This window comes from Rhinoraja longicauda, chromosome 32 (genome assembly GCF_053455715.1).
Source record: "Rhinoraja longicauda isolate Sanriku21f chromosome 32, sRhiLon1.1, whole genome shotgun sequence".
Taxonomy (NCBI): domain Eukaryota; kingdom Metazoa; phylum Chordata; class Chondrichthyes; order Rajiformes; family Arhynchobatidae; genus Rhinoraja; species Rhinoraja longicauda.
Genome location: NC_135984.1, coordinates 24488735 through 24632913, shown reverse-complemented (window position 1 = coordinate 24632913; position 144179 = coordinate 24488735).

The window sequence follows — 144179 nt, the reverse complement described above, 5'->3', positions numbered from 1 at the left end:
GCAGACGTTTACTGTATAGGATGCTCCTGCACACTCTGCACCTCCTCGCCTTCGTCTTTCGTCCGGATACGCCTTGGCGATCCGTGTTACCACCTGATGGCGGGGGTGGTCCCCAGTGGAGGTCTCTCTACAAGGGAGTCCTCCCCCTTTACATCGGGGGCCTGGGGTGGAGAGTGTTGCACAGAGCCGTTGTATGTAATAAATGTTTGAGTCGGTTCACAGACTCGCCGGCCGCTTGTATTTTCTGCGGCGAGCAAGAGACCGTGTTCCACGTGTACATGGAGTGTGTGGGGCTCCACGTGTACATGGAATATGTGAGGTTGCTGCCCCTGTATGAATATCTGAAGGGGCTGCTCCTCATGGTTTTGGCTGCCTTTCAGTCCCACGATCCTAGTGTTTGGACACAAGGCAGGGAGTGGGGAGGGCCGATCGGGAAGGCGGGATCTCCCTGTCGGTTTGCTCCTGGGCCTGGCCAAGATGGCCATTCGCGGGGTCCAGGCAGCGGGCGGGCGATGGTCACACCAGAGTCGGCTGCCTACCGCTCTTCCGGGCGTGCGTCCGTGCTGGCGTGTCCCTGGAGAGGGAGCTCGCGGTGCCCACGGGGACTCTGGAGGCCTTCCGTGTACGCTGGTCGCCGCGGGGGGCCGAGGCTATTGTAAATGGAGATTGCACCATTGTACTGTAATGATTGATTGTTGTATTGTGACCATTGAGCATTTATGTGCTTTTTGGTACACTGCAATATGCATTTGTTGAATAAAGTCCTTGGAATGGAAAAAAAGAGAGAGAGAGAGAGAGAGAGAGAGAGAGAGAGAGAGAGAGAGGAAGGATGGGAGAGAGAGAGAGAAAGGGCTAGGGCAGCACAGGCCTTGCATCCTGCGCCTTACTTACGTCTCACTTAAATTTCTCACTAGAGGAATAGATAAGTACACAAAGTATTGGTGTCCGAAGAAGGATCCCGACCCGAAATGTCACCAATTCACATTCTCCAGCACTTTGTGTCGTTTTGTGTAAACCAGCATCTGCAGTTCCTTGTTTTCACGGATAGTTAAGATGAATGCAGGGGCTCAGCATCAAGAAAGGTGGGCAGGAGGAACAAACGCTCAACACTCTGGAGACAAGGAATGGGTAACGTTTCAGAACGAGACCCTTCTTCAGTTTCCCTCTTTAGTTTCCCTCTCCCCTGACTCTTAGTCTGAAGAAGGGTCTTGGCCTGAAGCCTCACCCGCATTCCTTCTCTCCAGAGATGCTGCCTGTCCCGCTGAGTTACTCCAGCATTCTGTGTCTATCTTCTGTGTAAACCAGACCCTGCAGTTCCTTCCCACACAAACACTCAACACTGCCCGGGGAAAGTAGAACAAGGAGACATTTTAATGGCATTCACTGCCCAACAAAGTATCCCTTGCATCATAAGATCAGGCAGAGGCGGTAGTTGAGAACGATTAAGAAACAGTTAAACAGGTACATGGACAGGGCAGGTTTGGAGGGATCTGGACCAAACGTGGGCAGGTGGGACTAGTATGCCTGAGACATGTTGGCCGGTATGGGCAAGTTGGGCCGAAGGGCCTGTTTCCACACGGTATCACTCTATGACTGCAGGTTGCATTGAAAATACTCTGACTGATGACAATGTGCCAAAAGCCTTTTTGACTACCCTATGTACCTGCGGCTCCACCTTCAAGGAACCATGCACCTGCACTCCTAGAATCCTCTGCTCTACAACACTCCCCAGAGCCCGACCATTCACTGCCTATGTTAGACTTCCCAAAATGCAACATCTCACATTTCTCTGCATTAAATTCCACATTACATTATATTTATATAACTTTAAGGCAAACTGCTTAAATAATAGGCAGCATGGGACCTCTGCCTTTTAGTCAGTTTTTAACAGAATACAAATGGAAAGCCACAACTGGATTCAGAATTGCTGAATCTTGATAAAACCGTAACCAGCTTGCCAAGAATGTTATGCTTAATCAGGATACACTTGGCTCAGAATATCTGTAACCCTTGATAAAAATAATCTTTAATCCTGTTGCCTAGGTCCATTCAGTTGCACAGAAATTCAGTCCAAACAGAAATATTGGAAAATGCTCAAAAAACTCCAGTCAGTCTCTCACAACACACACTGCTTCAGCAACATGAGGGCAATGGAATGCTAAATGACAGTGGAATGCTCATTTTAATTTTTTTAATTTTAATTTTAGAAAATAGGAGCATTGTAATCAAGAGGTTCTCTTTAATGGGAATGAATGGGATTTTGTTTGGAGGGAATTGTGCTCAATGAGAATGCATGTGAAAATATTTGGGCATGAATTGTAGGCATTGGTTAAGAACAGGAAGACGGTTAGTCCTGTTGGAACTTTATACATTGAGAATAAGTAGCAACTGGTTCGAAAATTGCGATTTTCTGCAATGGAAACAGATTCATGGTTGACAAATCTGTCAGTGTTTTTTAAGAGTTTAACAGGAGGAAACAAGTAGAAAGTATCATAAAATGCTGGAGTAACTCAGCGGGTCAGGCAGCATCTCAGGAGAGAAGGCATGGGTGATGTTTTGGGTCGAGACCCTTCTTCAGACTGGAGTCTGAAGTCTCGACCCGAAACATTACCCATTCCTTCTCTCCTGAGATGCTGCCTGACCCGCTGAGTTACTCCAGCTTTTTGTGATACCTTCGATTTGTACCAGCATCTGCAGTTATTTTCCTACAGGAGGAAAAAAGTAGATGGGACAGGTTTGGACGTTCAGAAGACATTTGTAAAGCACAAACGAGAAATTATTAAGCTGGAGGACGAGATTTTAGGATAACATAATGGCATGAATTGAGGATTGGTAAACTTCAGGAAGTGGGAGGCAATAAATGGTGGGGTGCCAATGGGATTGTGTGGGCATCCCAATGGTCTACAATCTATATCAATGATTTGGATGGGAAGACCAAGTGTGGTATATGTAATAGCGCCACCTTTGGTTGGAGGATTGTAAATGATTGAATAAACCACAGTACAGCTGTGCAGTCATGTTCCGGTTAGCAGTGAGTTAACTTGTTATTCTGTGTCTGAGCTCAAGATATCATAGTAGATTTTAGATTTTTTAGATTTAGAGATACAGCGCAGAAACAGGCCCTTCGGCCCACCGGGTCCGCGCCGCCCAGCGATCCCCACACACTAACACTATCCTACACACTCTAGGGACAATTTTTACATTTACTCAGTCAATTAACCTACATACCTGTAAGTCTTTGGAGTGTGGGACGAAACCGAAGATCTCGGAGAAAACCCACGCAGGTCACGGGGAGAACGTACAAACTCAGTACAGACGGTACCCGTAGTCAGGATCGAACCTGAGTCTCCGGCGCTGCATTCGCTGTAAGGCAGCAACTCTACCGCTGCGCCACCGTGCCGCAGAGTATATCCAGTTGATGCAAAACTGGATGGCAGTATGAGTTGGAAGGCGGGTACAAAGGGGGATATGAATAGGTTCAATGAATGTGCATGGGCACGGAGATGGAGATGGAGGACAATATGGGAGGATTGTGATCATCCACTATGGTCGAAAAGAAAAGAAATGCAGAATGTTCTTGTGAAATGTTGAGGGATTGTAAGGTGCTTGTGTTCAGAGGGACTGACATGTAGGTATTCTTATAAAGAATAAGAATAAAGGGTGGCATGATGGTGCAGCGGTAGAGTTGTTGCCTTGCAGTGCCAGAGATCCAGGTTCGATCCTGACTACGGCCACTCTCGGTATCGGGTTTACACATTCTCCCCATCATCAAATGGGTTTTCTCCGGGTGTTCCCGTTTCCTTCCACACTACAAAGACGTGCAGGTTTGTAGGTTAATTGGCTTTGGTCAACATTGTAAATTGTCGCTCGTGTGTAGGTTAGTGGTAGTGTACAGGGTGATTGCTGGTTGACACAGACTCGGTGGGCCTAAGAGCCTGTTTCCACTCTATATCTCTAAACTATACTAAACTAAACAAATGAAACTCAACAAAGATAGACACAAAATGCTAGAGTAACAGGCAGCATCTCTGGATAGAAGGAGTGGGTAACGTTTCAGGTCGAAACCCTTCTGTCTGAAGAAAGGTCTTGAACTGAAACGTCACCCATACCTTCTATCTTGAGATGCTGCCTGGCCCGCTGTGTTGCTCCAACAGTTTGTGTCCATCTTCAGTGTAAACCAGCATCTGCAGTTCCTTCCCACAAATGAAACTCAACATTCAGGTACAGGAAGGTATGTGGTATGTTGCTTTTTGGGGAATTTGAGTACAAATGTAGCGGGGTCTAACTGATTTAAATGTCTGATTCCTGTGAGGTAGAAAACTTCTACGCCAAGTCAACCAGAACAGTCTGGCCTACAGGCCCAGGGGGCAACTGATCCATTTATTGTTGCTGTTGCCCCAGTCTTATTGAGTCAGACAGCATGGAAGCAGGCCCTTCAACACAGCAGGTCTGCCTCACAGTGCCAGAGACCTGGGTTTGATCTGAATCCAGGTGAGGCACAGGTGGCTTCAGCTGCATCAGCCAACCCACTGCTTCCTGCCAAGTGTTATCTTGCAGTCCGCTTGAGTTAGTGACGTCAATGGCAAGCACCACAGTGCAGTCTGCATTGATTGCTTTGAGGCACCACTGTCTACCTCAGACCAATCTCTGTTGGCCCTCTCATCCTGCATTGCTGCTTCTTGGAATCAGAAGGAACTGTAGATGCTTGCAAAACCAAACGCAGGCTCGGCGATCGTTTCGTTCAACACCTTCGCTCAGTCTGCCTTAACCAACCTGATCTCCCGGTGGCTGAGCACTTCAACTCCCCCTCCCACTCCCAGTCTGACCTGTCTGTCATGGGCCTCCTCCAGTGCCACAGTGAGGCCCAGCACAAATTGGAGAAACAGCACCTCATAGCGGTATGAATGTTGACTTCTCTAACTTCAAATAATCCTTGCTTTCCCCCTTTCTCCATCCCTCCCCCTTCCTAGTTCTTCAACCAGTCTGACAATCCCCCTGATTAAATCTTCTCTCTGTGTGCTTTGTTGCTACCTTCTCCTAGTTAACAATGATCTCCTTTGATGTCTCATTTTCACACCTTACACCCCCTTATCTCCGTGTCTCCCTCTCCCCTGACTCTCAGTCCGAAGAAGGGTCACGACCCGAAACACCACCCATTCCTTCTATCCAGTGATGGTGCCTGTTCTGCTGAGTTACTCCAGCATTTTCTGCCCATCTTTTGAAATTAAAATTGAGTGTTTTATTTTACTTTTAATATCTGGCCATTTTTCAATTCTCTTGTTTAAGTATAGATTTATTTTTTGGGTGTCTGCAGGGCGATTGCAAATAATAGTTTATTGCTTTAAACTGTTCAAAAGTATTGTAAAGGTCAACTTAGATGCCAGTAAACGTTACTTCTGCAGGTTAGAAGAGTGAAACTACCACGAGCAGTGTTGCATTTAGGTTCCAGATACTAAACTCCCCACAGTTCTCTTTTGTTGACTCTTATCTGAGATTGTGATCTCCAAAACTCACAAACACAGATAGTATCAGCAGTGTGCAATCGGGAGCTGTGACATTTAACAAATGTTGGCCCAGAAATGTCATGTGCTGATATATCGGGAGATACACCAACTAGCTTTCAATGTCGAAACAAGGGACTGTATGTAGATGCTGGTTTATACCAAAGAAAGACACAAAGTGCTGGAGTAATTCGACGGGTCAGGCAGCATCTATGAATATAAAGAATGGGTGTTGTTTAGGTTCGGGACCTTTCTTCAGAGTAGGGGGGGGGGGTGAGGGGGAGGCTGTTGAAAAGTTGGATGCGAGAAAAGACTAGGACCAATCAAGATGTGTAGGAAGTAACTGCAGACGCTGGTTTCAACTGAAGATGGACGCAAAATGATGGAGTCATTCAGCGGGTCAGGCAGCATCTCTGGAGAGAAGGAATGGGTGACGTTTTGGATCGAGACCCTTTTTCAGACTCAACCCGAAACGTCACCTATTCCTTCTCTCCAGAGATGTTGCCTGACCTGCTGAGTTACTCCAGCATTCTGTGTCTATCTCCAGTGGCCACACATGACCTCAGGCAGGGTGGTTCCAGGTGGGCCCAGTGTTGACCTGGGAAGGTGCGATCTCAAGAGGGAAACAACGTGGACAACTCTGGAACTGGTATTATGACTAATCTGAAGAAGGGTCTCGACCGGAAACGTCACCCATTCCTTCTCTCCAGAGATGCTGCCTGACCCGCTGAGTTACTCCAGCATTTTGCGTCTATCCTGGGTGGAAGAAGGCCATTTGTGGCCGGGCTTGATTGGTCATGGCCTTTATTCTTCTCCTGCTCTTCAACACAACCTCCCTCCCCCCTGCCCCCTACTTTCAGTCTGAAGAAGGGTCCAGACCCAAAATGTCACCCATCCTTTTCCTCTGGAGATGCTATCTGCTCTGCAGAGTTACTCTAGCATTTTGTGCCGAAAACTAGCTTTCAATTGGTCCTGTATCTGTGCGATTTGATTCTCTCCTAATAGTATCAAAGCAATATCTAACTCTGAGTTATTTAGATGCTAGATGTACCGACTAAACATGCTGAAACCACAGCGATCTGAAACAGTCGTCATTCTGCAGTTTAGTGGTTCTAAAACGAGCACACAACTGAGTAATTAACAGGAGACGGTACTCACTAAAAGTTTATTTGGATAATTTTGCAAGAGTCAAGAGTGTTTCATTGTCAAATGTTCCAAAATAGAACAATGAAATTCTTACGTGCAGTGGCATAAAAAGTCTGGAAACGTATCGCTCATAGATAACACGATAAAAAAGATGAATTAATGGAAATAAGAAGCCAAAAATGTCTTAGGTCAACCAAGACAGTTCGTAGTTTATGCTTTAGACTTTAGGAACACAACGTGGAAACAGGCCCTTTGTCCCACCGAGTCCGTGCCGACCAGCGATTACCCATATACTAGCACTATCCTACACACTAGGGACAATTTATAAATTTTACTGGTGCCATTTAACCTACAAACCTGTGCGTCTTTGGTGTGTGGGAGGAAACCGATGATAGAAACATAGAAAATAGTCAAGTCAAGTCAAGTCAATTTATTTGTATAGCACATTTAAAAACAACCCACGTTGACCAAAGTGCTGCACATCTGACTAGGAAAAAAAAAGAAACATACAGTGGCGGGCAGCCAGACACAACGGCGCGGCCATCTTGAACAAAATGTTAATTCAATCACCCACAGTCCAACAACAAAAGCATTAAATAAGCATTAAATTACACCCCCAAAAAACCCCCAAAAACACAGTCCAACAATAAAAGCACTAAACAGGCACCCAAATTACCCAACCCCAAAAACCCCCAAAACACAGTCCAACAATAAAAGCATTAAATAGGCATTCAAATCACACAACCCCAAAACCCAAAAATAGGTGCAGGAGTAGGCCATTCGGCCCTTCGAGCCTGCACCGCCATTCAATATGATCATGGCTGATCATCCAACTCAGTATCCTGTACCTGCCTACTCTCCACAACCCCTAATCCCTTTAGCCACAAGGGCCACATCTAACTCCCTCTTAAATATAGCCAATGAACTGGCCTCAACTACCTTCTGTGGCAGAGAATTCCACAGATTCACCACTCTCTGTGTGAAGAAATGTTTTCTCATCTCGGTCCTAAATGACTTCCCCCTTATCCTTAAACTGTGAACCCTTGTTCTGGACTTCCCCAACATTGGGAACAATCTTCCTGCATCTAGCCTGTCCAACCCCTTAAGAATTTTGTACGTTTCTCGGAGAAAACCCACGCGGTCATGGGGAGAACGTACAAACTCGGTACAGACGGCGCCCGTAGTCAGGATCGAACCTGGGTCTCTGGCGCTGTGAGGCAGCAACTCTACCGCTGCACAAACATGGCTACAGTACACCGGTCCCTTCATCCTCTGAAAAATTGTACATACTTGAGGCCCTCTCATTGAGTTTGAGTTTAGTTCAATGTTACTTGTTCCGAGGTACAGTGAAAAGCTTTAGTTGCATGCTAAGCAGTCAGCGGAAAGACAATACATGATTATAATCGAGTCATCCACAGTGTACAGATACGTTATAAAGGGAATAATGTGAATGACCTTTAGTGCAAGATAAAGTCTAGTAAAGTCAGATCAAAGATAGTCCAAGGGTCTCCAATGCAGTAGATAGTAGCTCAGTACTGCTCTCTAGGTTTTGGTAAGATGGTTCAGTTGTCAGATAACAGCTGAGAAGAAACTATCCCTGAATCTGGAGGTGTGCATTTCACACTTCTGTACCTCTTACCTGATGGGTGAAGGGAGAAGAGGGTCCTATTTTGCTCCACCTTTTAGTGATGAACAATCTGAAAATAACCAAGATGTTCTGACTCTGCTTTCTGTTAACTTAGATTAGTTTCATTTAGTTTAGTTTGGAGAAACATCGTGGAAACAGGCCCTTCGGCCCACTGAGTCCATGCTGACCAGCGATCACCCTGTACACTAGCATTATCCTACACATACAGAAGCCAATTAATCGACAAATCGAGCACCAGGAGAAAACCCATGCGGTCACGGGGAGAACAAACAAACTCCGTTCAGACAGCGGCTGTGGTTAGGATCAAACCTGGGTCTCTGGCACTGTGAGGCAGCAACTCTACCACAGCACCACCGTGCCGCCCTGATGGGTTCTTGGCCTGGGTTATAATTGTGCTTGATGCTGATGAGCTGCTGATCAATACAGCTCAGTGGATGAGCAACAACGTTCTATGGGGTCTTGGGAAGGGAATAGCATTTGTTCAGTTGTGATCTCCCAATATATGGTTATAATATCTGCAAGGGTATAAATGACAGCTTGGGAAAAGGGAACTTGCTCAAAGATCAGTTGCTCCTGTCCACCTTGAACTCCAGTGGTTATGGGATCAATTGCTAAAAGCAAGGATTCAAATGCAGTAAACAGTTAGGAAGGCAAATAGCCTGTTCTCTATATACTAAAACTCTCGTTTGTTTGTTTGTTTGTTTGTTTGTTTGTTCCTGAACTACAGCCAAAACGGTACACGATAGCACGACAATTTTGGCCCACCTTACTCACCGTCGTCCCTTTGGTCCTAATGGAAGAAGTTTAATTGAAATCGGTGTTATATTTTAAAAGTTATTCACATTTTAAAGTTTAAATCTATCTCCAAGGGAGGGAGGGGGAGGGAGGGAGGGAGGGGGGAGGAGGGTGGATAAGGGGGGTTGAGGGGGATCTTCCTACCACATTCAGAGAGCAGTCCGAACTACTATCTAATTCATTGGTGACCCTCGGACTATCCGTGATCAGACTTTGCTGGCTTTACCTTGAACTAAACATTATTCCCTTATCATGTATCTATACACTGTAAATGGCTTGATTGTAATCACGTATTGTCTTTTCGCTGGCTGATTGGCACGCAACAAAAGCTTTTCACTGTACCTCATTACACGTGACAATAAGTAAAGTAAACTCATAAAATATTCTGCTTTGCCTTTGCAACTATCTTCATCCAGACTCCGCACACTTTCTTCATCATCAGTGCTTACTGTGAGCTGCGGCTTGCTTGCAGTCCGTCTGTCTTTTGTGTTTTTTGTTGTTTTTGTATGAATTGTAGTTTTAATATGGTGTAGTGTTTGTATGTTATGTTTGGGGGGGTGGGAGGGAACGGGAACTGTAAAATTCTCTCTCCCGAACGGAGACGCGACCTTTGTTTCTGTGTCGTGTCTCCGTTCCCGCTGCGGCCTACCACTGGCCATGCACCTGGGACCACCTGGGGCTCTGGTTCGCAGAGCCCGCGGCCCGGACTCACCACCTGCGGCGCTGGCTGCCTGCGGATGCTACGGGAGCGGCTGCGACTCGTCTCCGGAGGCTCCGGCGCGGGCCGCGTGGACGTCGGAAGCCCGCAGGCCCCTGGATGGGGGCCGACATCGGGAGCTCCGGCAGCGGCAGCGGCAGAGTGTTCGCCCGCCCCGAATCGCGGGGCTTGGGTCGGCCCGCCACGGACCTTTCACCCTCCGGCGCGGCCTGAAATAGGCCGTTGACCTTTCACCGCCCAGCGGCGGCTTCAATATCGGGAGCCCCGACCGCCCCGACGTGGCAAATCCAACAGCCTGACCGCGGGAGAAGACGGCAGGGAAAAGAAAAATACATTTTTGGCCTTCCATCACAGTGAGGAGGGACTGGAGGAGACTCACTGTGATGGATGTTTCTTTTTGTTTGGTGTTAGTTGTGATTGTATGTGTTATTGCATTTTTATTGATTATTCTTATTGGTCTTATTGTTTAACTGCGGGTAATGTTTCATTTCACTACACATTTATGTGTATGTAACAAATAAACGACTATTGACTATTGACTATTGACTATTGATACTTTAAAACTGAGCAAAAAACAGACCATCTCTGCCTTCGTCTTTCTTGGTGCTTTGGTCACATCCAATAGACAATTTTTAGTTTAATTAAGAGATACAGCGCGCAAACAGGTTAAACGACTCATTGAGTCTGTGCCGCCCAGCGATCACCTCACCCGGAATGGCAGGACTGTCGTATGTTGAAAGACTGGAGCGACTAGGCTTGTATACACTGGAATTTAGAAGGATGAGAGGGGATCTTATCGAAACGTATAAGATTATTAAGGGATTGGACACGTTAGAGGCAGGAAATATGTTCCCAATGTTGGGGGAGTCCAGAACAAGGGGCCAAAGTTTAAGAATAAGGGGTAGGCCATTTAGAACGGAGATGAGGAAAAACTTTTTCACTCAGAGAGTTGTGAATCTGTGGAATTCTCTGCCTCAGAAGGCAGTGGGGGCCAATTCTCTGAATGCATTCAAGAGAGAGCTAGATAGATCTCTTAAGGATAGCGGAGTCAGGGGGTATTGGGAGAAGGCAGGAACCGGGTACTGATTGAGAATGATCAGCCATGATCACATTGAATGGCGGTGCTGGCTTGAAGGGCCGAATGGCCTCCTCCTGCACCTATTGTCTATTGTCTATTGTCTATTGTCTTTTGTCTATTGTACACTACCACCATCCGGCGCACTAGGGACAATTTATAATCTTTACCAAGGCCAATTAACCTCCAACATGTACATCTTTGGAGTGTGGGAATTAAAAGGAGCACCCAAAGAAAACCCACGTGGTCACGGGGAGAACGTGCAGTACAAAATCTCTGCAGTCAGTGCTCGTATTCAGGATCGAACCTGGGTCTCCGGCGCTGTAATGCAGCAACTCTACTGCTGTACCACCGTGCCACCATAACAAGGATGCTGACCATCCATCACCCCATACACCAGTTCTATCCTACACACTAGTTACAGCTTACACAGAAGCCGATCAACCAACAAATCTGCAAGACTTTTGGACTGTGGGAGGAAACCGGAGAACCTGAAGGAAACCCACATGGTCACAGGGAGAAGGTGCAAACTCTGTACAGACGGCACCCGTGGTCAGGATTGAACCCGGGTTTCTGGCGCTGTAAGGCAGCAACTCTACCACTGCGCCACCGTGCCGCCTCCCAGTACAAAAGACTTCCTTGTGAACATTATTTCCTCAGCTCTGGGTTTCATTGCAAGTGCAAGTGAGTTTAATATTAGTAAGATTCAAGATTCAAGATTCAATTTATTGTCACATGTACCAATTAAGGTACAGTGAGATTTGAGTTACCATGTAATATGCAGCTACAGAGGCAGTTATTAAATGCTCCACCACTCCACAGACCTCAAATCCATCAAAACATCTCATTAACTCCCATTCAATAAATTCCCGAGGCACCAAATGCCTCCCCCTTCATTGAGTTCCAATGAAAAGTCTTTTACTATTCACAAATTATATTGAATTCATGAAGTAAGTCTAACACATCAGTACAAAGTCATGATCCAAGCATAATCCGATCTGGCTTTAATGTTTATCCTCACCAACAAGAGTCAGTTCGAGCCAATTTTCAACAAGAGACAGCTGCAGAGTTTTGAAATGTGATCACTTTTGTCTCCAATGTATGTTTTTATGAAGTGTTGTGTGTTCTCAGAATTGAATGAATTGCTGAACGAACAAGTTTATTGGCAGAGGCTTTTTTCTTCTCCGCGGTCCTTGGGCTGAAAGTTTGGATCAGACGCTTGCCAGGGAGTCTGCACAGAGTGAGCACGAATCAACTGCAGCACCGACTCTCTGACATCCAGCACACCGCGGGAATTTTCCATCTGATCACTGCTCCTCTGGAATGGACCCACCGACTGTCGGTCCTGCAGCTGATGAAAAAATAAACGCCCAAGAGGAGGGGGACCTGCGGCAATTTAGATTAAACTAAAAGGTCGGGCAGCATCTGTGGAGCGAGGAGCAGAGTTTCAGGTCAAATAGTATTTCACCAGAACACAGATGCTGCTTGATCGCCCCGACGAGGAAGGTTCGCCCATAGCTACGGGAGTCAAGATCGTCCCGTCAACAGAAGGTTCGAGGCCCCCGACCGCTGGAGGACAAAGAAGGGAGAGATTGAACTATTTTTCGCCTTCCATCACAGTGAGGAATGTGGGGGAGTCGCTGTGGTGGATGTTCATGTTAAAATGTATTTTGTGTGTCCTGTTGCTTTTTATTGCTATGACTGTACGGCAAATGAAGTCCCTCGTATGTTGCAAAACATACTTGGCTAATAAAATATGATTGCTATTGCGATTGTGATCGACTGTTTGACAGTTGAGTATTTCCAGCATTTTCTGACTTTGCTCCTTATTTGCAGCCTCTTCAATTCTTTAAAACAATTTTCAACAACTTGTAGATTGATTCAATGCTTTAAATTTTGTGTCAATTTGGGAGGGAGGAGGGGTGGGTGGAGTGGTCGAGGAAGGCGATAGTCGAATGTAGAAATTGCAATTGGAGATTCAGTAACTGGATTAAACAGGCTAAATTTTATCGACAGTTGCGATATTATATTGCTGTATATTATTTTTTAAATTATCAAAGTGCCAATGAACCTTTTTTCACACAAAGGGTGGTGGGTGTATGGAACAAGCTGCCAGAGGAAGTAGTTGAGGCTGGGACTATCCCAACGTTTGAGAAACAGACATGCACATGGATAGGACAGGTTTGGAGGGATATGGACCAAACGCAGGCAGGTGGGACTAGTGCAGCTGGGGCATGTTGGCCAGTGAGGGCAAGTTGGGCCGAAAGGCCTGTTTTCACACTGTTCAACTCCATGACTCTAAAACACAAAGTTCTGGAGTAGACGCAGAGAACTGCAGATGGTGGATTATTGAGCAAAAACACAAAGTACTGGTGTAACTCAAGGGGCCACGCATCATCTCTGGAGGACATGGATCGGTGATGTTTTGTGTCGGGACCCTTCTTCAGATTGTAGTAGGGGGAAGATAGCTGGAAGAGAGGTGGGGACTGGACAAGGCCTGGAAAGTGAAAGGTGGAAGAGAGACACAAAATGTTGGAGTAACCCAGCGGGTCAGGCAGCATCTCTGGAGAGAAGGAATGGGTGACGTTTCGGGTCGAGACCCTTCTTCAGACTGAGAGTCAGGGGAGGGGGAGATACAGAGATATGGAAATGGTATGGTGTGACAACGAGTGAGATAATCAGTAAATACCTGGCTGAAACGCAGGCAAATGGGACTAGTTTAGATGGGGTATTTGGGTCGGCATTTAGGTAAGGCAGCCACTCTATCGCTGTGCCACTGTGCAGCCACAGAAAGTCCTTGTAGACAACTTCCATTGCCCTATTTTTATCAATTACCTTTGTCATCTCTTCAAAAAACTCAATAAAATTTGTTAGACATGACCTGCCACTGACAAAGTCATACTGTTTCTAATTATCCCATTCTCTTCGAAATGTGAGTAAATCCTAAATCTAAGTTTCCACTGCAATAGCCTTCCCACCACTGGTGTGTGACTCACTGGACTGTTATATCAGGACTGGACTGTTATAACAGTTTATTGCCACGTGTACCGAGGTACAGTGAAAAGCTTTTGTTGCGTGCTAACCAGTCAGCAGAAGGACAATACATGATTACATTCAATCCATTTGCAGCGTATAGACACATGATTAGGGAATAACGTTTAGTGCAAGGTAATGCCAGCAAAGTACATTCAAGGATAGTCTGAGAGTCACCAAAGAGGTAGATGGTAGTTCAAAGGAAATAACTGCAGACGCTGGTACAAATCGATGGTATTTATTTCACAAAATGCTGGAGTAACTCAGCAGGTCAGGCAGCATCTCAGGAGAGAAGTAGTTCAGCACTGCTCTCTGGTTGTGGTACGATGATTCAGTCGCCTGATAACAGCTGGGAAGAAACTGTTCCTGAATCTGGTGGCGTGCGTTTTCACGCATGTGATAACGCACACCACCATGTTAGGCACATGTTAGGCCGCAGTGCGGATGGAGATATACGATACGGAAAAAAATTGCATCTTCGTCGAGGTAAGAAATTTAAAAATCTCCCCCAACACACCGCCCCCCCCAACCCCCACATAAAACAAGCTAAAGAACTCTAAAACATACATTCAACACATACTATTAAAACAACAACGAAGGAAGGGTCAGACAGGCTGTTGGCGAGGCAGCCATTGCTGGTGCCACCCGGTTAAATATAGGAACAACAATATTTATCCTCTAGTCTTCTGGCACCTCACCTGTGATTAGAAGGTAATGAGGTAGAGTGCTTTAGTGACCACTGTCCAGTGGCTCTCACGCCCACCATAATGAAGTGCTTCAAGAGACTGGCGATGGCACACACTAACACCTGAATCCCAGCACACCTACATCCTCACACACAGCCAGAGTAACCCAACACACCTAGACCCTAACACACACCCAGAGTAACTCAGCGGGGTCAGACAGCATCACTGGAGAAAAGGAATAGGTGATGTTTCAGATCGAGACCAAACTGACCCAAAACGTCACCTATTCCTTTTCTACAGAGATGCTGTCTGACCCGCTGAGTTACTCCAGCTTTTTGTGTCCATCTTTGGTTTAAGTTAGCATCTGCTGTTCCTTCCTACATATCTAGATCTACTGCAGTTTGCCTACAGGTCACAACAGGTCCACAGCAGTCACCATCACCTAAACCCATCTCTGGAAATACCTGGACAACAAGGACTCCTATATTAGATTTCAATTTATTGACCATAGCACTGCCTTCAACACCATCCAAACTCATCTCCAAACTCCTGGAGCTAGGAATCAGCTTCCTCTCTCTGCCACTGGATCCTTGACCTTCTGACCCACAAATTCTGACCCACAAATCAGTGCGGATAGGTGCCAACACCTCTTCCGCAATAATTCTCAACACCAGTTGGATGGATTCTCAATCCCCTGCTATTCTCCCGAGACAATCACGATGTGTGGGCAAATACAGCTCTAACTGCGTTTACAAGTTTGCAGATGACTCCGCCGTGGTAGGCCAGACAATGGACAATGGGGAGATGGAGTAGAGGAAGAAGATAGAAGTCACGATGTGTGGGCAAATACAGCTCTAACTGCGTTTACAAGTTTGAAGATGACTCCACCGTGGTAGGCCAGACAATGGACAATGAGGAGATGAGTAGAGGAAGGAGATAACCTAGTGGCATGGGTATCAGGACAATAACCTCTCCCTCAATGTCACCATGATGAGCTAGGCACCAACTTCAAGAAGCCTGGTGGAGTCCATGACCGAGTCGGCATCAACGGGCCCAAAGTGGAAATGGTTGAAAGCTTCACGTTCCTTGGCATTAATATTACCAAAGATCTGTCATGGACCAATCCCATTGATGCGACAGGCAAGATGGCATGCCAATGGTCAGAAACTATATCCCGGATGAAGTTGTCAAAAACCACACGACGCGGCTTTAAGGTGAAGGGAGCAAATTTTGAAGTTGATGTGTGTCGGGCAAGTTTTTTATCCAAAGAGCGATGGGGGTATGGAACGCTCTGTCTGGGGTGGTGGTGGAGGCAGGTTTTACCGAGGCACTTAGGAGGCTTTTAGACAGGCACATAAACACGCAGAGAATGGAGGGATTGGGATCACGTGCAGGCAGGGGAGATTGGAGTAGCTTGGCGTTATGTAGAGCACAGCCCTAGTGGGCTGAAGGGCCTGTTCCTGTGATGTGCTGCTCTAAAAAAACAAAATAATAGACCATCTATGACTTGAATAAAATATTTTCAAACAAGATGACTAATTCAGAGCCAGCACATGTCGTTCCCAGTGCTTATTCTGATCCATGGATGGGAACAGAGCCAGCCGGTCGGAGCCATCGAGTTTAAACCAGGAATTGGCCAACTGTGAGGAGATGAATCCTTTAAATAGTTCTGCTGTGGAATCCTCGTTTATTGTTAATCATCTGATTTGTTCCTTTTTTTTTTTTTTTTTTTTAAATATATAAAAGTTTTATTCCAAAGAAAAACATACAAACATACTAAGCAAAATGTGATCAAACAAAAGCCGCCTGTATCGGCAGTTATCTCGGAGATACAGTGAAATGTCCACTCCCTCTTTTCCCCTCTCCCATCAAGCCAAAGGGATAGAAGCGGGAAAAGGCACACCATCATATTCAGGAACTGTTTCTTCCCAACGGAATCATCCCACCACAACCAGAGAGCAGTGCTGAACTACTATCTACCTCTTTGGTGACTCTCAGGCTATCCTTGAATGTACTTTGCTGGCATTACCTTGCATTAAACGCTGTTCCCTAATCATGTATCTATACGCTGTAAATGGATTGAATGTAATAGACAATAGACAATAGACAATAGGTGCAGGAGGAGGCCATTCGGCCCTTCGAGCCAGCACCACCATTCAATGTGATCATGGCTGATCATTCTCAATCAGTACCCCGTTCCTGCCTTCTCCCCATACCCCCTGACTCCCCTATCCTTAAGAGCTCTATCTAGCTCTCTCTTGAATGCATTCAGAGAACTGTCCTCCACTGCCTTTTGAGGCAGAGAATTCCACAGATTTACAACTCACTGACCGAAAAAGTTTTTCCTCATCTCAGTTCTAAATGGCCTACCCCTTATTCTTAAACTGTGGCCCTTGGTTGCTCCCCCAACATTGGGAACATGTTTCCTGCCTCTAATCACGTATTGTCCTTCTGCTGACTGGTTAGCACGCAACAAAAGCTTTTCACTGTACCTCGCTCGGTACACGTGGCAATAAACTAAACTGAATCAAACTGAAGTGTAGTTCAATGTTGGGCAAATTTTGACCAAGTAGCTGGAAAGGGTGGAGAGAAGATTTACAAGAATGTTGTCAGGACTCGAGGGCCTGAGCTATAGGGAGAGGTTGAGCAGGCTAAGACACTATTTCGTGGAGCGCAACAGGATGAGGGGTGATCTTATAGAGGTGTACAAAATCATGAGAGGAATAGATTAGGTAAACACACAGTCTCTTGCCCAGAGTATGGGAATCAAGAACCAGAGGACATAGGCTTAAGGTGAGGGGGGGGGAAAGATTTATTAGGAATCTGAGGGGTAACATTTTTACACAAAGAGTGGCGGGTGTATGGAGGGCGTGCAGCGTGCAGCGTAGGTTCACTAGGTTAATTCCCGGAATGGCGGGACTGTCGTATGTTGAAAGGCTGGAGCGATTGGGCTTGTATACACTGGAATTTAGAAGGATGAGGGGGGATCTTATTGAAACATATAAGATAATTAGGGGATTGGACACATTTGAGGCAGGAAACATGTTCCCAATGTTGGGGGAGTCCAGAACAAGGGGCCACAGTTTAAGAATAAGGGGTAGGCCATTTAGAACGATGGTGAGGAAGAACTTTTTCAGTCAGAGAGTGGTGAAGGTGTGGAATTCTCTGCCTCAGAAGGCAGTGGAGGCCAGTTCGTTGGATGCTTTCAAGAGAGAGCTGGATAGAGCTCTTAAGGATAGCGGAGTGAGGGGGTATGGGGAGAAGGCAGGAACGGGGTACTGATTGAGAGTGATCAGCCATGATCGCATTGAATGGCGGTGCTGGCTCGAAGGGCTGAATGGCCTACTCCTGCACCTATTGTCTATTGTCTATTGTCTATTGTATGGAACGAGCTGCTGGAGGAGGTAGTTGAGGCAAGTACTATTGCAATGTTTAGGAAACGTCTGGACAGGTACATGGATAGGAAGGTTTGGAGGGATAGGGGCCAAACACAGGTAGGTGGGACTAGTGTAGATGGGACATGTTGGTCAGTGTGGGCAAGTTGGGCCGAAGAGCCTATTTCCACACGGTATGACTCTGTGACTCTATGACTCTATAACCGGTGAAATCAAATAGTCATACAGCACAGAAGCAGGCCCTTCTGCCCATCATGGCCATGGCAACCATTGAGCACCCATCTTTATTAATCCCTTTTCCTAGACTGTTCTGAGATTCTTGCTGCCATACAGTCATAAAGTCATAGAGTCATGCAAGGGGCCCAATTTGCCCATGCCAATCAAGATGCCCCATCTCCCACCTGCATGTGTTTCACCCACATCACCCTAAACCTATCCCTCGTGACTGTGTAAAATCACCCCTCAGCCTCCTGTCTCCAAGGAACAAAGTCCCTGCCTGCCCAATTTTTGAATGGTTCAGTGATTCAATGAAACTTTATTGTCACAGGTACCAATGTACAGTGAAATGCTTTGTTTTGCACAGAACTCAGTAAAACCATATAGTACGCCTCACCTAGACCACGTGTCGCCACCTTAGGGCACCGACAGTTACAAAAGTTCACCGAACAGTCCTCTCTGCTGGACGAGGGTCTGAAGGAGGGTCTCAACCCGAAACGTACCGCCCATTCGTTCTCTACACAGATGCTGCCCTGTCCCGCTTTTTTGTGTCTATCTTTGGTTTAAAACAGCATCTGCAGTTCCTTCCTACACATTCTATCTACTGCCTGCCTCGGCAATTGCCACCTCAGCTCACGACCTTGAGTCCTGGCAACATCCCCGCAAACCCTCTCTGTGCTCCCTCCATCCCCAATCACATCCCTCCTACCCCAGGGTGCTGCAAACCCGAACACAACTCTCCAACTGTGTGCCACCGCCTGTGAGCCAGTGCATTCAAGATCCCACCTCCGACCGGGTGAAAACATTCATCCTGAAATCCCCTCTAAATCTCCTGATCCGTATGTTGGACATGCCATCTGGTTTTTAAACGCTTTGGGAACCGTTTCCTATTATGGACTCTATCAATGTCCCTCCTACCCCCAGCCTCCTCTAGTCCAGGGAACACAAGCCCAGCCTGTCCCCCCTCTCCATGCAACTGAACCACTCCATCCAAGGCAACAAACAATCCTGGAGAACCTCCTCTACAACCTCTCATGTGATCACATCCTTATGGTGACCGGAATTATACACAGTTGTCCAACTTTGGCTGAGTCAACGATTTATAAGATTGTAGCCTCCCTGGTCCATCATTCGACCCCAGGCCACGGTGGCGCTGCGGTAGAGTCGCTGCCTTACAGCGAATGCAGCGCCGGAGACCAGGGTTCGATCCCGACTACGGGTGCTGTCTGTACGGAGTTTGTACGTTCTCCCCGTTTTCTCAGAGATCTCTGGTTTCCTCCCACACTCCAAAGACGTACAGGTATGTAGGTTAATTGGCTTGGTAAAATGAAAAAAAAATGTCCCTCATCGGTATAGGATAGTGTTAATGTGCGGGGATCACTGGTCGGCGCGGACCCGGTGGGCCGAAGGGCCTGTTTCCACGGTGTATCTCTAAACTAAAACTAAAAACCAATGACAGCAAGTATTTCAAATGCCTTCTTCACTACCTTATTTTTGGACTTGTTCATCAAGGATCCATTTCTCCTTAATATTCCCTACGGAACATCTTGGTCTCAGTAAGCCTCTTAAAATGTATCACTTATCGTAAGGTGCAGAATTAGGCCATTCGGCCCATTGAGTCGCTCTGCCATTCGATCATGGCTGACTGATCATTCCCTCTCAAACCCATTCTGCTGCCTTCTCCCCATAATCTTTGACACACCTGTACGACACCTGTACGACACCTGTACGACACCTGTACGACACCTGTACGACACCTGTACGACACCTGTACGACACCTGTACGACACCTGTACGACACCTGTACGAATCAAGAATCTGTCAATCTCCACTTTAAAAATAGCCAATGGCTTGGCCTCCACTGCTGTCTTTTCATTTTGCTCTTATCAGTATTAAATTCCATCTCTTAATGACCATTCCATCTTGCCAACTTATTAAAAACATCTTATACACTGACGTTATTTACACAACTTATTACCGCTTTGAAAACTTAAATCAAATTCGTCAGGTTGGGTCTCCTCCAAGTAAACCCATGGTGACTGTCTTTAATTAATTTCTGTCTTTCCAAGTGTAGATTAACCTCTCTCCCACGGAATTTTTTTCAATAACCTCTCTAGCTATTTGGAGAGTCCCGGTCTTTCCCTGATTTTTCCCTTGTCCTTAATGTACTTTTACAAGAATGATCCCAGGAATGGGTGGGTTAACATATGGTGAGCGTTTGACAGCACTGGGCCTGTACTCGCTGGGGTTTAGAAGGATGAGGGGGGGGGACCTCATTGAAACTTACCGAATAGTGAAAGCCCTGGGTAGAATGGATGTGGGGAGGATGTTTCCACTAGTGGGAGAGTCTAGGAACAGAGGTCACAGCCTCAGATTAAAAGGACGCCCCTTCAGGAAGGAGATGAGGAGGAATTTCTTTAATCAGATGATGGTGAATATGTGGATTCATTGGCACACTGAGCTGTGGAAGACGTCAATGGATATTTCCAGCAGAAATTAATAGATTCTTGATTGGTACAAGTGTTAGGGGAAAGTCTAGGGTCATAGGGCACAGCTTCAGAATAAAAGCACTTGGCTAAGGAGGGGAGGTGAGGAGGGATTTATTTCATCAAGGATGGTGAATCTGTGGAATTCATTGCCGCAGACGGCTATTTTTAATGTGGGTATTTTTAAAGCAGGGATTGATAGGTTTTTGATTAATAAGGGTGTCAAAGATTATGGGGAGAAGGCAGGAGAATGGGATTGGGAGGGAAAGATAGACAATAGACAATAAACAATAGGTGCAGGAGGAGGCCATTCGGCCCTTCGAGCCAGCACCGCCATTCAATGTGATCATGGCTGATCATTCTCAATCAGTACCCCGTTCCTGCCTTCTCCCCATACCCCCTGACTCCGCTATCCTTAAGAGCTCTATCCAGCTCTCTCTTGAATGCATTCAGAGAATTGGCCTCCACTGCCTTCTGAGGCAGAGAATTCCACAGATTCACAACTCTCTGACTGACAAAAGTTTTTCCTCATCTCAGTTCTAAATGGCCGACCCCTTATTCTTAAATTGTGGCTCCTTGTTCTGGACTCCCCAAACATTGGGAACATGTTTCCTGCCTCTAACGTGTCCAACCCCTTAATAATCTTATACATTTCGATAAGATCTCCTCTCATCCTCAGCCATGATTGAATGGCAGAGTAGACTTGATGGTCCAAATGGCCTAATTATGCTCCTATGACTGATGAACTTAGGCCCCTGTCCTAGACTCTCCCACTAGTGGAAACATCCTCTCCACATCCACTCTGTCCAGACCATTCACTATTCGGTAAGTTTCAACGAGGTCCCCCCTCATCCTTCTAAACTCCAGCGAGTACAGGCCCAGTGCTGTCAAACGCTCATGATATGTTAACCCAATCATTCCTGGGATCATTCTCGTAGAATTGAAGCCCTTCGAAGCCTCTCATGCTGAGCTAGTCATGAGTCATGAGAGTCAAAAGAGAGTCAATAGACTTTAATTGTCATATGTACCGACCATAGAATAAAGAAATTCTTACCTGCAGCAGCATAACAGGCCAATAAACACAATACTCATAGATAGCATACAATAATTCTGTAAATTATTCCCAATTAACACAGTGGAAACTAAATGACCATAAGCCTAAATGACCGTACTCTTACATCCCTCTGTGAAGCACACTTCTGGCTTGTGTTTGTGTAGGAAGGAACTACGGATGCTGGTTTAAACCGAAGATAGGTACAAAAACCTGGAGTAACTCAACCGGTCATACAGCATCTCTGGAGAATAGGAACAGGTGACATTTCGGGTCGAGATCCTTCTTAAGACTGGGAGTCAGGGGCGAGGGAAATGGTCTGAGAAGTAAGCGTTTGCTTACGCAGAAGATATGGAAGGCCAGCTTTGTCAGTGTGACCAGGCACTGGGATGCATTCCACATGGGATCCGGTTGCAAAGCCCAGCCTTGCAGGAATAACCGGAATCCACCATTCATATCCCGATTCTGTCTGGCACCGAATCCAACATTCCTTTCATTTCAGTTGCATTCCCAGCCTGCTGCTCACGAAGAAAGTGGAATGCAAGTCTTCAGTTATATTGCTTTGGTTCACGTGCAATTATTTCTAACTACTTTCGTACATTTTAATTAACCTCTTCATATTTTAAATGCTTTAGCTACTTTTTGTTTGAATTATTTGGTTGAGGGGCGACGCAGTGGTGCAGTGGCAGAGTTGCAGCACCAGACACCCGGGTCTGATCCTGACTACGGGGGCTGTCTGTGCGGAGTTTGTACGTTCTCTCCATGACCAAGTGTGTTTTCTCCAGGTGCCCGGCTTCCACCCACATCCCGAAGATGTACAAGTTTGTAGGTTAATTGTCTTCGATAAAATTATAAAATTGTAAAATTGTTCCTTGTGTATAGGATGGCGTTAGTGTGATTTAGTTTAGTTCAGAGATACAGCACGGAAACAGGCCCTTCAGCCCACCGGGTCCATGCTGACCAGCGACCCTCACACATTAACACTTTCCTATACCCACGAGGGACAATTTTTACATTTACCAAGCTAATTAACCTACATACCTCTACGTCTTTGGAGTGTGGGAGGAAACCGAAGATCTCGGAGAAAACCCACGTGGTCACGGGGAGAACGTACAAACTCCGTACAGACAGCACCCGTAGTCAGGATCGATCCCGGGTCTCCGGCGCTGCATTTTCTGTAAGGCAGCAACTCTACCGCTGCGCCACCGTGACTGCCCTTTGGCGGAGACATGGTGGGATGAAGGGCCTGTTAATGCACTGTATCACTAAAATATCTAAAGTTTTTATTAGATAGCTATCTAAACGTCACCCATTCCTTCTCTCCTGAGATGCTGCCTGACCCGCTGAGTTACTCCAGCATTTTGTGATACCTTCGATTTGTATCAGCATCTGCAGTTGTTTTCCTACACAACTTAAGACAGCAACTCTACCGCTGCGCCACCGTGCCACCCCCAACCACTATTTATTTTTCTTACCTTCAGTTTAAAGAAAATTCACCTCACGTGTGAATGAATTTATTCGCGTACAAATCAAACTGACAAATGACAACTAAATAATTTAATCACTACTTGGTCTGCATGTTAATGTGGGTGATAATTACTAAGGCATATAAATGCAAAGTGTGAAGCATTGTGTGGTAACAAATCACAAAGTGATGGCAGTGTCAGGAAGTTGCAGGTTCAAGTTCAAGTTGATCTTAAAAACGAGATTGAAGGCAGATCAGACAGCAACTCTGCACCATCAGCTCTGCTCTATTAGCCCAAAGCCCTATCGTCCTTTCAGCTGGGACGGAGGTCCCAAGCTCTTATTTAAAGATGGCTTTGGGAGTTATCACCAGTAACCTGGTCAATTTGATCTCAATCTGTAGATTGTGAATAAATCTGAAGAAGAGTCTCGAACCAAAACATTCACGTTCTCCAGAGATGCTTCCTGACCTGCTGAGTTTTCTTAACTGATTAATGATACGACCTTGAAGTGCGCTGATGGGAGTGAGAGCTACTGAGCTGTAAATTACAGTGAGAAAAGCTGCTTATTCACCAGTGCACAGGAGGCTCGAGGCAGTGCGGTGACAATAAGATTCAAGGAGACCGGCTCTCAGCTTGTTCTTGCAAAGCTGCAGGCTGTAAAGACGTATTTGTCATTGTGCTTTCTTTGAGACGGCCTGGAAACACATGTCTTCACACCCAGATCTTGGACTATAATCTTCCGAGACACAGCACTGGTACATTCTGGTGGTGAAACCTCCATTAAGCTCAGCGCACATCTCATTTAAAATGGAGAATACCTCAATAAACCAATATCTGCTCTATCAACTCATATACCAAAGTGGTAGAGTTGCTGCGTTACAGCGCCAAAGACCCGGGTTCAATCCTGACTACGGGTGCTGTCTGTGTGGAGTTTATACGTTCTCCCTGTGACCGCGTGGGTTTTCTCTGGGTGCTCCGGTTTCCTCCCACACTCCAAAGACGTGCAGGTTTGTAGGTTATTAGGTAAATTGTAATCTGTCCTCAGTGTGTGAGATAGTGCGAGGGCACTGGGTCGGCACAGACTCAGTGGGCCAAAGGGCCTGTTTCCGCATTGTATCTCTAACGTCTGAAGTCTAAAGGAAATAGATTCTTATCTGAACCTCTTTTGTCTCCTTTCCATCATCAGCTTTTAACACTTACTGAAACCATCCAATGATCAAATCTGTACCTATCACTTAGAAGGACAGAGAGGACTGGAATAACTCTGCGAGACTGACAGTGTCCCCAGAAAACTTGGATAGGTGATGTTTCAGATCAGGACCCTTCCTCAGACTTTCTGTGTCCTTCTTTGTGAGCTGCAGCGTGTCGGTTTGGGGTCAGAAGTAGAAGACAGCCTGAAGAAGGGTCTCGACCCGAAAAGTCACCCATTCCTTCTCTCCAGAGATGCTGCCTGTCCCGCTGAGTTACTCCAGCACTTTGTGCCTACCTTCGGTTTTAGGAGTCAGGTGTGCGGCACCTGCACTGTGCACCCTGCTCATCTGTACACTGTTCCCAATTCATCACGGTGATGTCAGAGACACAAGAGACTGCAGACACTGGAATCTCTCCCGCCGCCAACCGGGGACTCGCCCGCCGCGGACAGAGAGCCGAGGAACCCGCCCGGTAAGCCAGGCCCACCCGCCGCGGACCCCAAACCTGGCCCCGAGTCCCGGGGGCGAGGAGGGGCCCGCGAGCAACTGCTGAGAGCAAGGGGACTGTCAGGAGCGAGATGGACTGCTGAGAACGAAGGGGGACCCGCGTGACCGAGTGCTACCCAGCGGGGCACTGCCGAGAATGAAGGCGGACCCGGCAGGGAGGCGACCTGCTGCCATATGCAGAGGCAGGCCTGATTCCCCTCTGCGAGCAGACGGTAAAACTCTTTCATGAACGTTGTCGGCGACAGAAACGTGGCGACTCGTGTGTACTGCCGAGGTGAGGTCTGCTGTACGATTCTACCGGGTTGCATGCAAAACCAAGCATTTCACAGTACCTCGGTACATGTGCCAATAACGTATCATCGAATCATTGAATCATTGAAAACACAAAGTTCAGAGGAACTCAGTGGGTCAGGCAGCATCTGTGGAGGGAATGCCCAGGCAACATTTCAGATTGGGACCATTCAGAGTTGCTTCTCCTAAAACGCTTTTCTCCAGAGATGCTGTCCGATCCATTGAGTTACTCCAGCTTTGTGTGACTATCTCCTAAAACCATGTACAATTCAGCCTGAGGAGATTTCCACAGAAGGCTGTAGAGGCCATGTCAGTGGATATTTTTAAGGCAGAGATGGATAGATTTGTGTGTCAGAGGTTATGGGGAGAAGGCAGGAGAATGGGCTTAGGAGGGAGAGATAGATCAGCCATGATTGAATGGCGGAGTAAACATGATGGACCGTATGGCCTAATTCTACTCCTATTCCTTAATGCATGGAGTTTTTGAATCTTGAGTCAAATGGTTATAAACAGTGGTGCGTACCAGAATGTTAAATGGCCATATTTAGAGGGAGATGTATACACAGACACACATGACAGTGATCACTTGTGTTGTCAGAACTCATGACTCTCAGAACATCACTCCCTCAGTACTTCACTCTAACAAGTGCTCCTTGTTTCCTACTTCTCAGCTAACTTATTCATTCCTGCCTTTTAAAAACCCCAAGCCTTTGAACACTGAATTAATTGCCTTTTGTAGGCATTTTATCAAGAGGCCTCCCTTTGAAGGATTAGCACAACACATTTGTGTTGTCGGCTCCACGATGAAGTCAGAGAGATTCGTCAGGCAGATGTCCCTGCTGTTTACTTGAATTCATTTTATTTCTTTGATGGGATGTCGGTGCCACCGGGAAGACTGGCATTTATTGTCCGTCCCAGATTGCCCCCCCCCCTAATCCCTCCCTCTCCTTTTGAGGGCAGATTGGAGTCAAAGAGATTGGTGGATCTGGAGGCCAGGTCTACCAGGAAAAGGCAACACATTTCCTTTCCTGCAGACCAGTCAACTAAATGGGCCTTTTTTACAGTGAACCGCCTCCGGATCAACACGGGGAGAACCAGGGAGATGGTGGTGGATTTCCGCAGGCACAGCCAGGTCCCCCCGACACCGGTGAACATCCAGGGAATGGACATCGGGAGGGTGGACTCCTATAAGTACCTGGGTGTCTACCTCAATAATAAATTGGACTGGACCGAAAACACCGATGCGCTATAAAGAAAGAGCCGGAGCAGACTTTACCTGCTGAGGAAACGCAGGTCCTTTGGAGTGGTCTGCTGGAGCAGCAGCATTTCAGCGGCAGAGGGGAAGAGACTCGACAAGCTGGTCAGGAAGGCCAGCTCTGTCCTAGGCTGCCCCCTCGACTCAGTGCAGGCGGTGGGAGAGAGGAGGATGATGGCAAAGCTAACATCGCTGCTGGACAACGACTCCCACCCCATACAGGACACTGTCACTGCACTGAGTAGCTCCTTCAGCGACAGACTCCTTCACCCCAGGTGCGTGAAGAAGAGATATCGGAGGTCCTTCCTTCCCGCTGCTGTGAGACTGCACAACCAGCACTGCTCCCAGCAGACCAGTCAACAATAACAGCTAAGGAATACACAGTAAACTGATGACAATTTATCCTTGTCTTTACTTTTATTTATAATGAATGATCTCTTGCTATCCACTTTGCTGCTGTAACACTGTAAATTTCCCCGGTGTGGGACGAATAAAAGGAATATATTATTATTATTATTATATTAAAATAGGAACAGAAGTAGATCATTCAGCCCTTCAACTACGTTCCACCATTCAGACTGAAGAAGGGTCTCGACCCGAAACGTCACCCATTCCTTCTCTGCCGAGATGCTGCCTGACCCGCTGAGTTACGCCAGCATTTTGTGTCTCCCATAGTTTAGTTTAGTTTTGTTAAGTTTAGAGAAACAGCGCGGAAACATGTTCTTCGGCCCAGTGAGTCTGCACCGACCAGCCATCCCCACACATTAACACCATCCTACACACACGAAGGACAATTTCTTTCAACACCCTTTGGCAAACCAGGAACAGTCCTGGACTAAATCATCACGCAAGTAGCACTCAATCCATCACTAAACGTTCTCTCTCTCCTCCACCAGAGCTGTGGCTGCAATGTGCACAAAACACACTGCAGTTATTCACCTAACCCACGACCTCTACCACCGAGACCGTCACAACTTCATAAGTTCTAGGAGCAGAATTAGGCCATTCAGTCCATCGAGTCTACTCAGCATCCAATCATGCCTGATCATCTTTCCCTCTCAACCCCAATCTCCTGCCTTCTCCCCATTACATCTGACACCTTTACTAATCAAGAACCTACCAATTCCTGCCTTAAAAATGCCGATTGACTTGACCTCCACAGCCATCTGTGGCAATGAATTCCACAGATTTGCCATCCTTGACTGAAGAAATTCCTCCTTTTTCAGTCAGAGAGTTGTAAATCTGTGGAATTCTCTGCCTCAGAAGGCAGTGGAGGCCAATTCTCTGAAAGCATTCTAGAGAGAGCTAGATAGAGCTCTTAAGGATAGCGGAGTCAGGGGGTATGGGGAGAAGGCAGGAACGGGGTACTGATTGAGAATGATCAGTACCCCTGTTAATCTGAGGCTGTGTCCTTTGGTCCTAGACTCTCCCACTACTGGAAACATCCTCTCCACATCTACTGTATCTAGGCCTTTCACTATTCGGTGAAGTTTCAGTAATGACCGCCCCCTCATCCTTCTAAACTCAAGAGTCAGGGGAGGATGGCACCACCACCTGCAGGTTCCCCTCCAAGGCACACATCATCCTGACTTGGATAGATAAGTGTAGGAAAGAACTACAGATGCTGTTTTTTATCTGAAAATAGACACAACATGCTGGAGTATCTCAGCGGGGCAGGCAGCATCTCTGGAGCGAAGGAATGGGTGACATTAAGGTTTCGAACTAAATGTCCTCCAAAATGCCACAAAATGGTTTCCCCAAAGTTAGCTTCCACACGGGTCAAGACCCTTCTTCAGACTGAGGAAGGGTCTCGACACGAAACGTCACCCATTGCATCTCTCCAGAGATGTTGCCTGTCCCGCTGAGTTACTCCAGCATTTTGTGTAAATCTTTGGATATACAAGTCCAGCGTTCGTTGTCGCTGTGTTTAGGCCCTGGACTGCCCGCCCCACATCAATGTGGGAGTACCCTCACCAGAGGGACTGCAGCCTCTGCGTATGATGGCTCACCACCATTTCTCAAGGGAGGTAGGCAATGGCTAATGCATGCTGAACTTGGCTTTTCCCCACATCCTGCAGATGAATTTGAAAAAGTACTGGGAAAGAAAGCAAATGCAACCTTTTAAAATGCTGATGGTTAAATGATGTAATGACCAACACAACCAGCTGTCTCAGTCTGAGGGTAAACATATAAAAGCTGAGCAAAGGCAGAAAAGAGCAAGTTCATTGCAGACGAGAGTTTGTGTTACATATTTGCTGCAAATGGTTTGGTTTAGTTTATTGTCACGTGTCCCTAGAGAGGATCGTTGGGAATGAGTGATTGTGCAGGAGCCAAGCCTGGGTTTAGATGCCTAGAGACCAGGGAGAAAACAAGCTTATGATGGAGACACAAGAGACTGCAGATAATGCAATCTTGAGCTGAACACAAAGCGCTGGAGTAACTCGGTGTACCAAGGTACCATGAAAAGCTTTTGTTGCGTGCTAACCAGTCAGGGGAAAGGTAATACATGATTACCATTGAGCCATCCACAGAGTACAGATACGTGATAAAGGGCATACCATGAATAACGTTTAGTACAAGATAAATGCCAGTAAAATCTGATCAAAGATAGTCCAAGGGTGCCCAATAAGGTGGACAGTAGCTCAGTATTGCTCTCTAGTTCTTGGTAGGATGATTCAGTTGCCTGGGAAGAACCACTGGGAAGAAACTGTTCCTGAATCTGGAGGTGTGCGTTTTCACACTTCTGTAACTTTTGCCCGATGGGAGAGGGGCAAGAGGGAAGTGGCCGAGGTGCGACTCGTCCTTGGTTATGCCGCTGTCCTTGTCGATGAAGCATGAGGTATAAATGGAGTCAATGGAAGGGAGGTTGGTTTGTGTGTTGGTCTGGGCTGCGTCCACAATTCTCTGCAATTTCTTGTGGCCTTGGATGGAGCTGTTCCCAGACCATTTTGGAGGTCTTCCCAAGTAACTACTACTGCCTCTCCCTGTGATACTCTACACACAAGGACACAAAGTGCTGGAGTAACTCAATGGGTCAGGCAGCATCCCTGGAGTACATGGATAGGTGATGTTTCAGGTCTGGACCCTTCTTCAGACCGTGACCCAAACTCCAAAGACGTACAGGTATGTAGGTTAATTGGCTGGGTAAATGTAAAAATTGTCCCTAGTGGGTGTAGGATAGTGTTAATGTACGGGGATCACTGGGCGGCACGGACTTGGTGGGCCGAAAAGGCCTGTTTCCGGCTGTATATATATGATATGATATGATGATATAGTGCCGGACAAAAATCACAACCTGTGTAGGAAGGAACTGCAGTTGCTGATTTAAACCGAAGATAGATGCAAAATGCTGGAGTAACTCAGCGGGACAGGCAGCATCTCTGGAGAGTAGGAATGGATGACGTTTTGGGTCGTGACCCTTCTTCTGAAGAAACGTCACCCATTCCTTTTCTCCAGAGATGCTGCCTGTCCCGCTGAGATACTCCAGCATTTTGTGTCTAAAATCACAACCTGGTGTGATGACAATATTGGAATCCAGTTTACATGTTTTACATCTGCTGGTTCCTGCTGGGACCCTCTGTCATCAGCTGGTTTCTGGTGGATCTCTGTCACTGTCTAGAAGCGTTGACGCCAAGAATGTTGTAATTGCCCCTTTTCCGTGGTTACATCCGTGCCCGGGTGGTGTTGGAGAGGTACCATCCGTTGTCCACGGGCATGCTGGGGGAATTCCGGGACCGCTGGGCACCGCGGGAGGTTGAATGCATCCTTGATGAGGATTGTTTGGTAGTTGTTTGTTTGTTTATCTTGTATTATGGTGGTGGGTTCTGTTTTGGTTTTATTGTATTGTAAATATTATTTTAATATTTGAATAAATATTTTTGATTAATTTTTTAAAAAGGAATATTGTGATTCCGCCCCAGAGCTGCGTTTAACTTTCAGGAGATGTGTTTGGAAACATCACTGTGTTCCCCAGGAATTCATAGTTTAGTTTAGTTTAGAGATGCAGCGCAGAAACAGGCCCTTCGGCCCACCGAGTCCACACCGACCAGCGATCCCCGCATATTAACACTATCCTAAACACACTATCAAAAATCTTCTAACCCACCTCTCTAACTCCAGGTCCCTCAGGTCGGCCGACTTGGGGCTACTCACTATCCCACGGTCTAGGCTTAAGCTCAGGGGTGACCGCGCTTTTGCGGTTGCAGCTCCTAGACTGTGGAACAGCATCCCTCTCCCCATCAGAACTGCCCCCTCCATCGACTCCTTTAAGTCCAGGCTCAAAACCTATTTCTACTCCCTAGCGTTTGAGGCTCATTGAGGAGGCGCTGTGAACTGTTTTGTATGTGCTGTTATGTTTGCGTGCTACTGTATGTTTCATTTTTTCCTTAGTACCTAATCAGATGTACAGCACTTTGGTCAACGTGGATTGTTTTTAAATGTGCTATACAAATAAAATTGACTTGACTTGACTTGACTTGACACTAGCAACAATATTTTTACATTTATACCAAGCCAATTAACCTACAAACCTGCACATCTTTGGAGTGTTAGGACGATCTCGGAGAAAACCCATGCGGGTTACGGGGAGAACGCACAAACTCCGTACAGACTAGCACCCATAGTCAGGATCGAACCCGCATCTCTGATGCTGTGGGGCGGTAGTTCTACCGCTGTGCCACCCTTGCCCTGCCCCAGACACAAGGAAATTGTGGATGCAGATTCACCTGAAACAGCACAAACTGCTGGGGTAACTCAGCGTGCCAGGCAGTATCTCTGGAGAATATGGGCAGGTGATGATTTGGGTCGGGACCTCTCTTCAGACTGACTGTAGTCGGGAGGAGAAAGCTGGGTTGAGAGGAAGGGCAGGGCAAAGCCTGGTGAGTGATAGGTGGATACAGTTGAGGGGGGTTTTGAAGGGGGTTTTGATGAGTGGATAAAGACCAGAGATTTAATGGAAAAAGGGGCTGTGAGCAACTTTGGGCCCCATTAATTGAGGAGAGATGTGTGGCATTGGAAAGGGTCCAAAAGGCGTTTTATGAGAATGATTGGGTTAACGTATGATGAATGTTTGGCAGCACTGGGCCTGCACTCGCTGGAGTTTAGAGGGATGAGGGGGAATCCTCATTGAAACTTCCCGAACAGTGAAAAAGCCACATACAGTGGAGTAAATTTCCCCGGTGTGGGATGAATAAAGGAGAGGATGTGGAGAGGATGTTTCCACTAGTGGGAGAGTCTAGGACGAGAGGTCACAGACTCAGAATAAAAGGACGTACCTCGACAAAGCAGATGAGGGGGACATTTTTCTGTCATAGTGTAGTTGAATCTGTGGAATTAATTGCCACAAATGGATGTGGAGGCCAAGTCACTGAGTATTTTGCAAATGGAGATTGAAATATTCTTGATTAGTAAAAGGGTGTCAAAGGTTATGGGGAGAATACAGGAGAATGGGTTTGAGAGGGAAAGATAGATCATTCATGACTGAATGGCGGAGTAGCCTCAATGGGCCGAATGGCCTAATTCTGCTCCTGAGAATGACCTATAAACTAAGGAAGGATATAAAATACTTGAAATGATGGGGGTGTGGCTGTGTTCTGCAGCTGTGGCTCACCAGCAGTCTCTCTGTCTTGTTTTTGTTTTTGTCTTTGTTATCGTTAAATGTTTCTTTTGATTTATTTTTAACTCTGTATATGTGGGGGGGGGTGGTGGGGGAAACCTTTTTTTTCCAATCTCCTTCTCAACGGAGATGCGACCTTTACCGTGTTGTGTCTCCGTTCGTGCTACGGCCTAACACCATGGAGTCGGTGGCCTCCAGCTGGGATCGACCTTGAAGACTCCGGTCGCAGGGCCTGGAATTACCATCTCGGAGGCTTCGGCCGTGGGCCCTGCAGACCGCAACATCGGGAGCTCGCACATCCCTGGCTGGCGACCGGCTTTCGGGAGCTCCACCCGTAGCAGCTTCGACCGCCCCGAAGCGCGAGGTTTGATTGACCCGCTCGCAGGCCCCTCATCGCCCTGCGTGGCCTGGCCCTGGGACTTTCCATCGCCCGGTGGGGGCTTCAAAAGTCGGGAGCCTCGATCGCCTCGTGGCACCAGGGGAGAAGAATGAGGAGGAGATAAGACTTTTCTTTGCCTTCCATCACAGTGAGGGTGTGCCTGGAGCAATCACTGTGATGGCTGTTTGTGTTAAAAATTGTAATTGTGTGTCTAGTGTTCTTTGTTGTCTACTGCCGGACCCTGACGTGAGAGGACGCTGGCGCTATTTGTTCGCCGCTTCTCCGTCAGGATAGTTTGTCTGTTTGTTTTTATGTCTTGACTGTTTTTGTAAAGCGTCTTTGAGCATTTGGAAAAGCGTTATAAAAAATAAATGTTTATTGTATTATTATTATAAATGTGGTCAGAGGAAGGGATATAGGTGGAAAGGGATGGGAGGGGAGCAGAGAAGGAGGGGGATTGTGGGAGATTGGTTCGAGCGGTACTGGCTCGAAGGGCCAAATGCTCCTGCAAGTGTTTTCTATTTTCTAAATGGCCGCACACAAAATCACTCCCTCCCTTTTGTCACCAGGAGTTCATCCAACGTGTGATTCCATCTTCCTTCTGCGTGATTGCTTATTGCATTTGTCAGTTTGGAAACCCATTTGGAGCGAACGGAATATCGTTTTCAATCTAGTTTGACCGTTTCCATTTTGCAATGAGAAATACTATCCGAGACTCCTTTGTACGGGTGTATTCTCACTGGACTGTGAAACCATATCCTGCCTCAGTAAGTCAGGCAGGATGATGGTGGCAGCAGCAAGGGTGGCCCACGAAACCCTCCCGCAGCGTGGAGCTATTTAAGAAGTAAATTATTTGGTTTCAGACATGTTCAGGGTCAACAGGCAGAGAGAGAGAGAGAGAGAGAGAGAGAGTGAGGGGGGGGGGGGGGGGGTGGAACGAGAGAGAGAAGGAGGGAGGGATATTCCCGTTGCTCTTTTTAAGACCTTGAGATGATTAGAAAAAAATAGTGATTATTAGAAATGAACTGTTTCTACAGAGTAAGGCTCAAAAGCCTGGGAGTAGGCAAGCTGTTCTCCTTGTTACCGTCAGGCAGACGATACAGGAGTATGGCTGTGCGTACCACCAGACTTAAGAACAGTTTCTGCCACCAGGCCATCAGGCTTCTGAACTCATAAACACATTTCACATCATATATGTTGATTATTTTTAATATTGTCTTTTTACCTATTTTTAATATTGTCTTTTTACCTTACTAATGTCATTTTTTAATTTAAAAAAAAATCTTATTTATCCTTGGAATATTACTGCTGAGGTGACCCGTTGTCTTGTCAAAAATATATTAAATTGTATCGTTGACCCTGTGCCAACCTACATATGACAAATAAAATTATTATTATTATTATTATTTATTTTTATTATTATTATTATTATTATTATTATTATTATTATTATTATTATTATTATTATTATTATTATTATTATTATTATTATTATTATTATTATTATTATTATTATTATAATTATTATTAAATTATTATTATTATTATTATTATTATTATTATTATTATTATTATTATTATTATATTTATTATTATTAAATTATTATTATTATTATTATTATTATTATTATTATTATTATTATTATTATTATTATTATTATTATTATTATTATTATTATTATTATTATTATTATTATTATTATTATTATTATTATTATTATTCACGTTTGAATTATAGTTAATGCTAAGTTTCAGGCCTCGTCTTCACAGCCCAGAGAAGGCTGTGGGTCTTAGATTAGTTTCGTTTTTTTTAATTTAGAGATACATCGCGGAAACAGGTCCATCGGCCCACTGAATTCATGCCGACCAGCGATTCCCGTACACTAGCACTATCCTGCACACACTAGGGACAATTTATAATCTTTACCGAAGCCATTTAACCTACAAATCTGCATGTCTTTGGAGTGTGGGAGGAAACCGGAGCACCAAGAGAAAACCCACGCAGTCACTGAGAGAGTGTACAAATTCCGTACAGACAGCACTCGTAGTCTGAACCTTTCTTTTTTTAGGTCTCTTCCTCGGGGCGCGGCTCGGCCGTGGGGCTTTCCATCGCCCGCGGGGCCTTCCATCGCCCGGCGCAGCTCGGCTGCTGGACTTAACATCGCCGGCGCGGCTCGGCCGCGGGGCCTTCCATCGCCCGGTACAGCTGCGGGACGTTTCAGCGCTCGGAGCGGCTCGGCCGTGGGGCCTTCCATCGCTCGGTGCGGCTCGGCCGCGGGATGGTTCAGCGCTCGGTGCGGCTCGGCCGCGGGGCCTTCCATCGCCGGCGCGGCTTGGCCGCGGGACGTTTCAGGGCCCGGTGCGGCTCGGCCGCGGGGCCTTCCATCGCCCGGTGCGGCTCGGCCGCGGGGCCTTCCATCGCCCGGTACGGCCGCGGGACGTTTCAGTGCCCGGTGCGGCTCGGCCGCGGGGACTTCCATCCCCTTGTGGGGGCTGTGCGGGTCGGTCGCCTCGGTAGGGGTCGAGCTGCCTGTCCGTGGGCGCGGGGGGGAAGAGAGTGGAAGTTTTGTTGCCTTCCTTCACAGTGAGGGGGTGTTTGGAGTCACTGTGATGGATGTTTGTGTTGGGGTCGTGTGTCTTGTGTTCTTTTCTTTTTTGTTGTGTTCTGTGACTGCTGGAAATGTAATTTTGTTCGGTATCTCGGTACCGAATGACAATAAAGTTCTGTACTATTGTACTGTACTGACTGCATGGGTCAGAGGTTTGTAGGTTAATTGACTTCGGTAAAATTGTAAATCATCGCTGGTGTGTAGAATAGTGCTAGTGTACGGGGTGATCGCTGGTCGCCCAAGACTTGTCCTGTTTCTGCACTGAGTCTCTAAAGTCTAAAGTCTAAACAGTCTGATGGCAGTGGGGGAGAAGTTGTTCTTAAGTTCGAACTTCAGAGCGTTTGAGCTCCTGTATTTTCTCTCGGTAGGTAGGAATAAGAAATGAGACAGGCACCTTGATGATACTTCCAGCTTTCTTGATGAAACACATCCTTAAAATGGAGTGGACTGAATGAAGTGATGAGCTTGTGATGGACTGGGCTGTGTTCACCACCCACTGAGTTACTCCAACATTTTGTGTCTATCTTCTATGAAGGTTCAGGCGGTCAAGTTACCCTCCCAGGAGGAGGTACGTCCCATCAGAATAGCTTCTATGGCGTATCTGTAGACGTTCAAGGGAATCCTCGTGTACATGAGATGGCTTCTGAGATGCCTGTACGTTTTAACCATCTTCAGTGGTGAAGAAGATTGTGCAGTTCCACACAGTATTGTCCCAATGAACATCACAACACCCTTCTGGCATGTTCCTTTATTCGTTTCTCCTTCAGGTGTTTGCACAACTTCCCTCGAAATACAACATGGATATTTTACCTCAAATGCCCCATGCACCAGCAAATTGCAACCGTTCTCTGAATAACAAATTTCCCTGAACTCATTTTCTGATTTAGAGTCATAGAGTGATACAATGTGGATACAGGCCCTTCGGCCCAACTTGCCCACGTGTCCCAGCTACACTAATCCCACCTGCCTACGTTTGGTCCACATCCCTCCAAACTTGTCCTATCTAAATTATGTACCCTTCTAACCGTTTCTTAAACATTGGGATAGTCCCAGCCTCAACGACCTCCTCTGGCAGCTTGTTCCACACACCCTTTGTGTGAAAAAGTTATCCCATCGGATTCCTACTAAATCTTTTCCACTTCACCTTGAACCTATGTCCTCTGGTCCTCGATTCCCCTACTCTGGGCAAGAGAACCTGTGGATCTACCCGACTCAGTCCTCTCATGTTATTAGAGACTATCGTAGTCTCGGACTCTGCAAAGAGTTCTCATCTATTCACCCGTAGTTTAGATGTAAGAGGAGAGACTTCTATCATTTCTGGTGTGATGAAGCCACCTTCCGATGTATGGGTAACCTCCACATGACGGAGGGATAGACAATAGACAATAGACGATAGACAATAGACAATAGACGCAGGAGTAGGCCATTCGGCCCTTTGGGCCACCACCGCCATTCAATGTGATCATGGCTGATCATTCTCAATCAGTACCCAGTTCCTGCCTTCTCCCCATACCCCCTGACTCCGCTATCCTTAAGAGCTCTATCTAGCTCTCTCTTGAATGCATTCAGAGAATTGGCCTCCACTGCCTTCTGAGGCAGAGAATTCCACAGATTCACAACTCTCTGACTGAAAAAGTTTTAGCATTGCGACTTAGTTTCGTTTCGAGATGCAGCGTGGAAACAGGCCCTTCGTCCCACTGAGTCCGTGCTGACCACCAATCACCCGTCCACACCCATTCCATTTGATCCCACTTTTGCATTCAGTGTCGGCACAACAGGGCCAATTTGCAGAGGCCAATTCACCTGCAACCCCTCATGTTTTGGGGACGTGGGAAGAAGCCGGGGCACCCGAAGGAAACCCAAGCGGTCACAGGGAGAAGGTGCAAATCCACAAGGACAGCATCTGTGGTTACGATCGAACCCGGGCCTTTGGCCTTATGAGTCAGCAGCTCTAGCAGCTCCTTCCATGGATCCCATGGATCAGGGCCACAAACTATCTTTCCAGATGAAGTTGTTTTTTTCTTGAACTTCTTCTAATGTCGTACAGGATTTGCTGCTAATGAGATAGTGTCCTTAACACTGGGGAAACCAAACACATATTGGGCTATTGCATTTTGTTTGCATATGTTCGAGCCCCGACTGCTCCGATGTGGCAACTCCAACAGCCTGACCACGGGAGAAGACGGCAGGGGAAAAGAAAAGACATTCTGGCCTTCCATCACAGTGAGGAGGTGACTGGAGGAGACTCACTGTGATGGATGTTTCTTTTTGTTTGGTGTTGGTTTATGATTGTGTGTGTTATTGCTTATTTTTATGGCTTATTTTTATTGGTCTTATTGTTGGACTGTGGGTAATCTTTCATTTCACTGCACATTTATGTGTATGTGACAAATAAATTGACTATTGACTATCGACTATTGACTATTGAGATACAGCACGGAAACAGGCCCTTCGGCCCACCGACCAGCAATCCCCAACACTATCCTGCACACACTCGGGACAATTTTACAGGTTTACCGAAGCCAATTAACCTACATGTCTTTAGAGTGTGGGAGGAAACGGGAGCACCCGGAGTAAACCCACTAGGTCACGGGAAGAAGGTACAAACTCGGCACAGACAGCACCCATAGTTAGGATGGAATCTGGGTCTCTGGTGCTGTAAGCAGCTACTCTACCGGTGTGCCACCATGCTGGTTTGTAACTGGGAGGGTGAGGAGGTGAAGGGGATCTGGTTTATGGGGTCTTGTTCGACATTGGAATTCAAACTGAAACAGTGGGAGGTAGGCTGATTGTTCATCAGAGTTTTGGTTGGTTGATTTGCTGTCAAAATGTTCCTTTGCATCTGTTCTCAGAGGACTTCTGACCCTTAGTCTCCATGTCTCCTGCCTCAGTTTGGAAGGCATTGACTTTCTCAATTACCAGGTACTTTATTAAAATAACATGATATAATTGGTATCATTAGTAGACCATAATTCCCCAAAGAGTCTATAATTCTAAAGATTTCATATATATTTGCAAAGTGTTAGCATGTGTGCTTTCGAGCAACTGCAAACCAACGCATGCAGTTTGAACTACCTGGTTCCAGTGTGTAGGACAGAACTGCAGATGCTGGTTTAAACCGAAAATAGACACAAAATGCTGGAGTAACTCAGCGGGACAGGCAGCATCTCTGGAAAGAAGGAATGGGTGCTGTTTCGACTCGAGACCATTCTTCAGACTAATGAAGGGTCGCAACCCGAAACGTCACCTATTCTTTCTATCCCGAGATGCTGCCTGTCCCGCTGAGTTACTCCAGCATTTTGTGTTTACCTGGTTCTAGTGCTCCAGCGAATCTTAAGGTCAGGATTTTCCTTCATGTACCCCAGGTTGTGTAAGAGTTTCATTCTTACTCCTACTAACTCTATTGATAATTTGGGTGGCCTTTGTTGTCCAAACCATAGGAATTTTTGCTCAGTATGCCGAATAATTAGGCGAAGGGTGAAAGTCTAAAATGCATGAGATGATGCCCATCCTCTTTACGTGTCCCTGGAGGAGAACGTTGGGAATGAGGAGCCAAGCCTGGGTTTAGATGCCTATCGACCAGCGTGAAGGCAAGTTTATGATGGAGACACGAGAGACTGCAGATGCTGCAACCTTGAGCTGAACACAAAGCGCTGGAGTAACTCAGCGGCTTGGACAGCATTTTTAGCTTTGTTTGTTCCAGTTTTGGTTCAGTTTAATGTCACGTGAAACGAGGTACGGTGATAAACTTTCTATTGCATGCTCATCAGTCAGCTGATTACAACCGAGCTATCGGCAGCGTACATATATGTGAAGTCTCACCTGTTCAGCACTGCCTTCAACCACTGACCGTCACCTCACCTTCTGTCTCCTTTTTCTGTTCGTTTACTTATTTATCTATCTATTTATTTACTTCTCTATGTTCTAGTAATCCCTGTAAAGCGTCTTTGAGTGTTTGAAAAGCGCTATATAAATGTAATGCATTATTATTATTATTATTATTATAAAGGGAATGACGTTTAGTGCAAGATAAAGTCCAATAATGTCCAATTAAAGGGAGTCCAAGGGTCTCCAATGACGTAGATAGTAGATCAGGACTGTTCTCTAGTTGTTGGCAGGATGGTTCAGTTGCCTAATAACAGCTGGGAAGAAACTGTCTCTGAATCTGGAGGTGTGCGTTTCCATACTTCTGCACCTCTTGCCTGATGGAAGAGGGGAGAAGAGGGAGAGACTGGGGTGAGACTCATGGTGATGCTGCTGGCCTTGCCGAGGCAGCGTGAGGTGGCGATGGAATCAATGGAAGGGAGGTTGGTTTTGTGTGATGGTCTGGGCTGCGTCCGAAAATCTCTGCAATGTCTTGCGGTCTTGGGTGGAGCTGTTCCCAAACCAAGTTGTGATGCATCCCGATAAAATGCTTTCTAGTCCGCTTACGTGGAAGTTGGTGAGAGTTGTTGGGGCCATGCCAAACTTCCTAAAGCCTTCTGAGGAAGTAGAGGCGTTGGTGTGCTTTTTTGGCAAGTACTTCGATATGGCTGGTCCAGGATAAATAACTCCCAGGAACTAGAAGCTTTCAAACATCTCTCCTTCGGCATCATCAATGTAAACCAGGGCATGTGTACCAGGCCATGTGTACCAGCACATGTGTACCAGGGGATGTGTACCAGGGGATGTGTACCAGGGCATATGTACCAGGGCATGTGTACCAGCGCATGTGTACCAGGGGATGTGTACCAGCGCAGGTGTACCAGGGCATGTGTACCAGGGCATGTATACCGCTTTGCTTCCTGCAGAGGGAATGGAGCATGTTTTATTGTCGGTTGTACTAAAATGGAACAATTAAATTCTTACTTAACAGGTTTATAAACACGGTATTTATTCACAAAAAGGTGGAGTAACTCAGCAGGTCAGGCAGCATCTCATGAGAGAAGGAATGGGTGACATTTCGGGTCTTCAGACTGAATGGGTTAGGGTTAGGGTTAAAGGGTCTCGACCCGAAACGTCACCCATTCCTTCTCTCCTGAGATGCTGCCTGACCTGCTGAGTTACTCCAACTTTTTGTGAATAAATACCTTCGATTTGTACCAGCATCTGCAGTTATTTTCTTATAGGTCTATAAACACAGTACTCAGCAGAAAACATCATAAACCTCCCCCCCCAAAAAAACAATATTACTGCAAAGCAGACCAAAGGCCTGAAGTCCCTTGTGCAACCAAGTGCGTTTAATGACATCCTTCCTGCAGCAGGGTGGCCAAAGCTGAACACAATGCTCCAAGTGCAGCCTCACCAATGTGTTGTACACATGTGTTGGCCCAGCAGAGGTAGTGAGGAGGCCTGATGGAAGGATAGAAAATGATGAGAGGCATAGACTGGGTAGACAGTCAGAACCTTTTTTCTAGGATAGAAAAATCAAAAACTAAAGGGCATAGCTTTGAGATGAGAGGGGCAAAGCTGAAAGGAGATGTGCTGGGCAAGTAATTTACACAGAGAATGGTGGGTGGCTGGAACCTGCTGCCGGGGGTAGTGGTGGAGGCAGCCACGATAGTAGTATTTAAGACATTTTGGATAGGCACAAGGATATGCAGAGAATGGAGAGGTTGAGGCCAAACACAAATTGGAGGAACAGCACCTCATATTTTACTTGGGCAGCTTACAACCCAGCGATATGAGTTCTGATTTCTCTAATTTCAAGTAACCCGAGCTTTCCCTCTCTCTCCATCCCTCCCCCAGTCTAGTTCTCCGACTAGTTTCACTGTTCTCCTGATTAATTTTACTGTCTGTATGCCTTGCAGTCACCTCCCCCTCATCCAACAATGAACCATTCCACATTTCCACGATCATCGTCTTCTATGATCTGTTGTTTTCACACTTTACATGCTCTTTGCACCCTTCCACATCTCTCCCCTGAATCTCAGTCTGAGGAAGGGTCTCGACCCGAAACGTCACCCATTCCTTCTCTCCAGAGGTGCCGCCTGACCCGCTGAGTTACTTCAGCATTTTGTGTCTATCTTCGGTGAAAACCAACACTTATGGATCAACTATCTGAGCTTATGAATTGTTACGGTTTTACAGACTTGCAACATGTGGTCGGAGAGAACATGATGAATGGATCTGTTGCAGGGAAAACTTTCAGGCATTAAAGGAGGCACCACTAAAGAATGAGTAAAGGAAGTTCGGTTCCTCAGGGCGGGAAGTAGATGGTTGCCTGACTATGTGTTGGAGGATCGACAGAGTGCTGGAGTAACTCAGCAGGTCAGGCAGCATCTCTGGAACAAAAGGATGGGTGATGTTTCGGGTTGGGACCCTTCTTCAGACTCTGACTGAAGAAGGGCCCCAACACGAAACGTCACCCATCTTTTTTCTCCAAAGATGCTGCCTGACCCGCCCAAGTTATTCCAGCACTTTGTGTCTATCTTTGGTATAAGCCAGCATCTGCATTTCCTTGTTTCCACATAGATGTGGAACTTGTTTCAGAACTTGTGCTCTTTAAATGAAGTTTCAACCACGGAGACTACAAATGGGAATCCAGTCATCTCTGATCAGCGAAGACAGACGCAAAATGCAGGAGTAACTCAGCGGGATAGGTAGCAAGTCTGGTGAGAATGAATGGGTGACGTTACGGGTCGAGATACGTCTTTAAAGACTGAGGAAGGGTCTCGACCCGAAATGTCACCAATTCCTTCTCTCTAGAGATGCTGCCTGTCCCGCTGAGTTACTCCAGCATTTTGTGTCTATCTTTGGTGTAAACCAGCATCTGCAGTTCCTTCCTGCACATCTCTTCGCAGTCTGAGATAACAATGTGAAGGCGATTCTGTGATGTGTAATTCCCTGTTCCACTTCTGACCATTGAAGATGCTGATTATAACATTGGAACTCAGTTCCTCAAGAGTTACCTACTTATTCTTCTTAAGCCCTTTGCTCCTCTAGGGAGCATAGGCCATTGACAAATGTCCTCCACCACACTCGGTCGTTGGCGGTTCTTTCGAGATCTCCCCAGTTGAGCCCACTCCCAGACATTTCTGCCTGGACACCTCTTCTCCAGCTGTTCCTGGGGCCACCTCTTTTGCTTTTTCCTTGGGGGTTCCATTTCAGGGCTTGCCGGGTGTTGTTTGTGGCAGGTTTTCTGTGGGCGTGTCCAATCCAGCTCCATTTTCTCCTTCGAATTTGTAAGTCAATGGGATCTTGGCTTGTTCTTTTCCACAGGTCCACATTGCTTACTTTGTGTCTCCTCCAGATGTTTAGTATTCTCCTGAGGCAGGTGTTAATGAATGTTTGCAGCCTGTTTGTTGTGTGTTTTGTTGTTTTCCATGTCTCTGATCCACAGAGCATCACCTGCTTCACATTTGAGTTAAAGATGCGTATTTTGGTGTTGATTGAGATGTGTTTTGAGCTCCAGATCTTCCTGAGCATGTTCAACACCACACTAGCCTTATTGATCCTGCTTTTGATGTCTGCATCGGCCCCTCAGGTGGTGTCCACAACACTGCCTAGGTATGTGAATGTTTCTACCTCCTCCAGGGCAGTGCTGTGCATGAGGAGAGGGTTGCTGGTTTTGGATTGGATCTTCATCACCTGTGTCTTTGCTATATTGGGTGTAACACTATGGCGCCTAATGGACCACTATGGAATTCCCACCAAGATCATGAACTTAATCAAGAACTGGTATGATGGAACCTCATGCACAGTTATGCCTGCAGGCCAGCTCTCCCAGAGCTTTAGTGTCAAGGCGGGCATCAAGCAGGGATGTCTACTGTCACCATTCCTGTTCCTCCAGGCCACTGACTGGATCGTGATGGAAACAACTGAAGGGAAAAGAAATGGAATTCAGTGGACAATGTGGGAACAGCTAGATGACCTAGACTTTGCAGACGACATAGTTCTCCCTTCACACACACAGATACAAGTGCAGGAGAAGACGGACAGACTCTCACAAGCTGCAACAACAAAAACAAAAAGAGTTACCCACCTTCACCCAATATTTACACACAGTTCTGACCAGGACACATTCATAGAGATGAGTACCGCAAAACTTTAGCTCCCAGATGCAGCGCACCCAGGACTGGCAAACTCTTCAACTATGGTCTCCACTAATCTCCATTAACTCCATGCATAAGGTTTCGTGGTTATGCAATCCACAGGCAAAGCTTGGTTAAAGAATGGCACATGGCCATGTAAATGAATACAGACAAATACTGTAGATCACTTCTAAAAATACCCACACGCCACATACACATCTCACACACCATGGACACCTCCCACATACTATATGCACCTCGTATATACCATCCACACCTCACAGACCATATACACCTCCCACACACTATATACGCCTCCCACATCTACATACTAAAACTCTCGTTTGTTTGTTTGTTTGTTTGTTTGTTCCTGAACTAAAGCCAAAACGGTGCATGATAGCGCGACAATTTTCGGCCCATCGTCCCTTTGGTGCTAATGGAAGAAGTTTCTTTGAAATCGGTGTTATATTTTTAAGGTTATTCATATTTTAATGCTTAAATCTATCTCCTGGGGAGGGAGGAAGGGAGGGGGTGGAGGAAGGGGGGAGGATAAGGGGCGTTGAGGGGGATGGAGTGTAGGGGAGGGGTAGTGGGAGAGGGGAGGGGGAGGGAGGGGAGGGGGGAGGGGAGGGGGAGAGAGGGGAGGGGGGTAGAGGGGAGGGGGGGGGGGAGAAGAGGGTGCTGCACCAATGCAGGAGAGGTTTGGGCCCAACTTGGTCTAGTACCATATAACCTGTGTGGGTTTTCTCTGAGATCTTCGGTTTACTCCCACACTCCAAAGACCTACAGGTTTGTAAGTTAATTGGCTGGGTATAAGTGTAAATTGTCCCTAGTGTGTATAGGGTAGTGTTAATGTGCGGGGATCGCAGGTCAGTGCGGACTCGGTGGGCCGAAGGGCCTGTTTCCCAGCTGTATCTCCAAACTAAACTAAACTCCAGCGAGTGCAGGCCCAGAGCCATCAGACACTCGTTCTGCATTCACCCAACCATCCCTGGGATCATTCTTGTAAACCACCGTTGGACCCCTTGCAATGCCAGCATATCCCTCCTCAGGTATGGGGCCACAGTACTCCAAACGTGGTCTGACCATTGCCCTAAAAAGCCTCAACAACACAGACCTGCTTTTATATTCTAGTCCTCCCAAAATGAATGCTAATATTGTATTTACTTTCCTTACCACTGATTGAACTTGCAAATTAAACTTTTTGGATTCCTGCACCAGCACTCCCAAATCCTTTTTACACCTCTGATTTCTGAAACCCTCCCACATTTCGAAAATAGTCTGGGCCTTTAATCCTATTACTGAAGTGCATGACTCCACACTTTGCTACACTATATTCCATCTGCCACCTCTTTGCCCACTCTCTCTACCTGCACAAGTCATTCTGCAAACTCCCTGCTTCCACTACACAACCCCTTCACCTGTCATCTGCAAACCTGGCCACAAAGCCACCAATTCCATCACCCAAACCATTCATTGATATACAACGGGCAGAGTGACAGATGCAGCACGGACTCTTGTAGAACACCACTAGTCACTGTAGCCAACCCGAAAAGCTCCCTTTATTTTCACACTTTGCCATTCAGCCAATTTTCGATCCATGCTGATCGTATCTTCCTTCTAACACCAAGAGAATAGACACACACACAGGCACATCGATGCATGTACGCATACGCACATCCACATAGACACATAAACACACACACAAATACACATACACATGCACACACATGCACACAACCCCCCACACACACAAAGGAACATACACGGGCACATTGATGCACGAAACATACACACATGCACATAGACACATTAACACACACACACACACAAATACACACGCACACCCACACACACAAAGGAACATACACAGGCACATTGATGCACGAAACATACACACATGCACATAGACACATTAGCGCACACACACACAAAGACACATACACACGCACACGAGCACACATGAGCACAAGCACTCACACACACACACACACACACACACACACACACACACACACACACACACACACACACACACACACACACACACACACACACACACACACACACACACACACACACACACACACACACACATACGCACAAGCACACACACTTGCACAAGCACACACAAACACACACACACACACACACACACACACACACACAAAGGCACACACACAGGCACATTGTTGCATGCACATATATACACAGGCACATAGAAACATAAACACGCACACACACACACACACAAATACACATGCAAATACACATACAAGTACACACACATTCAGGCACACACACACACACACACACACACAAGCACATACACAGGCACAATGATGCACAGACACATGCACAATGACACACTAACTCACACACAACCACACACACACACATAAACATAATTGCATACATACAAATTCTTCAGATTTTTCCTATTTAAATCTATGTTTCTTTAACGGGTCGTTATGAATGGCTGTAATTACAGTTTAATTACTCAGTGAAACTGAAGCCGGTGGAGAGGCTGACCAGATGGGGAGAGTAACCTTTACCCCAGCCCTCTCTTGCCCAACTACCTGAATCGTTAATCAGCCGCTGGCATGTGCTGCCACCCTGCTCTTGGATCACCGTCTGCTGGGCGCCTGTTGAGAGGTTTCACGAACTCTCTCCTCCTCTCTCCCAAGTTCACTGATTCGAGAGCAGTTTGTTTCCTTTCTCCATCCTCTCCCAGCCTCAATCCTTCCTGGACAATAGGTCGCTTCTCCACTCAGTGCCCAACGCCAGGGTTGTTGCTTCATCCAACCCATAGAAGCTCACCTGACATCTCACACTACCCCTCCCATGGCCTCCCCCTTAGCCACTACTGTTGAAGATGATCAACATCGGGCAAGGAATAGGTGACGTTTTGGGTCGAGACCTTCTTCAGACCATTCTTCCAGACCACCCGAAACGTCACCTATTGATCCCTGGGATGGCGGGACTGTCATATGAGACAAGATTGAATAGACTAGGCTTGTATTCACTGGAGTTTAGAAGGATGAGAGGGGATCTTATAGAGACATGCAAAATTATAAAAGGACTGGACAAGCTAGATGCAGGAAAAATGTTCCCAATGTTGGGCGAGTCCAGAACCAACCAACAATCTTAGAATAAAGGGGAGGCCATTTAAAATTGAGGTGAGAAGGAACTTTTTCACCCAGAGAGTTGTGAATTTGTGGAATTCCCTGCCACAGAGGGCAGTGGAGGCCAAATCACTGGGTGGATTTAAGAGAGAGTTAGATGGAGCTCTAGGGGCTAGTGGAATCAAGGGATATGGGGAGAAGTTGAACACGGGTTATTTGTTGTGGATGATCAGCCATGATTGCAATGAACGGTGGTGCTGGCTCGAAGGGCCGAATGGCCTCCTCCTGCACCTATTTTCTATGTTTCTATGTTTCTATGTTATTCCTTTTCTCCAGAGATGCTGTCTGACCCTCTGAGTTTTGTGTGGATCTTCGGTTTAAACCAGCATCTGCAGTTCCTTCCTACACATTAACATCAGGCATTTCCTTTGCTGATGTTGGGAGATCTTGCTGTGCCCAGCTAGCTCTTGGATATTCCACTTTGCACCTCTTCCTACCTCACCCTAATGCATTGTCCTTCTGATGTGCCGTCCTTTACATTGGCGAGACCAAGCGTAAACTAGGTAACTGTGTCGCCGAACACGTGCTCTGTCCACCAAGGCCTACCTTCATCTCCTGGTCGCTGACCTCTTTAACCACTTTTTATATGATGAGCGTTTGACAGCACTGGGCCTGTACTCGCTGGAGTTTTGAAGGTTGAGGGGGGACCTCATTGAAACTTACAGAACAATGAAAGGCATAGGTAGAGTAGATGTGGAGAGGATGTTTCCTCTGGTGGGAGAGTCTAGGACCAGAGGTCACAGCCTCAGAATTAAAGGGCGCTCTTTTAGAAAGGAGGTGAGGAGGAACAGTCTGAAGAAGGGTCTCGACCCGAAACGTCACCCATTCCTTCTCTCCCGAGATGCTGCCTGACCTGCTGAGTTACTCCAGCATTTTGTGAATAAATACCTTTGATTTGTACCAGCATCTGCAGTTATTTTCTTACAGGAACTTCTTTCGTCAGAGGGTAGTTAATCTGTGGAACTCATTGCCATTGAGGGCTGTGGAGGCCAAGTCAGTGGATATTTTTAAGGCAGAGATAGACAAACCCTTGATTAGAACGGGTGTCAATGGTTATGGGGAGAAGGCAGGAAAATGGGATTAGGAGGCAGAGATCAGCCATGATTGAATGGTGGTAGACTTGATGGGCCGAATGGCCTAATTCTACTCCTATAACTTGAGAACTTGTGAACTTGTGAACTCCCCGTCCATTCCCATACTGACCTATTTGTCCTGGGCTTCCTCCATTGCCAAAGTGAGGCCACAAGCAGACTGGAAGAACGGTGCGTCATATTCCACTTGGGTAACTTACGACCCAACGATGTGAACGATGAATTCTCCAATTTCAAGTAACACCTCATCTCCCGAACCCTTCTCTCCTTCCCCTGCCCTGATCCCATTCCAGTGTGTACATACACCGATCAGCCAAAACATTATGACCTGACGAGCCAAACATTATGACCACCTGCCTAATATGCTGTTAGTCCTCCGTGTGCAGCCTCATATGCAGCAGGGTGTGATGCACTGTGTATTGTGACACATCCCGCCCGTGATCACCATTAAAACTTTCTGTGACGTGCCACAGTAGACCTTCTGTCGGTTCGGACCAGATGGGATAGCCTTTGTGACCCTCGCGCATCGATGAGCCTTGGGCGCCCAACACCCTGCCTGTCGCCGGTTTGTGGTTTATCCCTCCTCGGACCACTGTCGGTAGGTACTCACCACTGCTGACCGGGAGCACCCCACAAGCCTTGCCATTTCAGAGATGCTCTGACCCAGTCGTCTGGCCATAACAATTTGGCCCTTGTCAAAGTCGCTCAGGTCTTTACTCCTGCCCATTTCTCCTGCATCCAACACATGAACATCAACTTCAAGAACTGACTGTTCACTTGCCGCCTAATATATCCCACCCCTTGACAGGTGCCATTGTAACAAGGTAATCAATGTTATTCACTTCGTCTGTTACTGGTCATAATGTTTTGGCTGATCGGTGTATTACTCCCACATTAGTCACTCTGCTCCTTTTCCCCTTTATATACTCATCTGCAATCCCCCAAACTCAGTATTTCCCTTTTACCCCCCTTTTTTCCCTCCTCTTGACACTTACACCCAGACCCCCCCTCCCAGTTTAACATTGCACACCTTCTGGTCTCCATTTAAATGACCCCCTTCTGTCTCCTTTTCGTCTCAAGCCTTTGTCACTTTACCCTTTTGCCAATCATCCCTCCTCATCTGTATCCACCTATCACTTGCCAAGCTTTGCCCCCAACCCCATCTCCCTACTCCAGCATTCTCCTCCCGACCCCAACCCCTCTGAAGAAGAGTGCTGACCTAAAATGCCGTCTGTCCATTTAGAATGGAGATGAGGAGAAACATTTTCACTCAGAGAGTTGTAAATCTGTGGAATTCACTGCCTCAGAAGGTAGTGGAGGCCAATTCTCTGAATGCATTCAAGAGAGAGCTAGATAGAGCTCTTAAGGATAGCGGAGTCAGGGGGTATGGGGAGAAGGCAGGAACGGGGTACTGATTGAGAATGATCAGCCATGATCACATTGAATGGCGGTGCTGGCTCGGACGGCCGAATGGCCTCCTCCTGCACCTATTGTCTCTTGTCTATTGTCTATTGATCCACAGATGTTGGCTGAGCTGTTGAGTTCCTCCAGCACTTGGTCTTTTTGCTCAGGATTCTGGCGTCTGCAGTTTCTGGAATCTCCGTGGTCATTACAGCTTTTCTTTCTTCTGATGCAAGGTCACTGTCCTGAAACACTGACTGTGTTTCTCTCTCCACTGATGCTACTTGACCTGCTGAGTGTTTCCATCAGGTATTAGGATTATGTTTGTCCCATTGATGTGCGTGGCTGAAACCAGGCACGGTAAAGTCGAAGGAAATGCAAACGTGGATGTAAACGGAAAATTGCAGAGACACCCAGCAAATTTGACAAAATAATTTGTGTCGGGGGGGGGGGTCATCTTTTTCTGACAGCATAGAACCCCTGCCTGGCCAATTAGTAATTGTAGAGCAAGAGAGTAAAAGCCCCTGGCCCACGTAGGCGATATTTTAGGTGACTAGGCAGTCGCCACACGGTCGCCGCGGTGTCGCCAATACCGCGGTGTCGTGAGTCGTCACCTCAGTCGCCCAAAGAGCCGTAGCGTCTTTCTGGTCGCTGCTGGATTTTCAGAATGTCAAATTTTCGGCGCCAGTGGGTTTGACGCCAATGATCGTAGCTTGACGTCTCCTGACGGGGGCGCTGTCGTAGGTTGTCGCCAGGTGACCTAGGTTGTCGCCGGTGCTGACTTCGGTGAATTCCATTGGCGACGACCTACGTCACCCGGCGACAGGTACCGGCGTCAAAACCAGAGGCCAAATTGAGGTGAATTGTCTTCAGTTGTCACCGACAGAGTCGTAGCTTGTTGTAGCTTGTCGCGGGTAGACGTAGGTTGACTTTGGTTGTCGTAGATTATCGCCTGTGTGGTCATAGGTTGTCGTCGGCGCGGTCGTAGGTGGACGTCCTACTTGCGACGATTGGGACGCCGGTTTTCGGTAGCTTGCCGTAGCTTGACGTCGACTAGGTGGTAGGTTGTTGTAGCTTGTCGTAGACATTGTCGTAGGGGGGGTCCAGTCGCCGGTTTTTCAGCGACCTGATACGACTATGACAGTCGCCGGCAATCGTCTTAAAAATCGCCTAAGTGGGACAGGCCCTTAAGTATGACTTCACACCAACACTTGCAGCCACCAGCACAGATGTGTCATATGCACGCAGTAGCTGATAGGTTGGATCAGCACATGGGAATCATCTGTGCGATTGTTGAAACAGTTTTTCCTCATCTCAGTCCTAAATGGCCGACCACTTATTCTTAAACCGTGACCCCTGGTTCTGGACTCCCGCAATATCGGGAACATTTTTCCGGCGTCTAGCCTGTCCAATCCCTTAAACCTATAACATTCTTGAGGGATTGAACAGGCTAGATGCAGGAAAAATGTTCCTGATGTTGTGGGAGTCCAGAACCAGGGGTCACGGTTTAAGAATAAGGGGTGGGTCATTTAGGACTGAGATGAGGAAAAACTTTTTCACCCAGAGAGTTGTGAATTTGTGGAATTCTCTGCCACAGTGGAGGCCAATTCACTGGATGTTTTCAAGAGAGAGTTAGATATAGCTCTTGGGGCTAACAGAATCAAAGGATACGGGGAGAGAGCAGGAACGAGGTACTGATTTTGGATGATCAGCCATGATCATATTAAAAGGCGGTACTGGCTCGAAGGGCCGAGTGGCCTACTCCTTCACCTATTTTCGATATTTCTATGTTTCTATGCAGCCATTAGCACAGATGTGTCGCACGCACGCACGCACGCTGTAGCTGGGAGGTTGGATGGGAATCGTCAGTGTGATTGTCCAGCAGCGATCGAGAGGGCGGATACTGACCCAGATATCAGTTGGCTGGAGATTGAGATCTCACACAGGATGATGTGCATCTTACCTGAACCTTCAACCCTCTCACTGTCTGTAGTGGTGGTTGGGTCATAATGCCAAGAATAAAAGCAGTTGTCAGTGAGGCTGGAAAGCCCCTGTTCTAAAGTGAGAACAAGCTGTCAAGTGTCTGAAGGAGATTAAATCGCACCCTGGCCACTCTCTCTTCACCCCTCTCTCATCAGGTATAGAAGTGTGAAAACGCACACCTCCAGATACAGGGGCAGTTGCTTTCCAGCCCTTATCAGGCAACTGTACCATCCTACAGTAACCAGAGAGCAGTCCTGAACTAAGATTGACCTCTTTGGTGACCTTTGATCGGACTTTGCTTGCTTTACTTTGCACTAAACGTTATTCCCTTATCATGTTTCCAGACACTGTAAGTGACTCGATTGTCATCATGCGTTGTCTTTCTGCTGACTGGTTAGCACGCAACAAAAGCATCAGGGAACCGGGTTCGATCCTAACTATGGGTGCTGTTAGTACGGAGTTTGTACGTTCTCCCTGTGACCGCGTGGGTTTTCTCCGAGATCTTCGGTTTCCTCCCACACTCCAAAGACGTTTACAAAAGGTTTACAATGTAATTGGCTTGGTATAAATGTAAATTGTCCCTGGTGTGTAGGAAAGGGTTAATGTGCGGGGATCGCTGGTCGGTGAGGACTAGGTGGGCCGAAGGGCCTGTTTCCGCGCTTTATCTCTAAATTAAACTAAACTAATCTCTCATTTCCCTCTTCCCTGAATCTCAGTCTGAAGAAGGGTCCCCACCCGAAATGTCACCTATTCCTTTTCTCCAGAAATGCTGCCTGGCATATTGTAAGCTGCCCAGGCAAAATATGAGACGCTGTTCCTCCAATTTCCGGTGGGCCTCACTATGACACTGGAGGAGGCCCATGACAGAAAGGAAGTCAGTGCTCTAACTTTAGATAGCTCCTCTGTCCCTCTCTTCCCCTCCCCTTCCCAGTTCTCCCACTGTCTTCCTGTCTCCACCTATATCCTTTCTTTGTCCCTCAGTCTGAAGAAGGGTCTCGACCCGAAACGTCACCCATTCCCTCTCTCCAGAGATGCTCCACTGAGTTACTCCAGCATTTTGTGATACCTTCGATTTGTACCAGCATCTGCAGTTATTTTCCTGCACACTGCCTGACTGGAGTACTGGGTTACTCCAGCTTTTCGTGTCTATATTCCTCTTTTCCTCTATCTCCTTGTTCATTGCTCATTTAATTCAACCACAAATAACCTGAATATTCTTTCAGATATCTGTGTGTGTATTTTTTCCACATCAGCTCCGACTCGCTGTGGTGCGATACAAATCTGTTGCTGTCAGAGTGCAAGTGGCTGGGTGCAAACAGTGGAGTACTCAGGCAATCGGAGCGTGAATGTCAACTGTTGCAATCAGCTCAGGTAGGGCCTGGTAAGGCAGTTAGCTGTCTCTCAGCTTGCTGACACAAACACTTTGTACATCAAGTGTGGCAGGCAGTGCAGCCTGCAAGCTCATAAGTAGAACACAAAGTGCTGGAGTAACTCAAAGGGTTTGGCGGCATCTCTGGAGAGCATCATTTTTTTTAGATTTAGATTTAGAGATACAGCGCTGAAACAGGCCCTTCGGCCCACCGAGTGCACGCCGCCCGGCGATCCCCACACATTAACACTATCCTACACACACTAGGGACAATTTTTACATATTAACCTACATACCTGTACGTCTTTGGAGTGTGGGAGGAAACCGAAGATCTCGGAGAAAACCCACGCAGGTCACGGGGAGAACGTACAAATTCAGTACAGACGGCGCCCTTAGTCAGGATCGAACCTGAGTCTCCGGCGCTACATTCACTGTAAGGCAGCAACTCTACCGCTGCGCCAAGTATATCCAGTTGATGCAAAACTGGATGGCAGTATGAGTTGGAAGGCGGGTACAAAGGGGGATATGCATAGGTTCAGTGAATGTGCATAGGCACGGAGATGGAGATGGAGGAAAATATGGGAGGATTGTGATCATCCACTATGGTCGAAAAGAAAAGAAATGCGGAATGTTCTTGTGAAATGTTGAGGGATTGTAAGGTGCTTGTGTTCAGAGGGACTGACATGTAGGTATTATAAAGAATAAGAATAAAGGGTGGCATGATGGTGCAGCGGTAGAGTTGCTGCCTTGCAGAGCCAGAGATCCAGGTTCGATCCTGACTACGGGCACTCTTGGTATCGGGTTTACACATTCTCGCCATTATCAAATGGGTTTTCTCCAGGTGCTCCCGTTTCCTTCCACACTACAAAGACGTGCAGGTTTTTAGGTGAATTGGCTTTGGTCAACATTGTAAATTGTCCCTCGTGTGTAGGTTCGTGGTAGTGTACAGGGTGATTGCTGGTCGACACAGACTCGGTGGGCCAAAGAGCCTGCTTCCACTCAGGATCGAACCTGAGTCTCCGGCGCTGCATTCGCTGTAAGGCAGCAACTCTACCGCTGCGCCACCGTGCCGCCCTTCACCATGCTTATGCCTCTTTGCATAACATTCTGCAAAGAGGCATAAGATTGCAATGAGGAAGCCTACCATGTTTGTTCCATTTATCACCCCAGAAGTAACCCTTGCTCCATGTGCACATACTTAATATCCAATTTTAAATAACTTTTTATGCTGTGCTCATTCTGTCACCCAGGGTACGGATGAAGATTTCCATAGACTTTATACTTTGGACTTTAGAGATACAGCGCTCAAACAGGGCCTTGGGCCCATTGAGTCCTTGCTAACCATGTAGCACTATCCTACACACGAGGGACAATTTACAATTTTACAATATACAATTTTACTGAAGCCAATTAACCTGTAAACCTGTTCGTCTTTGGAGTGTGGGAGGAAACCGGAGCACCCGGAGAAAACCCACTCTGGTCACAGACTCCATACAGACAGCAGCGTTAGATAGGATGGAACCCGGGCCTCTGGCGCTCTAAGGCAGCAACTCTACCACTGCACCACCGTGCCAACCTTAGTTAAAAAAAAAGGGACATTCTGGACAATCAGAGTGTGAAAGGCCACATTAATTTCCAGAATTCAAATGGATGATCTTTGTGAATAAGGGGAAGGGAATGTGACCCTATTGATGAGCTTCTATCGGATGGGTTCACAGTGCTGCCAGTGACATGTTTAGAGTTGAACAACTAAGCGTTGATGAAGGGGACCTGAACACGCCTGTTCTGTGACTCCAGTAGGGGGCAGTGTCGACTCCCAAGGTGTTCTGCACCATCATTGATTATTGATCAGGGTGACACGGTGGAGCAGCGGCAGAGTTGCTGCCTCACGGCGCCTGCGACCCGGATTCGATCCTGAAGTCGGGTGCTGTCTGTGCGCAGTTTGTACGTTCTCCCTGTGACCCCGTGGGTTTTCTCTGGGTGCTCCAGCTTCCTCCCACATTCCAAAGATGTGTGGGTTTGTAGGTTAATTGGCTTCTGTAAATTGCCTCTAGTGTGCAGGATAGAACTACTGTGCGTGGATCGCTGGTCGGCGCGGACCCGGTGGGCCGAAGGGCCTGTTTCCATGCTGTTTCACTAAACTAAATTAAACTAATTGGAATTTATAGATCAGAAACAGGCCATTTGGCCCTAATGGACTTTAACTGAGTTCTGTACTATACAAGCATCCTCCCATCCTGCACATAATCCCTGAACATATCTCTCCCTCTTCCAACTCCTACTCTTAAACTCACTTGGGATTCCCCCTTTTAGGGGGACCAGGGTTACTCAATGACCCCACGGCAGATCTGCAATGAGATCACTGTGAATGACCAGGTTTCTACAAAAACATTTATTATTGATGATAGGAGATCTTATCGAAACGTATAAGATTATTAAGGGGTTGGACACGTTAGAGGCAGGAAACATGTTCCCGATGTTGGGGGAGTCCAGAACAAGGGGCCACAGTTTAAGAATAAGGGGTAGGCCATTTAGAACGGAGATGAGGAAAAACCTTTTCAGTCAGAGAGTTGTGAATCTGTGGAATTCTCTGCCTCAGAGGGCAGTGGAGGCCAATTCTCTGAATGCATTCAAGAGAGAGCTAGATAGAGCTCTTAAGGATAGCGGCGTCAGGGGGTATGGGGAGAAGGCAGGAACGGGGTACTGATTGAGAATGATCAGCCATGATCACATTGAATGGCGGTGTTGGCTCGAAGGGCCGAATGGCCTCCTCCTGCACCTATTGTCTATTGTCTATTGTCTATTGTCTATTGTCATTAGTGACTAGAACATGGAACATAGAACAGTCCAGCTCCTAACGCCAACCCTAACCCTAATGCTGATTGTAAATCAGCTTCTCACAAACCTTCCATTCTCATGCACATTCTCATATCATATCATATCATATCATATATATACAGCCGGAAACAGGCCTTTTCGGCCCTCCAAGTCAATAGGAGAGATGTCAGACTACCCTGATGGACATAGTCTCTCTCATCTCAGATCATTTTAGTGAATGTATTTTGCCATCTCTCAACTTATTTTATGACGATGTTGCCAGGATTTGAGGGCCTGAGCTACAGGGAGTGGTTGGGCAGGCGAGGGGGTTATTTCTTGGAGTGCAGGAGGCTGAGGTGTGATCTTATAGAGTTGCATAAGATCAGCAGCTGAATGCATAGAGTGAATACACACATCCTCTTTTCCCCAGGGTTGAGGAATCCAAAGCTAGGGAGGTTTATGGTGAGAGGGGAAAGATTTAATGGGAAACTGAGGGGCAAGCTTTTCAATGAGAGGGTGGTGAGCACATGGAATGAGCTCCCAGACGAAGTAGTTGAGACACATATAACAACCCCATTTAAAAACATTTGGACAGGGACAGCGATAGGAAAGATTTAGAGGGTTACTAGACCTCTCCTACATTGGTGCAGCACCCTCTCCTCCCCCTCTCCCCCCCACCCCTTCCCCCCTCCCCTCCCTTCCTCCTCCCCCTCCCTCCAGCCCCTCCCCACCACTCCATCACTCTCAATCCCCCTTATCCCTCTCCTCCCCCTCCCCTCCCCACTCCCCTCTCCCCCTCCCCTCCCTTCCCCCTCCAGCCCTTCCTCCTCTCCCCCTCCCCCCCACTCCATCACTGTCAATCCCCCTTATCCCTCCTCGTCTCCTCCCTCCACCCCCTCCCCTCCCCCCCCTCTCCCCCTCCTCCCCCCCCTCCTCCCCTCCTCCACCCCTCCACCCTCCCCTTCCCTCTTCCCCTCCCCCCACACTCCATCCACCTCAAACCCCCTTATCCTCCCCCCTACCTCCTTCCCTCCCTCCACCCCCTCCCTTCCTAGGAGATAGATTTAAACTTTAAAATGTGAATAACGTTAAAAATATAACACCGATTTCAATGAAACTTCTTCCATTAGCACCAAAGAGACGGCGGTGAGTAAGGTGGGCCTAAAATTGACGCACTATCGTGTACCGTTTTGGCTGTAGATCAGGAACAAACAAACAAACAAACAAGAGTTTTAGTATATAGATGGTTCAAATGTGGTTAATGGCATTAGTGTAGATGAAGCATTGGTAAAGATTGTGAATTGTCCCTGATGTGTGTAGGATAGAGCTAGTGCGTGGGGATCGCTGGTCGGTGTAGACTCAGTGGGCCAAAGGGCCTGTTTCTGCACTGTATCTCTAAATTATCTCTAAACTAATCTATTTGACATTTCTGGTTGTGCACACCATAGGTTTTTCACACTCGCTGTTCGTACTCATATGAAACTGAGTTAACGTTTCAGGTCAATGGCATTTCAGCAGCGCCACATATGGATTCTGTTTTTGCTGTCTGGTGTTCAGACCGTCCCGTGTTGCAGTTCCACTGGTCTGGCACCTCGGCAGTTTCAGTTTCAGCATTGCCTGGTGATAACTCCTGCAATGCCTTTCTCCATTCCCCAGGGCACCAGGTTTCCTCTGGCTTCTTACTCACGGTACACTGGGGGATGTACCAGGCCAGGAGGTTACTTGTTGTTGTGACGACCTGTCTTCCTCTTGCTCTTGGTCCACAGCACATCCCCCCCTGTAATCACATGGCTTCCTCTTCACAAGTTCACAAGTTATAGGAGTAGAATTAGGCCATTCGGCCCATCGAGTCCACTCCGCCATTCAATCGTGGCTGATCTCTGCCTCCTAATCCCATTTTCCTGCCTTCTCCCCATAACCCGTGACACCCATTTAAATCGAGAATTTGTCTATTTCTGCCTTAATAATATCCACTGACTTGGCCTCCACAATGGCAATGAGTTGCACAGATTAACTACCCTCTGACTAAAGAAGAGTACCTCTTCAGTGTGCTCTGGTTCGCTTCCACATCCCAGTTCAGTGCAGTTTAGTTTCTTGTCCCACTATCTAGTCAGCAGAAAGACAATACATGATTACAATCGAGCTATCACAGTGTACAGACACATATATCATCATATCATATATATACAGCCGGAAACAGGCCTTTTCGGCCCTCCAAGTCCGTGCCGCCCAGCGATCCCCGCACATTAACACTATCCTACACCCACTAGGGACAATTTTTACATTTTACCCAGCCAATTAACCTACATACCTGTACGTCTTTGGAGTGTGGGAGGAAACATGATGAGGGAATATCATTTAGTGCAATGTTTAGCCAGCAAAGTCTGATCAAGGATAGTCCAAGGGTGCTTGGAGGACTATCTAGCCTTTGTAAACTACTTCCAGTGTGGGTAGGAGACAGGGGAATCAGAAAAGGATAATGGGGAACAACTAGGAAATCAAGGGCGGCACGGTGGTGCAACGGCAGAGTTGCTGCCTTACCGCACCAGGGACCCGGGTTCAATCCTGACTAGTCTTTACGGAGTTTGCATTGTATGTTCTGCCTGTGACCTGTGTGGGTTTCCTCCAGGTCCTCTGGTTTCCTCCCACACTCCAAAGATGTACAGGTTTGTAAGTTAATTGGTTTGGTATCATTGTAAATTTTCCCAAGTGCGTGTGGGATAGCTTTCGAGTGCGGGGATCGCTGGTCGGCGTGGACTTGGTGGGCCGAAGGGCCTGTTTCCACGCTGTATCTCTAAACTAAACTAAACTAAAGTGGAGGGAATGGGATGGGTGTGATTCCTCTGAAGTCCAGCATGGATGGGCCAAGTGGCCTCCTTTTTATGTTATCAGAAAATATGAAAAAATAAAATATGAATTCAGCACAGTGACTGAGCCTCCAAGACTCTCATGATAAATAAGCCCAAAGATTCCTGAACCCCTGGGTTTTTTATTTATTCGTGTCATCAAGCAACTGTTTGCCAACAGCGAGCAAATTTTAGTGTCACGTGGTTGGCCTCTGTGAGGTCCTTTACAGTGCATGTGTCATGCAGCGTGTCACAGCTCAGGAGATGTTCCACAGCCTGGAGGCTATGCACCACACCACACACTGTAACCTCTGGACGAGGGCAATTCCTGTCTTCTTAGACTGGAATGTTCGACCCTTCAATTGAAGGCTGTGATCCTCTACTTCTAGGCACCAAGCAGGAGAAACATTATCCAGGTCAAGCCTTTGATGGGGCTTCTGGCTCCCGCGAAGCATTGTACATCCGTCCTGGCACTGCTGCAGCAGCTGATTCCACTGAGCCTTGTTACCGTCACCATCGCCAAGCAGACAGGTCCCATTTCAGCTCATCTTCCCAGAATGTACAGCACCATTCCAAACCTCACAGCGGCTAATTTCACAGTTGTTGCTGTAGACTTGAAGCACCATCAGCACTGGATGTGACCATACTTGGATAGAGTGGATGTGGACAGGGTGTATCCAACAGTGGGAGTATCTAGATACATAGAAACATTGATACATGGATGAAAGATCCTTTAGAAGGATGAGAGGGGATCTTATCGAAACGTATAAGATTATTAAGGGGTTGGACACGTTAGAGGCAGGAGACAAGTTCCCAATGTTGGGGGAGTCCAGAACAAGGGGCCATAGTTTAAGAATAAGGGGTAGGAAATTTAGAACTGAGATGAGGAAAAACCTTTTCAGTCAGAGAGTTGTGAATCTGTGGAATTCTCTTCCTCAGAAGGCAGTGGAGGCCAATTCTCTGAATGCATTCAAGAGAGAGCTAGATAGAGCTCTTAAGGATAGCGGAGTCAGGGGGTATGGGGAGAAGGCAGGAACGGGGTACTGATTGAGAATGATCAGCCATGATCACATTGAATGGCGGTGCTGGTTCGAAGGGCCGAATGGCCTCCTCCTGCACCTATTGTCTATTGTCTATTGTCATAGGTGCAGGAGTAGGCCATTCGGCCCTTCGAGCCAGCACCGCCGTTCAATATAATCATGGGCTGATCACCTAAAATCAGTACCCCGTTCCTGCTTTCTCCCCATATCCCTTGACTCCGTTAGCCCCAAGAGCTAAATCTAACTCTCTTTTAAAAATATCCAGTGAATCGGCCTCCACTGCCTTCTGTGGCAGAGAATTCCACAGATTCACAACTCTGGCTGAAAAAGTGTTTCCTCATCTCATGGCCGACCCCTTGTTCTTAAACTGTGACCTCTGGTTCTAGACTGCCCAAACATGGGAAACATTTTTCCTGCATCTAGCCTGTCCAATCCTTTAAGAATTTTACATGTTTCTAGAAGATCCCCTCTCATCCTTCTAAATTCAACGACGAAAAGGTCATAAATATAACTATGACTATCGGGAGAATATCTACCCGATCTATTCCCCTCATGATTTTATACACCTCTATAAGATCACTCCTCATCCTCCTGCACTCCAAGGAATAGAATCCCATCCCAGCTCACTCAACCTCTCCCTATAGCTCAGGTCCTCGAGTCATGGCAACATCTTTAAATCTTCTCTACACTCTTTCGTAATATTCGGATTGAAGGTGAAAATCTTCCAACAGTGTCTGTGCCTCGGTTTTGGTCATGGAAACATCAACAAGGGGTCTGGCTGCATCAACATATATTGTTTTCAATCAATAGGAAAATGACTAGACTGCTGTTAATCCAAACTGGAAAACCTTTAATTATATGTAAGAAGGAACTGCAGATTGGAGGAGAACTCCTTCGCTCAGTCCGCCTTAACCAACCTGATCTCCCAGTGGCTCAGCACTTCAACTCCCCCTCCCACTCCCAGACTGACCTTTCTGTCATGGGCCTCCTCTGTTCTCACAGTGAGAAGGAAGAGAGGGGATCTTATAAAGACATATAAAATTATAAAAGGACTGGACAAGCTAGATGCAGGAAAAATATTCCCAATGTTGGGGGAGTCCAGAACCAGGGGCCACAGTCTTAGAATAAAGGGGAGGCCATTTAAAACAGAAGTGAGAAGGTACCTTTACACCCAGAGAGTTGTGAATTTGTGGAATTCTCTGCCACAGAGGACAGTGGAAGCCAAATCACTGGATGAATTTAAGAGAGAGAGAGATAGAGCTCTGGGGGCTAGTGGAATCAAGGGATATGGGGAGAAGGCAGGCACGGGTTATTGATTATGGATGATCAGCCATGATCACAATGAATGGTGGTGCTGGGTCGAAGGGCCGAATGACCTCCTCCTGCACCTATTGTCTATGTGTTTTTCTATGAGGCCCACCACAAATTGGAGGAACAGCACCTCATATTTCGCTTGGGCAGCTTACAACCCAGTGATATGAACATTGACTTCAACTTTCGATAGCTCCTCTGTCCCTCTCTTCCCCTCCCCTTTCCCAGTTCTCCCACTGTCTTCCTGTCTCCAACTACATCCTTTCTTTGTCCCGTCCCCTCCCCTGACATCAGTCTGAAGAAGGGTCTCGACCCAAAACGTCACCTATTCCTTCTCTCCTGAGATGGTGCCTGTCCCGCTGAGTTACTCCAGCTTTTTGTGATAGCAAGGAACTGCAGATGATGGTTTAAAATGAAGTTGGACTCAAAAAGCTGGAGTAACTCAGCGGGACAGGCAGCATCTCTGGAGAGAGGGTATGGGTGACGTTTCAGGTCAAGACCCTTCTTCCGTCTGAAGAAGGAATGGGTGACGTTTCGAGTCGACATCCTTTAATTATGCTGAGCTGGTCAATCACAGTGAACAGTGCCCCGAAAACCACATGCAAAACCATGATTCACAATATCTTCCTACATCTGCAAAGTAACTGATTACAAATGTGTTATTTTAGAACTACAATCTCCGAGGGATGTACACCATTCAAAGGTTCACATCATTCACGTTTAAAAATAGCCCTACACCTGTTTCCAATGTTATGCACAAGCTAAAGAAATACAATTTTAGTTCTTTATTGTGGAGAATGACCCAAATCCTCAGGGGGTGGTGTTTTGAAAGAAGTTTTCTGTGAAAGAATGCAGACCCAAATGGTCTTAATTATAAAACCATACTTTAACTGCAAACTTACTAAGTAAACAGTGGTTTCATTCAGTTACACCCTGCATAACAGCACAACTGGTGGAGTTGCTGCCTCACAGCACCAGACACCCGGACTCCATCCTGACTACGGGTGCTGTCTGTGTGGAGTTTGTACGTTCTCCCCGTGACCGCGTGGGTTTCCTTCCTCCCACATCTCAAAGACTCAAGGGTTTGTAAAATAATTGGCCTCCATAAATTCCCGCAATATGTAGGGACTGGATGCAAAATGATGACGTAGATCTAGTGTGAAAGGGCGATCAATGGTCGACGTGGACTCAGTGGGCCGAAGGGCCTGCTTCCATGCTGTATGTCTAAACTAAACTGAACATTACCCTGAGTGGAGGAAGGAACTGCAGATGCTGGTTAACACCAAAGATAGACACAAAATGCTGGAGTAACTCAGCGGGTCAGGCAGCATCTCTGGAGAGAAGGAATGGGTGACGTTTCGGGTCAAGACCCTTCTTCAGACTCAAACAGTGAATAATTGAATAACCTTATTGCCACTAAATAAGCGGCAGCATTTATAGAGTCATAGCCTCATAGATGCAGCACAGCATCTGGCTCCTTCAGCACCTCATCAATGCTGACAGAGATGCAAGCCGAAGCTATTTCCCAGCCAGCAACTTCTCGCCTTCCCATGTCTGGACAGTAACACTGTAGTTATTGTGAGCCATTTTAAGCACCTTATCTGAGGAAGGATGTGTTAGCTCTGGAGAAGGTTCAGAGGAGGTTTACAAGAATGATCCCAGGAATGAGTAGGTTAACCTATGATGAGCGTTTGTCGGCCCTGGGCCTGTACTCGCTGGGGTTTAGAAGAATGAAGGGGGACCTCATTGAAACTTGCAGAATAATGAAAGGCTTGGATAGAGTGGATGTGGAGAGGATGTTTACACTGGTGGGGGTGTCTAGGACTAGAGGTCATAGCCTCAGAATTAAAGGACGTTCCTTTAGGAAGAAGATGAGGAGAGATTTCTTTAGTCAGAGTTGTGGTGAATCTATGGAATTCTTAGCTACAGAAGGCTGTAGAGGCCAAGTCAGTGGATATTTCTAAGGCACAGATGCCTGTAGATAGATTCTTGATTAGTACGGGTGTCAGGGGTTATGGGGAGAAGGCAGGAGAATCGGGTTAGGAGGGAGAGATAGATCAGCCATTGTTGAATGGCGGAGTAGACTTGATGGGCCGAATGGCCTAATTCTACTATCACATTACTTTATGCCCTTATAAAATTCACAGTAATGGATTGAAGCTCAAGGAATGGAGTAGTTGATGCTGAATGTCGGTGGGGTTTCTCAGCTGCTGCCCACGTGAACACGATGTTGGGAAAATGGTCGAGGGAAAGTGGTGTGCACTTCCAAGTATCTGGTTGCTGGACTTACTACCAATGGGAAAGGAAACCACGGGTAAACATTTGAGGTACATTTCTCAGCGGGGGCCTGGTCTAACCTGTTTCCAAACACTTTACCCCAGACTGGAGACGCGGCTGAACTTGAGAAGAACCAAAGTCAATATTAGTTTCCATTTGTACGTCACGTGCAAGTCCTTCTTCAGAGACTTCTGTGAACTGGACCAGTCAGCTCTTGAAGGTCCCATGAAAAGGGATTGAATTCCCCTGGTATCCCATTGGTTTTTTTCCTTTGGAAAACTAGCAAAATTTAAAAAGAAAACACAAAGTGGTGGAGAAACTCAGCAATTCTGGAGGCGTGGATAGGCGACGTTTTGGATCAGGAGTCAGAAGTCAAGGATGTTTTTATTGTCATATTTCAGTTTTTAGTTTTAGCCTTTTTAGTTTTAGAGGTACAGCGCAGAAACGGCCATTCGGCCCACATAGTCCACGCTGGCCAGCCATCCCCGCACACTAATGCTGTATCCTACACCAAGCCAATTAACCCACAAACCTGTACATCGTTGGAGTGTGGGAGGAAACCGAAGTTCTCAGAGAAAACCCATGGGGTCATGGGGAGAACATACAAACTCCGTACAGACAGCACCCGTAGCCAGGTTCGAACCCGGGTCTCTGGCGCTGTAAGTGCTGTAAGGCAGCAACTCTACCGCTGCGCCACCGTGCCACCCCAATATGTCCCAAAAAGGAACAATGAAATTCTTACTTGCAGCAGCACAACAGACATGTAAAAAAGTCATTAGACACCTCCGTAAACAACAAAAATAGGTTCTATATATTAAAAACTCTCAAATAATACAGTCCAAAGACAAAAACAATGCCCCACACAAATCCCTAGTGCAAGTGAGGCAGTTCATAGTCCGGTTTCGTTGGAGTTCGTAGTGTTTAATATCCTGACGGTTGTCGGGAAGAAGCTGTTCCTGAACCTGGACGTTGCAGATTTCAGGCTCCTGTGCCTTCTTCCCTGATTAGAGGCTGATTATAGTAGAACACCGAAAAAAAGAGGCAGAGGCAGGAAAAAGCCTGGCAAGTGATAGGTGGATATAGGTCAGGGAGGTGTGACTGGCAGATGGTGGACAAAGACCAGAGATGGAAAAGGAAACAAAAGGGTGTCAGAGAAGGAGAGAAGAGAGGTGACGTATGAAGCTAAAGGAAAATATATAGGTGGAAGGCGATGGGGGGAAGGAGAAAGAAGGGGCCGGGAGAAATTAGTTTGCACCCAGGTGGAGCACAGAGAAGAGAGGGGGGTTGTTTAAAAAATTTGAAGAATTCAATGTTCGTACTCTTGGGTTGCAAGTTACATAAGTGCAATATCAAAGATAGACACAAAATGCTGGAGTAAATGGGTCAGGCAGCATCTCGGGAGAGAAGGAATGGATGACGTTTCGGGTCGAGACCCTTCTTCAGACTGAAACGTTACCCAACATCACCCATTCCTTCTCTCCAAAGATGCTGCCTGACCCGTTGAGTTACTCCAGCATTTTGTGCCAACCTTTGATTTAAACCAGCATCTGCTTTTTTTTTCCTGCACATAAGTACAATATCAGGTGCTGTTCCTCCAGCTTGCATGGTCCAGGTCAGTGTTGGAATGGGAAGGGGAGTTAAAATGGTTCGCAACTGAGCTCCTTGCATCTCCCTTTGCCTAATTGCTGTCAACTGAAGCCATTTTTTTTGGAGGAGGGGCGACATTGAAGGAATTAAATAAATCTGGAATTGCACAAAAAAAAACAGGCCTCAAACGTTATGAATTTGCTAAGTCGTATCCGTCAGTTAATGTAGAGATGTAGAGTCATAGAGTGACACAGCGTGGAAACAGGCCCTTTGGTCAAACTTGCCCACACTGGCCAACATCTACTTCAGCAAAGGAAATCTGCCATCTCTACTCAGTCCAGCCAATATCGCCAAAGTGCTTGAATTCTGAAAAAGGCACAAAGTACTGGATTAACTCAGCGGGTCAGGCAGCATCTCTGGAGAACATGGACAGGTAATGTCCGAAACATCACCTATCCACGTGTCTCTTTTTTGCTCTGGTTTATTTTCACCCACATGTTTAGACCGCAATGTTGTATCCTTATTGTTTTGATGTGTTTGTGCTTTATTCTTAATTGTTAACTGTATGTTTGCGTTGTGATTTGTGAGCGGAGCACCAAGGCACATTCCTTGTATGTGCACATACTTGGCCAATAAACTTATTCATTCATTCATTCATTCATTCATTCATTCATTCATTCTTTGTGTCTTTTTTGGAAACCAGCATCTGCAGTTCCTTGTTTCTACACCCTTCTGCTTGACTTCATTTTGCCTCAGCATTTCAGGGACAGGATGAACAATATACATTGGCAATGCTACTGATACCCACATATGGTGAACAAACAAAACCTGGATGTTAGGAATGAGAATGCAGCTTCTAACCTGAACTTCACTGTGACTTGTCATATGTGACAATAAAGTATTCATTCATTCATTCATTCGTTCATTCATTCATTCATTCATCCTTCCACCTGACCATGGTGTGTCTTATTGTCCTTAGAGGAATCAGTGCAGTATGTGTGTATGTTTAATGGGAAGTTATGGCACTTGTGAATATTCATTTCAGGTCTAAATGTCCAAGCACTTATGACGGGACTGTTACCATCTGATTCCAGGCTCCTCGCCCTCCTTGCATCCACCCTGTTGATCCTCAGCCTCCATGTTGAGCCCTCCAAGAAGTTTCTCTCCTGAGATGCTGCCTGACCTACTGAGTTACTCCAGCATTTTGTGAATAAATACCTTCGATTCGTACCAGCATCTGCAGTTATTTTCTTACACCTCCAAGAACTTTGATCATTTCAATGAGTTTGCCTTCTATTCTTCTTGACTACAGGTTAGTTTAGTTTAGAGATACAGCGGAAACCGAGTCCGCGCCAACCAACGATCCCCGCGTGCTAACTATGTTAACACACGAGGGATAATTTACACTTGCACCAAGCCAATTAACCTACAAACCTGTGTGTCTTTGGAGTGTGGGAGAAAAAAACCGAAGATCTCGGAGAAAACCCACGCGGTCACGGGGTAACGTACAACTTCGTGAGACAGCACCGGTAATCGGGATTGAACCCGTGTGTCTGGCGCTGTATGCACTGTACGTCAGCAACACTACCGCTGCACCAACGCGCCACCATAGAAAATAGAGGCCGAGAATTCGCGATCTAGCCTCAAACCACAGACGCCATTCCAGTCGATATGGAATATGAGCTGACATAGGATTATTCATAGTCACAGAGTCATGCAGCATATAAACAGGCCCTTCAGCCCAACTTGCCCATGCTGACCAAGACACCTATCCTAACAAGTCCTTTTTGCCTGCATTTGACCCATACTTTTTCTCCCTAAGTCTTTCCTATCCATGTACCTGTCCAAATGTCTGTTAATTGCTGTACCTGTCTCAAACACTCCCCATTTTAGTTTGTTCATCTTATATACCACCCTCCACATGAAAACGTTGCCCCTCAGGTTCCTACTAAATCCCTCTCTGCTTAAACCTCTGTCCCCTGGTTCTCAATTCTCCAACACTGAGCACTTCAAATACCCCTCCCACTCCCAGTCTGACCTTTCTGTCATGGGCCTCCTCCAGTGCCATAGTGAGACCCACCGGAAATTGGAGGAACAGCACCTCATATTTCGCTTGGGCAGCTTGCAGCCCAGTGGTATGAACATCGACTTCTCCAACTTTAGATAGTTCCTCTGTCTCTCTCTTCCCCTCCCCCTTCCCAATTCTCCCTCTATCTTCCTGTCTCCACCTGTATCCTTCCTTTGTCCCGCCCCTCTGACATCAGTCTGAAGAAGGGTCTCGACCCAAAACGTCACCCATTCCTTCTCTCCTGAGATGCTGCCTGACCTGCTGAGTTACTCCAGCATTTTGTGAATAAATACCTTTGATTTGTACCAGCATCTGCAGTTATTTTCTTACACTATTTGACCACTCTATCTCTCTGTTACTTTCAAGGAATCTACCTGCGATGCCACTTTCAAGGAAAAAGATGTGGAATCGTTGCCTCTGTGGCAAGAAGCCATTTCAGATTCCCAAAGACCTCTCTTTAATGCTGCTGAAGTTCTCTTTGCGAGGGGCAGTGGTACAGTTAGTAGAGCTGCTGCCCCACAACTCCAGAGTCCTGGGTCGATCCAGTGCTGCCTGTGTGGTGCTTGCATGTTCTCTCTGTGACCACGTGGGTTTCCTCCAGGGAGCTCTGGTTTCCTCCCACATTCCAAAGACTGAGTAGATGACTGACCCGTCTGTCAGTGAACAATTGAATCTGGGGAGAGTTGATGGGATTGTGGGGAGAATAAAATGAGACTGGAGTAGAAATAGTGTAAAAAGATGGACAGTGCAGACCTGATGGGCTGAAGGGCCTGTCTCTGTGCAGTGTTCTATGACTGTGTGAGTGGACTGCTAATATAAGACAGTTTGAACTCCTGGTGAGACTGGGGACGCAGTGGTGCAGCGGGTAGAGCTGCTGCCTCACAGCATCAGAGAGCCGGGTTCAATCCTGACCTCGGGTGCTGTCTGTGTGGAGTCTGCCTGTTCTCCCTGTGACTCCATGGGTTTTACTCTGGATGCTCCGGTTTCCTCCCACATCCGTATGATGTGCGGGTTGGTCGGTTGATTGGCCTCTGTGAATTGTCCGTGGTGTGTAGGGCGTGGACGAGAAAGTGGGATAACATAGAACTGGTGGAAGACACAAAAAGCTGGAGTAACCCAGCGGGCCAGACAGCACCTCTGGAGAAAAGAAATAGGTGACGTTTCGGGTCGAGACCCTTCTTCAGACCCGAAACGTCACCTATTCCTTTCCTCCAGAGATGCTGCCTGTCCCGCTGAGTTACTCCAGCTTTTTGTGCCTATCTTCGGTTTAAACCTGCATCTGCAGTTCCTTCCTACACATCTAACATAGGACTAGTGTTGGCATGGACTCAGTGGGTCCAAGAACCTGTTTCCATGCTGCATCTTTCAATCTATCAATCTGAGGGAAACAAATGTCTTTGCAGGTGTAAGCTAGGTGAACCAGTCTGGAACAGAAGATGGACACAAAGTGCTGGAGTAACTCAGCGGGTCAGGCAGCATCTCTGGAGAGAAGGAATGGGTGAGGTTTCGGGTCGAGACCCTTCTTCAGACTGAACTGAAACAGAACAGTCTGGAACAGAACCCTGACTAATGCCTCACAGACTCTAACTCTTGTACACACGCCCTCTGAGGATCAGTACTCTTGTTACAGCAATGATGCCAGGCAGCCTCTTGCCTGTTTAGTTTAGTTTAGTTTAGTTTAGTTTAGTTTAGTTTAGTTTAGTTTAGTTTAGTTTAGTTTAGTTTAGTTTAGTTTAGTTTAGTTTAATTTAGTTTAATTTAGTTTAATTCAGTTTAGTTTAGTTTAGTTTAGTTTAGTTTAGTTTAGTTTAGTTTAGTTTAATTTAGTTTAATTTAGTTTAGAGATACAGCGCGGAAACAGGCCTTTCGGCCCACCGAGTCCGCACCGACCAGCGATCCCCGCATATTAACACTATCCTACACCCACCAGGGGCACTTTTTTACATTTATACCAAGCCAGTTTACCTACAAACCTGTACGTCTTTGGAGTGTGAGTGGAAACCGGAGCACCCAGGGAAAGCCCACGCTGGTCACGGGGAGAGCGTACAAACACCGTACAGACAACACCCGCAGTCAGGATGGGACCTGGGTCTCTGGTGCTGCAAGGCAGCAACTCTACCGCTGCGCCACCGTGCCACCAGTTTGATCCAGATTAATTGAACCAAAAGTTTTCTTGTGGTAGATTTTGCCGGGTGTCCTGTCCATCTGCTGCGGCCCACCATGGTCACAATGGCAATGATCGGCACATTGATGCTCCCCTCTCTCTGAGCAAAAGGATAAGAGATGGGGGCCAAAGTAATTTAGGAAAGACTTTTCCCACTGTTTTCACTCAAGCAAATAATCAGCAAGAGTCTCAGGAGATAAAAAGCATTTCATAGAAACACAAGGATCTACAGATGCTGGAATTTTGGGCAAAACACAAAGCACTGGAGGAAATGAGCACACACATTCCTCCCACTAGCTCCCACCCACCTGGCTCCCACCAAAGCCACTTTGCTCCATTCCCCTCCTTCCCACACTCATCTCCCATCGCTGACAGTCTCAGTTCCCTTTGAACCCTCTCTTACCACCTCCCCCCAACCCCCCCTCCCCCATAAGGCAATAGATAGATTATTGATTGGCACGGGTGTCAGGGGTTATGGGGAGAAGGCAGGAGAATGGGGTTAGGAGGGAGAGATACATCAGCCATGGTTGAATGGCAGAGTAGGCTTGATGGGCCGAATGGTCTATTTCTGCTCCTATCACTTATGACCTGATGACCCATCCCCATGTTCCCTCTGGCATTACATTTAACTTCCTCTTCTCTTCTTATCTGGCACCCTTTTTTCTCCATTTCATCTCTGACCTTTATCACTTCCTCCACCATCTGCAAATCAACCCCAGTACACCAGCAAAGATAATAGAGCAGAGCAAGATAGACCACTCGACCCTAACAACCGTAGTATGTCATGGCAGAAACTTGCAGAAACATTTTAAAAGAAAAATAACCAAAATCTGTGAATTGATAGATGAGGTATTTTCTGCATTTTAATGGTATCATCACACATACTGTTCCCCCAAAACACTGATTACACTGCGAGAGGCTTAGAGAACGGCGGGTTCTGCTTACTAAAATGGCGGCCGTTACGCTCCTTTGCGTACTACACTTCAGTATAGGCGATTTCAACGGCGTGGTTCATCTTGCTCCTCTAGTATCTTTGTACACCAGTATCCACCCATCACTTGCTAAACTGTGCACCACTCACACCTCTTTTTTCCAGTTTTCTCCCCCCCCCCCCCCCCACTACAATCAGTCTGAAGGGTCCCGACCCAAAAGGGTGCCTATCCACTCCCTCCATGGATGCTTGCTGACCTGCTGATTTTATCGAGCACTTTTGCCAAAGTCTTTCATAGCTTAAAGTAAACGAAAAAAGATAGACACAAAATGCTGGAGTAACTCAACGGGTCAGGCAGCATCTCTGGAGAAAAGGAATAGGTGACGTTTCAAAGGAATAGGCGACCCTTTCTTCAGAAGGGTCTCAACCTGAAACGTCACCTATTCCTTTTCTCCAGAGATGTTGCCTGACCCGCCGAGTTATTCCAACATTTCGTGTCTATCTTTGGAGTAAACCAGCATTTGCAGTTCCTTCCTGCACGTAAAAAAAACGCACTTCCTTTAAACTTTGTCAGAATGATTTAAAGTTACCGGTGAAGGGATTTGCCAAGGTGATCTCACACTGCAGAGCATCACAGAGTATTTGGGACTTTGGTGATTCAGTGTAGGAGGTTGTGGAGAGCTGCACTTGTTCCCTGAGCCCCTGGCAAGCAGGAAAGGCAACAGAGATTCCTGCTCTTGGTTGCTATCCAGTGGCTCCGGAAGGGAAATGCAGGCATGTGAATGTGGTTTGGGCGAAGGTAGACACAAAACGCTGGAGTAACTCAGCGGCACAGGCAGCATCTCTGGAGAGAAGGAATGGGTGAAGATAGACACACAATGCTGGAGTAACTCAGCGGGACAGGCAGCATCTCTGGAGAGAAGGAATGGGTGACGTATCTGGTCGAGGGGACCGCAGAACCAGCCAATTTCCCTCGACCCACACTCTCCTCCGCTGGTCCTCACTCTAAACAACCTCTCCTTCAACTCTTCCCACTTCAATTATTACCTTTTTTAGAAGGGTCTCGACCCGAAACGTCACCCATTCCTTCTCCCCAGAGATGCTGCCTGTCCCACTGAGTCACTCCAGCATTTTGTGTCTATCTTTGGTGTAAACCTGCATCTGCAGTTCCTTCCGACACAGTGCGGTTTGGGTGATCGCTCGAGGCTAGCCTGTGACTCTGCCTCTTGTGTTGCTTTTTGTCAACACTGATAGTCCAGGTATGTTTGTGAAGTAGGGGGTTTAACCAAGCCGCCAGATTAAACCAGCATCGATGGAATCTTGTTTCAGAGGTGGAAGAGGAAATTAGGTGGTAAAATGTAATGGCTGATTCCAGGTTTCAATTTCAATATGTGTGGGAAGGAACTGCCAATGCTGGTTTACTCCGAAGATAGACACAAAATGCTCAGGGACAAAAAGTAACTCAGCGGATCAGACAGCATCTTTGGGGAAAAGGAATAGGTGGCTTTTCGGACGGAGACTAATACCTCACAGCATTTGATCCCTTCAGATCAAAGCAGACAATGACCAAGGAAATGTAGAGGTATGAAAAGAGGCACCTCATATTTCACTTGGGCACTTTACACCACAGCAGTGTAGGAAAAAAAACCTGCAGATGCTGGTGTAAATCGAAGGTGGACTCAAAATGCTGGAGTAACTCAACAGGTCAGGCAGCATCTCAGGAGAGAAGGATTGGGTGACTTTTCGGGTCGAGACCCTTGTTCAGTCTGAAGAAGGGTCTCGACCCGAAACGTCACCCATTCCTTCTCTCCTGAGATGCTGCCTGACCCACTGAGTTACTCCAGCATTTTGTGTCTACCTTCGATTTACACCATAGCGGTATGAATATTGACTTCTCTAACTTCAAGTAACCATTGCCATCCTTCTCTCTCCATCCCTCCCCCTTGCTAGTTCTCCAACCAGTCTGACAGTCCACCGGATCAAAAAATATTTTATCACTGTATGTTTCGTAGTCGCCTTCTCCCAGCTAACAATGATTTATTCTACATTTTCCTTGAACCACGTCTCTTTTGATGTCTCCTTCTCACACCTTCCACCTCCTTATCTCTGTGTCTCCCTCTCCCCTGTCTCTCAGTCTGAAGAAGGGTCTCGACCCAAAATGTCACCCATATTTTCTCTCCTGAGATGCTGCCTGACCCGCTGAGTTACTCCAGCATTCTGTGTCCATCCTCGGTGTAAACCAGCATCTGCAGTTCCTTCCTACACAGGGTTGTAGGTTCATTGGCTTCAGTAAAACTGGTAAACCATCCCTGATGTGTCGGATAGTGTTGATGCACGGGGTGATCGCTGGTTGGCGTGGGCTCGATGGGCCAAAGGGACTGTCTGCATGCTGTATCTCTAAGGTACCAAAGTGCTACTTCTTTCAGATCAAGGGCACTCACATGGGCAGCGGGAGAGTTGCTGCCTTACAGCACTTGCAGCGCCAGAGACCCGGGTTCGATCCTGACTACGGGTGCTGCCTGTACGGAGTTTGTACGTTCTCCCCATGACCTGCGTGGGTTTTCTCCGAGATCTTCGGTTTCCTACTACACTCCAAATAGGTTAATTGGCTTGGTATAAATGTGAATTGTCACTAGTATGTGTAGGGTAGTGTTAATGTGCGGAGATGGCTGGTCGGAATGGACGCGGTGGGCCGAATGGCCTGTTTCAGCACTGTATCTCTAAACTAAACTAAACACGACCATTTGTGTCACATTATCCGTGGGTCTGAATTCTTGAAATCTCCTGTCCTCCCTCATACTGGTTGTCCTCTCTCCTCCAGGTAAGTCCGTGAAGTCAATCGTTATCGTTAGACTGCTCCACAGATTCTAAATCTGTGCCAGTGAATATTAAAGATAAAAAGATCACTCTGGTTTATCCAGGGCAGGATATGTTATTCCCTCTAAGTATTATGAATAGAAGCTTTCATGTGAAATTAGTTCTAAAATTGGTACCATTCTTTCTCTCTCAGTATTGCGGGGTATGTCACAGGATGCATTTCATTGTGTGCTCACTGTTATCTGTTTCCTAAAATGTTACACCATTGTTTCAAATTGGTGTATTTGGCAGCATGACAACTAGTGAGCTTCAGGCCAATCCATCCACCGTGAACAACACCCAGATATCCTGTCTGTCATAAGAGTTCATTGCAGACCCCTCCTCAATTAAATGAAAGGGTTAAATGCTGATCACTCTTCCACAGCATTGCCCTATGAATGCCTTGGATCACCTCGATCTACACCAAACACACTGAGGGCTGGTCTCAGAGGCACAAGATGGACACAAAAAGTGCTGGAGTAACTCTGAGGGTCAGACAGCAGCTCTGGAGAAAAGGAATAGGTGACGTTTCGAGTCGAGACCCTTCCTCAGATAAGACCATAGATATACGACCCCATTCCATCCCATTATATGGTGACCCATCCCACCTTTCGTCAGCACTCTCCCCCCGCCCCCATCCTTACCAGTGTGAAAAAGGGTCCCAATTTGTAACTTTGCCGGTCCACTCCCCTCCACAGATGCTGCCTGACCCGTTGAGTTCCTCCAGCACTTTGTGCTTTAAGTAACTCGTCACATTTGTGATTTTGTTCCGGTTCATATACGGTGAATTAATATTTCATTTTCTTCTGAGGTATCACTGCTGCCAACAACACTTTAGCAGCGGTAGAGTTGCTGCCTTACAGTGCCAGAGACGCGGGTTCGATCCTGACTACGGGTGCTGTCTGTACGGAGTTTGTACATTCTCCTGCGTGGGCTCTCTCTGAGATCTTTGCTGTCCTCCCACACTCCAAAGATGTACAGGTTTGCAGGTTAATTGGCTTGGTGTAAATGTAAAATTGCCCCTAGTGTGTGTCGGATAGTGTCAGTGTGCGGGGATCGCTGGTCGGCGCGGACCCGGTGGGCCGAAGGGCTTGTTTCCGCGCTGTATCTCTAAACTAAACTGAACTAAACTTCAGCAGTATCAAGAAAGGAAGACTTATATTTCAACTCAAGTCAAATTTCCTGTCATATGCACCAGTATGGTAATGTACAGTTTCAACAGAAATTTTGCTTGCAGAAGCATCATAGACGCATAGACGTAGACAATGCATTAAATTATGAATTAAACGTAGCTTACAAAAAAATTCTACAAGACAGTGAAAAGAATAAGAAGAAACTAGTGTAAAAACTTATAAAGCATGATAAAGTAAGAGGTGGTCTGGAGGGTTCTGTTGCCGAGGTGAGGTTAGAGTTGTGAACAACAGACTGGCTCCACCAAGATGCAGGACAGAATGCCACAGGAGGTGCTTCTTCCCTGAGGTGATCAAATTGTACAACACCTCCCCCTTCTACTGTGGGTAGACTGAGACCAACGATAATAGATCAGAGCAAGATAGACAACTCGACCCTAAAAACCGCAGTATGTCACAGCGCCATTTTAGTAGACAGAAACTTGCAGAAACATTTCAAAAGAAAAATAACAAAAATCTGTGAATTGATAGATGAGATATATTCTGCATTTTAATGGTATCATCACACATACTGTTCCCCCAAAACACTGATTACACTACGAGAGGCATAGCGAACGGCGGGCTTTGCTTACTAAAATGGCAGTCGTAACGCTCCGTTGCGTACTACACTTCAGTATAGGCGATATCGACAGAGTGGTTCATCTTGCTCCTTTAGTATCTTTGACTGAGGCTGACTCCCCTCCCGACCTCCCCACCCTCTCCCCAAATCTGTGCATATCCTCAATCCTTTGCACTCTTCACTTGAATTTCATGTTCCATGTATCTTGTGTTTTATGACTGTTTAGTTTAGTTTAGTTTAGTTTAGAGATACAGGCCCTTTGGCCCACCGCGCCGACGAGCGATCCCCGCACATTAACACTATCCTACACACACGAGGGACAATGTTTACATTTACCAAGCCAATTAACCTACAAACCTGTACGTCTTTGGAGTGTTGGTGGTTACCGAAGATCTCCGAGAAAACCCACGCAGATCACGGGGAGAACGTACAAACTCCATACAGACAGCACCTGTAGTCGGGATCGAACGCGGGTCTTCGGCGCTACATTCGCTGTAAGGCAGCAACTCTACCGCTGCGCCACCATGACTGACTGTTGGCAGATTAATTTCCCTCCTGGGATAAATAAAGCTCTATCGTATGGTATCGTTATCGTATCGTGTGGGTCGGTAACTGATGGTTGTAGGAAAGTAGCTGTTCCTGGAGCTGTTGGTACGGGCCTTCAGGACTCTGTATCTCCTGCCTGATGGTGGCAGTTAGAAGAAGATGGTGGGGATCCTTGATGCACGAGAAGGAACTGCAGGTGCTGGTTTTAACAATTTTAGCCCAAAATACGAGATGTCCCGGCTAGTACGGGACAGTTGGCGACCCTAGTCTCAGCTGAGTGAAAGTGACAGATTGCTTGCCTCAGTCTGGGCCAAGGGTTTGAATTTAGAAGGATGAGAGGAGATCTTATCGAAACATATAAGATTATTAAGGGGTTGGACACGTTAGAGGCAGGAAACATGTTCCCAATGTTGGGGGAGTCCAGAACCAGGGGCCACAGTTTAAGAATAAGGGGTCGGCCATTTAGAACGGAGATGAGGAAAAACTTTTTCAGTCAGAGATTTGTGAATCTGTGGAGTTCTCTGCCTCAGAAGGCAGTGGAGACCAAGTCTCTGAATGCATTCAAGAGAGAGCTGGATAGAGCTCTTAAGGATAGCGGAGTCAGGGGGTATGGGGAGAAGGCAGGAACGGGGTACTGATTGAGAATGATCAGCCATGATCACATTGAATGGTGGTGCTGGCTCGAAGGGCCAAATGGCCTCCTCCTGCACCTATTGTCTATTGTCTATTGTCTATTGAATTCCAGGGCGCCATGCAGAGTGCTTCTCTCCAACACACCTGTACAACACTGCGAGTGGAGAAAGGTTGTACCGTTGAGTGAGTGGATGGAGAAGGGGACGTTTTTTACACAGCGGGAGGTGGGTGCCTGGAACACGCCCCCTGGGGTTGTGGAGGAGGCAGGTGCAATAGTAGTGGTTAAGAGGCTTACAGGTAGGCACATGGATATGCAGGGAGTGGAGGGATATGGTTAATTTAGTTTAGTTAACTTTATTATTGTCACATGTGCTGAGGTACAATGAAATGTATTTCTGTTGTGTGTAATCCAGTCAGTGGATGGACAATACATGATTACAATCCAGCCGTCCACAATGCACAGACGCACGATACAGGGAATAAAATTTAGTGCAAGATAACATCCAGTAAAGTCCGATTAAAAATAAAGCTCTATCATATGGTATCGTTATCGTATCGTGTGGGTCGGTAACTGCTGGTTGTAGGAAAGTAGCTGTTCCTGAAGCTGGTGGTATGGGCCTTTTGGTCTCTGTATCTCCTGCCTGATGGTGGCAGTGAGAAGTGGATGGTGGGGATCCTTGATGATAGACGCTGCCTTCTTCAGGCAGCCCCTCATGCACGAGAAGGAACTGCAGGTGCTGGTTTAAACCGAAGATAGGCACAAAAAGCTGGAGTTACTCAGCGGGACAGGCAGCATTTCTGGAGAGAAGGAAAGGGTGGCGTTTCGGGTCGAGACCCTTCTTCAGACTCAGCGCCTCATGTAGATGCTTTTGATTTCTACATACCTTTCCTGACCCATGTTCAAGATGAGGTGTTTTACAGCCTGTGAAATACTCCTTGAAATGAAATCACCTACAATTTCATTAACATAGTTGAGAGCTTTCATACAAGTAGTCCACTAAAATAAGATGCATTCCAACCTGAAACGTCGCTTGTCCATGTCATCCAGAGATGCCGGGTCTGAAGAAGGGTCCAGACCCAAAACGTCACCTATACCTTTTCTCCAGAGATGCTGTCTGACCTGCTGAATTACTCCGGTTTTTTGAGTCCATCTTCATCCAGAGATGCTGCCTGACCCGCTGAGTTACTCCAGCACTCTGTGCTCTATGCAAGATTTCAGCATCTGCAGTTCCTTGTGTCTCCAAATAAAATAAGAGATTCATTTCCAGACCACTTTTAAATACCAGGTAAAACAATATTGGCCAAACAGCATTTTTATAATCAAAACACAAAGTGCTGGACTACGTCAGTGGGTTAGGCAGCATTTGTGGAGGATACAGTCTGAAGAAGATCTCGACCTGAAACGCCACCTATTCATGTTCTCCAGAGATGCTGCCAGATTTGCTGAGTTACTCCAGCACTTTGTGTCTTTTTTTTTGTAAACCAGCATCTGCTGTTTCTTGACTGTACCTAGGTACAAGTATCATTGTATCATCATTGATCGAAAATCCAGCCCTCACTGAGAACGGAGTCCCACTGTTGAGTCTCAGCTACAGTTGCCAACTTCCTCACTCCCAAATAAGGGACAAAAGGTGATGTCACCGCCCGCGCCCCACGTGACCTCACCCAGCCAGTGGCCATGTGCTCCTGCTCCACCAATGGCGGCCGCATGGGCCGGGAGGCGGGTTGCTACGCAACCTCCGCTAGGCGAACACACTCCGTTAGCCTACACTGTCCGGGCCTACAGCGGCCCCCGGCCCTACAGTGTCCAGGCGTACATTCTGGGCCTACAGTGTCCGGGCCTACAGCGTCCAGGCCGACAGTGTCCGGGCATAAAGTGTCCGGACCTACAGCGCCCCCGGGCCTAATGCGGGACAATGGCGGTCCCATATGGGACAAACAATTTTAGCCCAAAATACGGGATGTCCCGGCTAGTACGGGACAGTTGGCAACCCTAGTCTCAGCTGCGTGAAAGTGACAGATTTCTTGCTTCAGTCTGGGCCAAGGGTTTGAATTTAGAAGGATGAGAGGGGATCTTATCGAAACATATAAGATTATTAAGGGGTTGGACACGTTAGAGGCAGGAAACATGTTCCCAATGTTGGGGGAGTCCAGAACAAGGGGCCACAGTTTAAGAATAAGGGGTAGGCCATTTAGAACAGAGATGAGGAAAAACTTTTTCAGTCAGAGAGTTGTAAATCTGTGGAATTCACTGCCTCCGAAGGCAGTGGAGACCAATTCTCTGAATGCATTCAAGAGAGAGTTGGATAGAGCTCTTAAGGATAGCGGAGTCAGGGGGTATGGGGAGAAGGCAGGAACGGGGTACTGATTGAGAATGATCAGCCATGATCACATTGAATGGTGGTGCTGGTTCAAAGGGCCGAATGGCCTCCTCCTGCACCTATTGTCTATTGAATTCCAGGGCGCCATGCAGAGTGCTTCTCTCCAACACACCTGTACAACACTGCGAGTGGAGAAAGGTTGTACCGTTGAGTGAGTGGATGGAGAAGGGGACGTTTTTTACACAGCGGGAGGTGGGTGCCTGGAACACGCCCCCTGGGGTTGTGGAGGAGGCAGGTGCAATAGTAGTGGTTAAGAGGCTTACAGGTAGGCACATGGATATGCAGGGAGTGGAGGGATATGGTTAATTTAGTTTAGTTAACTTTATTATTGTCACATGTGCTGAGGTACAATGAAATGTATTTCTGTTGTGTGTAATCCAGTCAGTGGATGGACAATACATGATTACAATCCAGCCGTCCACAATGCACAGACGCACGATACAGGGAATAAAATTTAGTGCAAGATAACATCCAGTAAAGTCCGATTAAAGTTAGAGAAATGGAATAGGTGACGTTATGGCGGGTCAGGACCGGTCTCTAGCTGGTGATAGTTGGTTCTGGTGCCTGACAACAGGCATCTGGAGGTGTACGTTTGTACCTCTTGTACCTCTGTATCTCTTGCCTGCTGGGAGAGGGGAGATGAGGGTGTTCATATGCAGGCAGGTAAGATGAGTTGATCTTGGCATCGTTTTCGGCACAGACATTGCGGGCTGAAGGGCCTGTTCCTGTGCTGTACTGTTCTGTGTGTTGTGAGACTTTGGACTGGCCAGCCAGTGCATCATTACCTGGCACCCCCACCTCACTAGGGAAAAGTAATAGGCGACGCTTCGGGTTGAGACCCTGAAGGAGGGTCTCGACCAGAAACGTCACCTATTCCTTTTCTCCAGAGATGCTGTCTGACCCGTTGAGTTACTCCAGCTTTTTTGTGTCTATCTTCGGTTTAAACCAGCATCTGCATCCCTTCCTGCACCCCCCCACCTCACCACCCCCACCTCACCACCCCTTTAAACACAGCAGCCGCATTGTCGTTGCTGTGGGAAGGGGAAGCTGTCTCGGAGGTAGATCACAATCCAGATCACCGAAACATAGAAACATAGACAATAGGTGCAGGAGTAGGCCATTCGGCCCTTCGAGCCTGTACGCACCGCCATTCAATATGATCATGGCTGATCATCCAACTCAGTATGTGAGGTTATCCACTTTGGTGGCAAGAACAGGAAAGCAGACTATTACCTGAATGGTGGCCGATTAGGAGAAGGGGAGATGCAACGTGACCTGGGTGTTGTGGTACACCAGTCATTGAAAGTAGGCATGCAGGTGCAGCAGGCAGTGAAGAAAGCGAATGGTATGTTGGCATTCATAGCAAGGGGATTTGAGTATAGGAGCAGGGAGGTTCTGCTGCAGTTGTACATGGCATTGGTGAGACCACACCTGGAGTATTGCGTACAGTTTTTGTCTCCTAATCTGAGGAAAGACATTCTTGCCATAGAGGGAGTACAGAGAAGGTTCACCAGTTTGATTCCTGGGATGGCAGGATTTTCATATGAAGAAAGACTGGATAGACTGGGCTTGTACTCGCTGGAATTTAGAAGATTGAGGGGGGATCTTATAGAAACTTACAAAATTCTTAAGGATGTTGGACAGGCTAGATGCAGGAAGATTGTTCCCAATGTTGGGGAAGTCCAGGACAAGGGGTCACAGTTTAAGGATAAGGGGGAAGTCTTTTAGGACCGAGATGAGAATGGTTTTTTTCACACAGAGAGTGATGAATCTGTGGAATTCTCTGCCACAGAAGGTAGTTGAGGCCAGTTCATTGGCTATATTTAAGAGGGAGTTAGATGTGGCCCTTGTGGCTAAAGGGATCAGTGGGTATGGAGAGAAGGCAGGTACGGGATACTGAGTTGGGTGATCAGCCATGATCATATTGAATGGCGGTGCGTACAGGCTCGAAGGGCCGAATGGCCTACTCCTGCACCTATTTTCTATGTTTCTATGTTTCTATGTACCCCTGCTTCCCCCCCCCCCCCTCATATCCCTTGATTCCTTTAGCCCTAAGAGTTCTCTTGAGTACATCTGTGAATAGATCAGTGGGAGAAGGTGGAGGCCCTGCCCACAATAAAAGGTTTCCAGGTTTTAATGTGCACGCAAGAGGTGTCGTAATTGGAAAGATCTTACTCCCATCTGCAAAGTCCATTAATCAGATGTCTCCCGGCTGAGACCGTTTGCAGCAACTCCGTGCCAGCTTACCGCTAACTCAAAGGAAACAGATTTCCACACCACAGTTAGACCCTAATACCATCAATAAATGCATGAGCACATTGATGCAGTTCAAAGGGAGTGCGATATAAATACCAACACTGCAAGATGGAAGCACTTAAGACAAGGCCTGCTTCTGTGTGCTGCCCTGCGTAACCTCTTTGATCTGGACTCGTATATTTTATGCCTTATCTGTCAAAACATGGGGAAGGCCTATTTTTATCTTGCGTTTTCCACACAGGTAGCATCCAAACCAGATGGGCTGGGGCTGTGGCCAGAGGAAATCTGTGTGGGATCTTGCCTCTCAGTGAGGCCGGCTGAGGATGCACCTTATTAAACGTTGCTTCCTCTTATCTTTGAAGCCAGCACCAACATTTGAACTGTGATCGAAAGCATTTGATAAACTCCATGCACTGCACGTTCCCCATTCAGAGAGATGGAAGCAATCAAAAAGCTCCAGACGCCAGCCCGTGCCAAAAATATACACTGTGTCACGCACCTTGCAAACTACAAAGTAAATCAGGCCAGGTCTCTTTGTCTTCGTTTACAATAGAAAGTGCATAGGAATATTCAGAAATATAATGAACTAAGAAGGGTCTCGACCCGAAATGTCGCCCTTTCCTTCTCTCTGGAGAAGCTGGTTTAACTGCAGCTTTTTGTGTCTATCGCCCGAGTTGATAGACAATAGGCAATAGGTGCAGGAGGAGGCCATTCGGCCCTTCGAGCCAGCACCGCCATTCAATGTGATCATCGCTGATCATTCTCAACCAGTACCCCGTTCCTGCCTTCTCCCCATACCCCCTGACTCCGCTATCCTTAAGAGCTCTATCTAGCTCTCTCTTGAATGCATTCAGAGAATTGGCCTCCACTGCCTTCTGAGGCAGAGAATTCCACAGATTCACAACTCTCTGACTGAAAAAGTTTTTCCTCATCTCCGTTCTAAATGGCCTACCCCTTATTCTTCAACTGTGGCCCCTGGTTCTGGACTCCCCCAACATTGGGAACATGTTTCCTGCCTCTAACATGTCCAACCCCTGAATAATCTTATACGTTTTGTTATACGTTTCGTGATATGTTGTCTATCTTACGAATTATAGGCCCGCAGGAGGCTGCAGCCACAAGACCCGGACCGGCAGATCGCAGCTTCAGGGGGAGCCCTCCGAGCTGTTTCCCCCGCAGCCAAACGTGAGATCTGGCGGATCGCGGTTTCAGGGAGACCTCATTGAGCCCGTCCCTGCTCTTTCCCCGAGACCCCAAAGGGCAGCGCGGTGGTGCAGCGGTAGAGTTGCTGCCTTTCAATGCTTGCAGCGCCGGTATGGTTGCCAAATGTCCTGTAATAGCCGGGACATCCCATATTTTGGGTTAATTGGTTTGCCCCGTACGGGACCGCCCTTGTCCCGTATTGGGCCCGGACACCGCTGTAGGCCCGGACACTGTAGGCCCGGACACTGTCGGCCCGGACACTGTAGGCCCGGACACTGGAGGCCCGGACACTGTAGGCCCGGACACTGGAGGCCCGGACACTGTATGCCCGGACACTGTAGGCCCGGACACTGTAGGCCCGGACACTGTAGGCCCGGACACTGTAGGCCCGGACACTGGAGGCCCGGACACTGAATGCCCAGACACTGTAGGCCCGGACACTGTAGGCCCAGACACTGTAGGCCCAGACACTGTAGGCCCAGACACTGTAGGCCCAGACACTGTAGACACTGTATCTCAGGGGCTGCTGTAGTCCCAGACAATGTAGGCCCGGGCGCCGCCTAACGGAGGTTGCATATGACCGCATGGGTTTTCTCCGAGATCTTCGGTTTTCTCCCACACTCCAGAGACATACAAGTTTGTAGGTTAATTGGTTTGGTATAAATGTAAATTGTCCCTAGTGTGTGTAGGATAGTGGTGGTGTGTGGGGATCGCTGGTCGGCGTGGACTCGGTGGGCCGAAGGGCCTGTTTCCGTCCTGTATCTCTAAACTAAACCTGAGACCGGGAGGAGGGTGCTGGTGACAATGATGACGGGCCAGGAGAGAGCCGGTGGGAGAGGAGAGGGGACCGGGGTCTGGCCTACCGGGTCCACGTGCTCAGCTGCAGGAGCTGCCCCCAGGGAACAAAGGTGGACAGGCAAGGAGAGGGATGTGGTGTCCATGGAAGGAGATGACTGGAGGCCCACAACAGCCTGGGACTCACCTGGAACTTGCACCGCTCACAAGAACTAGAGTGTGGACTTTGACAATGGTGCCAAAACAAGGCGCCTCTTGCATGTGGGTTCAGTAGACTATTTCTATGCACTTGCCAAACAAGGATCAGGGATATTGGCAAGACTCCACTGGACTGTTCATAAGAAGATCTTATAGAGACGTATAAATTAAAAAAGGACTGGACAAGCTAGATGCAGGAAAATATGTTCCCAATGTTTGGGGAGTCCAGAACCAAGGGCCACAGTCTAAGAATAAAGGGGAGGCCATTTAAAACTGAGGTGAGAAGAAACTTTTTCACCCAGAGAGATGTGAATTTGTGGAATTCTCTGCCACAGAGCTGCAGCGGAGGCCAATTCACTGGATGAATTTAAAAGAGAGTTAGATAGAGCTCTAGGGGCTAGTGGAATCAAGGGATATGGGGAGAAGGCAGGCACGGGTTACTGATTGTAGATGAACAGCCATGATCACAATGAATGGCGGTGCTGGCTCGAAGGGCCAAATGGCCTCCTCCTGCACCTATTTTCTATCTTTCTATGTAAGAAGAATTTCACTGGGTCAGCACTTTGCACATGTGACAATAAAAGGAGCATTGGACCATTGAATATAATATATTTTAAAGGTAGAGCAGTATATAATTTATAATTTGGTCAAATAGCAGTTGTCAAATATCCTGCCCTGTTTATTTTATTTTAGAGATACAATGTGGAAACAGGCCCTTCGGCCCACCGATTCCGCACCGACCAACGACCGCACTATCTTACACACACTAGGGACAATTTACACTATACCAAGCCAATTAACCTACAAAACTGTACGTCTTTGGAGTGTGGGAGTAAACCGAAGATCTCGGAGAAAACCCACGCAGGTCACGGGGAGAACGTACAAACTCCGTACAGACAGCACCCGTAGTCGAGATCGAACCTGGGACCCTAGGAAGGATCGAACCCAGGTCTCTGGCACTGTGAGGCAGTAGCTCTACCGCTGCGCCACCATGCCGCCCAGCCGTGGGTGTGAAATGAGAGCTTGGCCAGGGTGGTGTGGGTCTTTGATGAGATTAGCTGCCTTTTTGAGGCAATGCGTCCTTGAGATCCATTTTTGATGGTGGGGTGGTCAGTACCTGTTGTGCACCAGGCAGTGTCTAAACTGTCATAGAACTCTCTGCGTTTAGTAAAGGTTCTTCCCCCACAATATCACTAAAAGACCTGCTGGGCATAGAAAACAAGAGCCAAGAATTAAGACCGTTTATTTGATATTTGCATCGGGACCGGAACAATTAAATTCTTACTTACTCCAGCATTTAGAGGAACAGTTAACGTAACAATACCATAATCTTCAGTTTCCTCCCACACTCCAAAGACATACAGGTCTGTAGGTGAACAGCTTGCAATAAATGTAAATTGTCCCGAGTGTGTGTAGGATAGTGCTCGTGTGCGGTGATCGCTGGACAGGACAGGTTGGGCTGAAGGGCCTGTTTCCATGCTGTATCTCTAAACTAAATTAAACATACAAAAATTAGTAATACAATAAGTTATCAGTTATACTAGATAACTAGTGCATGTACATAGTGCAAGCCAAAGTACCTCGTGCAACCGACACAAAGTCCATTGTAGATTGGTGCTGAGGTAGGGTTAGAGTTGCACCTGAAGAAGCCCTGAGTCTTCTGAATCAGTCTGAAGAAGGGTCCTGACCCAAAACGTCTCCTATCCATGTTCTCCAGAGATGCTGCCTAACCCGCCGAGTTACTCCAGCACTTAGTGTCCTTCTTTTGTAAACCAGCGTCTGCATTTCCTTATTTCTACATCATTCAAGAGCCTGATGGTTAATGGGACTTGAATGCACAGGAAGGAACTGCAGATGTTGGTTTCAGCCGAAGATAGACACAAAATGCTGGACTAACTCAGCGGGACTGACAGCATCATGAGAGAAGGATTGGGGTGATGTTTCGGGTTGGGTCTGAAGAAGGGTCTCGAAACATCACCCATTCCTTCTCTCCAGAGATGCTGCCTGTCCCGCTGAGTTACTCCAGCATTTTGTGTCTATCTTCTTGAACGCATATCTAATTTAAAGACTTCCATAAGGTAAAGCCTCAGCTAAAGATAAACACAAAAAGCTGGAGTAATTCAGCGGGTCAAGCAGCATCTCTGGAGAAAAGGAATAGGTGATGTTTCGAGTTGAGACCCTTCCTCAGACCCTTCCTACACTTTGAGTTCCTTCCTACACTTTACACAAAAAGCTGGAGTAACTCAGCGGGACTGGCAGCATCTCTGGAGAGAAGGAATGGATGATGTTTCGGGTCGAGACCCTTCTTCATTGATGGCTGTTGTCTGCACTCCCCCTCTGCCTACCCTCAGGGCAGAGACTGACATGGTTCAGATGCTGACATTTACTGATTAACCAGGTCATTCTTCAATCTCCTAAAGAAATTGGAAAGGAATTTTTGGAGTATTGTTTTCATTTATTATTCTCTGGTTTTCTAACCTCTCTAAGAGATTACACAGGTGTAGGAAGAGAGGAAGCAGCTGGTTACACCATTCCATCCGCACAAAATGTGCCAAAGGCTTGCCGGACGATATGTTTGTAATTATGTTCTCTGGGAAGCCCAAATTTGTTCTTGTATTCAAAATGCAGGAAGCGAATGAAAAAAAAATGTACTGTACAAAAAAATGAACAACTCCACGCAAGACCACGAGAAATTGCAGAGTTTAGTTTAGTATTAGTTTAGAGATATGGCCCTTCGGCCCACCGAGTCTGTGCCAACCGGAGATCCACGCACACCAACACTATCCTACACACACGTACCAGGGACAATTTACAATTACATCAAGCCAATTAGCCTACAAACCTGTACGTCTTTGGAGTGTGGGAGGAAACTGGAGATTTTTGGAGAAAACCCACACAGGTTATGGGGAGAAAGAACAAACTCCGTACAGACAGCACCCACAGTCAGGACCAAACCCGGGTCTTTGGCGCTGTAAGGGAGCAACTCTAACACTAAGCCACTTTGTTGTGGACATAGCCTAGGCCATCAGACAAACCAACGTCCCTTCCATGAACTCCATCTCCACCACGCTGCCTTGGCAAGGCCACCAGCATAATCAAGCACCAGTCTCACCCCTTTATTCACAAAATGCTGGAGTAACTCAGCAGGTCAGGCAGCATCTCGAGAGAGAGAAGGAATGGGTGACGTCACCCATTCCTTCTCTCCCGAGATGCTTCCTGACCTGCTGAATTACTCCAGCATTTTGTGAATCAATCGATTTGTACCAGCATCTGCAGTTATTTTCTTATACCAGTCTCACCCCAGTCACTCCCTCTTCTCCCTTCTCCGATCAGGCAAGAGGTACAGATTTTTGAAAATGCATGTCCCCCAGATTCACGGACAGTTTCTTCCCAGCTGTTATTAGGCAACTGAACCGTCCACTCACCAACTAGAGAGCAGTCCTGACCTCCCATCTACCTCAATGGAGACCTTGGAACTATCTTTAATCAGACTTGTACCTTGGACTTTATCTTGCAGTAAACATTATACCCTTTATCCTGTATCTGTACACTGTGTGCAGCGTGATTGTAATCATGTATAGTCTTTTCACTGACTGGATAGCACACAGCAAAAAGAAAATAGCGCCAACCTGGTGAGGCTTGTATATGGGTCTCAGTGGGCTATTTCTATACACTTTGTACTTAATCTAGGATTGGGATTATGTATATAATTATGCATATAATTTACTGAACTGTACACAAAAAAATAATTTCATTGTACCTCGGTACATGTGATAAAATTGAACCATTGAACATTGAACCAATATATAATATATTTAATATAATAATGTATAATTATAAATATATTTTATAATTATATATTATTATAATAATATTATACCAGGCATAATATTATCTTATTATAATATAATATACATATTATTTTATAATATGCATTATATATGTAAAACACACAAATATGTATGTGTTATATATAACACATGTGTGTTTTACATATATAATGCATATTATAAAATTATATATATATATATATATATGGAGAAGTGCCTGGAACCGATTCCTTCTCTCCAGAGATGTTGCCTAGCCCACTAAGTTACTCTAGGTGAAAACGATTTCCAGACAATGAACCACACCAGAACGACTAGTCCTGGCGGCACCAAGCAGCACGGTAGCACAGCGGTAAAGTTGTAGCCTTACAGCGCCAGAGACACGGGTTCTATCCTGACCTCGGGTGCTGTCTGTTCGGAGTTTGTACGTTCTCCCCGTGACTGCATGGGTTTTCTCTGAGATCTTTTGTTTCCTCCCACACTCCAAAGACGTACAGGTTTGTAGGTTAATTGGCTTGGTATAAATGTAAATTGTCCCGAGTGTGTGTAGGATCGTGTTAATGTGCGGGGATCGCTGGTCGGTGCAGACTCAATGGGCAGAAGGGTCTGTTTCCACGCTGTATCACTAAACTAAACTAAACTAAACTAAACTAAACTAAACTAAACTAGTGAAACTAGTGCAATGACAAGGATGGGGGTAGGATAGAGAGAGAGGTGATGCAAGGGTTAACATAGAAACGTAGAAACATAGAAGACAGTTCGAGCCAGCACCGCCATTCAATATGATCATGGCTGATCATCCAGAATCAGTAACCCGTTTGTGCTTTCTCCCCATATCCCTTGATTTTGTTAGCCCTAAGAGCCACATCCAACTCTCTCTTGAAAACATACTTGAAGTTAGAAAAATCATCATTCATACTGGTGGGTTGTGAGGTAACTGGGGGTTGATGCATGAAGTCATTAGCTGAGTCAGTCGATGTGTGCAGACCAGGGGTGAGCCTGGTCTGGCCATGTACTCCCTCCCACCTGTACCTCAGATGTCGAGCTCTCAGTGCGTGCCTCATGTGGGGGTTTTGGCAGCAAGTGTCGTCATCTGAGGAGCAGGGGAGCAACTGGATGAAATTATGCAACATTCCAGTCTGCGCGGCATGTGGCGATCACCACCACCGGCCCCGGCCCTGCTCCGGATGGTAAACGCTCCAATCGCAGCGACACGCTTCTCCAGACGGGGCAGCAACTCCTGACAGCAAACAACCGGGGGAGGCCAAGCAGGTGGACACCAGGGTGGGAATCCTGGAGGCAGATGGACACCTGAGGCTGACGAGCATCTGGCAAAGGGTGTGCAAATGGAATGTGAGACCACTTAGCTTGCAGCAGGCCGTGTCAGATGGGCACCAGAAGCAACCACCATCCGGCCTCAGTCCGTCAGAAACCCAGAGACACTCCATCTATAAATAGTCTTTCAGTAGAATCCACAGCTTATGGGCAGTCACTGCCTGAGTACTAAACTAATTCATCCTGACAAGTGGGGGCCAACATTTCAACCAGGGATAAGAAATAAAATAAAAGGAATAGAAAGGCAGTTATTGACAGCAAGGCTTGAGACCAGTGGAAATCTGGAGCCCTTAACAATGAGATGGGCACAAGAACAAAGTGTGGAAGGTCCCGAGCCCAAACATTGCCTATCCACATTCCAAGTGATTTCTCTACCTTTGTCATCCTTGCTTTCCCTCTCTCTCTCTCTCTCTGTCCATCTCCCACCCTAGTTCTCCGACAAGTTTCACTGTCCTTCTGATTAATTTCACTGACTGCGTGCCTCGTTGTCACCTTCCCCCTCAGGCAACAATGAACCATTCACATTTCCTTGAACAACATCCACTTTGATCTGTCGTTTTCACACCCTACCCTTCCATATCTGCAGTCTCTCTCTCGCCGGACTCACCGGTCTGAAAAAAGGGTCTCGACCCGAAACGTCACCCATTCCTTCTCTCCAGAGATGCTGTCTGTCCCGCTGAGTTATTACAGCATTTTGTGTCTGCCGTCCTTCTCCAGAGATGTTGCCTGATTTCAGGCTTCTGCACCTTCTGCCTGACGATAGCAGCAAGATGAGGGCACGGCCAAAATGGTGAGGACCCTTGATGATCGATGCCACCCACTGAGTTACTCCAGCAGTTTGTGTCTTTTTTCTATAAACCAGCATCTGCAGTTCCTTGTGTCTAAGTTGGTAAGGAGTTGGGAATGGAGTAAATGACTGTCAGGCAGATGATTATGATGCAAGGAATGAGAGAGCTGGAAAGAGTTAACCAAGGGCAGGGCAGGGACATGAGGTGAGTGGAGGGTTTGCCAGTGGGAAAGGAGGAAGACTCTGAGGAGATCAAACAAAGAAATACGAAGATGCGGATGAAAGAAAATGGGCAAGGGAAGCAGCTTGCTATCTCAACGAAGACATTGGATGAGTAATCTTGGAGGAGTGAGGAGATCCACTTTATGCAGCTCAGAGAGATGAATGTTTAGTTTAGTTTAATGTAGTTTTAGTTTAGTGTAGTTTAGTTTAGTTTAGTTTAGTTTAATTTAGTGTAGTGTAGTGTAGTTTAGTTTAGTTTAGTTTAGTTTAGTTTAGTTTAGTTTAGTTTAGTTTAGTTTAGTTTAGTTTAGTTTAGTTTAGTTTAGTTTGGTTTGGTTTGGTTTGGTTTGGTTTGGTTTGGTTTGGTTTGGTTTGGTTTGGTTTGGTTTGGTTTGGTTTGGTTTGGTTTGGTTTGGTTTAGTCTAGTTTTGGAAGACTTCTTCAACTTCTCTTTACTGAGGTTTGAGGTTCCCATCTGTTTTAAAAGGGCATCATTAATACCGAATAATTCCCAAGGTGACGTTCCTCAATGTCTACCAACCGGTGACATTAACATCTGTGGTGAAGGTGCTTTGAGTGGTTCCTTAGGCTCATGTCAACTCCTACCTCAACAAGAACCTTGACTGGCTACAAAAATCTGCCTACCGCCACACCGGGTCAACGGAGGATGCAATCTCGCTGCCTCTCCACTCTGCACTGGACCACATGGGCAATAAAAACACATATGTCAGGCTGCTGTTCATTTACCAGGGAATATTCAATGAGGTCATCTATGTGTGGAGCCACACGAGATGGACGAGGTGTAAAATGAATATTTCTTGTCCGTATTTAACATGGAGAAAGGAATGGAACATAGAAACATAGAAAATAGGTGCAGGAGTAGGCCATTCGGCCCTATGAGCCAGCATTGCCGTTCAATATGATCATGGCTGATCTTCCTAAATCAGTACCCTGTTCCTGCTTTCTCCCCATTTCCGTTGATTCCGTTAGACCTAAGACCTATATCTAACTCTCTCTTGAAAACATCCAGTGAATTGGCCTCCACTGCCTTCTGTGGCAGAGAATTCCACAGATTCACAACTCTCTGAGTGAAAAAGTTTTTCCTCATCTCAGTCCTAAATGGCCGACCCCTGATTCTTAAACCGTGACAACATCGGGAACATTTTTCCTGCATCTAGCCTGTTCAATCCCTTAAGAATTTTATGTTTCTATAAGATCCTCTCTCATCCTTCTAAATTCCAGCGAATATAAGCCCAGTCGACCCATTCATAGTCGAACCTATGAAATTGAAGCAAGTGGGTTGTGGTGCATGGAAGCAAATCCACATTACACCAGAGGAGGTGCTAGCTGCCCTGACGATTCTGAAGAAGGATGTGTCTGGGTCCTGATTAAATCTGGTATACTGACAGTGTAGGATAGTGGTAATATGCGGGGATCGCTGGTCGGCGCGGACCCGGTGGTTTCCGCGCTGTATCTCTAAACTGAACTTGTACACAGAGAGTTGAGGTGGATGGACAATGGCAAGCTGTCTTCCTGTGTCCAGGGGAGTTCCACAGAGATCCGTGCTGGGACCTCTGTTGGTTGTGTTAAGTGACTTGGAGGTAAACATAGTCTGAAGAAGGGTCTCGAACCAAAATGTCGCCCATTCCTTCTCTCCTGAGATGCTGCCTGACCTGCTGAGTTACTCCAGCATTTTGTGAATAAATACCTGGAGGTGAACATAGATTGGTTGGTTAGTAAGTTTGCAGATGTCACCTTGATTGATCGGGTTGCAGACTGTGAGGAAGGCTGTCGTCAGACTGTACAGCAAGACACAGGTCAGTTGCAGAAATGGGTGGAGAAATGGCTGATGGGTTCAATCAGAGCAAGTGTGAGGTGTTGCACTTTGGGAGGTCGGATGTAAGACGAAGTATACAATTAACGGCAAGACACATACTACAATGGCATTGATGTGCAGAGCGATCTTGGGCTCCAAGTCCATAACTTCCTGAAAGTGGCAACACAGGTAGATACAGTGCATTCAGAAAGTATTCAGACCCCTTCACTTTTTCCACATTTTGTTATGTTACAGCCTTAATTTAAAATGGATTAAATTCATTTTTTTAATCATCAATCTACACACAATACCCCAAAATAAAAAAGCAAAAACAGGTGTTTAGAAATTTTTGTAAAGTAATTAAAAACAAATAACTAAAATATCACATTTACATAAGTATTCAGACCCTTTACTCAGTATTTTGTTGAGGCACCTTTGACAGCGATTACAGCGTCAAGTCTTTTTGGGTATGACACTACAAGCTTGACACACCTGTATTTGGGTCATTTCTCCCATTCTTCTCTGCAGATCCTCTCAAGCTCTGTCAGGTTGGATGGGGAGCGTCGATGCACAGCTATTTTCAGGTCCCTCCAGAGATGTTCGATCGGGTTCAAGTCTGGGCTCTGGCTGGGCCACTCAAGGACATTCACAGACTTGTCATGATGCCACTCCTGCGTTGTCTTGGCTGTGTGCTTAGGGTCATTGTCCTGTTGGAAGGTGGACCGCTGTCCCAGTCTGAGGTCCAGAACGCTCTGGAGCAGGTTTTCATCAAGGATCTCTCTGTACTTTGCTCCGTTCATCTTTTCCTCGATCCTGACTAGTCTCCCAGTTCCTGCCACTGAAAAACATCCCCACAGCATGATGCTGCCACCACCATGCTTCACCGTAGGTATGGTATTGGCCAGGTGATGAGACGTGACGCTTGGCATTCAGGCCAAAGAGTTCAATTTTGGTTTCATCAGACCAGAGAATCTTGTTTCTCATGGTCTGAGAGTCCTTTAGGTGCCTTTTGGCAAACTCCAAGCGGGCTGTCATGTGCCTTTTACTGAGGAGTGGCTTCCGTCTGGCCACTCTACCATAAAGGCCTGATTGGTGGAGTGCTGCAGATATAGTTGTCCTGGAAGGTTTTCCCATCGTCACAGAGGAACTCTGGAGCTCTGTCAGAGTGACCATCGGGTTCTTGGTCACCTCCTTGACCAAGGCCCTTCTCCCCCGATTGCTCAGTTTGGCCGGGCGGCCAGCTCTATGAAGAGTCCTGGTGGTTCCAGAGTTCTTCCATTCAAGAATGACGGAGGCCACTGTGCTCTTCAGGACCTGCACTGCTGCAGAAATTGTTTTATACACTTCCCCAGATCTGTGTCACGACACAATCCTGTCTCGGAGGTCTAGGGACAATTCCTTCGTCTTCATGGCTTTGTTTTTGCTCTGACATACACTGTCAACTGTGGGACCTTATATAGACAGGTGTGTGCCTTTCCAAATCATGCCCAATCAATTTAATGTACCACTGGTGGACTCCAATCAAGTTGTAGAAACATCTCAAGGATAATCAATGGAAACAGGATGAACCTAAGCTCAATTTTGAGTGTCATAGCAAAGGGTCTAAACACTCATGTAAATGTGATATTTCAGTTATGGGGATCGCTGTTCGGCGTGGACTCAGCAGGGCTTGCTTCTGCACTGTATCTCAATATTAAACTAGACTAAATAAGCATGTGCAAATGAGCACACGCATACACATGCACATGCGTGGGCTACGACGCAGAGCGCAGTCTCCACTCCACAGCCCCCTTCACTGTCTCACTATCCCCTTGACCACTCTCCTACAAGGGGTAGTGGTGGAGACAGATACGATCGTGGTGTTTAACAGGTGCTTCGATAGACACGTGGATGCGTGGGAAATAGAGGGATACGAACCGTGCACGGGCAGATGAGAGTAGTTTAATTTGGCCCCCATGTTCAGCAGAGACATTGTGGGCTGAAGGGCCTGTTCTTGTGCTGTTTTTTCGTTTAGAGATACAGTGCGGAAACAGACTCTTTGTCCCACCGAGTCCGTGCCAAGCAGCGATCCCCGCACACCAACCCCTTATCCTACACACACTTGGAACAATTTACATTTATACCCAGCCAATTAACCTACAAACCTGTTCATCTTTGGAGTGTGGGAGGAAACCGGAGATCCCGGGGAAAACCCACGCAGGTCACGGGGAGAACGTACAAACTCCATACAGACAGCACCCGTAGTCAGGATCAAACCTGGGTCTCTTCTGGCGCTGTAAGGCAGCGAATTACCACTGCGCCACCGGTTCCATGGTGTGCTGTTAATTATCCCCGTGCCCACTCCCGAATCGCCTGCCTTCCTCCCGTGCACTGAACTCTCTAACCCTTCCTCCATCCATTCCCCCCCCCCCCCCCGCCCCCCCATACCCTCTGCACCAGACTCTACCTCGTACAAACACCGAACACTCCGAAGCCACATCAGACGCTGGTTTACACTGAAGATAGACACAGAATGCTGGAGTAACGCAGCGGGACAGGCAGCATCTCTGGAGAGAATTAATGGGGGCTTGTTTCAGGTGACCAAGCGAGGTTTCTCCGGGAGCTCCCGCAAGAAGTGTCTGAAGAAGGTTCTCGACCAGAAACGTCACCCACTCCTTCTATCCTGAGATGCTCCCAGTCCCGCTGAGTTACTCCAGCATTTTGCGTCTGTTTTCAGGCTTTGTTTAGTTCTTTGTAGTCTAGCCACATTCAGACTCTGCACGTCTCAGCCGGCTGACTCAGTCGCAGATGCAGATGCTGTGAGCTGGGCTGGCCTCCGCGCCAGAGGATGTTTTGCAATACCAGACTGTCAAGGACAGAAAATAGAGTGGTTTGTTTTGAGTGGATGGGCAAACAAATTTAGCCCAGGTTGCACACACCCGAAATTCCATTGAAACTATGTTCCATCACAGAACCGGGAGACTTCCTTCCTCCATCCTTATCTCACCGGCACACAGTGCAGGGAGTTGACTGATCTCCGAGCAGCAGTGAAATCCCCCATTGTCTGCAGCCTTTGGAAATGTAAATGTCTCACGTGCTGACCCTTCACGAACTCTCTATCAACTGGACCATGGACTATTACACGTCCCTGTTATTTATTTCTCACTGGAGAGTAAATGCCAAAATTATCCACAGTCCAAACTCACACACGTCGGCTCACCACGAGCTCTCCTGTGAAGTTCTGATAGCTTCACTCAAATCTGTAAACAACCAAGGGTCTCTGAAAGATGTGATAGCATTACATTTGGAAAGTGGTGATATCATCGGACAAAGTCAGCATGGATTTACCAAAGGCTAATCATGTCTGACGAATCTTAAATAATTTTTCGAGAATGTAACTAGTAGAGTGGATAAGGGAGAACCAGTCGATGTGTTATATCTGGACTTTCAGAAGGCCTTCGACAAGGTCCCACATAGGAGATTGGTGTACAAACTTAAAGCACACGGTATTGAGGGTTCAGTGTTGAGGTGGATAGAAAATTGGTTGGCGGACAGGAAGCAAAGAGTAGGAATAAACGGGTCCTTTTCATAATGGCAGGCAGTGACTAGTGGGGTACCGCAAGGCTCAGTGCTGGGACCCCAGTTATTTACAGTGTATATTAATGATTTGGACGAGGGAATTGAATGCAACATCTCTAAGTTTGCGGATGACACGAAGCTGGGTGGCAGTGTTAGCTGCGAGGAGGATGCTAGGAGGCTGCAGAGTGACTTGGATAGATTAGGCGAGTGGGCAAATGCATGGCAGATGCAATATAATGTGGATAAATGTGAGGTTATCCACTTTGGCGGCAAGAACAGGAAAGCAGAGTATTACCTGAATGGTGACCGATTGGGAGAAGGGGAGATGCAATGTGACCTGGGTGTCATGGTGCACCAGTCATTGAAAGCAAGCATGCAGGTGCAGCAGGCAGTGAAGAAAGCGAATGGTATGTTGGCATTCATAGCAAGAGGATTTGAGTTTAGGAGCAGGGAGGTTCTGCTGCAGTTGTACAGGGCCTTGGTGAGACCACACCTGGAGTATTGTGTGCAGTTTTGGTCTCCTAACCTGAGGAAAGACGTTCTTGCCTTAGAGGGAGTACAGAGAAGGTTCACCAGATTGATCCCTGGGATGGCGGGACTTACGTATGAGGAAAGACTGGATAGACTGGGCTTGTACTCGCTGGAATTTAGAAGACTGAGGGGGGATCTTATAGAAACATATAAAATTCTTAAGGGGTTGGAGAGGCTAGATGCGGGAAGATTGTTCCCGATGTTGGGGGAGTCCAGAACCAGGGGTCACAGCTTAAGGATAAGGGGGAAGTCTTTTAGGACCGAGATGAGAAAACATTTCTTCACAGAGAGTGGTGAGTCTGTGGGATTCTCTGCCACAGAAGGTAGTTGAGGCTAGTTCATTGGCTATATTTAAGAGGAAGTTAGATGTGGCCCTTTTTGCTAAAGGGATCAGGGGGTAGGAGAGAAGGCAGGTACAGGCTACTGAGCTGAATGATCAGCCATGATCATATTGAATGGCGGTGCAGGCTCGAAGGGCCGAATGGCCTACTCCTGCACCTATTTTCTATGTTTCTATGTTTCTATTGGAGGAACTCAGTGGCCACTCAGGCCGCCTAGGCCTACTCGATCTCACGGTTGCTAAACGCTTAAACTCTGACCTTTCTGTCCTGGGCCTCCTCCACTGCCAGAGTGAGACCCAGCGCAAATTGGAGGAGCAGCACCTTATATTTCACTTGGGAATAACGCCTTCTCTAACTTCAAGCAATCCTCACTTTCCCTCCCCCATCCTCGTTCTCAGCCCAGTCTGACTGTCCCTATACCTCCCCCCTCAACTCCATCAAAGGACCCCGACAGTCTTTTCAGGTGAGGCAGAGATTCACTTGCACCTCCTCCAATCTCATCTACTGATTCCGCTGTTCCAGGTGTGGACTCCTGTATATCGGTGAAGCCAAGCGCAGGCTCGGCGATCGTTTCGCTGAGCACCTCCGCTCAGTCCGCCTAAACCTGCCTGATCTCCCGGTTGCTAAACAATTTAACTCCCCCTGCCCATTCCCACACTGACCTTTTGTGTCCTGGGCCTCCTCTATTGTCAGAGTGAGGCCCAACGCAAATTGGAGGAACAGCACCTCATATTTCGCTTGGGCAGCTTACACCCAGGTGGTATGAGTATCAACTTCAAGTAACCCTTGCTTCCCCTCCCTCTCCATCTCTCCTCCATCCTGGTTCTCCCACCAGTCTGATTGTCCCCAAGATTAAATTGTATCTCTGTGTGCTTCATTGTCACCCTCCCCTAGCTAACAATGATCTATTCTACATTTTCATTGAACTTCAACCCCTTTGATCTCTTGTTTTCACACCTTACCCTTCTATATCTCTGTGTCTCCCTCTTCTCCAACAGTCTGAAGAAGGTTTTCGATCTGAAACGTCACCTATTCTTTTACTCCAAAGATGCTGTCTGACCCGTTGAGTTACTCCAGCTTTTTGTGCGTATCTTCGCTTGAAACCAGCATTTGCAGTTCCTTTCTACACAATATATTTTTCGTTTTTAGTTTTAGAGATAAAGCATTGAAAATAGGCCCTTCGGCCCACCGTGTCCACGCCAACCATCATTGGCGGTCACTGGAAGCGAGTATGACTGTCCTCTTTAGGACGCCTGTGCGTGACTTTGTTTAACGTGGGGAGACTGGTGCACAGACAGCCACCACACGGTCCTTGACAGATCTGGGTCAGGATCCAGTGGCGTGGAGTCCAAGATGACCGGGGACCCTTTTCTGCTGCAGCCTCCATCCGCCTTCCTAGCCGTTGTGACGCTCCACTAAAGTCAGCCGTCACCCTCCGCCTGTTCCACCATTGAGGTCTCGGTTGGATTGCTCTTTGTCAGGGACCTCCCCCTCGACCTTACCACCATGGGTGACCCTACCAGGAGCATAGCTCCAGACGGCATCGCTCTCAGGATCTCAGGATCACACGAGCTTCTCCACCACCACAAGGTGACAATCCACGGAGATGCGTTTACACTATCACTCCTACACACTGCAGGCAATGTCACAGATGCCAACTATCCTACAAACCTGCACATCTTGGGAGTGTGGGAGAAAACCACAGCACCCGGAGGAATCCCATCCGTTCACAGGGAGAATGTGCAAACTCCACACAGACAGCACCTGAGGTCAAGATCAAACCTGGGTCTCTGCCACTGTGAGGTACAGCTCCACCACTGCACCACTGTGGAGGGAGTGGACAGGTTAGGGCCAGGACCCTTCTTCAGGGTCTCTCCATTGCCTCCACAGATGCTGCCTGACCCATTGAGTTCCTCCGTCCATTTGTTTGCTCAGGGTTTTAGCATCTGCCAGTTCTACTGTCATCAGGTCTCCTGAAATACTTACAGAAGGGGGTGATTGTTTTTCTGCTCTTGTGCTCTTTATGCTGGGCTGTGTTTTTTTTTGGTACTGACATCTTGTGGTTTGTGTACGAGTGATTCTGCTTGATGTGCCCTTCTGTAAACCTGTTCCTCCCCTCAAAGCAGCACATCAATAGCACGGTGGTGCAGTGGTAGAGTTGCTGCCTTGCAGCACCAGAGACCCAGGTTCGATCCTGACTGTGCTGTCTGTGCGGAGTTTGTACGTTCTCCCCGTGACCTGCGTGGATTTTCTCCGAAATCTGTGGTTTCCTCCCACACTCCAAAGACGTGCAGGTTTGTAGGTTAATTGGCTTGGTATAAATGTAAATTGTCCCCGGTGTGTGTAATAGCGTTAACGTGCGGTCTCAGTGGGCTAAAGGCCACTGTGTCTCGAATTTAAATAAACTAAACTAAACAGAGGTCACTCATTAATAAGCGACACACACACTGAGACAAACCCAGCCCTCCGATTCAACACCACCACCCACTGACCCTCATCCAGTTAGGAATCCTTGCTGTGAGGGAAGGAACTGCAGATGCTGCTTTACACCGAAGATAGACACAATAGGCTGGAGTAACTCAGTGGGACAGACAGCATCTCTGGAGAAAAGGAATGGGTGACGTTTCGGGTCGGGACCCTTCTTCAGACTGAGAGTCAGGGGAAAGGGAAACTAGACGTATGAAAAGGTACAGAACAAAGCAGATGGCACCGATGGCCAAAGAGCCCACAATGGTCCATTGTTGGCTAAGGAGGAGGTGAAAAGGAAGGAAAATAGTAAGACGACTAGGATGGGGCAGGGATGGAGAGAGAGGGAATTAGAGAAATCAATACATAACGTTGGGTTGTAAGCTGCCCAAGCGAAATGTGGGGTGCTGTTCCTCCAAGACTTTGTCCCGTCCCCATCTCTCTTATCGAGTTTTCTCCCCTCTTCTCCAATCAGTCTGAAGGAATATCGCCTATCTGTTTCCTCCACGGATGCTGCCTGACCTGCTGAGTTCCTGCAGTTGCAGTTTGGTCTTGATAAATCTGGAGCAGCAACTCGGAGCCTCGAGTTCAGCACACCAGCACTGTTGTTTAAATTCAGTTAGCAAGGAGGAATTTTGAACAACAGCCACCAGCCTCAGTCTCAATAACATTGACCACAAAAACTACTGAGTTGTTGACAAAATCCATCTGGGATGAGAACCTGCCGTCCTCACTAAATTTAGATTCACCCTGTATGGTTAACCTTTTAAATGCCCGCTCAAATGGCCTACCAAACCATAGGCGGAAGAGTAGCACAGCGGTAGAGTTGCTGCCTCGCAGCGCCAGAGAACTGGGCTTTGATCCTGTCTGTATAGAGTTTGTCCCCTCTCCCCGTGACCGCATGGGTATCCTACCGGAACACCAGTTTCCTCCCACACTCCAAAGACGTACAGATTTGTAGGCTAGTTGGCTTCAGTAACATTGTAATTTGTCCCTAGTCTGTAGAATAATGCTAGTGTCCAGGCCAATCGCTGGTCGGCGCGGACTCAGTAGGCAGAAGGGCCTGTTTCCAAGCCGTATCTCTAATGTCTAAAATCTAAAGTAAAGGCTAAAGTCTAAACCACATGCGGGAGCTTGATCGCCCCGACACGGAGGTCCCGACCGCTGGCTACGGGAGCCAAGATCGTCCCGTCAATGGAAGGCTCGAGGCCCCCGACCGCAGGAGGACAAAGAAGGAAAGAGATTGAACATTTTTTTCGCCTTCCATCACAGTGAGGGATGTGGAGGAGTCACTGTGGTGGATGTTTATGTTAAAATGGATTTTGTGTGTTTTGTTGCTTTTAATTGGTATGACTGTATGGCAAAACAAATTCCTCGTATTTTGCAAGACATACTTGGCTGATAAAGTATGATTATGATTATGATTATGATTACGGTCACTGTCACCATCGTCTCATGGGCAGTTGGACCATTAAGGTTTTAGGGTTGAATCCAGACATCCTGTGCTGTGGGATGCTTGTAATTCACAATTATAAACAGCGTACAAACCTGATTACTCTGAACATGAGACCTGGGCGCAGCGGTAGAGCTACTGCCTTACAGCGCCAGAGACCCGGCTTCGATTCTGACTGCAGGTGGCGCCTTTACGGAGTTTGTACGTTGCCCCCGTGACCTGCGTGGGTTTTCTCTGAGATCTTCGGTTTCCTCCCGCACATCAGAAACGTGCAGGTTTGTAGGTTAATTGGCTTGGTATAAATGTAAAATTGTCCCTAGTGTGTGTGGGATCGTTGGTCGGCGGGACTCAGTGGGCCGAAGGGCCTGTTTCTGCGTTGTATCTCTAAACTAAACTAAACTAAACTAAACCTCAAAGATAGCTTTTTGTTGACAATATTGCTGATTTGGAACTAGGCCAAGATCTTTGTCACTTTAATCATTAAATCAACGACACATCAACAAACCACCACTGCTCCAGTTAAAAATAAACATGCATACTTTTAAAAAAGCACCCTTGTGCTAAGAAACCATGTTTGAGATCCTTTCAAATAGAAATGTCTCAACACATATTCTTGCACACAGGGTAACAAATTAAAGACTTTACAATAACTGATGGAATAATTCCTGTTACAAACCCTGATGTTTGTGTTAACAAGACCTTTCCAGACAAACCCTGCACAGTGTGTGAGAACTGTCTGAAGAAGGGTCTCGACCCGAAACGTCACCCATTCCTTCTCTCCAGAGATGCTGCCTGTCCCACTGAGTAACCAAAGATAGACACAAAATGCTGGAGTTAATCAGCAGGACATACAGCATCTCTGGATACAAGGGATGGGTGACATTTCAGGTCAAGCCCTACTTCTGTCTGAAGAAGGATCTCGACCCAAAACGTCACCCATTCCTTCTCTCCAGAGATGCTGCCTGTCCCGCTGAGTTACTTCAACATTTAGTGTCTATGTTACATCACAGCCTGGTTTGGGAACAGCTCTGCCAAGATCACAAGAAACTGCAGACATATCTAACCGAGTCAATCGCACAAAGTGGACTTCCCACCGTTGAGGCCACCGACACTTGAAGCTGCCTTGGAAAAGCAACCAACATAATCAAAGACTTCTCTCATCCCGGTCACTCCTTTTTCTCCCCACTCCCATCAGGCAGAAGATACAAAAGCTTTAAAGCGCACACCACTAAACTCAGGAAAAGGTTCTTCCCCTCTGTTATCAGGCTTCTGAACGGTCCTTCCATAAGCCAGCGTACTGTACGATTAACCTCTACCCCATTGTGGACATTGGGCTTTGCCTCTGGAACTGGGGCGCTACAATGCTAAGAACTATATTCTGCACTCTGTATCTTCCACTTTACTCGGACTATTGTACTTGAGTTTAACTTGATTGCCTTTATGTATAGTATTATCTATTTTGATTGAATAGCATGTAACAAAATACATGTAACAAAAATAAAGCTAAACCTGAACCTAAACCTAACAATCACATTCACTTACTTTTCTAATGACCTTCCTTTTGTCATGAAGTCAAGAGTCAAGAGTCAAGAGTGTTTTATTGTCATATGTCCCAGATAAAACAATGAAATTCTTACGCAGCAGCACAACAGAATATGTATACAATATAATAAACGAGACACACACACACACACACACACACACACACACACACACACACACACACACACACACACACACACACACACACACACACACACACACACACACACACACACACACACACACACACACACACACACACTCAACACACACACACACACACACACACACTCAACACACACACACACACACACACACACGCACACACACTCAGCACACACTCAACACACACACACTCACACACACACACACACTTAACACACACACATACACACTCACACACATACACACCCACACACACACACTCAGCACACACACATACACACTCACACACACACACACACACACACTCACACACACACTCACTCACACACACACACACACACACACACTCAGCACACACACATACACACTCACACACACACACACACTCACACACACACACTCACTCACACACACACACATACACACACACACACACTCACACACACACACTCACTCACACACACACATACACACACATACACATTCATGTGTGTAGCAATTCATTCTTCCCTCGCACAATTAAAGCATGGAATAGTCTTCACCCTACTATAGTTACTCAACCAGACACAACTATATTTAAGGCAGCTCATCTTCTCCAAGAAGCCCTTCTTGCTTAAGTCCATACTCCGCCACCTCCAGTTTAAATTCCATTTGGAATATGTTGGAGGACCAAGAACCAAGAACCACACACACTCACACACATACACACACATACACGCACTCACACACACACACATACACACACTCAACACACAGACACACACACTCAACACACACACACACACACACACACACACACACACAATCACACACACATACACAACTCAACACACAGACACACACACTCAACACACACACACACACACACACACACACACAATCACACACACACACACACACACACACACACACACACACACACACACACACACACACACACACACACACACACACATGACTAGATGTGCATGTCTTAAGTATGTATTGCGTCTTGTTTAGACGGTGCCTGCAGTTTGGCCCACAGAGTTTATGAGCCGCAGTACGGAGACTCAAAAGGTTCAGAAAGAGTGCAGTAAAAGATCAAAACTTAACGATAGCAGCACTGGGGAGCTTACGTTATCGGGAAAAGATGAAGCGATTGAGATGAAAAGTCCCACTTGTAAAGGGAAACTGAGGGTGACCAGTTCAAGATCTTTAAAATGAAAAACAAAGAGGAAAAGAAAGAAAAACAAAAAGTAAGACACTTCTTTGTTGAAGAGCAAGGTCGAAGGTTATAAATAAAAGGTAGTCACCAATAAAACAACAAGGGAATTCCAAAAGAATTTCACAAGTTCACAAGTTATAGGAGTAGAATTTGGCCATTCGGCCCATCGAGTCTACTCTGCCATTCAATCATGGCTGATCTCTGCCTCCTATTCCCATTTTTCTGCCTTCTCCCCATAACCCTTGACGCCCATTCTAATCAAGAATTTGTCTATCTCTGTCTTAAAAATATCCACTGACTTGGCCTCCACAGCCCTCTGTGGCAATGAGTTCCACAGATTAACTACCCTCTGACTAAAGAAATTCCTCCTCACCTCCTTTCTAAAAGAGCGCTCTTTAATTCTGAGGCTACGACCTCTGGTCCTAGACTCTCCCACCAGTGGAAACATCCTTTCCACATCCACTCTATCTATGCCTTTCATTATTCTGTAATTTTCAATGAGTTCCCCCCCTCAACCTTCTAAACTCCAGCGAGTACAGGCCCAGTGCTGTCAAACGCTCATCATAGGTTAACCAACTAATTCCCAGGATCATTCTTGTAAACCTCCTCTGAACCCTCTCCAGAGCCAGCACATCCTTCCACAGATATGGGGCCCAAAATTGCTCACAGTGATTTCCAGGCACAGAGGGTGTAGGAAGAAACAGCAGATGCTGGTTTAAACCGAAGATAGGCACAAAACGCTGGAGTAACTCAGCGGGTCAGACAACATCGACCCGATCTATTCCTCTTGGCCTCGATGCAGTCTCGGACTGGAAGCAACCTTCACCACCTTTGCCTTCCTAATCACAATATTCCCTTGGCCCATTTCTTTTAACCTTGAATCCTCTTAGTTAACAAAACTTCCTATCTAAAATCCTACAATGTTTCTTGCTCCACCACCTTTGTTTCACATTCGAAATTCCTCTTGAGTTTCCTCTACCTTTTGTCACCCTCAAATTGCAACTATGACCCTGTGTGTTACACTCTACAGGGGAAACCAATTGGCTTTGAAAACGTGCATCATATCCCGACACAGGTTTGATCATTTCTCATCATATAAAGCTCCTCTGAGTGTAGGATATTCAAATAAACAATTCTTCACAAAGCCTGTGTTACCTGATTTACCGGATGATGTCAGTGTGGGCCGACATCAGTCGGCAAAGGAATATTTTCTAAACAGGAATTTCCCATATTGTCAAAAAATTCCTGTGCCTAATAAAACCAAATGACGACATTCCCTGGAGCAACTATTGTTCCTTTGGAGACTCCTCTTGAAGTATGCTCGTCTGTAGAGCATCCGATTAGAGAGCACAGGGTAAAGAATGGAAGATCATACTCTTTGGTCTGCCTGAAACTTGTCATCCTCAGCAGAGCGAGCTGTCCGTTGGGGAATGTTGCCGACTGGCCCGCTCCACACTGCAGGAGTACGTGCTGAGGGACGCACTGAAGCTCGGTGCAGCCAACACCAAGGCCCTGTGGGGGAGGACCACAATCCAGGGTCCTTCCGCTGCTGGACATTGGGGGGCAGAGTCCATTGGGGACACCCCTCAAACAAGGGGAGGATTTCACCCTCGGGGGCCACATGAGTGATAAGGGTGTTGGAAGGAACTGCAGATGCTGGTTTACACCGAAGATAGACACAAAATGCTGGAGTAACTCAGCGGGACAGGCAGCATCTCTGGAGAGAGGGAGTGGGTGACGTTTCGGGTCGAGACCGTTCTTCAGATGGTTGTTTTGTGTAAAGATAGGTGCGAACATTACTGTGTATGACACTGCCCAATGTACGGACAGTGTGAATGTATGAAGAGCTTTTGCACAGTTTTTGTGTATATTTTTAATTCTGGATAAGGTTTATTTTTATAATTTAAAAACTGGATACATGCAGGTGATGCTGAGCCAGTGACATCAATAGCAGTGTGTAGGAAGGAACTGCAGATGCTGGTTTAAACTGAGAAAGACACAAAAAGCTGGAGTAACTCAGCGGGTCAGACATCATCTCTGGAGAAAAGGAATAGGTGACGTTTTGGGTCGAGACCTGACCCGGGTCTGTGGAAGGGTTTCGACCTGAAACATCACCTATTTCTTTTCTCCAGAGATGCTGCCTGTACCTGCTCAGTACATTATGGACTTGAATTGAATTGAATTGAATACTTTATTGTCTCATGTAACAAGTCACAGAGAAATTATTTGTTTGCAAGTAGTCGAAGAAAGACACAAAAAGCTGGAGTAACTCAGCGGGACAGGCAGCATCTCTGGAAAGAAGGAATGGGTGACATTTCTGGTCGAGACCCTTCTTCGGACAGCACTCCCCTGACATCAGTCTGAAAGGTCTCGACCCGAAATATCACCCATTTCTTCTCTCCAGAGATGCTGCCTGTCCCGCTGAGCTACTCCAGCATTTTGTGTCTACCCACACATACATGTGTATGTATACACACACACGCACACATATGTACACGGAGGAGGACAAGGAGGAGGAGGAGGAGGAGGAGGAGGAGGAGGAGGAGGAGGAGGAGGAGGAGGAGGAGGAGGAGGAGGAGGAGGAGGAGGAGGAGGAGGAGGAGGAGGAGGAGGAGGAGGAGGAGGGAGGAGGAGGAAGGAGGAGGAGGAGGAAGAATAATAAGAATAATAAGAATAATAAGAATAATAATAATCACATTAATCCATTGTGGAGTTTCCGCCTTTTGTAGACGACTAAAGGGTCTGACCCACTTAGCCGTTTTTTAAGGCGACTGCTGGTGACTGTCACAGTCGTAGCAGGTCGCCGAAAAACCGGCGACTGGAACCCCCTACGACAATGCCTACGACAAGCTACAACAACCTACCACCTAGTCGATGCCATGCAACGGCAAGCTACCGACAACCGGCGACCCAATCGTCGCGAGTAGAACATCCAGCTGCGACCACACCTGCGGCAACCTACGACGACACCTACGACGACACCTACGACAACCTACGACGACACCTACGACAACCTACGACGACACCTACGACAACCTACGACCACAGAGGCGACAACCTACGACAACCGAAGACAACCTATGTCCACCCGCGACAAGTTACGACCCTTAAGACTGAAGACAATTCACGTTTCACCCACTTTCCTTATAAAAGGGGGTGTATGGTAGGGTTTCCAATCATTCTGCATCGTGACTATTTGAAAGTGATGCCAGGAGAAACTGCTCTGAAATACAATAACTTCAATAGACAATAGACAATAGACAATAGACAATAGACAATAGGTGCAGGAGTAGGCCATTCAGCCCTTCGAGCCAGCACCGCCATTCAATGCGATCATGGCTGATCACTCTCAATCAGTACCCCGTTCCTGCCTTCTCCCCATACCCCCTCACTCCGCTATCCTTAAGAGCTCTATCTAGCTCTCTCTTGAAAGCATCCAACGAACTGGCCTCCACTGCCTTCTGAGGCAGAGAATTCCACACCTTCACCACTCTCTGACTGAAAAAGTTCTTCCTCATCTCCGTTCTAAATGGCCTACCCCTTATTCTTAAACTGTGGCCCCTTGTTCTGGACTCCCCCAACATTGGGAACATGTTTCCTGCCTCTAATGTGTCCAATCCCCTAATTATCTTATATGTTTCAATAAGATCCCCCCTCATCCTTCTAAATTCCAGTGTATACAAGCCCAATCGCTCCAGCCTGCCATTCCGGGAATTAACCTAGTAAACCTACGCTGCACGCCCTCCATAGCAAGAATATCCTTCCTCAAATTTGGAGACCAAAACTGCACACAGTACTCCAGGTGCGGTCTCACCAGGGCCCGGTACAACTGTAGAAGGACCTCTTTGCTCCTATACTCAACTCCTCTTGTTATTTTTTTTTTTTTTTTTTTATTTTTTTTTATAATTTTTTTTTTTTTTTTTTTAAATAAAATTTTATTGGGGATAGGTACATAACCTGTTTACATCTTTACAGTCATACATTTTTGAATTGATAATATTGTCAATTATTATTATATACCTTTTACCCCTTTTTTTTAAATTTATTTTATATAAACTAAATAAAGCTAACGAAGTAGATGAAGTGAAGAAAGAAAAGAGAGAGAAGAAAACTAAAAACAAAAACCAATTTAAAAGAAAAAATAACTAAAAACAAAAAAAATAAATAAAAATAAGGAAAAAATTAGTTAAAGAAGAATGGAAAAATTTATTAAAATAACAAAAACTTCATTCGAGATATATTCGTACATTCCAAAGTATAGCATTTCATTCATTCTTTAGTCCGAGTGCTAGTCAGGTTCCTGTGCTGAACTATTCTGACCCTTTAAGTAATCAATAAAAGGAGACCATGTTTCAATGAATAATTCCTGTTTGTCCAACAGGGAAAATCTGATTCTTTCCACGTTTAAGGTCTCCGTCATTTCTATAATCCACATTTTAATTGTGGGGGAACTCCTCTTGTTATGAAGGCCAACATTCCATTGGCTTTCTTCACTGCCTGCTGTACCTGCATGCTTCCTTTCATTGACTGATGCACTAGGACACCCAAATCTCGTTGAACTCCCCCTCCTCCTAACTTGACACCATTCAGATAATAATCTGCCTTTCTATTCTTACTTCCAAAGTGAATAACCTCACACTTATCTACATTAAACTGCATCTGCCATGTATCCGCCCACTCACACAACCTGTCCAAGTCACTCTGCAGCCTTATTGCATCTTCCTCACAATTCACACTACCCCCCAACTTAGTATCATCTGCAAATTTGCTAATGGTACTTTTAATCCCATACATCAATTTTCCATCAAAATGTCAAGAATTTCCTTTATTGATATTCAAACAAAAAAATGTAAAAGTTTGATGAGAACATACAACAGTGCATACAAAAATATTGTAATAAACTTAAATAAATTTCAATAAACTTCAAACTTAAAAATTCAAACTTTAAACAGAATACAAGTGCAAAAACATACAAAACCTAACATCATTTATGGACACATTACACTGATGGGTGATCAGATCAAGTCCACACTTGGAATTCGCCGAAGTCAGCACCGGCGACAACCTTCGTCACCTGGCGCCAACCTACGACAGCGCCCCCGTCAGGAGACGTCAAGCTACGATCATTTGCGTCAAAATAACAGTCGCCAACATTTTATTAACATTTTCAAAATCCAGCGGTGACCAGAAAAACTCCTCTTTGCCCGCGACACCCCGGCGACCGTGTGGCGACAGCCTAGTCGTCTGTAGTCGCCTAAAAACATCGCCGAACTGGGACAGGGGTTTAAAGCTGTAGAGCAGTCGAGTGTTGATTGTCATACGTTACATAATAACACCTGGTTTGATTACCTGTATGAGTGTTTAGCTCTGAGATGCAGCAGGGATGATGGATGACCCTGCAATCGTACATCTTGGCTAATGTTGCCCATTGCTGTGTTTCGGTTACTTTAAGTAACTTCAGGGGACCGAACAATGAACTAAAATGGTAACATTCTTGGGACTCCAGTTTCATGCTGCATTAAGGCCATTGTAAACCCAAGAGAATGTGCTGTTGATATTGTGGGTCGTCTGGCTCAGGTTAGATACATGATTTACTATTGGATAATGTTTGGAAGTAGACTTGTAAATAAATAGTCCATGCAGTCATCCTATTCAGTCCAGTTGGTTTGATGTAGATGAGTCTATAAGAAATCGCTAAGCCAAATCAACCCCTCAAACCTCCTCGAAAGTTGAGACGGGCCATGGCTCATCTGATCTGTGGTCTCCACTGTAATGTGCCGTCTGACCCACATCTGCTCATTCCCTCAGGAGATTCCCACACAATGAATCAAATTCAACAATAAAGAGGGGCCCAGCATAGTATTCCGATCCCATACCGTCAGTATGAGTAGGGTCTTCACTGAAACATAGATGGGGAGTTTAACATGTGTTGGAAGGAACTGCAGATGCTGGTTTAAATCAAAGAGAGACACAAACTTGCTGGAGTAACTCAGCGGGACGGGCAGCATCTCTGGAGAGAGGTAGCGAGTCTGGGTTAAAACGTGGTGGTATAGTCAGAGAGGAGGAGGAATCACAGAGGGAGGGTAAGAACCGTGAGAGAGGATGAAGAGGTCTGAAGAAGGGTCTCGGCCTGAAACGTTACTCATTCCTTCGCTCCAGAGTTTGGCATGTGCCTGCCCGCTGAGTTACTCCAGCTTATTGTGTCTGTCTTTGGAGAGTTTAACAAGTGTACAAGTTGTGGAAGAAGGCAGAAGGAAAAATCCCGCTCATCCAGTTTGAGGGAGCAGATGGGAGTGCACGTGCAGTTCAGTACGCACAGGATCAATCTGCATCTGTAAACTTGTGTTCCCATTCCCAGTGGCTTACTTTGGAATGTGTCAGGAAACAGCACAATGGACCGAGACAATCAAACTCTTGGGGCCTTTGTTGATCTATTGCAGTATTATGACCAGTTTCGACCGAGGAGTGGGAGAGTATGCCATGGATGTTAGAGTATTTAGCTCTAGTCATATCACAAGTTATGTAGTGACCTGATATGTTAATAAGACAGCATTCCTTGCACTGGTAAATTTACAATGGAAAGCCTACCCTCTGTGTGGAAACGTTGCCCCTCAGATTCTTGGTAAATCTTTTCCTTCTGGTTATACATTTTAGTTCCCCTTCCACTTTTTTGTTCACTTCCCATTGTGTGAAAAAGTCACACTTCAGATTCCCATTAAACCTTTTCCCCTTCACCTTAAACCCATGCCCTCTGCTTCTCGATTCCCCTACTCTGGGCAAGAGACACTCTGCGTCTACCTGATCTATTCCTCTCATGATTTTACATGACAACTCCATAATATGACTTACTTCCCCTCGAGTGTTGATGTGACTGATGAGGCCAATGTGGGAAGTGGAAACTCTTCCATTGGCGAGGTCGGAGGAAGCTGATGGAATGGCCGGGTGGATGCCTTGTGAGATGGTTCGGTTCTCTGGACGTTTCCACGCGATCTCAGCGGTCTCCAGATCCCTAACCTAGAGGTTCTCAGTGAATGCACCTGAATGCACCTTCTCTATTTTTGGTGAACATCAGCCAGGGGCTCCCAGGAACCATTGGAGATGTTGCATCTCTTCAAGGAGGCTACTTAAACCATGCCAGTGTGATGGGGATAAGATGGACACAAAATGCTGGAGTAACTCATCGGGTCAGGTAGCATCTCTGGAGAGAAGGAATGGGTGACGTTTCTGTTCGAGACCCGAAACGTCACCCATTCCTTCTCTCCGGAGATGCTGCCTGACCTGCTGAGTTAAGGTCCTGTCCCACTTAGGCGATTTTAAGGCGACTGCCGGTGACTAGGCTGTCGCCGACAGTTCACCGGGGTGTCGTGGGCATGATCGTGAGGAGTCTTCAAAGAATCGTAGTGGATCAACCGGTTATTAAATTTCTCGGCGACAGCTGGCTTGTCGCCAGGTATCGTTGCTTATTGCAGGCGCTGTCGCAAACGCTGTCCCCAGGTTTGCTAGGTTCTCTTAGATGCTTTTAGAAGCACGTAATATTAAATTAAGTAAAGTCATTTGAAGATACCATAAAATACTTGTGTTTAACCAATTTATTTACCGTCAGGACATTTGACAGGTAGATTGGAGGCGACAGTTGACGGAGGTATGTGTTGAGGAGCACTTTGGGTCTAGTGATCACAATGCCATTAGTTTTAATATCATTATGGAGAAGGTCAAATCTGGACCAAGGGTTGAGATTTTGGATTGGAGAAAGGCTAATTTTGAGGAGATGAGAAAGGATTTAAAAGGAGTGAAATGGAAATTTTTGTTTTATGAAAAGGATATAATAGAGAAATGGAGGATATTTAAAGGTGAAATTTTGAGAGTACAGAGTCTTTATGTCCCTGTTCGGTGGAAAGGAAAGAATAATAATTTGAAAGAGCCGTGGTTTTCCAGGGAAATTGGACACTTGGTTCGGAAAAAGAGGGAGATATACAATAAATATAAGCGGCAGGGAGTAAATGAGGTTCTTGAGGAATATAAAGAATGTAAAAGGAATCTTAAGAAGGAAATTAGAAAAGCGAAAAAAAGATATGAGGCTGCTTTGGCAAGTAATGTAAAAGTAAACCCCAAGGGGTTCTATAGATATGTCAATAGCAAAAGGATAGTGAGGGATAAAATTGGTCCATTAGAGAGTCAGAGTGGTCAGCTATGTGCTGAGCCGGAAGAAATGGGGGAGATATTAAACAATTTCTTTTCTTCGGTATTTACCGAGGAGAAGGATATTGAATTATGTGAGGTAAGCGAAACAAGTAGAGTAGTGATGGAAATTAGGAGGATTAAAGAAGAGGAGGTACGGACACTTTTGAAAAATATAAAAGTGGATAAGTCTCCAGGTCCTGATAGGATATTCCCTAGGACATTGAGGGAAGTTAGTGCAGAAATAGCAGGGGCTATGACAGAAATATTTCAAACGTCATTAGAAACGGGGATGGTGCCGGAAGATTGGCGCATTGCGCATGTTGTGCCCTTGTTTAAAAAAGGTTCTAAAAGTAAACCTAGCAATTATAGACCTATTAGTTTGACGTCTGTGGTGGGAAAATTAATGGAAAAGATACTTAGGGACAATATATATAATTATTTGGATAATCAAGGCCTGATTAGAAACAGTCAACATGGATTTGTGCCTGGAAGGTCATGTTTGACTAATCTTCTTGAATTTTTTGAAGAGGTTACCAGGGAAATTGATAAGGACAAGGCTGTGGATGTTGTCTATATGGACTTCAGTAAGGCATTTGACAAGGTTCCACATGGAAGGTTGATTAAGAAGGTTAAATCGTTGGGTATTAATAGTGAGGTTGCAAGATGGATTCAACAATGGCTGAATGGGAGATACCAGAGGGTAACGGTTGACAATTGTATGTCAGGTTGGAGGCCAGTGTCTAGTGGAGTACCCCAAGGATCTGTGTTGGGTCCACTGTTGTTTGTCATTTACATTAATGATCTGGATGATGGTGTGGCAAATTGGATTAGTAAATATGCAGATGATACTAAGATAGGTGGAGTAGTTGATAGTGAGGTAGATTTTCAAAGTCTACAGAGACTTGGGCCTTTTGGAAGGGTGGGCTGAAAGATGGCAGATGGAGTTTAATGCTGATAAGTGTGAGGTGCTGCATTTTGGTAGGACAAATCAAAATAGGACGTACAGGGTAAATGGTAGGGAATTGAGGAATGCAGTGGAACAGAGGGATCTGGGAATAACTGTGCATTGTTCCCTGAAGGTGGAATCTCATGTGGATAGGGTGGTGAAGAAGGCGTTTGGTATGCTTGCCTTTATAAATCAGAGCATCGAGTATAGAAGTTGGGATGTAATGTTAAAATTGTACAGGGCATTGGTGAGGGCGAATCTGGAGTATGGTGTGCAGTTCTGGTCGCCAAATTATAGGAAGGATGTCGACAAAATGGAGAGGGTACAGAGGAGATTTACTAGAATGTTGCCTGGGTTTCAGCACTTAGGCTACAAAGAGAGGTTGAACAGGTTGGGTCTTTATTCTTTGGAGCGTAGAAGGTTGAGGGGGGACTTGATAGAGGTTTTTTAAATTTTGAGAGGGACGGACAGAGTTGACGTGGGTAGGCTTTTCACTTTGAGAGTGGGGAAGATTCCAACAAGGGGACATAGCTTCAGAATTGAGGGACAAAGGTTTAGGGGTAACATGAGGGGTAACTTCTTTACTCAGAGGGTGGTGGCTGTATGGAATGGGCTTCCGGTGGAAGTGGTGGAGGCTGGCTCGATTTTATTATATAAGAGTAAATTGGATAGGTATATGGATAGGAGGGGATTAGAGGGTTATGGTCTGAGTGCAGGTAGATGAGACTAGGTCAGGGAGAATGGTCAGCGTGGACTGGTAGGGCCGGACAGGCCTGTTTCCATGCTGTAGTTGTTATATTGTTATATTGTTATATTGACAGTTTGACGGTCAGGTAAGCGCGGGAATTTTTGCGATGTTTATGGCCATCAGCGATTACATTTAAAGTGGGCTCCCAACCCAGATATGCAACCCAGAAACCAGATATGCATCTCCCGTACATTTTCAAAGAATGCCCACACTCCGCACAAAAATTCATTTAACCACTTTTAAAATTAAATTTCATTATACTGCTATTAGTAAACTGGAAGTCAATCCAGTTTATACCTTGTTACCGTGAAGCTTGGTTTTCAAATAACCCGGGCAAGATGTTATATTTCAAAACTCTCGAGTAATTACCGACTTGTCAGTGATTTCAGCGAAAATTAGGACACCGGAGAAGCATTGTCAGCGTGGGAATTTTGCGATGTTTCCGAAGACGGTGTAATCTCGACCTGACTCGGCATTGTCGTGGTCATTGCCGTAGGGTAAAAGAAAATTTTGGCGACCTGCTATGACTTTGACAGTCGCCGGCAGTCGCCTAAACAATTGCTTAAGTGGGACAGGCCCATTACTCCAGCATTTTGTGTCTACGTTCGATTTAAACCAGCATCTGCAGATTTTTTCCTACACGTGATTTGGATAATGGTTGTCTCTGTTGAACACAACAAACATATTAACCACCTGAAAGTGCATTGCACTCTTTCCTTCAACGCTAATAGTCACCATCGGAACTTCAGTCTGTCTGCTCCACCAAGGTCTCAGGTTTCCACTTCAATGGTTCATTGACCTCCTCTGGCTGCCCATGTACCCACCTCCCTCTGGGTGAGTACACTAGCCCCTCGGGTTCCTGTTAGATCTTTCCCTTCTACTTTTACTTTTTAGTCCCCCTCCCAGTTTTTGCCATTTTCAGTCACGCCACCATGGACCGCCAAGATGATGTCTTTCTCAATTATTTGCAAGAAACATGTAATTATGTCCACTGAAATTTAAAATTTTACTTTGGACTTTAGAGATACAGCGCGGAAACAGGCCCTTCGTGCCGACCAGTGATCACTGTACACCAGGGACCATCCTGTACACCAGGGACCATCCTGTACACCAGGGACAATCATGTACACCAGGGACCATCCTGTACACCAGGCACAATTTACAATTATACTGAAGCCAATTAACCTAGAAACCTGTATGTCTTTGGAGTGTGGGAAAAACCGGAGCACCCGGAAAAAACCCCATGTGGTCACAGGGAGAACACACAAACTCCCTACAGATGGAACCTCAAGTCAGGATCAAACCAGGGTCTCTGGTGGTGTAAGGCAGCAACTCTACCGCTGCGCCACTGTGCCACTGTTGTGCAACCTAACGTCAACCCATACCTATTCTAACTAATTTTTTTGTAATTTTTGTGCACAATCCGCAGGCATTGCCACTTTCATTTCACTGCACATCGTGTATGTGTATGTGACAAATAAACTTGACTTGACTTGACGTGGAGAAAATCAACCTTAATGACAACACAGGCAGGATGTAAAGAATTTCACGATTCTTTTGGAAAATTCCATTCATTCCGGGAATTGCTGACTCTTGCCTTAGAACAGGAACTTTTTCTAATCTCTTACGACGATGGAGATGCGATTTTTGTTTTCCGTATCGTATCTCCATCTGCACTGCGGCCTAACATCGAGGAGTTGGCGGCCTTTGCTGGAGACCGACTTCGAGAACTTCACCGCAGGTGCTTGCGGACTTTAACATCACAAAGCTTGCGGTCTCAGGTCCGAGACCGACTTTGGGAGCTCCAAGCCGCAGGAGCTTCGACCGCCCCAACTGCGGATGGTTCAACGGCCGCGAGGCGGGAGAATAAAAGAGGAAGAAGTTTGGACTTTATTGCCTTCCATCACAGTGAGGAATGTGGGAAATCTGCTGTGGTGGATGTTTATGTTAACGTTTATGTAATTATTAGACCAAGTTGGCCCCAAACCTCTTCTGCATTAGTGTAGCACCCACTCCCCTCACCTCCCCTCCCCTCCGCCCCATCCTCCCCCTCCCTCCCCCTCTACCTCCCCTCCCGTCCCCCTCCCCTCCCCCTTTCCCCTCCCCCACCATCCCCCACTACCCCCCTTATCCTCCCCCCTCCCTCCCTCCCCCCTCCCTCCCTAGGCGATAGATTTAAACTTTAAAATGTGAATAACTTTAAAAATATAACACCGATTTCAATGAAACTTCTTCCATTAGCACCAAAGGGATGATGGTGAGTAAGGTGGGCCTACAATTGTCGTGCTATCGTGGACCGTTTTAGCTGTAGTTCAGGAACAAACGAACAAACAAACGAGAGTTTTGGTATATAGATGTGTCTTGCTGCTTTTCTTTAGTGTGGCTGTGTGGTAATTTGAATTTCACTGTACTTTAATTGGTACATGTGACAATAAACTGACCTTGAAACCTTGAAAGCTTGAAACCTATTTCCTGAAGATCAAATACAAGTTTCTCAGTGAGTCCACAGTTTTCGTGAGAACCAGTTTCCCTCACGTTGCACCTGGTGGTGACCAGAGAATCGTCACCACTCCGAATCCAAGACATGACTCCAGTTCACCACTGCTCAATTAGAACGTTTGGCCAGTCGCACAATGAACAGAGGGATTACGCACTTGAATCTCATCAAGGTGTTTGGATGGTTTAAATATAGCATAACAAAGAGATTAAAGTGAGTTATTTTGGAATATGTTATTCATTTGTGCCTGAAACACAACAGGAAATGTTCAGTCATTTGTTTCTCTTGACCTTATTCAAAATTGGAAAGAAGGCTTTTGGTACATTGTCCTTCATCAGTCAGGATACTAAGGATAGAAGTTGGGATACTACAGCTGAACTTTGCTTATTAAACCTACATTATTCCTTGGACCGCAGGAGGTGAGGTGATCTTATAGAGGTGTATAAAATCATGAGGCAATAGATAGTTTTCATTGTGTGATCTGGTCAAACTTTCTCCCCCTACCCCCTGACACCCGCACTAATCAAGAATCCATCTATCTCTGCCTTAAAAATATCCATTGACGGCCTCCACAGCCTTCTGTGGCAAAGAAATCCACAGTTTCACCACCCTCCAGCTATAGCAATTCCTCCTTAAAGGGACGTCCTTTAATTCTCAGGCTGTGACCTCTGGTCCGAGACTCTCCCACTAGTGGAAACATTCTCTCCGCATCCACTCTATCCAGGCCTGTGTCCATTTCTCATTTTGGTCAAGTTACACTGTGAAATCGTTAGTGCACCACACTGTGTTCTACAGGCAAGAGTCCAATGCTGCCTTGTGGTATCCCAGGTGATCTATGCTGGTTCACATTAGTTTGTCTTGTGTTCGTAATCCCAATCATGTTGGATTAATTTGGACAGAGCGTGACCAAAACAAACATTGCTGATTGCAGCTTCCAAAACAATGACCAAAACAAGATAGGAAAAGATTTTGGGGAAGTAATCCAAAAGACCTCTGACTGCCAAACTGAAAGACATCTGCGGAGAGTTTTGCAGCAACTGCCTCCAGAAGAAATACCAGGCAATTAGTTCAACAACAAACCTCTAATGGATCAGGTATCACAAAGGGTATCACTAAATTCTGGAGTAACTCAGCAGGTCAGGCAGCATCTTGGAGAGAAGGAATGGGTGACGTTTCAGGTCGAGACCCTTCTTCACATCAGTCTGAAGAAGGGACTCGACCCGAAACGTCACCCATTCCTTCTCTCCAAGATGCTGCCTGACCTGCTGAGTTACTCCAGCATTTTGTGATACCTTCGATTTGTACCGGCATCTGCAGTTATTTTCCTAGGTACACCAGGTACAAAAGGGTGATACACAATGGCGGCACAGTGACGCAGCGGTAGAATTGCTGCCTGGTTCGATCCTGACTACGGGTGCTGTTTGTACGGAGTTTGTACGTTCTCCCCGTGACCTGCATGGGGTTTCTCCGAGATCTTTGGTTTCCTCCCACACTCCAAAGACATACAGGTTTTGTAGATTAATTGACTTTGGTAAAATTGTAAATTGTCCCTAGTGTGTGTAGGATAGTGTTAGAGTACGGGGTGATCGCTGATCAGTGCCGACTGGGCGGGCCAAAGGGTCTGTTTCCTAGGTGTACCTCTAAACTGAGTTAAACTAAACTATAAGTATGGTATCTGTGAAAATGCATGCGTGGCATCCTGTATCAGGATAACCTTGCAGCTTTCACTCACCAATAGTCCAGTGAGCTGGATGAGACTAGTTCAGCCTTATCCTCCAATGTTTCCTGCATGTATAAACAAAGTCACGGCACGGTGGTGCAACGGTAGAGTTGCTGCCTTACAGCGAATGCAGCGCCGGAGACTCAGGTTCGATCCTGACTACGGGCGCCGTCTGTACGGAGTTTGTACGTTCTCCCGGTGACCTGCGTGGGTTTTCTCCGAGATCTTCGGTTTCCTCCCACACTCCAAAGCCAGGTTAATTGACTGGGTAAATGTAAAAATTGTTCCTAGTGTGTGTAGGATAATGTTAATGTGCGGGGATCGCTGGGCGGCACGGACCCGGTGGGCCGAAAGGCCTGTTTCCGCGCTTTATCTCTAAATCTAAAAAAAAATCTAAAAAAAGTGAATGAAATCGAGCAGAATCTGGCCACAAAACCTTAAATGGTTGCGTGTCCAGTGGAATACCACTACCTCTCAGCACCGGAGACCCAGGTTTAATCCTGATCTCAGAGGCCTCCTGCGTGGAGTTTGAACGTTCTCCCTGTGAACGCGCATGTTTCCTCAGCGTGCTCCGGTTTCCTCCCACATCCCAGAGATGTGTGGGTTTGTAGGTTAATTGGAGTCTGTAAATTGCCCCTGGTGTGTGAGGAGTGGATGAGAAAGTGGGATAACAGAACCAGTGAACAGGCGATCGATAGTCAGCATGGACTCGGTGGACCGAAGGGCCTATTTCTATGATGCATCTGCAAACTAAAACAGAGATATACATGCTTAGGAAGGAACTGCAGATGCCGGTTTAAACTGAAGATAGACACAAAAAGCTGCAGTAACTCAGCGGGACAGGCAGCGTCTCTGGAGAGAAGGAATAAGTGACGGTTTGGGTCAAGACCCTTCTTCAGACTGAGAGTCAGGGGAGGGGGGAATGCTATTTGTTACCCTTTCCCCTGACTCTCAGTCTGAAGAAGGGTCTCGAACAGAAATATACATGTAGTTTCCACCCCTTATTAATCTTTCCGAGGCTCGATACCATCTCCATGGTCCTCGTGTTTCTCTCACAGGTGAATATGAGAAGATGCTAAAAAGGAGGGCAGTGGAGTTCTCTCTGATGTCCAGGTCAATGTCTCGAGACACGAGGAACTGGAGATGCTGGAATCTTGTATAGAACACAAAGTGCTGCAGCAACTCAGCAGGTCAGGCAACATCTCGGCAAAACATGGATCCGTGACATTGCAGGTCACGACCCTTCTTCAAACTCAGTATTTATTCTAGGTATAACTACTTCAGACTGAAGGTAAGTGGGAGGGGAAAAGAGGAAATTCTCCCCTCCCCCCAGATTCAGTCTGAAGAGGGGACCCGACCTGTGGCATCGTCTATCAATGTTCTCCAGAGATGGTGCCTGATCTGCTGAGTTACTCCAGCAGTTTGGGGCTTCTTTTGTAAACTAGCACTTGCAGTTCCTTGTTTTCCCTATTTCCGTTTCAGTTACATTCTCTCTCTTGTGCTACCTGAACAAGAGTTCTCCTCATGAGGTATTTCATGAGGAGATTGGTAGGGTGAATACGCAGTCTTTTACGCAGGGTAGAGCAACCAAGAACCAGGGGACATCAATTTAAGGGGAGAGGGGAAAGATTTAACAGGAACCTGAGAGGCAACTTCTTCACTCAAAGGATGGTGGATATTTGGAACAAGTTGCTAGAGGAAGCAGTTGAGGCAGGTACTATAAAAGCATTTAAAAAGTCACCATGTGGATCGGAAAGGTTCAGAGGGTCATGGGCCAAATGTGGGCAAAAGGAATGTATCTTAGATGGGCATTTTGGCTGGCATGGACAAGTTGGGCCGAAGGGCCAGATTCCACACTGTATGAATCTGTGACTCTACTGAAGCATACCATTTGTGTTTTATTGGTTCATGTGGGAGACTGATGTGCATAAATGCTTGCATCGTGTGGCCTAGACCCAGTCAATCACCGACCTCATGAGGACACTGAACTTGTGAAAGGAGAAATAAATGCAAGTTCTTTACTTTACTTTGTAAGAGAGGATATATCGCGGTGAAGCAGATGGGCTAGATTTAAAGTTAAGAGAGTAAAAATGTGTTTAGTTGTCATGTGTACTGAGACAGTCTCTCCCTCTCCCCTGATGCTCAGTTTGAAGAAGGGTCTTGACCCTAAACCTCACCCATTCCTTCTCTCCTGAGATGCTGCCTGACCTGCTGAGTTACTCCAGCATTTTGTGAATAAATACCTACAGTTTAGTTGGTGTTTGTAGAGTTCAATAGCCTGATGGTTGTTGGGAAGAGGTTGTTCCTAAACCTGGAGGTCACGGTTATCAGGCTCCTGTACTTCCTTCCTGATGGCAGGAGTGAAATGAGAGCGTGGCCAGGGTGGTGTGGGTCTCTGATGATGCTGCCTTTTTGAGGCAGTGCCTCTTGTAGATCCCTTCGTTGGTGGGAAGGTCGGTACCCAGTGATGGACCGGGCAAGTGTCCACCAGTCTTTGTGGACACGCGTTCGTTCCTGGGTGTTCGGGTTGCCGACCAGAACCTCTGTTGCATTCAGAAGGACGGTCACTTCAATGAATGGACGAGCAATGCCTGTTCCAGGTTCACGCGCAGGAAGGAGAGGAAACGAGAAATGGCCAAAGTCCAAGCTCCCAGAGCTCAGGAGAATGATTAAAGAGCACGTCAGACACAAACACACCTTGCCCAGAGGAAGCCTGGAGAATGATAAGCACATCTGTTGTTACTGGGTCCTGGACACAGCACAAATCATAGGGAAATGACACAGTGAAAGGAACTGAAACAATAGATAAGGTTGTGATCAGAGCAGTGCTCAGGGACTGAGCAAAGTCCAGGCAAGTTACGGTCATTGACAGCTCACATTCCATGTCTGGATACATTAACAAGATGCAGAAGAAGCATGCAGGTTTCAATCACACAACGCTGGAGTAACTCTGCAGGCCAGGCAGCATCTCGGGATAGAAAGAATGGGTGACATTTTGGGTTGAGACCCTTCTTCAGACTTGACACGAAACATCACCCAATCCACAGGGGTGGTCATCTGGAGCTATATAAAATCATGAGAAGAATAGATCGGGCGGATGCACAGAGTCTCTTGCCCAGGTTAGGTGAATCGAGGACCAGAGGACATAGGTTTAAGGTGAAGGGGGAAAGGTTTTATGGGCATCTGAGGGGTAACTTTTTCATACAAAGGGTGGTGGGTGTATGGCAGGAGCTGCCAGAGGAGGTAGTTGAGGCTGGGACTATCCCAAAGTTTAAGAAACAGTTAGACAGGTACATGGATAGGACAGGTTTGGAGGGATATGGGCCAAGGACTGGCAGGTGAGTTTAGTGTAGCTGGGACACATTGGCCAGTGTGGGCAAGTTGGGCCGAAGGGCCTGTTTCCACATTTTATCACTATGACTCTATATCAGCTTCCAATGTTTTCTGCTGACAAATGTTAAGTTAACCGGCCTCTAGTTACGTGTTTTTTGACCCTCCATTTTCATCCCTGCTGAAATCTTCAACCAAACATAGAAACTCTAAATTTACAAGTGTTGGCCCCTTAACCCATGACTCTGGGGTGAGGAGCAACAGGGGCCTATAAGCCATGATAGACACAAAATGCTGGAGTAACTCAACGGGTCAGGCAGCATCTCTGGAGAGAAGGAATAGGTGACGTTTCGGGTCGAGACCCTTCTTCAGACTGAGAGTCAGGGGAAAGGGAAACGGGAGGTATAGACAGTGATGTAGAGAGATACAGAACAAGTGAATGAAAAATATGCAAAAAAGTGATGATGATAAAGGAAACAGGCCATTGTTAGCTCCGTGCTCACTTTCATTTCACTGCACATCGTGTATGTGGATGTGACAAATAAACCTGACTTGAGGTGAAAATGAGTACAGACAACGAGACTCATGCCTGCTTCAAAGTCGTCTTGTTGAGTCTCACTGTCTGAGACTCCCCTGACTCGGTCTGAGGAAGGGTCTCGACCCGAAACGTCATATATTCCTTCTCTCCAGAGATGCTGACTGACCCGCTGAGTTACCCCAGCTTTTAGTGTCCATCTTCGGTTTAAACCAAGCATCTGCAGTTCCTTCCTACACAATATTATGCTTCAGTTATATAGGACAATGGTGAAACCACATCTAAGGTACACAATGCTCGGTACAAATAGATTCTTAATAAAGTGGCAAAAAGGTTTCTGGAGGTTACAACTAGATTGGTCATGATCTTATTGAATGGCAAAGCAGGTTTAGTTTAGTTAAAAGATACAGCGCTGAAACAGGCCCTTCAGACCACCAAGATAGACATAAAGTGCAGGAGTAACTCTGGACTTACTCAGGCATCAGGCAGTATATCTGGAGAAAAAGGATTGGTGATATTTCTGGTCGGGACCCTTCTATTTATGTTTATAGAAGTCCCCTATAATTCAATGTTCATACTGCTCTGAGTGATGGACTGGGCTACTATAATTCTCTGCAATTGTTTGCAGTCTTGGGCAGAGCTGCTGCCAAACAATGTATCTGGATAGGATGCCTTCCACTAGTTATTGAGGAATTACTTGAATATGGGTATGTGAGCTGGCATTTATGTAACAAAAGAACCTTGTCCTGTCAATGACTGGGTTTCAAAGGTGCTGTCAGCTACACCCCAGTCTGAGAATCATCGGCTTCCACAAATCCCTACTCTCTCTGAAGCCAGCTTTTAAAACCCATGCAAGCACAATCCTTGGGATGCCATTAGACAGCTTGTCCAACCAGCCTTTCAGCATGGGATTTCTCAGAAGCTTTCCAAAAATTCCAAAGATGACACCGACTGCATTCCATTCATCAACCTTCTTTATTACATCTTCAAAAAATTCAGTCAGGTTCATTGGGGCGGCACGGTGGCGCAGCGGTAGGGTTGCTGCTGTACAGCAGCAGAGGCCCTGGTTCGATCCTGACTGTGGGTGCTGTCTGCACAGGGTTTGTGCGTTGGTTTGTCTCTAGGTGCTCCGGTTTCCTCCCACACACACCAAAGACGTACAGGTGTGATCAGTCTGAAGAAGGGTCTCGACCCGAAACATCACCCATTCCTTCTCTCCTGAGATGCTGACTGACCTGCTGAGTTACTCCAGCATTTTGTGAATAAAAGCCATACAGGTTTGTGGGTTAATTGCCTTCGGTAGAGTTGTAAATTGTCACTAGTGTGTGTAGGTGGGCCGAACGGTCTATTTCCATGCTGTGTCTCGAAACTAAAAAATTCAACTGAAGGTTAGCGAAGCACAATTTTCCTTTCACAAATGGATGCCTGCTCATCTATTTTAGCTCAGAGCGGAAGCGAGCCGGTGAACTTTGTTTCATGATTATTATTTCTAAACTGTTTCCCACCACCGAAGGTTTATTTTAGATTGGAGAGTTGATCCATGCACCTCCTACACCTCTTTGAACAGTCACACCCGGGCTTGTAGCCCATCTACATTGAATGTGGCAACACCCATGGACATAATTGGTTGTGAGAACGTGCCGGGTATGTGAGCAATGTCACGGGGGACCATCCAGATTATGAATGTAAAGATCCTTGTCTCCATTCACATCATAGACAATGGAATTCTTCCCAAATGGGTTAAGTGTTCATTCAACAGCTTCGGAGCATTGTAAACCTTGGCTCGTTTTTTTTTCTCTACTGTGAATGAGAGCTCTTTCAGAATGGGAAGAGACCCCAAGGGATGGGGGTGGGGATGTTGATGCTTCTCCTCATTGTTGTAAAGCAGCGTGGCTGGCGTGGTTGCCACACTGCGGTCACGTCAACACATCCCCAGGGTGCTCCGTCTGCTACTGATTGAGAGGAAACGTCACATCACAGAGGGAAAGGCACAAATAAGCCGGAGTAACTCAGCGGGCCAGACAGCATCTCTGGAGGAAAGGAATAGGTGACGTCTCGGGTCGAGACTCTTCTTCGGGCTTCTTCAGGGTCTTGACCCGAAACGTCGCCTATTCCTTTTCTCCCGAGATGCTGTCTGGCCCACTGAGTTACTCCGGCATTTTTGTGTCTCTCTTCGGCTTAAACCAGCATCTGCAGTTCCTTCCTACACATCACAGGGGAACATGGCTACATCAACTCCTCGTCCCTTGTGTGACCATCATAGTGACTCCCATTGCCTCACCCTGCACAACCCTAACCACAACCCGACCCACCCACCCACCCACCCACCCACTGCAGACCTTACACCACCATGGTTACTTTATTTACTTTGGTGCCTGTACTAACCCAGTCTGGTGGGATAGTGCACCAGGAGATGATGCAATAATTGATCATTGATTTCTTATTTACCTGTTATTGTTGCATTTGGCACAGATAGGGTAGGAAGTCAGAAGGCATCCATTTGTGAAAGGCAAATTGAGCAGTAGAGTTACTGCCTTACAGCGAATGCAGCGCCAGAGACCTGGGTTCGGTCCCGACTACAGAGTTTGTACGTTCTCCCCTTGACCTGCGTGGGTTTTCTCCGAGATCTTCAGTTTCCTCCCACACTCCAAAGACGTACAGATTTGCAGGTTGATTGGCTTGGTAAATGTAAAAGTGTCCCTAGTGGGTATAGGATAGTGTTAATGTGCGGGGATCGCTGGTCGGCGTGGACCCGGTGGGCCGAAAGGGCCTGTTTCTGCACTGTATCTCTAAACTAAACTAAACTAATCTCTAAACGTGTAGATTTGTAGGTTAATTGGCCTCTGTAAATTGCCCCTATTGTGAAGGGAGTGTTTGAGAAAGTGGGATAACATAGAACTAGTGTGAACAGGAGATTGACGCTCGGTGTGGACGGTGGGTGGAAAGGCCTGTTTCCATGCTGTATCTCAAAATTTATAATATAAAGTACATTAAAAATTAAATTGGAAATCAATAGACAGGCAACCTCTCAGGTTGGGACCCTTCTTCCAACTGGTGACGTTTTGGGTCAGCTTCTTCTATTCCAGGCAGATTTCGATGGCTCTGATGTTGCACCTCAGGTTGTTGGTCAGCACGGAGACACAATTAATGAACAAGAAGCTGGGTGAAGAATTGAAACGTGCGGGTTGGAGCAACTGCCCGTCAACGACTGGCCTGGATCCAGTCCGTCACTCCAAATAGAACGGAGGTCAGCATCAGTCACTATGAGAAGCCAGGAAGCATCTTAGTCACAGAGGGGCAGTGAGGGAGAAACAGGCTCTTAAACAGCAGCTCCTGCGAGCTTCCTGTTGGCGTGACGTTTCCCTGCAGCTTGGTTCGGGTGGAGAACAATGAATGTCACGGCTTCTGCTGTAACAAAACACACTAATCAGGCATCGAGAAGCCCGCTCAAGTGACCTTGTCCCGCATTGTTAAAAATAACCCCGTCCAACAAAAACTGTGCTGATTGTACGTTTTATCCAGCTCTGGTGTTTACCAGTTACAGGGATGGAAGGTGCTTGTTTAGCAGGTGGGTTTGGATCCCTGTGTGTCTCTTGAACATGTGACCTGGTCCTAATGTTACATTTGGACCACTGGAGATATCTATACCGTCAGCACTGGGAGCTGGTGGCTTTGGCCATCCTTGGGTAGTCCAGGGAAGGAATCTGGGGTGGCGGGGATTCGTGGGAGAGTCTCGCACCAGAGTCTCTTCTTTGGGGAGGGGATGAGGAGGAATTTCTTTAGTCAGAGGGTGGTGAATCTGTGGAATTCATTGTCACAGAAGGCTGTTGAGGCCAAGTCGGTGGATGTTCTTTAAAGGGAGGGGTGGATAGATTCTTCACTGGTACGGGTGTCAGGGGTTATTGGGAGGAGGTATGTTACCCTTTTTGAAAAAAGACACTTCATTTGTGGTGAATCAGCTCCCGATCTCCTTTGGGTAACAGTGTCGCAAAGCACTCTAATGGCTGGACTCCACCTCACCATAATAGTTGTGGATGTTGGAAGTCAATTATCACAACCCCACCTCTGCAGATATTCTTCATGTTGATGCCGCACGGCTATCTGCTGCTGTAACTCAATGGGTCAGGCAGCATCACTGAAGAAAAAGGATGGGTGACATTTGAGTTGGGACACTTCTTCAGCCCAAAGCTAAATGGGTGGTTGATGGTCAACATGGACTCGACGGGCCAAAGGGCCTGTTTGCATGCTGCATCTCTCCATTCAAAAACTGTAATAAAACTGTAAATTGGGAGTCATAAGCCTGAGGGAAGTCATTGTTGGAAGCGTGACCCAGTCCAGTGTAGAGTGAATGCTTGCCCAGAGTATGTGCAAAGGTGGCAGAGGCTATGGGGAGAAGACAGGAGAATGGGATTTGGAGGGAGAGATAGATCAGACAATAGACAATAGACAATAGACAATAGGTGAAGGAGTAGGCCATTCGGCCCTTCGAGCCAGCACCATCATTCAATGTGATCATGGCTGATCATTCTCAATCAGTACCCCGTTCCCGCTATCTTTAAGAGCTATCTAGCTCCCTCTTGAATACATTCAGGGAATTGGCCTCCACTGCCTTCTGAGGCAGTGAATTCCACAGATTTACTTTCTCTGACTGAAAAAGTTTTTCCTCATCTCCATTCTAAATGGCCTACCCCTTATTCTTAAACTATGGCCCCTGGTTCTGGACTCCCCCAACATTGGGAACATGTTTCCTGCCTCTAATGTGTACAACCCCTTAATTATCTTATATGTTTCGATAAGATCCCCTCTCATCCTTCTAAATTCCAGTCTAGTCTAAACTCAAGCCGAGTGGCTCCAGTCTTTCAACATATGACAGTCCCGCCATTCCGGGAATTAACCTAGTAAACCTTGATACTCCCATCACTTATGACCTTATGATAAACCTGGAGATATCCCATGACCGTCTCAGCGTTTGTATGCTGAACTGAAACCTAACAGTGCAATAACAGGTACCATAATCATAGCCCGACCCAGGGCCATGAGAGACGCCCACTCAGTTGACATCTTTAAACGCCAGTTAAAAACATATATTTTTAATCAAGCTATTAACAGACTTTACTTCGTTTGTCTTTTCACATTCTCAATATTACATTTTACACTTTACATTTTTATATAAATTTGTGCTTTGTATGCTATTAACAGCCAATGTCTTTACTGTTTTAAATTGTATTTTTGTTGAGACCTGTGTTTGATTTTGTGGAAAGCACTTTGGGCTGCATTCAATTGCATGAAAAGCGCTATATAAATAAAGTTATTATTCTTCTTCTTATTATTATTATTATTATTGTTAAAGTACTGCAGCAACTCAGTGGGTCAGGCAGCATCTTTGGAGAACATGGATAAGTGATGGCACATTGGCGCAGCGGTAGAGTTGCTGCCTTTCAGTGCCAGTGGCTTGGTAAACATTTTAAATTGTCCCTAATGTGTGTAGGATAGTGTGAGTGTGCGGGGATCGCTGGTCGGCGCAGACTCGCTGGGGCAAAGGGCCTGTTTCCACACTGTATCTCACTAAACTCTAAACTCTAATCTCCTGGATCCTGTCAACAAACTAGTCTTGACGGTTTCTGGTAGTTTAGTTTATTTTATTTTAGAGATACAGCGCGACCAGCGATCCCCACACATTAACATCATCCTACACACACACACCAGGGACAATTTACACTGATACCCAGCCAATTAACCTACAGACCCGCACGTCTTTGGAGTGTGGGAGGAAACCGAAGATCTCGGAGAAAACCTACGTGGTCACGGGGAGAACGTACAAACTCCGTACAGACAGCGCCCGTAGTCGGGATCGAACCCGGGTCTCCGACGCTGCAAACACTGTAAGGCAGCAACTCTACTGCTGTGCCACCGTGCCGCCCAAATGAGAATCCTCTTTTCTCAGGGGCTAATGATGGTGGGTCTCAGGACAATCCGGCCACAGTAGATCGCAAAACTCCGAGAACTTCCATGTGGTGTGACCCTTCAACACCATGATCCGATCAACAAAGTGATCAAGGTAGACGCAAAAAGCTGGAGTAACTCAGCGGGACAGGCGGCATCTCTGGAGAGAAAGGATGGGTGACATTTCGGGTCGAGACCCTACTTCAGAAGAAGGATCTCAACCCAAAACGTCACCCATTCCTTCTTCAGAAGAAGGGTCTCGACCCGAAACGTCACCCATTCCATCTCTCCAGAGAAGCTGCCTGTCCCGCTGAGTTACTCCAGCTTTTTATGTCTATCTTCGGTTTAAGCCAGCATCTGCAGTTCCTTCTTACACAAATTGATGAAGGTTGGTGACAGCGCTATCAAAGAACTCTCGCAAATCTACGTATAACCTTCTTACCAATGCTCACTGTGGGTTTCGTTGGGAACTCTTGGCTTCAGATTTCATCACGGAAACCCTGCATGGATTAACGAGCTGTATTCCAGAGTTGAAAAGAGAGCACGTGTCTTTGACTTAACTGAAGGTGGCATCAGGGAACCCAGGTAAAGCCTTGAGACAACGGGTATCAAGGGTAAAGCACTCTCATGGTTGGGACCTACCTCACAATAATAGTTGTGGATGTTGGAAGTCAATTATCACAACCCCATCTCTGCAGATATTCTTACATGTTGATGCCCCGTGACTATCTGCTGGCGGAACTCAGCGGGTCAGGCAGCATCACCGAAGAAAAAGGATGGGTGACATTTTGGTTTGGGACCCTTCTTCAGACCAAGGCTAAATGGGTGGTTGATGGTCAACATGGACTCGACGGGCCAAAGGGCCTGTTTGCATGCTGCATATCTCCATTCGAAAACTGTAAAACTGTTATAAAAAGTTTGGGAGCTGAGGACAGTTATTGTTTGAAGCGTGACCCAGACCAGTGTAGAGTGAATGCTTGCCCAGAGAATGTGCAAAGGTGGCAGAGGCTATGGGGAGAAGGCAGGAGAATGGGGTTAGGAGGGAGAGATAGATCAGGCATGATACACCCATCACTTATCACCTTATGATAAACCTGGAGATATCCCATGACCGTTTCAGCGTTTGTATGCTGAACTGAAATCTAACGGTGCAATAACAGGCACAAAGTAATGCAGTACCTCAGTGGGTCAGGCAGCATTTTTTGGAGAACATGGATAAGTGACGGCACATTGGTGCCGCGATAGAGCTGCTGCCTTACAGCGCTTGCAGCGCCAGAGATCCGGGTTCGATCCCAACTACGGGCGCCGTCTGTACGGAGTTTGTATGTTCTCCCCGTGACCGCGTGGGTTTTCTCCGAGATCTTCGGTCTCCTCCCACACTCCAAAGACGTGCAGGTTTATAGGTTCAACGGCTTGGTGTAAGTGTAACTTGTCCCTAGTGTGTGTAATGTAGTGTTAATGTGCGGGGATTGCTGGTCGGTGCGGGCCCAAAGGGCCGAAGAGCTTGTTTCCGCGCTGTATCTTGAAACTAAACTAAACAGTGACGTTTCGGGTCAGGACCCTTTTTCACTCAGTGCAACTGTGATCTGGAGGTAATCTGGGTTCCTTCACGTCAACAATAGCTGTCCCAGCTGCCCGGGACCTCCAACCAAAGCACTGCTCCCACAGTCTGTGTCGGGCCCACAACAGGTCCACTGATGGGAAGACGTGTATCTCAATGAGGAATCTTAGCTGCATGGAGACAGTTGTAGAACATTCAGCCTCTGAAACTTTGGCACTGATCAGTGAGATTATCTGTTAATCTCATTTAAAATTGTTTACTGAGAAAGTACTTATGTGGGAGACAGCACTCCATTTCTCAGCCCTCCCCTTCCCCCAAGTTTGTGTTTCACAACTTGCCTTTTAAATGGCCTGCTCAGATATTAAACTGATATGAATGTGATTAATACTCCACCCAGTATCCCAAACATTGTTTATTGTCACGTGTACTGAGGTACAATGAAAAGACTCCATCTACTGTAAGGGCGTCTAGGGTTGCCAACTGTCCCATATTAGCCAGGACATCCCGTATTTTGGGCTAAATTCGTTTGTCCCGTACGGGACCACCCTTGCCCCGTATTAGGCCCGGGGGGCGCTGTAGGCCTGGACACTGTAGGCCCAGACAGCGTAGGCCCCTGGCCCACTGTAGGCCTGGACACTGTAGGCTAACGGAGTGTGTTCGGGGAGCGGGGCCGAGTGTGTTCGCCTAATGGAGGTTGCATTGCAATCCGCCTCCCGGCCCGGGCGGCCGCCATTGGTGGAGCGGGAGCACGTGGCCGCAGGCTGGGTGTCATGTGCGGCATGGGGCGGTGACGTCACCTTGTCCCTTATTTGGGAGTGAGATAGTTGGCAACCCTTTGTGCGTCTACCCGATCTATACCTCTCATGATTTTGTACACCTCTATAAGATCACCCCTCATCCTCCTGCGCTCCCAAGGAATAAAGTCCTAGCCTGCTCAACCTCTCCCAGTCGCTCAGGCCCTCGAGTCCTGCCAACATCCTCGTAAATCTTCTCTGTCCCCTTTGCAGTTTGACGACATCTGATTTATGAAGGCTGGTGGGACATTATTGCACAGAGCAGACCAGTGTTTCTACCGCGGGAAGAGTCCACGCGTCGGTCATTTGTGTGCGTCCCCTTTATCTGTGAGAACCACAAAACCATGCACATCCCTCTCTGAAAGTGCAGCCTTCAAGCTGATGGAAAAATGTTGAAAGTTTCCTTTGCTGGACTCAGTGCGATAATGAAACTGTTCCGAGTAAACACAGCTGGGCCGTCTCGATGAGAACAGAGAGCCGTGACTGTTGGGCTCGGTAGTCAGTGCTTGTTGCTTCAACAAGAGCAATGGGCCACAAGGGATAGGCCGGCCGATTAGAGACCCCCACACCCCTGCCCTGGCACACGGATGGCCGCTAATTATTTCCATTCCTTTGAATTCTGTTTACAGTTTTTTTTAAAAAGGTTGCGTCTCTACTCAGAACAGAGAGTTTCTCGCTCCCAGAAGGGTCAGTCACGCGGCGGTTCCCTGAATAGAAATGCTGGTATACCCGGGAGAGTTGCCTGACAACAGGCTCGTAGTTCCGTAAACTTGGCAGCGGTGGGGCCGCTGCACTGAGTCACGCTGCTCCCTTGTGTTGGGTCCATGCTACTGCAGCTCACAACAAGACACAAAAGTGCTGGAGTAACTCAGCGGGCCAGGCAGCATCTGTGGGGAAGATGGATCATTGACTTTTGGGGCCGGGACCTTCTGAAAAAATGCAAAATGCTGGAGCAACTCAGCGGGCCAGGCAGCATCTGCGGGGAACATGGATCATTGACTTTTTGGGCTGGGACCTTTCTTCTGAAAAAATGCAAAATGCTGGAGCAACTCAGCAGGTCAAGCAGCATCTGTGGAGGGAATGGACAAACAACGTTTCAGGTCAGGATGCTTCTTCAGACTCCCTGAACCGGCTCCGCACAGGGGTCGGCCGGTCCAACGCCAACATGCATCGTTGGGGGTTGCATCCATCAGCAGTCTGAGTGTGTGGAGAAGACCAGCAAACAGCGCAGCACGGCATTTTACACTGCGTTGTCCTCCGTCCCCCTGGTGGAGGGGTAGACCTCACGGCCCTCGACAACAGCACATTGCACTGGCTACAGCGCCTGGAGGGCGTAACATAACTTCCGCTGCCTCAAACGCAAGAAAAAGAAGAAGACTCCTTTCCCTTGACAGATGGTGTCGGGTTTGCTGAGTTCCTCCTGCACTTTGTTATATTGGCATCACGGTTGGTGTCGATGAGGTTTAATTTAGTTTAGTTTAGTTTCGAGATACAGTGCGGAAACAGGCCCTTCAGCCCATCGGGTCCACACTGACCAGTGATCCCCACACTTTAACACTCTCCTACACACTCAGGACAATTTACACTTCTTTTTCTTACCGTGTCCACAACATGCTAGACATTGTTTTTCAGCCAAAACTGAACACAATTCTTAGCAGTATCATTGTTCTCTGCAAGGTCCTCAGCTTTGCATTCGTGCTCCAATAGAGGACGTCTCAACAGGTGCTCCATAGTTTGTAGCTCAGTGCCACATATGCTGATGACGTCTTCAGCCTCTCTATAACCCCACTTGTTGAGAGTGGCTTTACAGCGACCAGTACCAGCTCTCAGTCTGTTGAGGCATTTCCATTCAGCCCAGCTTGATTCAGTCCCAGGAGGAAGTTCGTTGGCACTTATGGACATGGATGTCGTTGATGGGAGATTGGTTAGTCTCTCTTCCCATAATGCAACTCTAGTACCCTCAGCTTCAGCATTTGGTTCAACTTCGCTGAGGAGGCTTTTCCTGGACTTTAGCCGACTCTTTGCGGGTTCATGGCCGAATAGGGGATGTGGTACATCAGTGGTCTGGTGATGGCGTTCTCTACTGCTCGCTACACTGCGACGTATCTCTGGTGGTGCTACGCCAGATAGTATGTATCGGCTGTCAGTTGATGTTGGTCTAAGACATCCAGTGATAAGGCAGCAGGTAGGTAGGTAGGTAGGTAGGTAGGTAGGTAGGTAGGTAGGCAGGTAGGCAGGCAGGCAGGCAGGCAGGCAGGCAGGCAGGCAGGCAGGCAGGCAGGCAGGCAGGCAGGCAGGCAGGCAGGCAGGCAGGCAGGCAGGCAGGCAGGCAGGCAGGCAGGCAGGCAGGCAGGCAGGCAGATAGGGAGGTAGGTGGGTAAGTAGTCTATGTATAGGATGGAACTGCAGATGCTGGTTTAAACTGAAGTAACTCAGCTGGTCAGACAGCACCTCAGGAGAAAAGGAATAGGTGACGTTTCGGGACGAGACCTAAAGAAAGGTCTGAAGAAGGGTCACGACCCGAAATGTCCCCTGTTCCTTCTCTCCAGAGATGCTGTCTGACCCGCTGAGTTACTCCAGCCTTTTGTGTCCATCTTAGATAGTCTATGTACTTTGCAGCTTATTTAGAGGTTGCAGTGTTTAATAGCCTGATGGCTGTGGGGAAGAGGTTGCTCCTGAACCTGGACGTTACAGTTGTCAGCCTCCAGTGACTGGCAGCGCAGGTCACGGTGCCAGTCGTCTGTTGTCGTTGGGGGGGTGGGGGGGATGCTGGGCCAGGCTCTTTGCCAGCGTCACAGCAGGTAAGGGCGTCTCTGACCCTGGTCACACCGTCCCGTACCCACGACTGTGGGAGAACCCACTCATTGTCCTGTCCCTCCGCCAGTGGCTGCAATCACAGCCCCCATGCTGCCCCGCTGAGCCGGCTGTCAGTCACTGATGATCATCACATCTCTGGAGGGCTACACTCAGATCCAGTTACCGCCGACAAATCTCCAGGGCTCAATAAAAACAATGAGGCTCAACTTTGTCAACAAGCTGATACTGGATCACTGTCGGTGGTCTGTAGCAGCAGTGAGAGGTGATGTTCTAGTTAGGAATGGGCCAGGTTTCTGATTTAAAGTTCCTGCCATATGATTGTTTGCTAACTCTGAAAGGTGTCCTTTGCCCAACGGTAATGCCCCCATTTATTGATTTCATCACCAGCCCGTGCTTTAACCGTGCAGTGGGGCAGCTGGTAGCGCTGCTGCCTCACAGCGCCCGAGTCCCCTGTTCGATCCTGGCCTCTGGCGCTGTCTGTGTGGAGTTTGCAAGTTCTCCCTGAGACTCCGTGGGTTTTCTCCGAGTGTTCCACATCCCAAAGACGTGCGGTTTGTAAGGTAATTGTTCCTCTGTGGAATAGCCCTGGAGTGTGGGGAGGGAATGAGAAAGTGGGATAACGTGAAACTGGTGTGAATGGGTGATCAATGGTCAACGTGGACTCGATGGGCTGAAGGGCCTGTTTTCATGCTGCATCTTTCAATCAATTCAATCAATCGTCAGCTGATATTTTTTGTTATTTTTAGTGTGATTTAAAAAGTTTGTGTTAATGTTCTCTGGTTTGTTTTGTGTGGGGGATGGGGGAGGGAGGGAGTCGGGGGAAACTTTTTCTCAATCTCTGACCTTGCCGGAGATGCGATTGTTTTCCGGATCGTATCTCTGGTCACTCTGCGGTCTAACAACATGGAGTTGGCGGCCTTGCGCTGGACTGACTTTGAGCCACCGTGGGGCCATGGACTTACTATGGGACTTACTATCCCTTGCCTGGGATCGACGCTCCAACCACGGCCTGCGGATTCCAACATCGAGGAGCTCGCAGTCTTGGGTAGGGACTGATGTCGGGAAGCTACCAAGACGCAGGAGGTTCGACTAGCCCCGACCCGGGATCCAATCGCCCGGCACGGGGGGCTGAGATCTCCCCCGATGCGGGAGCTTGATTTCCCCGACGCTGAGGTCCCGACCACCGGCTACGGGAGCCACGATCACCCCGTCAATGGAAGGCTCGAGGCCCCCAACCGCGGGAGATCAAAGAAGGGAAGAGATTGAACTTTTTTTCACCTTCCATCAAAGTGAGGACTGTGGTGGATATTCACAGTAAAATGTTTTTTGTGTGTTTTGTTGTTTTTTATTGGTATGACCGTATGGCAAATGAAATTCCTCGTATGTTGCAAAACATACTTGGCTAATAAAGTATGATTATGATTATATAGAGAAGAACACTAGAAGAAAGACACAAAAAGCTCAAGTAACTCAGCGGGTCAGGCAGCATCTCTGGAGAGAAGGAATGGATGACGTTTCTGGTCAAGATTCTTCTTCAGACTGTTCAGAGATGAGCACTGCTGGATCAGAATCAGAATAACCTTTATTGTCATCCAAAAAAACAAGTCTTTTGGACGAGATTTTGTCACCCACAGTCCAACAATAAGAGCTATAAAAATAAGCAATTATACACACAATCACAAACCAACACAAAACAAAAAAAGAAACATCCATCACAGTGAGTCTCCTCCAGTCCCCTCCTCACTGTGATGGAAGGCCAGAATGTCTTTTCTCTTCCCCTGCCGTCTTCTCCCGCGGTCAGGCTGTTGAAGTTGCCACGTTCCAGGCCGCGCCGGATGGTGAAATGTCCGCGGCGGGCCGACCCAAGCCCCGCAATCCGGGGCGGGCGAAGACGCTGCCGCTGCCGGAGCTCCTGATGTCGGCCCCCACCCAGGGCAGGGGCTCCGAGCTTTCGACGTCCACGCGGCCCGTGGCCGAAGAAGCCTCCGGAGCCTCCGAAGGCGAGTCGCAGCCACTCCCGCAGTGCCACCACAGCCTCCGAAGGCAGCCAGCTCTGCAGGTGGTGAGTCCAGTCCGTGGGCTCTGCGAACCAGAGCCCCAGGTGGTCCTAGCTGGAGGCCGCCAGCTCCAGGTGTTTGGCCGATGGTAGGCCGCAGCGGGAACGGAGACACCACCCAGAAAACAAAGGTCAGGCCTCCGTTCGGAAGAGACAATTTTACAGTTTCCCCTCCCCCCCCACACATAGTACACAACCACAAAAAACACCACATCTAAACACTACAATTAAGACAAAAAACAACAAAAAACACAAAAGACAAACGGACCGCAGGTAAGCCGCAGTTGCTAGGGCAGCGCCGCCATTTTCCTCCACCCCTTTGCTAGCCCAGTCTCTAATTTAGTTTCACATTCACAGCACCAGCCTTTTGTATTAAAGTCTGATTTCCCCCAACTCTCAAAAATTCATGTTCATAAGTTCTAGGAGCAGAATTAGGCCATTCGGCCCATCAAGTCTATTCCGCCATTCAATCATGGCTGATCCATCTCTCCTTCTCAACCCCATTATCCTACCTTCGCCCCATTACCCCTGACACCCATACTAATCAAGAACACGTTGATCTCCAATGAAAAATATCCATTGACTTGTCCTCCACAGCCGTCTGTGACATGAATTCCACATGAATTCCAATCTCCTCCCTTATAGAAATCCCGCGTTGAACAAACCCGCTTCCTTCCGACCGCTTTGACCTTGTTCAGATTAGCTGCTCTTTCTCTCCTCTGAGTTGGATCAGATCACTCCCTGGAACCTTGCCTCCATAAATCTGGCAATCAGCACTTGTCTCCGGATATAGACATAAAAAGCTGGAGTAACTCAGCGGGACAGACAGCATGGGCACAAAGTGCTGGAGTAACTCAGCGGGACAGGCAGCATCTCTGGAGAGAAGGAACGGGCGACGATTCGGGTCGAGACCCTTCTTCAGACTGAGAGTCAGGGGAAAGGGAAAAGAGAGATATAGAGTATAGACGATGATGTAGAGAGATATAGAACAAATGAATGAAAGATATACAAAAAAAGTAACGTTGATAAAGGAAACAGAACATTGTTAGCTGTTTGCTAGGTGAGAACAAGAAGCTGATGCAACCTGGGTGGGGGAGGGATGGAGAGAGGGGGAATGCAGAGCTTACTGCATCTCTGTAGAAAAGGAATAGGAGACGTTTTGGGTTGAGACCCTTCGTCAGATTCTGGATACTCCATATTTCATATATGCAAAATGGAAAGGCCACGTTATTTGAAATAATGGGCGATTTATTAAACTGGGCCACAGCAGCAGGCCACCAAGAGCTAACCTGTCAAGTGTGACTTTGGTACATTTTTTACATTTCCAGATGAAAAGATTACTCAGAAACTTGATTACCATTAACTCGAGGTCTTAATTACAGAATGGGACTCAGAAAGACTTCTGAGTCATAAACAGATTCTAGGTCACAAACAGAATGAGATGATTATCCACAAGTCTAAATTCGTTAACAGTAGATCCAAATTTCTGTTACAATGATGAGTGCATGGGTAATCAATGGAATTCCTGTCAGGCTTTGTCTGAGGTTTCCTGTCACAATCCACATCCCTACATACTAACTATTAGCCATCAATATCGCACGGTGGCGCAGCGGTAGAGTTGCTGCCTTACAGCGAATGCAGCGCCGGAGACCCGGGTTCGATCCTGACTGTGGGTGCCGTCTGTACGGAGTTTGTACGTTCTCCCCGTGACCTGCGTGGGTTTTCTCAGAGAACTTCGGTTTCCTCCCACACTCCAAAGCCATACTGGTTTGTAGGTTAATTGGCTTGGTAAATGTAAAAATTGTCCCTGGAGGGTATAGGATAGTGTAAATGTGCGGGGATCACTGGTCGGTGTGGACCTGGTGGGCCGTATCTCTAAACTATACTAAACTAAACTAACGTAAGCTTAGGACAAAAGTCCTAAGAAGAGTGAAAAAAATCATGCTTTTTTAGGTTTAGGTTTTTATTATCAGTGTACTTGTAAATGTCTACAATGTACTGATGCACAATGAGTAAGAAGGAACTGCAGATGCTGGTTTAAACTGAAGATAGACACAAAAAGCTGGGTAACTCAGCGTCTCTGGAGAGGAGGAGTGAGTGGGTGATGTTTCGGGTCGAGACCATTCTTCAGACATAATGCATAATGATATTGATTATCATTATTCAGCACTGATACGCACACTAATTTATCGGTGTTCAGGAGGCAGAATCATACTGATCAAAGTTGTTCTAACTCACTTTCTCTGGAATGGTAACACTATATTTCTCACTCTGTTTATTTTCTCATTTGAATGAATACTCTATTGTCACAGGTGACACGCCACAGTGAAACTCCTTGCCTGCATACCCACGGTGTGCAACAGTCGTGACATTTGTACTGCCTGGTCTGCTCATGCATGGTGTCATTTGCCTGGATAATGCACACAAGTCTTTCACTGTATTGGGTGGCAGGGTGGCGTAGCTATTAGAGCTGCTACCTCACAGCGCCAGAGACCCGGGTTCGATCCTGACTACGGTTCACGTCCGTGTGGAGTTTGCACGCTCTCCGTCTGGCCGTTTCGGTTTTCTCCAGGCGCTCCGGTTTCCCCCCCCCACCCCCCGCATTCGAAAGACGTGCAGGTTTGAAGGTAAATTGCTCCTGACTGTGTAGGATGCAAAACTGGGATTACCATACAACTAGTGCATGGGTGATCACTGGCTGATGTGTGGACACGGTGGGCCAAAGGGCCTGTTTCCATGCTGTGTCTCTTAACAAAATCAGCTCTAAACCACCTCTAAACCGAACATGACAATTATAAACCAATACCACCAACAAGACCAATAACTGCTCGAGCAGTAGTGAAACTGAGTTGCTCTGATGAGTCTTGTGTTGCCTGCAACACAGAGGGGTTATTCAGTGCCACCCAGCATTCATTTAAAATCCTGAAAGTTGACCAGTCCGGGGAGATGGGATTCACTGGGGGACCAAATCTTAACTTTCACTCAGCGGTGAGTTCCCATGTTTGGAGAAGCAGAGGTTGCAGCTGCAAACGATGGGTCTGTTACTGCGTTTAATCACTTCACAGCTCCTGCCTCCGTTACATTCACAGCTGCTCTCAAGATGGGCCACACAGATGGTCAGAAAAAGTCACTGTTGTAATTTTGTTTTTAGAGATACAGCGCGGAAACAGGCCCTTCGGCCCACCGAGTCCGTGCCGACCGGTGATCCCCGCACATTAACACTATCCTACACACACTACGGACAATTTTTACATTTTACCCAGCCAATTAACCTACATACCTGTACGTTTTTGGAGTGTGGGAGGAAACTGAAGATCTCGGAGAGAACTCACGCAGGTCACGGGGAGAACGTACAAACTCCGTACAGACGGCGCCCGTAGTCAGGATCGAACCTGAGTCTCCGGCGCTGCATTCGCTGTAAGGCAGCAACTCTACCGCTGCGCCACCGTGCCGCCGTATAATGAGGAGGTTTCTCTCTCAGTACCGCCCTTAACACGAGGTGGTGCAGCGGTAGAGTTGCTGCCGTACAGTGCCAGAAACCCAGGCTCGATCCTGACCATGGGTGCTGTCAATAAAGAGTCGAGTTTGGTTTATTGTCACAGGTACCGAGGTACAGTGAAAAGCTTTTGCTGCGTGCTAACCTGTCAGCGGAAAGACAATACGTGATCACAATCGAGCCATTCATTGTGTACAGATACATGATAGAAATGATAACATGAATGAAGTTTGGTGCAAGATGGAGCCAGTAAAGTCTGATCAATGATAGTCCGAGGCTCTCCAGTGAGGGAGATAATATTTCAGGACTACTCTAGTTCTGGTAGGAGTTTCTATTTTCTCGCTGGAACCACTTGGATTTCCTCCCACATCTCAAAGACGTGCAGGTTTGTAGGTTAATAGGTTTCTGTAAATTGCCCCTAGTGTTAGGATGCAGGTGATTATTGGTCAGCGTGGAATCGGTGGGCCGAAGGGCCTGTTTCCACACTGTATCTCTAAACTAAACTAAACTAAACCAAACAAGAGCCCTAATATTATGGGCATGTACCCCGTAGCTTTTAGTTTGCTCCAGATATTATAACCAGCTCAGAATCCATCTTCGATGCTGACCACTGCCCGATAGACTTGTGGTTAAAGGTATTTTACTGACAGACGTTCTTCCAGCAAGGACAGGCAGTGTGATGATCCAGCTGACCGGGACATTCCACGGCACAGGGGCTAGGCCTATCCTTGGGTAATACAGGGGATGGGTAGAACCTCGTGCTTAGAAGAACTTCAGGTCCAAGGGTGCTTTGGTTCCAAGCAGAGCCTGATGAAGGTGGCCATCGGGATGAGGGTGATGCTGGGTACACTTTGTCTGCCATTGCCTAGGCCCAAGTAGATCGTAACCATTGGAATAGCTCCACCTTGGAGCCCCAGATGAACCGGAAAATGTTCTGATTAATGGCCCAGCAGAAGAGCAGGGAATGGCCCACACCTCCGCCAACTACTGCAATACCAAGAGCATCTCGCACCTGACGACCAGATCACTACCAGCTATCGAGAGGTAGCACCGTTCCCACAGTTCCCAATTTTTGTTCACCCGTTCTAGGCAATGCATTTTACCTCAGCATCTTCAGGTCACCAGGCGGAGAAGGGGCCGATGGACCAGTTGAGCCACTTGCCAAATTTCATGGCCTCAGTCTTCCGTCGTGCTTGCAGTACCCCTTCTGAAAGATCCCCAGGGAACCGTGCAATCCACAGCCCGAAACAAAAGCACGTCTCGCTTATATCCTTGCATATAAACGTATTGAGCATCTGTAGATCCTTCACTGCCAGTCTATATGACAGGATCCACAGCAACGACTGTTCTACCTGAGAACACTGAAGAAGTCTGGTCAGCCCCAACAGCTGCTGATGACATTCTACTGCTGCACCATAGAGAGCATCCTAACACATGGCATCCCTGTGTGGTACCTCAGCTGCACGGAGGCAGAGAGGAAAGCTCTTCAGCGGGTAGTCCATAGAGCTCAGAGGACTATCGGAACAGCCTTGGAGGGCATCTACAACACACGATGCCTCAGAAAAGCCACCAGCATCCACAAAGACTCTTCACACCCCTGCAACAGTCTGTTTGAACTTCTACCATCGGGCAGACGATACAAGGCCTTCTACGCCCGCACCTCCAGACTCAGGAACAGCTTCATCCCCAGGGCCATAGCTGCTATGAACCGGTCCTGCTGAGCCGGATGGTCACATCGCTCAGTGAACCGGCACAGATCTACTTGCACTTTATTCTGTTTTAAAACTGTTACAATTTGTTTCATTGGATTGTTTAAATTAATACTGACTAATTAAATTATTGCATCGTATGGGAGCCGCATTCCCAATCTCGTTGTACCCCTGTGCAATGACAATAAAGATATATTGTATTGTATCGTATTGTAGATTCACTGACACTCTGTATGACAGGATCCTAGATTCACTGACAGTTGCCTCCCTGTTATGATCAGGCAACTGAACCATCCTATCACCAACTAGAGACCGTCCTGACTTGCCATCTACCTCATTGGAGACCCTCGGACTATCTTTAATCAGACTCTCTGCACTTTTTCCTTGCCCTAAACATTATTCCCTTTATCCTGCATCTGTACACTGTGGATATCTCAATGGCAATCATGTATTGTCTTTCCGCTGACTGGATAACGCACAACAAAAAGCTTTTCACTGTAACTCGGTACATGTGACAAAACTAAACTTAACTAAATAAACTAAACTAAACTAAACTAAAGGGCGGCACAGTTGTGCAACGGTAGAGTTGCTGCCTTACAGCGCTTACAGCACTAGAGACCCAGGTTCCATCCTGGCTATGGGTGCTGTCTGTACAGAGTTTGTACGTTCTCCCCGTGACCTGCGTGGGTTTTCTCCGAGATCTTCGGTTGCCTCCCACACTCCAAAGAAGTACAAGTTTGTAGGTTAATTGGCTTGGTATAGATGTAAAAATAGTCCCTAGTGTAGGATAGTGTTAATGTGCGGGGATCACTGGTCGGGGCGGACCTGATGGGCTGAAGGGCCTGTTTCCGCGCTGCATCTCTAAACTAAACTAAACTGAGGAGATCCACAGACAATACAGCCTTCCAGAACTTGTCCTCCATCATTAAGGCTTTAGATGATTGTGAGGAAGATTCTGAACCAGCCCTTGATCCTAGAGGAACTGACTGACTTCATCCATTTCTTTGATTCAAATAAAACTCTTAGAAGCAACATCCTACCTAGATCCTAGAGGAACTACCTTGATCCTACCTTGACCTACCTAGACCTACCTTGATCCTGGAGGAACGTCCTACCTTGAAGTCCTACCTTGAATGTCCTACCTTGAACCTACCTTGAACCTACCTTGAAGCAACGTCCTACCTTGATCCTAGAGGAACTGACTGGCTCCATCCATTTCTTTGACTCAAATAAAACTCCTAGAAGCAACGTCCTACCTGCTGAGGTATAATGGGTCACAATGCTCGTCCTTTGACAATAGGGATGCACGCTCTCATCCTGATGGTCACCTGTGTCTGTGCCTGCACCAGGATATGCCTGTGGGTGGCACGCTCTGCCACCACGTTGTACCAGGCTCTATGCTCTGCCCGTCCCCGGTGTTGTGAAGGATTGACCTGGCTCCTTTGCCACTCAATGTCCCAGTCAGCTGGACTTCGCTGCACCATCTGTCCTTTGTGGAACGCTCTTTCAGAAAAACACCTTGGACTGCAGGTCCATCAGGCAGCGGCCAACATGGAACAAAGCATCCATTTTAGATCTGTAGATGGTGAAGTCAGGGCTCTGGGGTGAGAGCTGGCAGGTGGGGTGGGGTGGGCTGGGGTGGGCTAGACGGCAGTGCGGAGAACTGGTGTGGGCTCAGTTGGGTGAAGGTCCTATCATGAGATATTAACCACATGGTCCCCTGAGTCCTTTCTCACAGCACGGCAAATGTAGCTGAGAGTCATTGACAGATATCCGTCCACATCACATTTCACCAGATTAACTCCTTGCCTTTGGAGGCCATTGCAATGTGAATGTGATACTCTACCACATTGCACGCCACCTGGGGAATAAACAACACTACCCTCCTCCATCTGAAGATAAGCTCCTACCAGGTTGCTGAGGTCTCAGGGAACCTGCAATCTCCTCTCCTCGCCTGCATCCAAGTCATCAATGGAGGGAGGACCAGAAAGGGAAGGACCAGTCCCTGCACACACTCAGATAACCGGAAAAATGGAGAGGAGGGTGGAAAGAGCCGGCGTAAGGGTGGACGAAAGAGCAAGGGCCGGCAGAGAGTGCACCAGGGTCTTACCTTATGTCTGACAGACCTACAGTGGTCTCGACCCGAGAAGTCACCCATTCCTTCTCTCCAGAGATGCTGCCCCCCTGACCTGCTGAGTTCCTCCAGCATTTTGTCTCTTTCTTACCTTCCGCTCCCTCAATGTCGGCTGCGGGAGGCGACCCCTGGGGCACGAAGGCTGAAGGCGGCCGGGTGGGCGAGGAGAGGAGCGACGGTCTGCGGGGCGATCCAGACGGAGGCGAGGGCTGGAGGCCCTGCAGCAGCCTGGGGCTCGCCTGGATCAAGCCCCGCTCCAGGAGGCCGTCGCATGGACCAGGCTGGACCTTGGAAATGACGCAAAAACTTGCCGACTCTTGCGTTATGGTCCTAATGGACTATTAAACTAATCGGGGATTGTGTTTAGGTATGGCGATACTTTACTGACCGGTATGCAATGGAAGAATTTCATTGTACATCTGCTAATGTGACGATAAAGCGCCATTGACCATCGGAAGCTCTGCACCACTGTAAATGCTGTCTGTTCGTCTATGGTGCCAGCAGGAGATAATGGCCCTACGCCAGCTCATGGACAAAGGTTGGAAATGCTTCGTCAGACCTCATCACTGTGGTCACGTTCAGCGGGGCGATCACTGCAGGGTCAGGGTAAGACTCGCACCTCAAGCCTGGAGATGTAGCCTCTTCTATCAGTCAGCCCACCAACCCTCCACCTTCTCCTGCCCAAAGATAACAGAGCAGAGCAAGATAGACCACTCGACCCTAAAAACCGTAGTACGTCATGGCGCCATTTTAGTAGGCAGAAACGTGCAGAAACATTTTAAAAGAAAAATAACAAAAATCTGTGAGCTGATAGATGAGATATATTCTGCATTTTAATGGTATCATCACACATACTGTTCCCCAACCACACTGATTACACTGCGAGAGGCATAACGGACGGTGGGTTTTGCTTACTAAAATGGCTCCTTTGCAGGCTACACTTCAGTATAGGTGATTTCGATGGAGTGGTCTATCTTGCTCCACTCTATTATCTTCGCTCTTGCCCCTTCAATCACAGACCGTGTTGACTGTCACCCATTAAGACAATGCTTATCAGTCAACTCATCTTGCTGGCCAAGTCCTATATATTAGCAGCAACGCCACACAGAGTACCATCGAAAGCATGCTGCACAAAATGCGCCATATAATGCGTTGTGTCGAGTTGCGTCCCAGCTTTATTTCACAACAGCTCTGCCCAAGACAGTGAGAAATTGCAAATTGTAGATCTAGCCCAGTCTATCACACAGGCCAGATTCCCCACCATTGACTCCATCTACACTTCACGCTGCCTCGGAAAAGCAGACAGCATAAAATCATGAGCATCTCACCAACGTCTTATACAACTGCAACATGGCCTCCCAACTTGTATACTCAATGCTCTGACTGATGAAGGCCAAAGTGCCAAAAGCCTTTTTGACCACCCTATCCACCTGCGACTCGACCTTCATGGAACCATGCACCTGTACTCCTAGATCCCTCTGCTCTACAACACTACCCAGAGGCCCACCATTCACTGTGACGATGGGAGGAATGGCCTAATTCTGCTGCTAGAACTTATGAACTTACGAAAATACTGGAGCAACCCAGCGGGTCAGGGAGCATCTCTGGAGAAAAGGAATAGGTGACGTTTCAGACCCGAAGAAGGGTCTCGAACCGAAACGTAACCTATTCCTTTACTCCAGAGATGCTGCCTGACCTGCTGAGTTGCTCCAGCATTTTGTGTCTATCTCCTGTTATTGATAGTTCTGTCGGTAACCAGACTTTGACCTGAGATGTTACCTCTGCCTCTCTTCCCATAGATGCTGCCCGACCTGCTAAGTGTTTCCAGCATTATTTTGTTTTTTTGATTTTCATTTATTCTGGATAACGACTGATTTTATTAATGCTCAGTGTTAATGGATAGTAATTATAAGGTCATATGTGATAGGAGCAGAATTAGGCCATTCGGCCCATCAGGTCTACACCGCAATTCAATCATGGCTGATCTATCTCTCCCTCTCAACCCCACTCTCCTGCCTTCTCCCCATAACCCCTGACACCCGCAATAATCAAGAATTTATCAATCCCTGCCTTAAAAATATCCATTGACTTGGCCTCCACAGAATTCTTTGGCCTCTGGTCCTCGACTCTCCCACTAGTGGAAACATCCTCTCCACATCCACTCTATCCAGGCCGCTCACTATTCAGTAAGCTTCAACGAGGTCCCCCCTCATCCTTCCAAATGTTGTGTTTATCTTTGGTGTAAACCAGCATCTACGGTTGCTTCTGACACATATCGTTAACAGGAGCCAAATATTGACATAATAACATATAACAGGGATTACGTTCAGAAGAAAGGCATCAGTGAATGTAAACCGCAATGCCAATTAACCAACACTGCATTCTGTTAAACTGGACATTGGCAGGACCTGGGTAATGATGTAATCATTCTTTCAATTAGCTAAAAAACTAACTGTTGCAGGAATTCAGAGGTTGAGCAACATGGGAAGAAAGGAATTGTTTAGTTTTTTAGTTTAGTTTAGAGATACAGCGCAGAAACAGGCCCTTCAGCCCACCGAGTCAGCACCGACCGGCGATCCCCACACATTAACACGATCCTACACACGAGGGACAATTTAAACATATACCAAGCCAATAAACCTACAAACCTGTAGGTCTTTGGAGTGTGGGAGGATATCGAAGATCTCAGATTGAACACGGGTCTCTGGCGTTGTTAGCGCTGTAAGCTAGCAACTCTACCGCTGCGCCACCGTGCCGTGCCTAGTACCCGATCTAGTCCTCTCATGATTTTATGCACCTCTGTAAGATCACCCCTCATCCTTCTGCGCTCCAAGGGAATAGAGTCCCAGCTTACCCAACCTCTCTCTCCAGCTCAGACCCTCTAGTCCTGGTAACATCCTTGTAAATCTTCTCTGCACCCTTTCCAACTTAACATCTTTCCTGTAACATGGTGCCCCAGAACTGAACACAATACTCTAAATGCGGCCTCACAAATGGCTTACATAACTGCAACATGACCTTCCAACTTTTATACTCAATACTCTGACTGATGGCCAATGTGCCAAAAGCCTTTTGACCAGCCCATCTACCCTTAACCATACCATCTATCAAGGGACTCCTAGATCCCACTGATGTCTTCCCTCTCCACTCTCAGTCCTATGAAGATCTTCACCCAAAACGTTGAGCATTTCTTTCCCACCCATAGATGCTGTCCGTCCTTTGTGTTTTCCAGCAGGTTGCTTTTGTGTTCCAGATTCCAGTGTCTGCAGCCGTTTGCATCACTCTTTCAATTAACCTGACCCTGACATAAATAACTACTGCCTCATCACTAGTATAAATGCCCATTAAGTCAGCCTGAGAACCGGCATAATCAGTAATCAGCAGGATGCAGATTCTCGTCAAGAGTGAATGGATGATAATATAATCGCATAATAACGGAGCCTAGCCTAGATTTAGATATAATTATTCACTCAGCCGACCTAGATAATGGAGTAATCACCATGAATAATGCATGGTAAACGATACAGTCGCAATGGACATGGACTTAATATGGAAGATAGACACAAAATGCTGGAGTAATTCAGCGGGACAGGCAGCGTCTCTGGATAGAAGGAATAGGTGACGTTTCGGGTTGAGACCCTTCTTCAGACCATGGATTGATGGATTTAATATAAGGTGAGGCTTGGATTTTGATATAAATGCCCAGCGATACAACACGGATATAAACTCCTCTGAAGAAGGGTCCCGACCCAAAACGTCATCCATTCTTTCTACCCAGAGATGCTGCCTGTCCCGCTGATTTACACCAGCATTTTGTGTCTACCTATAGAAACTGGGTGGGTATATAATTAGGCATTATCGCTCTGGATACTGATATAAAGATATGCAATCATCTGCTCCCATAAAAAGAAAGTAAATGCTGAGTGTTTTTCTAAATGGCGTTGAGATTAGGAAATGTTGGCATTGAGTGTGACTCGTGTTCAAGGCATTGAGAGTTAACAAGCATGTGCAGTCGGTACTTTTTTAAATTTTCAGATTTAGAGATACAGCGCGGAAACAGGCCCTTCGGCCCACCGGGTCCGCACCGCCCAGCGATCCCCGCACATTAACACTATCCTACACACACTAGGGACAGTTTTTTACATTTGCCCGGCCAATTAACCTACATACCTCTACGTCTTTGGAGTGTGGGAGGAAACCGAAGATAGACAATAGACAATAGACAATAGACAATAGGTGCAGGAGGAGGCCAATCGGCCCTTCGAGCCAGCACCGCCATTCAATGTGATCATGGCTGATCATTTTCAATCAGTACCCCCGTTCCTGCCTTCTCCCCATTACCCCCTGACTCTGCTATCCTTAAGAGCTCTATCTAGCTCTCTCTTGAATGTATTCAGAGAATTGGCCTCCACTGCCTTCTGAGATCTTGGAGAAAACCCAGGCAGGTCACGGGGAGAACGTACAAACTCCATACAGATGGCGCCCGTAGTCAGATCGAACCTGTGTCTCCGGCGCTGCATTCGCTGTAAGGCAGCAACTCTACCGCTGCGCCACCGGGGAAGGCAGATGTTATTTTAGCCTTTATTACAAAAGTAAAGATGTCATGCAGAGGGTACATCAGCCCCCATGTCCATCACCTCACCCCTCACCCCTCACCCCTCACCCCTCACCCCTCACCCCTCACCCCTCACCCCCTCACCCCCGC